The 144,179-nt window shown below is 39.5% G+C and overlaps 3 protein-coding genes across 8 annotated transcripts in view; 1 reads left to right on the top strand and 2 right to left on the bottom strand.

Moving 5' to 3' along the window:
* The window catches only part of USF3 (upstream transcription factor family member 3), a 44,388-nt gene extending 23,947 nt beyond the window's left edge, over positions 1–20,441 (bottom strand). The window contains exons 1-2 of one of the 2 annotated variants that reach the window (XM_032150149.2): positions 20,169–20,441; positions 927–1,042 (exon numbers count right to left, since the gene is read on the bottom strand). The gene's annotated coding sequence lies outside the window, so the exon portion shown is untranslated. The remainder of the gene's footprint in view (positions 1–926; positions 1,043–20,168) is intronic. The other variant, XM_058437492.1, reaches the window with a different exon arrangement.
* A 21,845-nt stretch (positions 20,442–42,286) lies between these two features.
* Positions 42,287–69,620, bottom strand: NAA50 (N-alpha-acetyltransferase 50, NatE catalytic subunit). 2 transcript variants are annotated; one of them, XM_032150147.3, is made up of 5 exons: positions 69,278–69,620; positions 47,276–47,409; positions 46,736–46,855; positions 46,225–46,291; positions 42,287–45,234 (listed from the first exon to the last, which is right to left on the bottom strand). In XM_032150147.3, the coding sequence occupies exons 1-5, from the start codon at positions 69,283–69,285 to the stop codon at positions 45,057–45,059; spliced, it is 507 nt and encodes a 168-aa protein (XP_032006038.1). In that variant the 5' UTR covers positions 69,286–69,620; the 3' UTR covers positions 42,287–45,056. The 2 variants fall into 2 exon arrangements, with proteins under 2 accessions (XP_032006038.1, XP_032006037.1); XM_032150146.3 differs by having other exon boundaries at positions 47,276–47,412; positions 69,278–69,615.
* Positions 69,621–70,003: 383 nt separating this feature from the next.
* On the top strand, positions 70,004–134,653 carry ATP6V1A (ATPase H+ transporting V1 subunit A). Of its 4 annotated transcripts, none has more exons than XM_032150144.2 (15): positions 70,004–70,428; positions 102,565–102,656; positions 105,186–105,314; positions 108,272–108,486; positions 108,745–108,882; positions 110,264–110,415; positions 112,735–112,897; positions 113,756–113,864; positions 118,107–118,229; positions 118,325–118,439; positions 119,101–119,164; positions 121,485–121,688; positions 125,908–126,002; positions 127,682–127,853; positions 131,935–134,653. In XM_032150144.2, exons 2-15 carry the CDS (start codon positions 102,575–102,577, stop codon positions 132,025–132,027), a joined length of 1,854 nt encoding a protein of 617 aa, XP_032006035.1. In that variant the 5' UTR covers positions 70,004–70,428; positions 102,565–102,574; the 3' UTR covers positions 132,028–134,653. The 4 variants fall into 4 exon arrangements, with proteins under 4 accessions (XP_032006035.1, XP_058293476.1, XP_058293477.1 ...); XM_058437493.1 differs by lacking the exon at positions 70,004–70,428 and adding an exon at positions 70,506–70,653; XM_058437494.1 differs by lacking the exon at positions 70,004–70,428 and adding an exon at positions 70,987–71,008.
* The last annotated feature ends 9,526 nt before the right edge of the window (positions 134,654–144,179 follow it).

The raw sequence follows: 144,179 nt of genomic DNA, 5'->3' as shown, positions 1-144,179 counted from the left end.
CTCAGGGCTGGGGAGGCCTCAGGAAACTTAGAATCATGGTGGAAGGGGAAGCAAACACATCCTTCTTTACATGGCGGTGGGAAGGAGAAGTGGCGAGCAAAGTGAGGAAAGCCCCTTATAAAACCATCATCTCATGAGAACTCACTATCACAAGGACAGCATAAGGGTAATGGCCCCCATGATTCAATTACCTCCCACTTGGGCCCCCTCCCATGATACATGGGATTATGGGAACTACAATTCAAGATGAGATTTGGATGGGGACACAGCCAAACCATATCAACAACCTTTCAAAATGAGTCTACCAAGTTGGGATACCTGCTGTGGTACACTGGAGGAGGTGCAAGTGTGGTTTCCCATTTTTTTCTCCAAGAGAGAGAGAAAAAGTAGCAAGTATGAAGTCTGAAGTTAGAAAGCATGAGTTTAAAATCTGTTTCTTCCGCTTCCTAGCTGTCAGGTCTTGGGCAATTTATATAACCCTCAGAACCTCAGATGCTTCATCTACACCGTGAATCATAATAACAGTATTACATTATTTGATTGTTCCGAGCAGGGAATGAAATTTTGCGGGGACAGCACAAGACCATGTTACCTAGTAGTAATAAGGATTTAATAAATGTTAGCTTTAAATGTTAGTGAGATATTTCAGGTTAACTTTAGCCCTAGGGAGGAGGGAGAAGGGTCCTGGGAAATAAGTAGACACGAATGCAGGAAGGGGATGACAGAAAGTACTGACTGAAGCAGCCTGTAGAGAAATGTGTCATCAAGACCCATGTCTAGCAGCTTATTCCTATTCCACCTTTTCCCTACCATTTGTGAAGTACCTATCAGCCTAAAAGCAATGAGCTCACATTAGGTAACCATATGGTGATGGTGGGGAACATGTAATTAAATAAGTACATGAATAATCCCTGTGACCTTCTCACCTAAGGGCTTGCAGAGTTTCTTCACTTTTGATTCCTGGCTTCCAATGCCTCCCGTTTCTGATCCAAATGTATCATCTTCTGCCAGAAGATGGTCTATGGGTTATGCTTTCTTCTTACTACACAAGAGAAAAATCAATGAATGTTTATAGTTGCTAGGTGTCCATTAGCACCGCGTTAAGGCAAGGGCTGACAACCTACGGCATGCAAGCAGATTTTTAATGCCACGAAGGATGATCCTGACTTCTCCCCACACTTGAAAGCAAATCAATGCAGTTGCTCTCAAAAGTCACTTTCCTATTGGTTACCAATGCTCCGCCCCCACAAAGATGGTAGTCTTACAGCCAATGGATGGTCCCCAAGAGGGGATTCTCTTGTTTTCTCTTATGCATGCTCATTGTCCCTTAGGTCCTCACTAGCTGCTGGTTACTCAAGGTCCTCCACTTGGGTCTTACCCTAACTTCTGTCCTCAATTCTAAAATTACCTTTCCTTCAATCTCCTACCTCCTACTTCTCTCTTTTAAGAGTGTCTGAAAACTTACATAGGAACCTTCCCCTAAGGCAGTGACACTAGGAAGACAGCCCTCAGACCTTTGCATTGTACGTGTTCTTTAAAAATGTAAATTTGGGGGCTTCATTCCAAACATGACAAATGAGAGGTCTGGGTAGGGCCCAGGAATTTGCACTTTCAACAATCTCCTTGGGTGATCTTCTCCCTTCTCCTCTGCTCCCCTCCCTTACCCTCCCCTCTCCTTCCCTTGCCTTCTCCCTCCTTTCCTCCCTGGCTCCCTTCCTTTCTCTTTTTCTTTTTTGTTTTTGTTTTTTTTAGGTACAGAAAAAGTTTTAGAAACTTCAAGAGAGGGATCTGAATTTTAATAAGTGCCCCAGGTGACTCTGATAGGAAAAAGCTGGAAACACAGGCAGTTATCTTTAATTGGTGAAAGTTCAAGCATCTGACCAATACCCTAGTTCCAGCCTTTCCCCTGCAGCCCTTTTGAAAGTCTGCAGATAATTTCACATATAATTAAGGTACATAAAGTAAAAGTTCTAGTTGTCTAAACATCTAGAATATTTTTTTTTCTGGGCTCAGTCAATAATAACCAATATCTAAAATCTTAAAGTCAATGACACTAAGGGTCTATCACAAAAGTAAATATTCTCTGCACTCAGGTGAAAGCCAGGAATTTAACTGAAAGAGGAAGACAACTGTAAATACAAATCATCCCATTTACCAAATGCCATTATGAATATCCATCTCAATGTAAAATTATTTATAGGTACAATTTTCATGCTATTAAAATTGCATTCCTGATGCTAAAAAAAAGAGCATCTATTGGAAAGGAACTATACAATATTTTCATAAATCCCTGTCCACTTAATAATTAGCTTATTAATAAAGAAATTATATTTTAATATATTTACATAACTATAAATATATGCTTTAAAATATTTAAAGTGTCATTAAAAATTTTTTTTTAATTTTTAAAAATGTTTTTAGAGACAGGATTTTGCTTTGTCATCCAGGCTGGTGTGCAGTGGCATGATCACAGCTCACTGCAGCCTCAAACTCCTGGGCTCAGGTGATCCTCCCAACTCAGCCTCCTAAGCAGCTAGGAATACAGGCACACACCACCATTCCCAGCTAATTTTTTGTAGAGATGGGATCTCACTATGCTGTCCAGGCTGGTCTCTCTCTCTCTCTCTCTCTCTCTCTCTCTTTCTAACTCCTGGCCTCAAGCAATCCTCCCACCTCAGTCTTCCAAAGTGCTTGGAGCCACTGCACCTGGCTCCATTAATATCTTGGCTCCATTAGTTTTTGAATGCCAAAGGATTACATTAGTAATCTCTGAATTATTATGCTTTTATGGAAGAACTATTCCTGAAGTTAGTCAAACCCAGTAGTTCTCAAGTGTGGTACTCAGATCACCTGCATCAAAATCACATTTTTCAAAACTTTTTTCCTTGAGATAAACCTTACATATAATAAATTGCATAAATCTTATGTATAATAGTCAATGGGTTTTGACGAATGCACACAACTATATGACCCAACCCCATCAAGGTACAGAACATTATCACCAGAGAAAGTTCTTTTTTTTTTTTTTTCTGAGGCAGAGTCTTGCTCTGTCGCCCAGGCTGGAGTACAGTGGCATAATCTCAGTTCACTGCACCCTCTGCCTCCTGGGTTCAAGCAATTCTCTTGCCTCAGCCTCCCTAGTAACTAGGATTACAGGCACCCGCCACCATACCCAGCTAATTTTTGTATTTTTAGTAGAGACAGGGTTTCACCATGTTGGCCAGCCTAGTCTCAAACTCCTGACCTCAAGCGACCCACCCATCTTGGTCTCCCAAAGTGCTGGGATTACAGGCATTGAGCCACCACGCCTGGCCTGAGAAAGTTCTTTCATGACCCTTTCAAGTCAATCCCTTCCCCTACTCCAGAAGCAAACCCTATCCTAAATTTTTTCACCACAGAACTTCATAGAAATGTATTGATTGGGAATTCTTTTGTGTAAAGCTTTCACTAAGCATAATGTTTCTGAAATTCATCTAGTAGTTTGTTCATTTTTATTGCTGAGTATAAATATACAACTGCATGTGAATTTGTAACAGAGTTTATCTGTTTTTCTTTTTTTTTTTTTGTGACAGCGTTTCGCTCTTTTTGCCCAGGCTGGAGTGCAGTGGAGGATCAAACGTGCATCAATGTTCACCACAGATATTGGCTTGTAGTTTTCTTTTTTTTTTTGATGTGTCTTTGGTTTGGTATCAGGGTAACACTGGCTTCATAGAATGAGTTTGAAGTATTCCCTCCTCCTCTATTTTTCTTAACAGGACTGGTATTAGTTCTTCTTTAGATGTTTGGTAGAATTCAGCAGTGAAGTTATTGGGTCCTGGGCTTTTCTTTACTGGGAGACTTTTTAATCATGACTTTGATATCATTATTTGTTATTGGTCTACTTAGGTTTTGGACTTCTTCATGGTTCAATTTTGGTAGGTTGTATGTGTCTAGGAATTTATTTCTTCTAGGTTTTCCAACTTATTAGTATATAGTTGCCTATAGTAGTCTGTAATGATCCTTTGAATTTCTGTGGTATCCAATGTAATGTCTACTTTTTCATTTTTTATTTTATTTGGGTCTCCTCTCTTTTTGTCTTGGTTTGTCGATTTTGTTTATCTTTTCAAAAAACAAACTTTTTGGCCAGGCACGGTGGCTCACGCTTGTAATCCCAGCACTTTGGGATGCCGAGGAAGGCATATCACTTGAGGTGAGGAGTTTAAGACCAGCCTGGCCAACACGGCAAAACCCTGTCTATACTAAAAATATAAAAATTCACTGGGTGTGGTGGCACATGCCTGTAATTTAAGGCTGAGGCAGGAGAATCACTCGAACCCGGGAGGTGGAGGTTGCAGTGAGCCAAGATCACGTGCCACTCCAGCGTGAGTGAGAGTGAGACTCTGTCTCCAAAAAAAAAAAAAAAAAAGTTCTGTTTTGTCAATCTATTTTATTTTGTTTTCATTTTAATTTCATTTATTTCTGCTCTGATCTTTACTTAATTTCTTCCACTAATTTTGAGTTTGGTTTGATACTGCTTTTCTAGTTTCTTAAGATGTACTGTTAGGTTCTTTATTTGAAGTTTTTCTACTTTTTATTTTTATTTTTGAGACAGAGTCTCACTCTGTCACCCAGGCTGGAGTGCAGTGGTGTGATCTCGGCTCACTGCAACCTGCACCTTGCAGGTTCAAGCAATTCTCCCTACCTCAGCCTCCCAAGTAACTGCGATAACAGGCGCCCACCAGCACGCCTAGCTAATTTTTGTAGTTTTTAGTAGAGATGGGGTTTCATCATGTTGGCCAGGCTGGTCTTGAACTCCTGACCCCAGGTGATCTGCCTGCCTTGACCTCCCAAAATGCTGGGATTAAAGGTATGAGCCACCATGCCCAGCCTGAAGTTTTTCTACTTTTTTGATGTGGGTGCTTTCCTCTTATTACCACTTTTGCTATATCCCATAGGGTTTTGTATGCTGTGTTTCCATTTTCATTAGGAATTTTAAAATTTCCTTCTTAATTTGTTCATTGACCCACTAGTCACTCAGGAGCATACTGTTTAATTTCCCTGTATTCACATAGTTTCCAAAGTTTCTCTTATTATTGATTATAGTTTTATTCCACTGTGATCAGAGAAGATACTTGATATTATTTCACCACCATGCCTGGCTAATTTGTGTGTGTGTGTGTGTGTGTATTTTTAGAAGAGACGGGGTTTCGCCATGTTGGCCAGGCTGGTCTCAAGCTCCTGACCTCAGGTGATTTGCCCGCCTCGGCCTCCCAAAGTGCTGGGATTAGGCATGAGCCACCACACCCAGCGATATTATTTCAATTAAAAAAAAAATTATTTTTTTTTTTTGAGATGGTGTCTCGCTCTGTCACCCAGGCTGGAGTGCAGTGGTGTGATCTCGGCTCACTGCAACCTCCACCTCCCGGGTTCAAGCAATTCTCTCCCTCAGCCTCCCAAGTAGCTGGGATTACAGGTGCCCGCCACCACGACTGGCTAATTTTTTTGCATTTTTAGTAGAGATGGGGTTTCCCCATATTGGCCAGGCTGGTCTTGAACTCTTGACCTTGTGATCCACCCTCATCGGCCTCCCAAAGTCCTGGGATTACAGGCGTGAGCCACCGGGGAAGCCCGGCTAAAAATGTTTTAAGACTTTGTCTGGGCACAGTGGCTCACTGTAATTCCATCACTTTGGGAGGCAGAAGTGGGAGGACTGCTTGAGCCTAGGAGTTCAAGACCAGCCTAGGCAACATAGTGAGAGCCTATCTCTACAAAAAATAGAAAAAATTATCCAGATAAGGTGACGTGTGCCTGTAGTCCCAACTACTGCAGAGACTGAGGTGGGAGAATCACTTGAGCCTGGAAAGTTGAGGCTGCAGTGAGCCATGATCATGCAACTGCACTTCAGCTTGGGCGACAGAGTGAGACCCTATCTTGCAAACAAAACAAAACAAAACCAAAAACAAACAAACAAACAAACAAAAAAACACCACTTGCTTTGTGGCCTAACATAGGATCTACCCTTCAGAATGATCCATGTGCTGAGGAGAAAAATGTACATTCTGCAGCTGTTGGATGAAATGTTCTGTAAATATCTATTAAGTCCATTTGGTCATAGTGCAAATTCAGTCTAATGTTTGCTGATTTTCTGTCTGAATAATCTGTCCAATGCTGAAAGTGAAGTGTTGAAGTTTCCAACTATTATTGTATTGGGGTCTATCTCTCTCTTTGATATAATAATATTTGCTTTATATATCTGGGTGCTCCCCTATTGGGTGCATATATATTTATAGTTGTTATATCCTCTTGCTGAAATGTTCCCTTTAAAATTACATAATGATGTTCTTTGTCTTTTTTTATAGTTTTTGTCTTGAAATCTATTTTATTTGATATAAGTATAACTACTTTTGCTCTTATTTTGGTTTCCATTTGTATGGTATATCTTTTCCATCCCTTTATTTTCAGTCTATGTGTGTCTGTGTGTCTTTATAAGAGAAGTGTGTTTGTGGTAGGCAACAGATCATTGGGCTTTTTTTTTCCTTTTTAATCCATTCAGCCACTCTATGTCTTTGGATTGGAGCATTTAGCCCATTTACATTCAATATTATTATTGATAGGTAAAAACTTACTCCCGCCATTTTGTTATTTGTTTTCTGGTTATTTTATGGTCTTCTCTTCCTTCTCATGTCAGTGTTTTTCTCTGGTAGTATGTTTTAATTTCTTGCTTTATACATGTTGCATATTTATTGTATTTTTCTGACCTGAGGTTACCATGAGGCTTGCAAATAACACCTTATAACCCATTATTTTAAACTAATGACAATCTAACTCTGATTGTAAAACCAAACAAGCCAAGAGAAAACTGATAAAAACTATTATCTAGTTTTAAAAACTATAGTTTACTTCATGAACATAAAAGTAAACAGAAAATCTCATTTTTTTTTACATCAAATACAAAACTCTACACTTAAATTTTATCCCCTGCTTTTTTTTTTTTTTTTTTTTTGAGACGTAGTCTCGCTCTGTTGCCAGGGTGGAGTACAGTGGTGCAATCTCAGCTCACTGCAGTCTCCACCTCCCGGATTCAAGCAATTCTCCTGCTTCAGCCGCCCAAGTAGCCGGGACTACAGGCACGTGCCACCATGCCCAGCTGATTTTTGTATTTTTAGTAGAGACGAGGTTTCACCATGTTGGCCAGGATGGTCTTGATCTCTTGACCTCGTGATCTGCCCACCTTGGCCTCCCAAAGTGCTGGGATTAAAGGCGTGAGCCACCGTGCCCGGCCCATCCCCTGCTTTTTAACCTTCTGATGTTTCTACTTATATCTTATTACACTATGTCTTAAAATGTTGTAGTTATTATTTTTGATAGATCTGTCTTTTAGTCTTCCTACTCAAGACATGAGTAGCTTACACACTAGAATTATAGTGTTAAAATATTCTGTATTTGTCTATGTATTTACTGTTACCACGTACCTTCAGACAATTTCTTATTGCTTGTTAACATCTTTTTCTTTCAAGTTGAAGAACTCCCTTCAGCATTTCTTGTAGGACACGTCTGGTGTTGACAAAATCCCTCATCTTTTGTCTGGGAAAGTCTTTTTTTCCTCTTGATATTTGAAGTGTATTTTCACTGGATATAATATTCTAGGATAAAAGTCTTTTTCTTTCAGCACTTTATTTATATGTCCTCTGACTCTCTCCTGGTCTGTAAGGTTTCCACTGAGAAATCTGCAGCCAAACATATTGGAAATGCTTTATATTTTTTCATTTTTTTCTTTCCCTTGCTGCTTTTAGGATCATTTTTAAAATTTGACCTTTGGGAGTGTGATTATTACATGTCTTGAGATAGTCTTCTTTGAGTTAATTTTTCTTCGTGGTCTATAACCTCCTTGGACTTGAATACTGATATCTTTCTCTAGGTTTGGAAAGTTCTCCAATATTATCTCTTCGAATAAACTTTCTACCTCAATCTCTCTCTCCACTTCCTCTTTAAGACTAATAACTCTTAGATTTCCCCTTTTGAAGCTATTTTCTAAATCCTGTAGGCATGCTTCCTATTTTTTTTCTTTTGCCTTCTCTGAGTATTTTCATATAGCCTGTCTTCAAGATCGCTCATTCTTTCTTCTCCTTGATCCATTCTACTGTTGAGAGACTGATGCATTCTTTTGTTTGTCTATTGAATTTTTCAGCTCCAGAATTTCTGCTTGATTCTTTTTAATTATTTTAATCTCTTCGTTAAATTTATCGATAGGATTCTGAATTTCTTCTCTGTGTTACCCTGGATTTTGTTAAGCTTCTTCAAAACAGCTATTTTGAATTCTCTGTCTCAAAAGTCACATATCTCTGCCATTCTGGAATTGGTCACTGGTGCCTTATTCAGTTCATTCAGTGAGGTCATGTTTTCCCGGATGGCCTTGATGCTTGTGGATGTTTGTCAATGTCTGTGCACTGAAAAGTTAGATATTTATTCCAGTTTGTTTTGTCGGGCTTGTTTGTACCCATCTTTCTTGAGAAGGCTTTCTAAGTATTCAACAAGAATTAAGTATTATAGTCTAAGTCTTTGGTCACTGCAACCATATGTGCATTAGGGGGCACTCCCAAGTCCAGTAATGCTGTGTCTTTTGCAGAGGTACCACTTTAGTGGTCTTGAGTAAGATCCAGAATTCCCTAACGTATCAAGCAGAGTCTCTTGTTCTCTTCCCTTATTTTCCCCCAAGCAAATGGAGTCTCTTTCTTCATGCTGAGCTGCCTGGAGCTGGGGGTGGAGTTATGCAATGCTCCTGTGGATAAACCCACTGAGACTGCTGGGACACACCTGAAGCCAACACAGTATTGGGTTTCGCCCAAGGCCTGTGGCAACTATCTCCTGACTATCACTGATGTTTATTCAAGCCCAAGGGCTCTTTAGTCAGCACATGATGAATCCTGCCAGGACTGGGTCTCTCCTTTCAGGGTCATGGGTCCCATTCTGGCCCAGTGGGGGGTCTAGAAATGCACTCCAGGAGCCAAAGCCTGGAATCTTTAGGAGTCTACTTGGTGCTTTATTTTATTGTGGCTGAGCTGGTACCTGAGTTATAAAACAAAGTCCTCTTCATTCTTCCCTCTCCTTTTCTCAAGCAGGAGAGACTTGATGAGAGACTCCTGCTTGAGAAAAGATGAGAATTGTTCTGGGTCACACCTGAAATGAGCACAGTTTTGGTTCTTGCCCAGGGCGCATGGCAACTACTGCCTGGCTACTGCTGATGTTTATTCAAAACCCAATTGCTCTTTAGTCAGCAGGTGGTGAATTCTGCCAGGAGTGTATCCTTCTCTTTAGGGCAGTGGGTTCCCTTCTGGCCCAGGGTTGGTCTAGAAATGTCATCCAGAAGCTATGGTCTAGAATGGGGGCTTTATTTTACTGTGGCTGAGCTGGGATCCAAGTTGCAAGAAAAAAATCCTCTTTACTTTTCCCTCTTCTCCTGGAGCTGCAAGCTGTGATGTCTGGAGTTGGAGGAGTGGTAATGCAAGCACTCCTTTGGCCACCCCAGCTAGTATTTCACTAGGTCGTGTGCACCCCAAGTCCACTGGCTCCAAGCCCAGTGCAGCACTAGGACTTGCACAGGAATTGCAGGCCTTGTGGCCTTTCAAGTTCATTTAGAACTCCAGAGCTCTTTAGCCCTCAGTGGTGGGGCTAGCTGGAACTCATGTTCCAACTGATAGGATGGAAGATTCCCCTCTAGCAAGAGCTGGTCTAAATGCTCCCTCTGTGGGCATCAGCTGAATTCTGCCCTGTGTTGCTTTCCACTGTGACAGAGCAGCACTGAATTCCAATGCAAAGTTGCACAATCACTTTGCTCTCCCTCCCCCAAGCACAGAGATTCTCTCTGCATGGCTGGGGGAGGGTGGAAGGGTGGTGTAGGCAATTCAAGGCTGTCTTTCCTACCATCTTCAGTGTCTCCTTCCTTGATATGATGCTAAAACTAGGTACTGTGATCACTCACCTGAGTTTGTTTTCTTTGTACAGACAGGGTCTCACTATGTTGAGCAAATTGGTCTCAAACTCCCGGCCTCAAGCAATCCTCCACCTCAACCTCCCAACATGCCAGTATTACAGGTATAAGGCACTGTGCCTGGCCACCTGATATTTGGTTTTTATGTGGATAGTTGTTCTGCAGCATGGGGGCAATTGCTGGAGGGTTCTGTTCAGCCATCTTGCCCCGCCTCATCCCCTCCTCAGTGCTTTTGATCTATACATGACATCTTTCCCAGCTTTTCAACAATAATCACAGTAATTCTTATTTTCCTACTTTCTTATTCTTTTTATTTGTTACTTAACTGGATTTTTTTCATTATACAAATGAAATATGCTTGTATTTATCTACTCAGATCGTACCGAAGAAGTTGTGAAAAGAAGTACTCTTTTCCTCCTCAAATTTCTTGTTAACACTATTCAAGTATCTATTTGTATATTACTATCTTCTCCTTTTTGTTCTTTATTTTTTGGAAGTGAATACTAAGTCTAGCCCACACTCAAAGCAAGGAGAATTAATCTCTACCTCTTGGAAAAAGGATTATGTATTTAGAATTATTCTGCAAGGAAGATTTGTCACTTCTCCCCTATTTATTTATTCAATAATTTATTTATATCAGTATGGACTCATGGAGATTTATTTTATTCTTCAGATCACAATTCAGTGCTAGAGTTAATATGTTGTTCAAATTGTCCACACATTGGCCATTGGGTGCTCTTTTGGATTAGCTGTTGTGCCTTTTACACACACAGTTACACACACATGTACACATGCGCACGCGCGCGCGCACACACACACACACACACACACACACCCTTCCTAGTACTTCCTTTTTGGTACTACAGGATACTCCAGGCTCATCTTGTGTTTCCCCTGCCCCACTTTTAGAATCAGCTTTCCATCCAAGGAATTTTTGTTCCTTTCATTGGAGAATGGAATTTAGAATCCAAGATCCAGGTGCTGCCTGTTTCATTGCTACTGGAGTGTCACTGCTTCCAGGCCTTCTCAGCAGACAGGGCTATTAAATAAATGTATGTCTATTAACCCATGTATAGACATAGATCTACATTTGCCTCTGTATCTATCTGTATTTATATTAAAATAAGCATGAGTTTATACTTATATCTCTGATTCTAATCTAGCACCACAGGGCTCAGTATAGTCTTCCCCCCCGCTTATTTGTAATATCTTTCTGACAGTGAGAAATCTGGCTCCCAATGTCTACAACTACTTTTACTAATTTCCTCAACCCTAATAGCCATATAAATTGGTTCCAGAATGCTAACTCCACTCCTCATAGTTCTTTTAAGGATCAACTGACATCATACACATCCAAGGTCCTTTAAGGCAGAAACAACTTTGTCCTTTTATCCCCAGGGCTTAGCACAATACATGCACAATGTGTCACTCAAATGCTTAATGAATGAACAATGGTCTTCTGAAACTAGTATAGCTAAATTTATACAAATGTAAAATATTATTATAATCATTAATAAGCTTGCTTTGTAGTATAACTGCAAAACTGACTCCAGGGTCAGCTAATTCAAAGTTTATCTCCTTGGTCTTATGCTAGCCCCTTGGTATAAGATCACCTACCAGTAATGTTTTCTCCTCTGTTACTGAATGGCCCTGAGTGACATCTGCAGGGAAGGCCCCCACTTTTTTTCTTTTTTTTTTTTTGAGACGGAGTCTCACCCTGTCACCCAAGCTGGAGTGCAATGGCGTGATCTCAGCTCTATGCAACCTCCAACTCCTGGGTTAAAGTGATTCTCCTACCTCAGCCTCCCGAGTAGCTGGGATTACAGGCACTCGCCACCACGCCCGGCTAATTTTTTGTATCTTTAGTAGAGATGGGGTTTCCCCATGTTGGCCAGGCTGGTCTCGAACTCCTGACCTTGTGATCCGCCCACCTTGGCCTCCCTAAGTGCTGGGATTATAGGCATGAGCCACTGCACCTGGCCAGAAGGCCCATTTTGAATTCACATGCAGCAAACCTAGTCTGTCTCTCATCAATTACTCCTAGAGCAGTGGTTCTGAAAACTGAATACTCATCAGAAGTACCAGAATTCGTTTCCAGAGATTGGTTCAGTATATAGGATGTGGTGTTCTTGAGGGCAGGTATTTGATTGTGTTTCATTCACCGACGTACTCTAAGTGCCTAGAATCATGCTAGGCACATAGTGGGTAATGAACAAGTATTTGTTGAATGAAGGAAGGAGTGAGTGAAGTGGTGTGCAAGAATTTTTCAAAACTCCTGAAATGATTCCAAAGCATAGCCACTGCAGTCATTAATACAGATGCTGGCCAGGTGCAGTGGCTCACACCTGTAATCCCAGCACTTTGGGAGGCTGAGGCGGGTGGATCACGAGGTCAGGAGATTGAGACCATCCTGGCTAACATGGTGAAACCCCGTCTCTACTGAAAATTAGCCAGGCGTGGTGGCGGGAGCCTGTAGTCCCAGCTACTCGGGAGGCTGAGGCAGGAGAATGGTGTGGACCTGGGAGGCGGAGCTTGCAGTGAGCCAAGATCGTGCCACTGCACTCCAGCCTGGGCAACAGAGGGAGACTCTGTCTCAAAAAAAAAAAAAAAAAAAAAAACAGATGCTGTCAAGCCCCCATGTACCCTTCACCTCACATCAATAAATGAAACTGTATAGTAAATAGGAATAGCCTTTGATGTCAGATTTAGGATCACATCTCAAAGCTAGCAGGTACTGGCTATCTGGTTTTGAAATAAGTACCCTTTAGAGTCTCAGCATCCTCACATTTAAAACTGGGAGAGTCTCACCAACTCCTCAGAGGACTGTTACGAGTTTACATGATGATATATTTTGTCGATCTAGCAAAGTGCCTGGTACATAGCAGGTGCTCAATACATGTTAGTTGACTTTCTTCCATTTCCCCCTTAATTTACTGAGAAGATGGAAGTCATCTGGTCCAAGTTCCTTAACTGGATTCTACATTTACTGTAAATCCTATAAATCTATAAATCTATCCTTTCAGGTCTCCAGGACTTCTTAAAGTTAATTATTTGATCTGAGAAAAGGGAAACTATATTTGATTCTTTCCTCTTTAGCACTATTTTCTCTCTTAACCATCTCTCCTTCCAAAATGCAAGGATTTTCCTCATGTTAAGAACTTACTGCCTTTTCTGCCTACAAGTCTATTTCTCTCCTCATGTTCCTGTGAAACTTCTCACCTCTCCAACTTGGCCAATCTCTCCTAAACCTTCTGGCTGCTCCAGCCAACCGAAGCTGCTTCCTTGGAGGTCAGGGGCTATTTTTCACCAATTATAGGTCATTTTCCTCTTGGCAGGATTTGAGGCTGCTGATCTCTCTCTTTCTTGAAATTCTCTCTCCTAGGTTGTCTTTCTCCTCTCCAATTATGCATCCTCTTTCTCTAACATGAATGCTTTTCTTTCTCCTTTGAGTTCCAAGGCTCAACGCTCTCTTCTCTTTTTCAGGTTTGCTTTTTCCCTACAAAGGTTTAAACTGCTTCTGTGCAAAAAGCCTTTATGTTTTTGTAAGAAAGCTACCTTTCAACTCTGACTTTGCTCCTAATCTTTGGTTAGGCAAAGCTCTCTTCAGAACATTGCATTTCAAACAAATTAACAGTCTGTTTGGAATGTGTTAAATTCCCTTTTCTCTTAAGAGATCTATTTCCAAGTTCTCCATTTTATCAATGACACCAAAAGTTTAACCTGGCTCTAGACCCAAAAATAATCTTCATATCTTCTCACCAAATCCTATCAATTATTTTCATAATGTTCATCTCTTCCCCTTTGTTATGACCACCTTAGATTAGGCCCCATTTTACACATGTCTGGCCTTAAGCAGTCTTTGTTATTGCCCTCAGCCTTTCTCCCATTTGATGGATTTCATACCCCAGTGTCTCATCAGTCTTTTCAATTCACCGTATTTACCGTGTCCTCTCCTGCTTCAGACTCTACAGTACTATTTCCCACAATCTACTGTGTCATATCCAAACTTCAGGTCTTGGCATTCATGACTGTACCTTCTTCACTGGCAGGTCTCACAACACACATAAAAGCTGGTTTTCTAGCTAATCATGCCATCTACCCTTCCCTCCTCTTCTATTCAGACAGGTTTATCCCTGTGCGCCTTATCAGCTACTTCACTTTGTGCTAAATTTATGCTATTTTCCCACTGAAATGACCTTTCCACTTTGCTCTTTTTATCCAAATCCTACTAACCCTTTAAAGTCCAGCGCAAGTCTATCCTCCTGTATAAAATCTTCCCTAATATTTCTAGCAAAACTAAACCCTCTACCTATACTCTGGACTCTATCACTCTCGCTACTTAGAAAACTTCTTACATAATATCCCTTTTCTCTCATATATTATTAATCCCTCCTTCTCTCTTAGTGCCTTTCCATTAAAAATATCCTTATTCAAGGCCAGGCACGGTGGCTCACACCTGTAATCCCAGCAACTTGAGAGGCCAAGGGAGGTGGATCACTTGAGCTCAGGAGTTTGAGACCAGCCTGGGGAACAAGGCAAAACCCCATCTCTACCAAAAATAAAAAAAATTAGCCAGGCGTGGTGCTGCAAACCTGTAATCCCAGCTAATCAGGAGCCTGAGGCAGGAAGATGGCTTGAGCCCAGGAGGCGAAGGTTCCAGTGAGCCAAGATCACACCACTGCACTCCAGCCTGGGAGACAGAGTGAGATCCCATCTCAATAAAAATAAAAATAAATCCTTATTCAATTTTTTCCATGTAAAAACCTAAAATGATTTTTCTCCTGATCTTGCAACTCCCTATAGGTGTCCCCATTCTTCCTCCCAACCACCAGCCTTCTTGAACAAGTTGTTTATACTTACTACCCCCTCTTCCTCACTTCCTATTCACTCTTCAACCAGCTGTTACCTGACTTTTATTCCTAAAACCGCTTAAACCAAGCTCACCAAAAGACTTCCACACTGCCAAATCCAATGAACTTTGTAAGAAATCTGTTGTTTTGGCCTTCTGACAATAATATCCTGCCTTTCCTTTGGAAATCTTCTCTGTCCCATTCCTGAAATCCGATAGGACCATCAAACATGGGCTCACCTCTGGGGTGGGCATGGGGCTAACTAGTAAGACTCTCTGAACATGGAGGATATCTTGCTGAGGCTGAGTTAGCCCCATGGATCCTTGTGATTCTGGGAGCTTCTGTTTTCCTGGCCTTCCCAAGGCTTCATTATTCTATCTTCCTTTCTTTCTATAAGTTTATCCAGTATCCATTTGCTGCTTAAGTTAGCCAAATTCAATTTCTATTATTTATAACCAAAGAGAAATGGGTCCCTCAAATGACACAGAGGTAGATAGTGGTGACACCACAAATTTCTTCTCCCTATCTCCTTCTCTTGGGTTTCTCCTGTTTAAGGAATTCCTGAGAACTCTTCATTATCCTCTTTAAATTAGCTTTCTCTGACCCCTAGAGCAGTGGTCCCAACCTTTTTGGCACCAGGGACTGGTTTCGTGGAAGACAATTTTTCCATGGACAGGGAGTGGAGCAGATGGTTTCGGGATGAAACTGTTGCATCTATCTCAGGCATTAGGTCATCACAAGGAACGCGCAACCTAGATCCCTTGTACATGTGGTTCAGAATAGGGCACGCACTCCTATGAAAATCTAATGCTGCCGCTGATCTGACAGGAGGGTAGCTCATCTCCTGCTATGCGGCTTGGTTCCTAACAGGCCACTTGGGGACCCCTACCTTACAGGTTAGACTAAATACCCTTCTTCATATTCCCAAACATCCTAATACTCCTCAATGTCTTAACATGAAATACAATCTATATACTTACTAGTTTTCACCACCAGACTATAATAAATGGTAGAAGCTTATTACTCCATTACTGAGTGCTAATTATTGAGAATACAAATATGAAAAAAACTCATATTATTCATATTATTGAGAATACAAACATGAAGAAAAATTTCATGTTTGTATCCTCAACAATTAGCACTCAGTAACTGAGTAATAAATGTCTGCTGAAGGAATATCTGGTCTTTCCTTTTTTTTTTTTTGAGACGGAGTCTTGCTCTGTCGCCCAGGCTGGAGTGCAGTGGTGCGATCTCGGCTCACTGCAAGCTCTGCCTCCTGGGTTCATGCCATTCTCCTGCCTCAGCCTCTCCGAGTAGCTGGGACTACAGGTGCCCACCACCACGACCGGCTAATTTTTTGTATTTTTAGTAGAGACGGGGTTTCACCGTGGTCTCGATCTCCTGACCTCGTAATCCGCCCGCCTCGGCCTCCCAAAGTGCTGGGATTACAAGCGTGAGCCACCGCGCCCGGCCCCCTTTTTTTTGTATTAATCATTACATCATTGATGTTACATACTTATGTTTAATTTAGCATCTAATGAATACTCCATTGAGTTCCTTAAACAATCCTCCCAATAAGTCTAAAAAGTTCTTATGAGCTGAGTCCACCATTTACTATTTCTGTATTCTCTTCAGTACCTAACAGTGTTGGGCACATGGTAAATACTCAATAAATACTTGGTGAACTGAATTAAAAACACAGTATTAGCACACTAATAGAAACAACTTATCATGTCCTACTGATCTAATTAAAAGATCTGGCCTTCTGAAGTAGTGCAATTGTCCCCATATGGAAATTTTAATGAGAAAAAGAAAAATTATCCAACTGGACAGTTAACCACGTTTCTCTTAGCAAGAGTTCCACAAATATTTTATGAATAATAAGTGTACACCTTTACAGCACAGAGTAAAAGACTCAAGACACATATATGCCTGTGCATATTGGAAGGAAGATTACATATTTAAGGGGTCTGTCACAACTACAATCACTTAGATTCTACTAACCTTTAACAAATCTATAATAGGAGTATAGGACATAAAAATATTTAATAGCAAAATCAATTAATGCCAAATCAACTTATGTTCAAGATGTATATGGCTATCTTTTTATAATATATAACATGGCAGTCATTTACTCATTTAAGAACATTTATTAACTGCCTAATAATCACAAATGCAATGTTAGGTCCTAAAAATACAAAGATAAAAAGAACACAGTTCCTATGTTACTGGAGTTCTATTTCTGCCCTGTTGCAATGGTATTCAAGAATATATGAATGGTACCCCCTGCAGTTGCTCAACATGGAGGCGCTGGTTAGCAGTATGGTGGGGAAGGCATATAAACACATACTTATGGCAATGTGCTAAGTGCTAGCACAGAAACAAGTACAAACTGTTATGGGGCCATGGAAGATAAATAATCTACTAACAAAATTAAGAAAAGATATGAAAAAAACAGATGTCTATACATGAATTCAATGCTAGTTAAGGTATGAGGAAGCTACTAACATACCTAAGATGAAATCAAACCTAAAACTATGGTTTCAGGAAGAGTCAGAAGGGTTCCAAACCAAACCAATCCAACTTAAAGAAAACCACTGTGGAAGAGATGAAAAATAAAATATTCCTTATCATAACATTTGAGAACAATGAAACAGACACACATAGAACTTAAACTGCCACATACTGTAAGCCTAAAGAGAATCTTTTAAACATGTAGCATAAAAGTTCAAAGGGGGTCGATTGCTAAGAACTAGAGTAAGCTATCCAGAAAACTTTTATAAAAGTGTAATTAGAACTATTATTGGCGGGAGGGAGGAATAGAGGAAAGATGTCCATATCCTGAGAAAGGTCAACGTCTTTAGCAAAAGCAGTGGGGGGAAAGCTGGACACATGAGTGAGGCCTGATTTAGAAAAGCCCAGAACACAAGCTTAGCTTTTGGATGTAGTCTCATGGGAGTTCTCAGCCAGGGCTACTGAACAGAATCACCTGGAGAGCTTTAAAAAATATGCCCATGGCAGAGCTTTACTCCAGATCAAAAATAAGAGAATTTCTGGGGGAAGTGGCCTGGGCATTAAAACTTAAAGACACACAAGGTGATGCTCATGTACAGTCTGGATTGAGAACTACTGGGCTAGAGAACAGAGAGGTAAAGCATGACAGATATGATTAAGGCTCAAGCTTGATTTAAGACCCTGTTTATAAGCAACAAATTTGAGCTGATTGCCTGTTGAAGCTTATCTTCTAACCTGAGTTAAAAATTCTCAGTTTTCTTAGTGTTTCTTTTTCCTTGTTGACAAGGCTAAGCTCTGAACATAGGAAAAGTACCCATCAATTTCTCATACATGACTGGTTCATTGAGTGTAAGGTCTACAACCTTAGAATTTTACTTCCATGATGTTCCGTAGACGACTAACCTAGAAAATAAGTACTTCAATTCTAAGCTGCTCTTACATCCCTGCAATGCACTCCTTTTATATCAGGGAATGTTCTAGGCTGCATCCAGATTTTGCAAAACTCCTAAATACAGAGAGATCCCAATACCTATGTACACCTAAGTCTTTTAGCTTAGACCAGGATCTTTAAAAAAATTTAGTCCAATCTTTTGACTTCCCTGGGGCACACTGGAAGAAGAATTGTCTTGGGCCACCCATAAAATACACTAACACTAACGATAGCTGATGAGCGTAAATAAATAAGTAAATATCACACACAAAAATCTCATAATGTTTTAAAAAGTTTACAAATTTGAGGCTGGGCGCAGCGGCTCATGCCTGTAATCCCATCACTTTCGGAAACCGAGGCAGGCGGATCACCTGAGGTCAGGAATGCAAGACCTGCCTGGCCAACATGGAGAAACCCTGTCTCTACTGAAAGAAATAAAAATTAGCTGGGCTGGTGGCATGCACCTGTAATCCCAGCTACTCAGGAGGCTGATGCAGGAGAACTGCTTGAACCTAGGAGGTGGAGGTTGCAGTGAACTGAGATAACACCACTGCATTCCAGCCTGGGCGACAGAGTGAGACTGCGTCTCAAAAAAAATAAAAGAAAGTTGACCAATTTGTCTTCTCGTCTAGGGCCGCATTAAAAGCCGTCCTTGGACAGGGGTTGGACAAGCTTGGCTTAGGCTAAAGCAAAACTGCTTTAACTATTCATTCTTGCATGGATACATTACACTACTTCTGCTTTCAGAAGTGCAATTACAATGTATTTTACTTCTTTTGTAACAAATACTTTGAGTACTTAAAGAGAAACAACACATGTATCCCAAACAGCAACTCTGTGCTATGTTAAACAAGAGTCCCATGGGAGAGAAAAAAGTCATCAAGGTGAATGGAGAGTAGGACAGCCTGTTGATCCTTCAAAAAGTAGGTTTGTCTGTTTGGTTTTCTTTACAAAAGAGCAAATCTGGGAATATGTTTCAGGATCCATGTAACTCACCGTAAGATTTATTCAAGAAATCTGTACGTTGTTTATAGGTAAGGAAACGTCTTCTTTGCCTACACAGTTGGCCACGACTGTCTTGTTTTGTGTGGTGTTAGGTTACTGTATCTACTTGATGGTAAAAATGTTATGAGAACGGAAGCTGAAATTCTGCACTTTGGTTTATGCAGTCTCATTTCCAGATAAAGTTAATAAACGCAAAGGACCATATCCCAATGTAACGAGGAGGGTTGGGAGGACAAGCTGCAAGAATGAGTGGGGTGAATTCAACTATCAAAATTGTAAACATGAACAAAAGTCCAGGAATCTTATATTTCATCCGGATACATGAAAGTAGATTTCAAGAGTTGGTCATTCACTTGCACTGCTTCTATTCAGAAAGCGAAAGAATGGCTTCTAAAAAGAAAACACAAGCCTAACACTTCGACAGAGGGGTGAGAGGGAAAAAGCAAGCCACATGAGTCTGACGAACCGGCACGAAAGAAATTCAGAGGGCAAGGAAAGAAGGGGAATGAAGAAGACATGAAAAGGTGAAGGAGGCGGGCAAAGGCCATCTGGTGTGAACCTGGCTACCCAGCTCTTTATGCACCCAGGGCAGCGTGGGGCCCCTCTCGCCCCGCGCGCATCTAGGAGCTGGGGCGCAGTGCGAGCCCCACACGGGCCTGGCAGCCGGGGACGCAGGGCGGGCGGGAGAAGAGGGGTGCGCACGCCGCGGGCGCTGGCACCCCACCAGGTGCCGCACGCAAGGGTCCCCAGGAAGGAGGCGCACTTAGCGCAGCCCTGGCCTCCGGGAGCAGGAAGGGGGTGGGTGGAGCTGAGCCCGGGGCCGCCCCCCGGAGCCGCCCCCGCAGCCCTGGCCCCCGCCCCCCGCCCCGGCTGTCAGCGGACCCCTCCCGCAGTCACTTACCCGCCGGCTGCGCGGTCTCGGCCGCGGTGGCGGCGGCGACGGCGGCGACCCCCGCCTGGGTCATGATCCCAGGAGGGGAAGGCAGGAGTGTCTGACCGTCTGGGCGAATCTCTCTGTCCGCGGCCACCGCCTGCTCCTCCGGGGCTGGGGGAGCGCGGGCCCAGGCCCTCCTCTCCCCCCGCCCCCGCCGCCTCTTTTTGCGGCCACCGCAGCCGCTGCGAGCCCGAGCCCTCAAGGCCGGAGACCCGGCGGCAGCGCGGCCTCAACTTTCCCAGCCCCCCTCCCCCCGCCCCTCCCCGCCCCTCCCCGCCCCTCCCGCGGCCGCAGCTCGGCAAGCGAACAGCCTACCCTGGGCGCGCCGCGTTCCCGCCTCTGTCACTAAACCCGCCAATCAGGCTGCGGGAACGCTGCCGTGGTAGCCAATAAGAAGACAGGATGCCGTTGCGCTATGCTAGAGGGCGGGAGGAGGCGGAGAGGAAACCAAGGAGTGATCGGGCGGCCCAATGAGGAGGGCCGGGGGGCGGAGGTGTGCAAGTTGGGTTGAAGGAACAGGAAATATTCTTAAAGGTAGAGTGACGGACAGGAAGGAAAGCCAGTAGGTGAATGGGAAAGAGGTGGGCCTGGTTCCTTAAAGGGGACGCCTTGAGAAAGTAGAAAAGAAGGTGTTTTAAGAAACTTCTTTGTATCTTCTTCTGTGGTCTCTTTTCTTCGTCTTTCAGTAGGAGTTTGGAAGTGGAGAAATTGAAAAGGAAGAGGGCACGGAAGTCTTTCGGAATAGTTAGCCCCTCAACGTGGGGGGCAGGAAGGTGAGAAGTTACTTCTTAGTAAATGTGGAGAAGAAAGAGAGTCAGACGTTTCCGACTTCTCGATAACTGGAAGATTGTTGCTGACTTGACGCTGCTCACATTCGTAGACTGTAGTCTCTTGCCATCCTTTATTTGCAACAACACACAGATTTCTGCGAATTGGAGATGGCCATGTTCAGAAATGCCCTGGGGGCTTCCCAGCTGGGACAAGGAAGTTTGACATTGGGGAATGGGGTTTGAGATCTCAAGCCTGGGTTACTAAATACCTAGATCTAGGAGAGGTATGGCCACGAGTCACGAAATGGAGACCTGAGTGCCCCTTAACTCCAAGATCGGTGTGGAGCCCTTGGAAACGTGATCACAACTCCCTTTTCCTAGTTTCGCTTCATACTTTATAATCCCCTGCTGAAACAGGTGTCCTCCACCTAGTTGTGGTTATAGATTTCCAAGCCCTTCCACAACCAGATTTGGAAATATCCCAGATCTTAGATGTCCATGGGCTAACTTCCAGAAGGTGCACACAGGGCATGGCATAATGGGAATTACTTGAGCCTGTATACAGAAGCAGCAGACATCGCATTGAGCAAAAGGGTAAAGGTTAGCAGTAACGGAGTCTTATGTTTGTACAGCAGATTGAAAAGCTATGATGAAACAGAAGGCCTGTAATATTGCTTATAAACTGTGGCACTAATCAACAGGCTAGAAATTTTCTTTAACTCATCCATCTAGGCACACGAAGTTCTAATTAGCCTTTGAACAGACTTGGCACATCCAAATCAAAGCTGCAGATAAGAAAGATTCTACGAGTCAGAGCCATAATAGCAATGCTAATAACATCACCATAAAATTGTATAGTATTGGTATGCTCAGCCATAGGAAACAATTTCCAATGTGTTCAGAATACAAGGTATTTCTCGTTAACAAATATCATATCTAGGGTATGCATGATTTCCTAAACAACTGCAATGCATCAATTCTAAAGTAAAAACAAATAGTTTTGATGATTCGTGAAACAGAATTTACCGTTTCTTTAGATCACCTTTAAAAATACACATTAATATATTTCTGGCACGATATAGACATAGAAAAGAAGAGCAATTTCTGTTTGATAAAGATCAGAATATTAGCTTTTTAAATTAATCCTTATTTCCTAAGTGTAGCCTAAATCCCAAACAGGGATTTTTCTCTTTTCTTTTCTTTTTCTTTTCTTCCCTTTCCCTTTCCTTTCCTTTCCTTTCCTTTCTTTTCTTTCTTTTCTTTTTTCCTACAACAGGGTCTCCCTCTGTTGCCAAGGCTGAAGGTCAGTGGCACTACAACAGCTCACTGCAGCCTCCACCTCCCAAACTCAAGCGATCCTCCCACCTCAGCCTCCCAAGTAGCTGGAACCACATGCCCGGCAATTACTTTTTCTTTTGGGTAGAGATGGGGGTCACGTTATGTTGCCCAGGTTGGTCTTCAACTCCTAGGCTGAAGTCCAGGGATCTTTTTTTTTTGGCTTTACCCATTCAACATCAGTTTCAGATAATCACACCAGTCCTATTTTCAAACTAGCTGGCAGTGCTTACAGTTACCTATATTGGTGATAAAATATAGTGGCCAAGTGAAACTGGTCTGTAGGGCTGTTAGTTCATTTTTTTCAAGTGGACAGAGTGAATCTGATTTTCACCCACATTCTTGAGACTTTTCAATGGTGCTGAAAGACTATTTGCATGATATATAAGCGCTTCCTTGCATCCCCAGTTTCATATCAAGACCTCCGTTTTTTCCTACTACTGGAGATGAGTGACTGCGGGAGGAGGCCACTGAGAGCCTGGGGCGGCGGCCAGGGCTGCGGGGAGGCCCCGGACTCAGCTCCACCCACCCCCATCCTGCTCCAGGAGGCAAGAACGCGCAAAGTGCGCCTCCTTCCTAGGGACCACTGTGTGCGGTACCTGGGGGGTGTCAGCGCCCGCGGGGTGCGCAACCCTCTTTTCCCCGCCCGCCCCGCGTCCCCGGCTGCCAGGCCCGTAGATGCGCGCGGGGCGACAGGGCTCCCATGCTGCCCTGAGTGCATAAAGAGCTGGGCAGCCAAGTTTACACCAGGTGGCCTTTGCCCTCCTCCTTCACCTTTTCCTGTCTTTATCCGCTCTTCTTTTCTTGCCCTCTGATTCTCTTTCGGAACCACTCGACTCGTGTAGCTTGCTGGGTTTTTTGGGGGGTTTTTTTGTTTGTTTTTGAGACGGATTCTTGCTCTGTCGCCCAGGCGGCTCACTGCAACCTCTGCCTCCCAGATTCAAGAGATTCTCCCGCTTCAGCCTCCCGAGTAGCTGGGATTACAGGAGCACGCTGCCACGCCCCGCTAATTTTTTTGTGTTTTTAGTAGAGATGGGGTTTCACCATGTTGGCCAGACTGGTCTCGAACTCCTGACCTCAGGCAATCCGCCTGCCTTGGCCTCCCAAAGTGCTGATTTCAGACGTGAGCCACAGCGCCCGGCCTTTTTTTTTTTTTTTTTTTTTAATGGAGTCTCGCTGTCTCACCCAGGCTGGAGTGCAGTGGCACCATCTCGGCCCACTGCAACCTCCACCTCCCAGGTTCCAGCGATTCTCCTGCCTCAGCCTCCCGAGTAGCTGGGACTACAGGCGTGCGCCACCACCCAGCTAATTTTTTGTTGTATTTTTTACTAGAGACAGGGTTTCACCATAATGGTCAGGTTGGTCTCGAACTCCTGACCTCGTGATCTGCCCACCTCGGCCTCCTAAAGTGCTGAGATTACAGGCGTGAGCCACGGCGCCCGGTCACTTTTTAACTCTCACTTCTCTGTCAAAGTGTTAGGCTTGTATTTTCTCTTTAGAAGCCATTCTTTTGCTTTCTGAATAGAATAAGTGAATGGCCAGCTCTCTTTTTTTAATTATTTTTTTAGAGATAGGGTCTCACCCTGTTGCCCAGGCTGAAGTGCAATGGCGTGATCATAGCTCACTGCAACCTCAACTCTTGGGCTCAAAGGATCTGCCTCAGCATCCTAAGTAGCTAGGACTACAGGCATTTGCCACCACACCCGGCTAATTAAAACAAAAAAAAATTGTAGAGACCAGGTCTATGTTCCACAGGCTGGTCTTAAACTCCTGGCCTAAAGGGGTCCTCTCTTCTGCCCTCCCAAACGACTAGAATTATAGGCGTTAGCAACCACTCCTGGCCTAAATGGCCAGCTCTTGAAACCTACTTCCATATTTCCCAAAGAAACTGCCCAACTTTTACCCAATGCGGTCATAATATTTGTTTCCACATTCCCAGTGGCAATATATGTAGGCTCCAGATATTCCGCAGCATGGCCAACTTGATATTGTCACTCTTATTTCTAATTCTAGCCATTATAGTGAGTGTAAATGGTATCTCATTGTGATTTTAATTTCCATTTCTTGGCCGGGCGGGATGGCTCACACCTGTAATCCTAGCACTTTGGGAGGCCGAGGCAGGCGGATCACCGGAGGTCAGGAGTTCGAGACCAGCCTGGCCAACATGGTGAAACCCCGTCCCTACTTAAAATACAAAAATTTGCCAGGCATGGTGGCAGGCGCCTGTAATTCCAGCTACTTAAGAGACTGAGGCAGGAGAATTGCTTGAACCTGGGAGGCAGAGATTGCAGTGAGCTGAGACCGCACCATTGCACTCCAGCCCAGGCAACAACAGCAAAACTCCATCTCAAAAAATAATAACAATTCGCCCATTTAAAAATCAATATGTTTGTCTTACTGAATTGTAAAAAATATTTAGGTGCTTCAGATAAAAGTTCTCTCTCAGATATGTGTTGTGCAAATACTTTCACCCAGTCAGTAGCTTGCTTTTTATTTGCTTAAGAGTGTCAATAAAAAAATAAATAAAACAAAATACAGGCATACCTTAGGGATATTTTGGGTTGGATTCCAGACCACCACTATAAAGAGAATATTACAAAAAAGCAAGTCACACACATTTTTGGTTTCCAAGTGCATATAAAAGTTATGTTGGGCCAGGCGCTGTGGGTCATGCCTGTGGATTGCTTGAGCCGAGGACTTTGAGACCAGACTAGGCAACATAGTGAGACCTTATCGCTACAAAAAAATTAACAAATAAAAAAATGAGGCGAGAAGATCACTTGACACTGAGGTCGAGGTTACAATGAGCCATGATCTCACCACTGCACTTCTGCCTAGGCAACAGCAGTGAGACTCTGTCTCACTAAAAAAAAAAAAAAAAAAGTTATGCTTGCCAAGTGTATTGGCTCAGGCTTGTCATCCCAACACCTTGGGAGGCTGAGGTGGGAGGATCACTTAAGGCCAGGAAATCCAGACCAGCCTGGATGACAAAGAGAGACCCTGTCTCTACCAACAATAAAAAATTTTAAATTAGCTGGTAGCATGCACCTACAGCCCCTGCTACTTGGGAGGCTGAGGTGGGAGGATTGCTGGAGCCCAGGAGTTTCGGGCTGTGGTGAGTTATGATCATGCCACTGTACTCCAGCCTAGGCAATAGAGTGAGACCCCACCTGTTAAATAAATAGATAAAATTTTAAATTTAAAATGTTTTAAATTAAATGAAAATTGGAGTCAGTCTTCTCAAACCCTGTTGCTGCTTTATCAAATAAGTTTATGTACTATTCTAAATTATTTGATATGATTTCAACAATGTTCACAGCATCTTCACCAGGAGTACACTCTGTCTCATGAAACTACTTTCTTTGCTCATCCATAAAAAGCAACTCCTCAGCTGGGCGCAGTGGCTCATGCCTGTTATCCCAGCACTTTGGGAGGCCGAGGTGGGAGGATCACGAGGTCAAGAGTTCGAGACCAGCCTAGTCAACATGGTGAAACCCCATCTCTACTAAAAATACAAAAATTAGCCAAGCATGGTGGCATGCACCTGTAGTCCCAGCTACACGGGAGGCTGAGGCAGGAGAATCACTTGAACCCGGGAGGCAGAGGTAGTGAGCCAAGATCATGCCACTGCACTCTAGCCTGGGCGAGAAAGCGAGACTCCATCTCAAAAAAAAAAAAAGAGCAACTCCTCATGTATTCAAGTTTTATCATGAGATTGCACCAATTCATTCTCATGTTCTGGCTCTACTTTTAATTCTAGTTCCCTTGCTATTGCCACCACATCTGCAGTTATTTCCTCCACTGAAGTCTTGAATTCTTCCCTCAAAGTCATCCATGAGAGCTGGAATCAAGTTCTTCCAAACTCCTGTTACTGTTGATATTTTGGCCTCCTCCCATGACTTACGAATGTCCTTTATTTATATATATATTTTTCGAGACAAAGTCTCACTCTGTTGCCCAAGCTGGAGTGCAATCTTGGCTCACTGCAACCTCTGCCTCATGGGTTCAAGCGATTTTCCTGCCTCAGCCTCCCAAGTAGCTGGGATTACAGGCAGGCACCACCATGCCTGGCTAATTTTTGTATTTTTAGTGAAGACGGGGTTTCACCATGTTGGTCAGGCTGGTCTCGAACTCCTGACCTTGTGATCTGCCTGCCTCGGCCTCCCAAAGTGCTGGGATTATAGGCGTGAGCCACTGTGCCTGGCACGAATGTTCTTAATAGCATCTAGAGGACAGGCGCAGTGGCTCATGCCTGTAATCCCAGCACTTTGGGAGGCTGAGGCTGGCAGATCACTTGAGGTCAGGAGTTCAAGACCAGTCTGGCCAACATGGCGAAACCCTGTCTCTACTAATAATACAAAAATTAGCAGTATGTGGTGGTGCATGCCTGTAATCCCAGCTACTCGGGAGACTGAGGCAGGAGAATCACTTGAATCTGGGAGGTGGAGCTTGCAGTGAGCCGAGATTGCGCCACTGCACTCCAGCCTGGGCAACAGAACGAGACTCCATTTCAGAAAAAAAAAAAAAAAGCCTGTAGAATGGTGAAGCCTTCCCAAGGTTTTCAATTTACTTTGCCCAGATCCATCAGAGGCATCACTATATTAGGGGACTTCACAAAGTTAGTGGAAGGCCAGGCACACTGGCTCATGCCTGTAATCCTAGCAATTTGGGAGGCTGATGCAGGAGGACTGCTTGAGCCCAGGAGTTTGAGACCAGCTTGGGCAACATGGTGAAAACCTGTCTCTACTAAAAATCTAAAAATTGGCTGGGCATGGTGGTACGTGCCTGTGGTCCCAGCTACTTAGGAGGCTGAGGTGGGAGGATTGCTTGAGCCAGGAGGTCAAGGCTGCAGTGAGCCAGTACATACCACTGCACTCCAGCCTAGGCAACAGAGTAAGACCTTGTCTCAAAAAAAGAAATTGTGGAAAAATGGAATTAAAAGATAAAAATTGAAAATATAAACATGATTTCTTGATTTCTTTTTCTTTTTTTTTTTTTTGAGACACAGTTTTGCTCTTGTTGCCCAGGCTGGAGTGCAATGGCGTGATCTAGGCTCACTGCAACCTCCACCCCCCGGGTTCAAGCACTTCTCCTGCCTCAGCCTCCCGAGTAGCTGGGACTACAGGTGCGTGCCACCATGCCCAGCTAATTTTTTCTATTTTTAGTAGAGATGGGGTTTCACCGTGTTAGCCAAGGTGGTCTCGATCTCCTGACCTTGTGATCCACCTGCCCCAGCCTCCCAGAGTGTTGGGGTTACAGGCGTGAGCCACCACACCCAACCATAAACATGATTTCTTAACATAAAATCTCCATCAACTTCAAGATACTTTTGTAAGCAACGATACCAGCAATTTAGCCCATCCCTAAAGAACTGAGTCCTGGGAATTTAACCATGACAATTCAGTCTTTTTTACTAATTATTAACTGAAGAAATGTGAGTTGGGAAACAAAAAGAAGTCATAAGGAGCCAAACCAGGACTGTAAGGTGGATGCCTAGTGATTTCCCATCAAAACTCATGCAAAATTGCCCTTATTTGATTAGAGGAATGAGCAAGAGCATTGTTGTGGTGAAGAAGGACTCTCCAGTGAAATCTCACCTGGGGGATTTTTCTGCTCAAGCTTTGGTTAACTTTCTCAAAATATTCTCATAATTAGCAGATGTTACTATTTTGGCCCTCCAGATAGTCAACAAGCAAAGTGCCTTAAGCATCTCTTGACCAGTTCACTTGTGCTTTGACTGGACCACTTCCACGTCCTGGTAGCCATTGCTTAGACTGTGTTTTGTCTTCAGGACCACACTGGTAAAGCCATGTTTCATATCCTGTTAACAATACTTTGAGGAAATGCTTCAGGATCTTTACCTCACTTGTTTAAAATTTCCGTTGACAACTTTGCTCTTGTCTGCAACTGATCTGGGCACAACAGTTTTGGTACCCATCATGAAAGGGAAAGTTGCCTCAACTTTAATTTCCAGTCAAAATTATATAAGTAGAATCCATTGATATGTCTATGGTGTTGGCTATTGTTTCTCTTGTTAAATCATTGGTCCTCTTCAATTAGGGCATGAAAAAATTTTTTCTTCAAAAATTGATGTGGATGGTCTGCAGCTGTGGGCTTCATCTTCAACATCACATCATCCCTTCCTAAAATTATACATTTGTAAACTGTTGATTTATTTGGGGCATTGCCCCCATAAACGTCTTGTAAATCACCAATGACAGTGATTTTACCATTCTTCCACCCAAGTGTCACCAAAAATCGTGTTTTTGTTTGTTTTTTGAAACAGGATCTCACTCTGTTACCCAGGCTGGAGTACAGTGGTATAAACACGACTCACTGCAGCCTTGACCTTCCCAGCTTAAGGGATCCTCACACCTCAACCTCCCAAGTAGCTAGGACTACAGGTACATGCAACCATGCCTGGCTAAGTTTTGTAGTTTTTGTAAGAGGCAGAGTTTCATCATGTTGCCCAGGCTGGTTTATTTTGGTGTGAAAAATTTTTGAAATCCATGTGCATAGTTTTTCATAATATGAATTTTCCATGAACTTTGTGAAGACCCCTGTTTTTGTTGGCTACAGCCTTATAAAATGTATTTCCTGAATAATGAGACTTAAGAGTTGAAATTACTCCTCGATCCATGGGCTGCAGAATGGATACTGTGTTAGCAGGCATGAAACATTAACCTCCTGCACATCTCTGACAGAGCTCTTGGATGACTAGGTGCGTTGTCAGTGAGCAGTAATATTTTGAAAGGAATCTTTTTTTCTGAGCAGTAGGCTCAACAATGAGTTTAAAATATTCAGTAAACCATGCTGTAAACAGATGTGCTGTTTACATCCAGGCTTTATTGTTTCACTTACAAAGCATGGGGAGAGTAGACTTAGCCTAATTCTTAAGGGCTCTAGGATCATTAGAATGGTAAATGAGTATTGGATTCAACTGCAAGTCACCAGCTGCATTAGCCCCTAACAAGAGAGTCAGCATGTCCTTTGAAGCTTTGAAGCCAGTCATTTACTTCTCCTCTGTAGCTATTAAGTACTAAAAGCCATCATCTTTTAATAGAAGGCTGTTTTGTCTACATTGAAAATCTGGTGTTTAATGTAACCACCTTCATCAATGATCATAGCTAGATCTCCTGGATAACTTGGTGCAGATTTTACATCGGCTCTTGCTTCTTCCCCTTGCACTCTTATGTTATGGAGATGGCTTCTTTCCTTAACCTCATGAACCAACCTCTGCTAGCTTCCAACTTTTCTTCTGCAAGTTTCCTCACCTCTCTCAGGCTTCATAGAATTAAAGAAAGTTAGCACCTTGTTCTGGGTTAGGCTTTGTCTTAAGGGAATGTTGTGGCTGGTTGGATCTTCCATCCAGATCATTAAAACGTTCTCTGTATCAGCAATAAGGCTGTTTTGCTTTCTTACCATTTATGTGTTCACTGGAGTAACACTTTCAATTTCCCTCAATAACTTTTCCTTTGCATTCAAAACTTGGCTGCTTGGTACCAGAGGCCTAGCGTTTAGTCTGTCTTGGCTTTTAACAAAACTTCCTTGCTTAGTCACTTCTAGCTTTTAATTTAAAGTGAGAGATGTGTGACCCTTCCTTTCACTTGAACACTTAGAGGACATTTTAAGGTTATTAATTGGCCTAATTTCAATATTGCTGTGTTTCAGGGAGGTCTCAGGAGAGGGAGATGATGGAATTGCCTGTCAGTGGAGCAGTCAGAACACACACATTTACCAATTAATTTTACCATCTTATATAGGCACAATTTGTGGGGCCCCAAAACAAATACAATAGCAACATCAAAGATCACTGATCACATATCACCGTAACCAATATAATATTAACAAAAGTTTGACAAAAAATTGACAAGTGGGACTTAATTAAATTAAAGAGCATCTGCACAGCAAAAGAAACTGTCAACAGAGTAAACTGACAACCTACAGAATGGGAGAAAATGTTTGCAAACTATTCATCTGGCAAAGGTCTAATATCAAAAATCTTCAAGGAACTTAAACTAATTAACAGTAAAAAAAAAAACTACAGTAAAAAGCAGGCAAAGGACATGGACAGGCACTTTTCAAAAGAAGACATACATGCAGCCAATAAGCATATGAAGAATACTGAATATCTCTAAACATTAGAGAAATGCAAACCCAGACTACAAGGAGATACCATCTCACACCAGTTAGAATGACTTTTTTTTTTTTCTTTTGACAGGGTCTTACTCTGTCACCCAGGCTGGATTGCAGTGGTGTGACCTCGGCTCGACCTCCTGGGGTCAAGGGATCCTCCTACCTCAGACTCCCTACTAGCTAGGACTATAAGTGCACACCACCACGCCAGCCCAATTTTTGTAGTTTTTGTAGAGACGGAGTTTCACCATGTTGCCCAGGCTGTTCTTGAACTCCTGCACTGAAGTGATCTGCCTACCTGGGCCTCCCAAGATGCTTGGATTACAGGCATGTGCCACCTCACTTGGCCCTAGAATGGCTATTATTAAAAAGCCAAAACATAACAGATGCTGGCAAGGTTGTGGAGAAAAGGGAATGCTTACACACTACTGGTGGGAATGTACATTAGTTCAGACACTATGGAAAGCAGTTTGACGATTTCCAAAATAACTTAAACAGGGCTGGGTGCAGTGGCTCACGCCTGTAATCTTAGCACTTTGGGAGGCCGAGGCAGGTGGATCATGAGGTCAGGAGTTCAAGACCAGCTTGCCCAACAGGGTGAAACCCTGTCTATACTAAAAGTAAAAAAATTAGCCGGGTGTGGTGGCACGTGCCTGTAATCCCAGCTACTCAGGAGCCTGAGGCAGGAGAATCGTTGGAACCCGGAAGGGGGAGGTTGCAGTGAGCCAAGATCACGCCACTGCACTCCAGCCTGGGCGACAGAGCAAGACCCCATTTCAAATAATAATAAAAAAAGAACCTAAACAGAACTACCATTTGACCCAGCATCCCATTGTTTGGTATATACCCAAAGGAATATGAATTGTTCTACCGTAAAGACAGATGCACACCTTTGTTCACCACAGCACTATTTACAATAGCAAATACATGGACTCAACCTAAATGCCCATCAGTGATAGACTGGATAAAGAAAATATGACACATACATACCATGGGATACTATGCAGCCATAAAAAAGAAAAAGATCATGTCCTTTGCAGCAACATGAATGGAGCTAAAGGCCACTATCCTAAGTGAATAAATGCAGGAACACAAAAGCAAATACCGAATGTTCTCACTTATAAGTGGGAGCTAAACGTTGAGTACATACGAACCTAAAGAAGGGAACAGACACCAGAGCCTACTTGAGGGTAGAGGGTGGGAGGAGGGTGAGGATCCAAAAACTGCCTATGGGGTACTATGCTTATTATCTGGGTAATAAAACAATATGTACACCAACCCTCATGACACACAATTTACCAATATAACAAACTTGCACATGTACCCTTGAACCTAAAATAACAGTTTAAATAAATAATAAAATAAAGCACTCAAATTACTATGACATTTGGATAACCAGCAATGAGAACAGTTCAGCAATAACGGTTCATCCTTGTCAGGTTTCCTGCTAGAAACTAAATATGCATTCCTTGTCTTTGAAAAGAGCAATGTGACACCAATATAGATACATTATCCTTTTCTGTGAAATCCATTATTTTCTTCTTATACTACATTATCTATCACAGTTTATTATATTCCACGGGACATATATCATGCTTTGAAATATCCTCCAATGGGTTTACACCTTCAACTTCAAACACTGGAAAGACCTTTTTTTTTTTTTTTCTTAAGACAAGGTCTCACTCTGTTGCCCAGGCTGGCGTGTGGTGGTGCAATCTGGGCTCACTGCAACCTCTGCCTGCCATGCTCGAAGCATCCTGCCACCTCTCAGCCTCCCAAGTAGCTGGGACTACAGGCATGTGCCACCACACCTGGCTAATTTTTGTATTTTTAGTAGAGACAGGGCTGTTGCCCAGCCTGGTCTCAAACTCCCGAGCTCAAGTGATCTGCCCACCTCCGCCTCCCAAAGTGCTGTGACTATAGGTGTAAGCCACCATGCCTGGCCTGGAAAGACTATTCTTTGTGGTTAATAGTTCCAAACTCCCCCCAAAAATATTAGTAAAAGTTTAAAATATTGCAAGAGTTACCAAAATACGATACAGAGACATGAAGTGAGCACATGCCATTGGAAGAATGGCACTGACAGACTTGCTCCATGCAGGGTTGACACAAACCTTCAATTTGAAAGAAGTGCAATATCTGTGAAGTTCAATAAAGGAAACTGCAATACAACATGATATTCCTATAGCTGTACTGAGATATAATTGACCTACAGCAAACTGAACATATCTAAAATGTGCAATGTGATAAAGCTTTGACATATGTATACACCTGTGAAACCGCTTCCACAGTAAAAAATGAGCATATCTTTCTTGCTCCTCAAATTACCTCATGCTAATTAATTCCCTCCTCTGGCCTTATCCTGTTCTCTAGGCAACCACTAATGTACTTTCAGTCACTATACATTAGTTTCCATTTTCTAGAATTTTATATACATGAAATTATTCAGTATGTACCCTTCTTGTCTCTTCTTGTCTATCTTCTTTCATTCAGTGTATTTACTTTCCCCCCCCCACCTTAAAGACAGAGTCTTGTTCTATTGCCCAGACTGGAGGGCAGTGGCACAATCATAGCTCATTGCAGCCTTGAACTCCTGTGCTCTAGAGATCCTCCTACCTCAGCCTCCCAGGTAACTAGGACTACAGGTGCATGCCACCATGCCCGGATTTTTTTTTGTTTTTTTTTTGGGGGGGGGTAGAGACAGACTTGCTATGTTGCCCAGGCTGTTCTCCAACTCCTGGACTCAAGTAATTCCCCTCCTTCAGTCTCCCAGCGTTAAGATTACAGGCAGGAGCCAACATGCCTGGCCTGTATTTACTGTTTTAAAAAAAACTGCCAAACTGCTTCGCAAAGTTCGGGTACCATTTTATATTCCTGCTAGTAGTATGTAAGAGTTTGAATTTTTCCACATCCTTGGCGACACTTTATATGGTCAGTCTAATAATTTTTATCGTATTATTTTTTTTTTGAGACTGGGTCTTGCTCTCTCGCTCAGGCTTTTTTGCAGTGGTGTGATCATGGCTCACTGCAAACTCCTGGGCTCAGGTGATCCACCCACCTCAGCCTCCTGAGTAGCTGGGACTACAGGTGTACACCACTATGCCTGGCTAGTTCCTGTATTTTTAGTAGAGATGGGGTTTCACCATGTCCCAGGCTAGTCTTGAACTCCTGGGCTCAAGAGATCTGCATGTCTTGACCTCCCAAAGTGCTGGTATTACAAGTGTGAGCCACCGCGCTCGGCCACGATCAGTCTATTTAAATTCTCATCATTCTAATAGGCACATAATGATATTTCATTATGACCTTAATTTGCATTTTCCTATTTACTAATGATGCTGCACATCTTTACATGTGCTTATTAGCCATTTGTATGTCTTTGATGAAGTATTGTTCAAATGTCTTGCCCATTTTTACTGGGCTGTTTTTTGTTTACTGAGTTTCCAGGGTTCTTTATATATTCTGATTACAAAACCTTTTTCAGATATATGCTATGCAAATGGTTTTTCCCAGTTCCTAGTTTGTATTTTCATTTTCTTGTCTTTCACGTAGTAATTTTAAATCCAACTTATCAATTATTCCTTTTATGGATTATGCTTATGATGTCATAGCTAAGAAATCTTTGACTAACACAAGGTCACACAGATTTTCTCATGTTTTTTCTTCTAGATGCTTTTCAGTTTTATATCTAGATTCATTCTGCATTTTAAATTAATTTTTGCATATTGTGGAGGTGTGGATCAAAGTTTATACATTTTATTGGAAAATCCATTTCTTCCAACATTGGTTGGTGAAAAGACTATCTTTCCTCCACTGAATTGTTGTATCTGGGACAAAAATCAAGTGACCATATATTCACTGATGCATTTTTGGACTCTATTCCATTCCATTGATATATTTGTGGGCATTGACACCAACATCACACTGTCTTTATGCAGCTTTATGTGTCTTAAAGTCAAGTAGTGTAAGTCCTCCAATTGTGGTTTCCTTTTATAAATTGTATTAACTCTTTTCTTCGCGTTTCCATGTAGACTTAAGCTCATCAATTTAAACAGGAAAACACGAGCCTTCTATATTTTCGACTGAGATATATAATTTGATATGAGGACAAGTGACAACAATATTGGGTTTTGAGATCCATGAACATGTTATATTTCTGCATTTATTTGGGTCTTTAAAAATGTTTCCCAGCAGTGTTTTATAACTTTCTGTATACATGTCTTACATATATTTTGTTAAATGTATTTCTATTTTTACATTGTTATATTATTAAAAATTTTCCATTTCAAATATTTTTATTGGTGGAAATACAACTGATGTTTGTATTTTGTGACCTAACTACACTCCTTTATTAATTCTAGCTTTTTTTTTTTAAAAAAAGATCATCTTAATGTTTTCTACTCAATCATCTGTAAACAAAACCATTTTACTTCTTTACAATCTGCATACTTTTCTTGTTTTATTGGACTGGCTAGTCTAATATACAATTTTCACTTATTGAAATCCAGTGCAATATCGTATGGCAATGGTGAGAGCAGCCATCCTTGCCTTCTTCCCAAACTTAGTGGTAAGGCATTCAGTCTTTCACCATCAAGTATGGTGAAAGCTCTTATAGATAACTTTTTCAGATTAAATAAATTCCTTTTTATTCCTATATTGTTCCAACTCTTAAAAAATCATGAATGGGTGTTGAATTTTGTTGAATACCTTTTTCCTGCATCTATTGAGATAATCATTTATTTTTAAGATCGTTAATATGATAAATTACACAAACTAGTTTTCAATTGTTAAATCAACCTTTCATTCTTGAGACTAATCCTATTTGATCATAATATATCCTTTTAATATATTGCTGGATTTGATCTGCTAATACTTTCTTAAGGATTTTCCAGTCATAATTCATGAGATATCGGTCTATAGTTTTCTTATAATGTCTTTGTCTGGTTTTAGTGTTGGTATAATGCTGTTCTCATAAAATGAGTTGAGCAACATTCTTTTCTATTTTCTTGAAGAGTATATAGAATTGGTATCATATCTTCCTTAAATATTTGATAGAATTCACAAAAGAGGCCACCGGGCCTGGGATTTCTTTGTAGGGAGGATTTTAACTACAAATTCAGTTTCCTTTATATATGCGAGACTATTCAGGTTTCCTATTTCTTTTTCTTATGAAAACAGCTTTACTGATATTATTGCACACCATACAATTCACCTATTATGACCGAACAATAGCTCTTTCTGTGGATATAGTTGATGGACACTTGGGTTGTTCTCACCCTTTGGCTATTATGAATGCTATGAATACTCATGTACAAGTTATCATGTGGACATTTCTGATGTATATGTTGCTGAGTCATATGGTGACTGTTTAACCTTTTACAAACCTCAGACTTTCCTCTTAAATAACGTTAGTAATTTGTCTTTCAAAAAATATGTCCATTTCATCTAAGTTGTTGTATTGGATGAATTGATTATCCTTTTATTCTAAGTTCTGTAGTGTTGTCCCCTGCCATTACTGATATCAGTAATTTGTGTCTTCTCTGTTCTTTGGTCAGTCTAGCTAGAAGTTTATCAATCTTATTTTTTCAAAGGGGCGTTGCTTTGTTTGTTGTTTTGTCTTCAATCTTATTGGTTTCTGCTCTTTATTTTTTCCTTTTCAGCTTACTTTAGGTTTAACTAGTTCTTGTTTTTCTAGTTTTTATTTTTCCTCACATACATTTAATGCTGTAAATTACCCTTTAAGCATGTTTAGCTGCTTGCTGTAGCTTTTGATATAGTTTTCATTTTCCTTCTGTTCAAAATATTCTCATTTCTCTTGCAACAACTTCTTAGACATGATTTAGAAAGGTTTAATTTTCAGATTATTTATTTTCCAGATATCAAGCTTCTTAAATATATTTTGACTTTTTTTTTTTTGAGACTGAGTTTCGCTCTTGTCCAGGCTGGAGTGCAACGGCACTATCTCAGCTCACTGCAACCTCCCCCTCCCGGGTTCAAGCGATTCTTCTACCTCAGCATCCCAAGTAGCCATGCCTAGCTAATTTGTTGATCTCGGCTCACTGCAACCTCTGCCTCCCGGGTTCAAGTGATTCTCCTACCTCAGCTTCCCAAGCTGCCACGCCCAGCTAATTTTTTTTTTTTTTTTTTTCCTCGAGACGGAGTCTCGCTCTGTCACCCAGGCTGGAGTGCAGTGGCGCAATCTCGGCTCACTGCAAGCTCCGCCTCCCGGGTTCACGCCATTCTCCTGCCTCAGCCTCTCCGAGTAGCTGGGACTACAGGCGCCCGCCACCACACCCGGCTAATTTTTTGTATTTTTAGTAGAGACGGGGTTTCACCGTGGTCTCGATCTCCTGACCTCGTGATCCGCCCGCCTCGGCCTCCCGAAGTGCTGGGATTACAAGCGTGAGCCACCGCGCCTGGCCTAGCTAATTTTTTTTATTTTTAGTAGAGACAGGGTTTCACCATGTTGGTCAGCTGGTCTCAAACTCCAAACCTCAGGTGATCCACCCACCTCGGCTTCCCAAAGTGCTAGTATTTTGACTTATTACCCAAGATATGGTCTATTTTGGTTAATTTTTTTTTTAAAAAAGCACTTTATTGAGGTATGATTGACATACAAAAAAGCTGTACATATCTAAAGTATATATCTTGATGAGTTTGGAGATAAGTATCCACCCATGAACCCATCACAATCACATAAACATATCATGTCCAAAAGTTTCCTCAGCCTCTATTGTTTTGTAATTTAAAAACTTACATGTAAGATTTATCTTTCTCGCAAAATTTTAAGTATATATTACAGTATTGTTAATTATAAGCACTGTTATATGGTAGCATCAATCACAGTGCCTGATACATGGTAAGCTCTCAGTAAGTTTTGTATTTTTTTGAGACGGAGTTTCGCTCTCGTTGCCCAGGCTGGAGTGCAACCTCCGCTTCCTGGGTTCCAGCAGTTCTCCTGCCTCAGCCTCCGGAGTAGCTGGGATTACAGGCATGTACCACCATGCCCGGCTAATTTTATCTTTCTAGTAGAGGCGGGGCTTCTCCACGTTGGTCAGGCTGGTCTCGAACTCACGACCTCAGGTGATCCACCCGCCTCAGCCTCCCAAAGCGCTGGGATTACAGGCGTGAGCCACCGCGCCCGGCCAGTAAGTTTTATTGTAATGAATGAACCCAATGCAACATTAGGCAAAAGTAAAGCCATATTTTAAAAAATTGTCTATTATAATTTTTTTGATCTTTTAATTATCAAAATATCGCAATGCTTTTTCTTAGGAGCTCTTTGTAAACAGAGTTAAATTTGAGTTTTTTAACCCCTCTCCCAAGTTCTTAATGCAGAACTTTTGTCCTTCTAAATGCATACATTAAACCTGACCATATTTTTTTAAGCATTGTGATTCCTGTAAATTTGCAAAGCTCTGGAGTTGGGCTACATGTTCAATTATTTCTCCCCCGTTTTTGTTTTGATCAATTACTTTGGTCCTACATTATTTCCAGTAGCTAAGTTATCTCATATCTGCTACGGGACACACCTTTCCTGTGGCGCTACCATGCCTCAGTGGAGATATTTAATTCTCTAAGCACACTTACCATTTTTGTTCACTCTTAGATGTCTAAATAACCATATGACACAGTAATTACTCATTTTGTTTGTAGTAATAGAACCACAACTCAAAATTTGAATAAGTCGTCTTCAAAATCCTGTAAAAATATGCCTCTCATCCCAACGTAGTATCTCATGGGAATTGAAAAAAATGTTATGTTTATTTTCTACTAGACTGTTAAGCATCTCCAGGGAAGGGCCATACTCATCTTTTTAACTGTCAGCACGTTATCTCTTATGAGTACATTCCATGACCAAATTTCACGTAAGGCAGTGTACTATGCCCTGTAAGTTACAAGGAGCACCTTTTTTTTTTTTTTTTTTAAACGTCAACGATTGGTGATAATCCACATTCTAAACTTGTCCGAGGGTACATAACATAGGCTAAACTTCCATTTGCTGTGAAGGGACTCCAGACAATTCTATGTAAGGAAAGAGGAAGAAAGGTTTGGCAAGAAAAGACCAAGCTAGTAGGTACTGAGCAGTTGTGGAAGTTACACTTGAAGGAGTTAGCAGTGTTGTAACTATAACAAAGCAAGTAAGACAAAGAATCAGGAAACTTGCAGATAATTGTAACCAATTATACAGATTTGCTTATATGTAAAACCAGTCATACAGATTTGCTTATATGTAAAACTGAATCAAGTTCCCAGAGGGAGGTCATTGCTAGTACATCATCTGGGGAAGAACTATTAATCAGAAACTAAAATGATGAAGGAATTTACTCTTTGGATCCTGATGCAAACGGTCAAGTTGTGAAGTAGGTCACTCATTTGTCTGATATGATCTCTAGCTAAGATGTCACCAGAGCTGAGCTAGTCTGTTCTTAAACTGTAGCATGAAAAAGGCCATTTAGAATGAGATAAGCTACATGAGTCCAGGGACACAAGCTACGTATGATGGAATCAGAACCTCTACAATGTTAGGTTGGGCACAGTAGCTCACGCCTGTAATCCTAGCACTTTGGGAGGCTGAGGTGGGAGGATCACCTGAGGTCAGAAGTTCGAGAAGAGGCCGGTCAACATGGTGAAACCCCGTCTCTACTAAAACTACAAAAAATAGCTGGGCATGGTGGTGCATGTCTGTAATCCCAGCTACTCAGGAGGCCAAGACAGGAAAATTGCTTGAATCTAGGTGGCGGAGCTTGCAGTGAGCCGAGATTGCACCACTGCACTCCATCCTGGGTGATAGAATGAGACTCCTCTCAAAAACAAACAAAAACAACAACAACAAAAAAGAACCTCTACAATGTTAGATTGTTTCTGCTGTATAAATTCTGAACTTGTATCTGTTTTGCACTTCCTTTCCCACTTTTAAGTCTCAGTTCTCCTATGGGAATTAAGGCTTTTTGTTTGTACTGGAGCCGATGTTAGAGACAACAAGTCAATGTAGGGAATTCAAAATTAAGGTAAAATCAAGATCTTTGAAGGAGCTGATTCATTTTAGTAAAGAGGATGACCTGCACTTAGACATGAATTCTGCTTAAATTAGAATTTTACTTACCTTTATTTAATGAGGTCACAGACATTTTTTGCCTTGCTCACTGCTGTATCCCTAGAGCTCAGAATAGTAGGCACCCAGTAAGTTTGTAGAAACAACGTACAATTTTTATATCCACTAAAGGAAGATCGTTTCTAACTTAGGAAGGTGATAAGAATGAAGGATGTTATAAAATTGTTTTAAAGGTGCTATAACAAAGCCCTCATCTTACTAAGAGAACTGGGATTTACTGTTTGTGTATTCAAATTTCACCTGCATAAGCAATTACACATATAGTACCTGACAGTTTTATTATACTTTAGGGGAAGAGATTGCTAGTGACAAGGATAATTGAAGATTGTTCAAATCTTTACAGATTTTTGATACTAGCAAATGGTTTCTCAAAGATAAACTAGACAAGTTCAGTATGGACAAAGAAACAAAGAAAAGCATTATAATCAGATGTCCTATGAAAGCTACAGCGATTCAACATGTGCTTTAATTTATACTGCTTAGATCCTTTGAGTTCAGATGTCTTGAGTTTTTGAGGACAGTAAAACAAGTAAAACTGGGATGAAATTAAAGCTATGTGGCAAATTAGTTTCAGCTAAATCAGGAATATCTAATACAAAGTTTACAAACCCCATAATAGTTCAGCCAATACAGTAACTTCCCAAATGCTGGATTTAAGCTTTCATCACAAATTTAAAAAGGTAATAATTCTTCTAGATCTCAACTCTAAGCTGTTAACAAGTAGCAACTCCTTCATATTAACTTTCTGCTCCCAACTATTTCTGAATCAGATCTTGATGCTATTTTTTCTTATTCTGGAAGCTACTGAGCAAGGAGAAGACCTTGATTCATTCTAGAGAGAAAACATTTTACTGGCCAGGTGCCGTGGCTCGCCTGCAATCCTAGCACTTTGGGAGGCTGCCCCAGGAGGATAGCCTAAGCTCAGGAGTTCGAGACCAGCCTGGGCAACACGGTGAAACCCCCGTCTCTACTAAAATACAAAAAATTAGCCGGGCGCGGTGGCGTGCGCTTTGTAGTCGCAGCTACTTGGGAGGCTGAGGCAGAATTGCTTGAACCTGGGAGGAGGAGGTTGCAGTGAGCCAAGATCGCGCCATTGCACTCCAGCCTGGGCGACAGAGCGAGACTCTTGTCTCCAAAACAAGAACAAAAACATTTTACCTAAGAAATCAAGTATCTTAAATTTTGGAGAACTGAAAAGGTTGAGAATTTCTGCCCCAGTAACAGATTGTTCTCTGACTTAATAATTCTCAATGTTCTACCAAGTTAACTATACACACATTAAGAAATCTGACTCAAGCCCTTTTTCCCATATGACTATGTTACTTGGCTGTATCATAAACTAGGACTAAGTTCCTACAGTTCAGTCTTGCAAGGGAGAACCAATTCAGGACACTGCCATAGAAAATATTTACTCCCTGAAAAATTTCTATAGGCTTACTGTTCCTATTTGTGACTGTAGTATCCAATTTCCCAGAAATATTCAAATCACTCAGTGAGAACAGCATCAGTCTGAGACAGACTAGTCTCCCTTCCCCACTGAAAACCCAACCACAAGAGCACAGCCTTTAGACCCACTATTTCTTTTATATCATGAATAACTGTAAAGTGCAGTGCTTTATAACCCTCATTTAGAAAACTCCTTTTAGAGACTAATAAAACACAACCTAACCAAAACTACCCTGACCTTGGGAGTCAACAAAGCCCAGCATCTTCTCTGAGCAGTGATAGCCAGTCCCCTGGAGGGCCCAATGATATCCACCTCCCAGTACTCACATCCTTGTGTAGTCCCCTCCCACACTATACCAAGCTCATTTAATGGTTGGTCTGTGTGACTAATGGAATATGGCAGAAATGTCACCTGAGGCTACATCATAAAAAAGTATGGCTTCTGCTCACTTTCTTGTATCACCTGCTCTAGGGGAAGCCACATACCAGTTGTCCATCAGGCAGCCCCATGATGATACCCACACAGTGAGGAACTGAAGCCCAAGAGCCACGTGAGCAAGATATCTTGAAAATGGCTCCTCTAGCCTTGCCAAGCTTCAAGATGGTACAGTTCTGGCTAACAGCTTGACTGCAACCTTCTGAGATCTCAAGACAGAACCACCCAGTTAAGCAGCTCCTAGATTCCTGATCCAGAACTGTGGAAGATAATACTTGTTGTTTTAAACTACAGTAATAACTAAGACACACTAGACAAGGATCACTCATTGTTTCTTAAATGAAAAAAGCAAAAATCTAATTATAACAATTTTGACTAAAAATATTAAATACTGAATTCTGTTAAAAAAAAAATCTTAAATTCATGTTTGATAAAAAGCTTAAAAGCCAATTCCCAACTCATTGAACTACCATACTCCTTCCTTACAAGGAGTAAAAACAAAACACCTGAATATGTTATCTGTAGCCAATAAACATTACTAATTAGATTGCAGCCTAAAGTGTCAAGTATTTCTAACAATTACATTAAAAATATAGCAGCAAGACAGTTCCTTGGATCTTGCTTTTCCCCTCTCATTGGAACTGAATTGTAGATATTGGGCACTGTACCTAGCAAGTCACAGAAGATCTGAATTAGGCTGCCTTAATTACACCTGGCCTATTTTAATGATTTTAAAACTAGATCTTAAACGTGAAAGTAAATAAAGGCAGTAAGGGAAACACTACACAATGAGTATGTACGGTTGCTGGCTGCAGACTTCAACAATACAGTTGTGACATTTACAGATATCACAGATCACTACCAGAACATCACATAAGTTTATTTCAGATGTAACAGCAATGTTAAAATTGACAAGTTTAATTCTTAACTGCACCAAGTAAACTTAGCCATTTAAGTACTTTTTAAGTTATTCCCTCCAAAAAACTGAGGGAGCTTTTCTTTTCCACCACCGCACACCATGGTTTCCCAATAGTTCTCTTTTTGGAGGACTTTTCAATTGATGAGTAAACTGCTTTAGAGATATTTCAGAACTTCATTCCCCAAATGAAAGCTAATCTGGACAAACTATATATTGCATAGATTTCTCTACAGATTCTTTGCTTTAAAACCTAAATGCAACTACCATACAGTGTAATTTTAACCTATTTGCCCCACAGTAAAAACTATCTGTCCTGAAAAATATGATGGATATATCCTGTGATTTTCCAGTTAACAGAATTGTTCTACTTCAAAGATAATTATCATGTATCAAAATAACCAGCTCAACATAGGACATTACTTCAGTCTTTACTGACTCATAGGCATATGAACTTGTGCCCAGCTTTTTACCTCTTCCACATTCTCCTCCTCCTCCATAAGTGGATGGAATTATTTAACTAAGTTTGATGTAGGACAATTAACCCTTTACAAACATTTACAATTTAGGTTAAGTCACTGACTACCGTGGAAAAAGAAACTATATATAATGATAGGGAGCCTACACACTCAATTCAAAATTTAATATTTTTTCCTCCTTAAATAACATATACTTGTCATGAGGCAGCTATTCGGTTTTCAATAACCACATTTAGGGATACATTCATAGGACTGATTAGATAGTCCAGGTGAAATGGTTATAGAAAGAGGCAGTGTCATCTCAGAAAACCATTTATATATCAAAGTCTATTTTGATACCTGGGAAATTTACAAAAAGGCTGCTGCATTCTTCAAATTATGCCTTCTGTAACTCAAGCACTTCTCTTGCCAAGAGCAAGCTGAAACTTATCCATGAAGATAAAGGTGCTTAATGCTAAACTTTTCTTCTAAGCTTAGATTTGGATTAAGAAATGAATACCCCCAAAAAACCAGCAAGGTTTTTCTACATTTTACCATCTTAAGATTAGAACCCTATAAACTCATTCATCAACTGTCTTCTTTTTCTGTATTATTCTTGGCACTCAAGATTGTTGAAGTCTACTGCACTTTGTACTTTCACATTCTCAAATAAAAACTTAAGGTTATAAAGTGTGCATAAACATTTTATAAAATAATTTTGTCATTTAACATATTTGGAAATGAGACTTTATACCAGAATTTTACATAAGGGGATAAATATGAATTAAACTTCCTTTTAAAGTCAAATGACAGAAAGCTCAAGCCCTGTGCATTACTTTAAGGTCTGAGAACTTTTCTAAATAGTGGAGACGGGACTACAAGTGAAAAACATGAATATTTCAGATGTCTCCCATCTTACAAAGTTATCAACCTGTCAAAGCCACTCCCTATGTGCTGGAAAATGATCTGGCATAAACCAGTCCTCTCAGTGGAGGAGGTCACAGTGACGTTTGTATTATTAACATTTTACACTTCCATTTTTCCAAGAATAGAAGCAGTATGTTTAATAACTGCCCCTGCCTCAAATCCTTAAACTCAATATCATAGGCACTGAGTATAAGCAAATCTGGGATGTCCTCCAACAGATATGCAATAGCACAGCTATGTTATTCTCAAAAATACTGTCTATTTTCTCCTATAAAATCAAATGCTCAGTGGCCACACTTTTAACAGCTGGCATTAGATGACATTAATTCAATTTATTGTGTCACAGCCCATCTAAGCTTCCTTTTAGGTATTTTTTAATATGTCCAAGAGAAAACACCTGCTTCAGGTTTATTTAGGGGTTGTGACCAATAAGGACATCAACTCAATTTTTAAGGTTAGACTATTGTTGGGTTTACTGAAGAAAAAGGAACAGGGGAAAAAATTAAATCACAACACACCTCTTTAGGTCAGTTAAAGGCCATATCTCTAGCTGGGATATTAAAAAAAATTAATCTCACCAGCCCAAATCCTAAAAGTTAATGCCACTAGTAACAATCAACAGCAGGAAAAACAAACCTGCTAACAACCAGCCCACTCATTAGCAAAAAAAAGCAGTTTAACTCAAATACTTAGACCGAAGTATAACACTAAACCAAACTGCCCCACCCACCAGCAAGAAGAGAAGATATAATTGCTTAAAAATAAAAATAAGCTTGGTATTTCTTACAAGGATAACGATGTTCCAACTCCCGAGAATGCTCAGGAGGACTAAAGGTGGAGTGAAGGCAATGTCTAGGGATTACTATCCCACAAAGCGTTTAAAAACCCAAAGTACCACAAACACACTCAACTTGTCTATGAATTAGAGAACAAGATACTGCTGCTGCTTCTTTGTCTTCTGAAATATACAATGTTTTGTAGGCTCTGCCCTTCAATGTGAAAGCAGGACATTAAATTTGAAATTATTTGACAATTAAATTTTTAGGACCATCTAACTTTAACTGCAAAATTAAACAGATCTACCTTTTCCTTCCTTCAAACCTTAACTCACAAAAATAAGAGAAAACAATTCAAACATGATTATTTTTTTAAAGTCCTCAAAAGTATTAAAACTCTTAGAGAAAAGGAAAGGAAGAAGGAAAAACAAGAACAAGGAGGGAGAAAAGCTTTAAAAGAAAAGTGTTGGGGTGGGGAGGAATCAATGGGCCTCTCTTTTATTTGGCGACAAGCAAGTGCAAGAAAGTTCATTTGTAATTTGTTCAGTTGTCTGTCTTTTGCACATCTGCATTCTGACCAGAAGGAACTTTGAGGTTTTTCTGCAGCACATGAGCATCTGCGGGCTCTATCCTCTTATAGTAGTTCTTCTTTGTCTCAATAATCTCAAAGCCAAACTTCCTGTAGAAGTCAATTGCCGACTCGTTGCTGATCTGGACATGCCTGAGATATAAGAGAGTATCAGAAAAAAAATTAAAATTAAGGTTTCATCAAGTTTTCAGTATTCTCCACAGATAGCTCCAAATTGGTTGGAGCTAGAATGCTGCAGACATTTGTTACATTCTCTTTACAATAACCAGTAATCAACAAAGGTTAGGCATGCTTACCTAAAATCTTTTGATGACAATTTTACACTTTTAATCTAATTTTTACATTTGTAAGACAGCTGGCTGAGATTAGAAGGCTCACAGTGTTTATTCTTGTAGTCAACAAAGGGAAAGTACCACAGCTATCAAAATTTTTTCACTGTAAGAGGATAAATTATTAAAAGGCCCTATTAACACAAGAAAAAAATGATGAAAAATAAAAAACTAGGGTCTCAAAGCTGGAAGATATATCTTCCTTCTGATTGATAAAAAACATGGTATGTTTTAAAAATTAAAAATGCAAGCTTTCTCAATTACTCTCAAAATAACACTGTATAATTCAATCTCTCACATGGCCAAACTAAATTATGAACATCCATGACTGTGATCTTAGTCATAGCTCTTTATCTACAGCCTCTTGAGATTCAAGTATAATTTCAGCTAGGTAATCTCTGATTTTGATTATTAAACTCTACTACAAATGATCTACTACAATGTTCAAGGCTATCAACATAGCCTTGAACAAAACACACAAGGTTTTGCATGAGAATAGTAGTATTAATAGTCTTGAATTCTGAAGGCCTGAGTTTTAATCCTGATTTCATCCCTATGACTTTGGAGCTCTCATCCTAATATAATAAAGCAATGTGTTCTATCTCAGGTTCCTAATCTACTATTATTAATAAAACAAAACTAAACAAAACTAACAACTACTCGAATACTTTGTAACAACTACTTCCACATGTTTCCAAAGGCACAATAAGTGACCAGATTTTAAAGTTTCTAGATTTCTCCTGCCAATTTATTAAACCCCTTTGATAAGAACATTAAATATTATTTTACTTACAGATAAATGTTGTCAAAAGTACCATCTTTTTCACAGATGTTTAAGACATGATTTAACATTTTAGTTCCTGTTAATAAAACAAATAACAAACACGTGACTTCATAAATCAACCTTTAAATTATGTATCTATCCACTTGCCATCTGAACTACTTATTGAGTCCTAATAGAATTTATGAGGTATACATTAGATATCCTTATTTTCCAAAGTCGTGTTCTCTCTCTACAATAACTACATATGTTTAAAACTGTTAGCAGAAGACTAACCTTTTTAAACAAGCACTTCCGGGTAGAAGAAAAACAAAAAGAAGGGGACGTAAACAGCAAATCTATGTAGGGCTTCCAACAGAATTATGTTAATAAACATTAGTTATTTTTCACCATATTTTACATAATTCAGTAACCCTTTCTCAGTATTCCTTAAGAAGACCCAAATTAACTTACTAGGTCAGCCACATTAACAAATAATATGTTTATGCTTCTCTGAAGAAGTAAAAAAACCACAATTTTTTACCTATTCCTAGCCTTCGGTAAGGTGCCAGACATCCTAGTGTCATGATGTAAAGTCTCTTCTGATTCTGTGAATGATCCACCCTACAGCATACCGCACCTACAGCAATATCATTGAAATAGGCTGCCAAGGAAAATATAAAGAAATAACGTTGAACAGACAGAATAACACATTTAATCTTTTTCCCTTTTAAAGGACTACATTGTTCCTATCAACATTAAATTTCATCAACTATTTCATGAATATCAATGACCTCAAAGCTCATGTGCCATCTTAGGAAGTTTAAGCCTCCACTAGAGTATAGCTTAAAAAGTGAAAACACACAGGTATACACTAAGTAAGAACACTAAGCATTTCTTTTTAAAATTCAACTATTTTATTCAACTGATTTCTCTGAGATTTTTCTCACAACCTAGACCACTCCCATTTCCTCACTTATAAAATAAGCAAACTAAATTAGTTAACTCTTTCTGCTCTATAAAAAACTAGGGTTCAAGAACAAAAAGAAAGAAAAGAAGGGAGGACAAAAAAAAACTATTATACCAAGTTTTGCTAGCTCGCCAACCTCCAGCACGTCCTTGTAGAACTTGTCATTGTAGCTGACTGGAAAGATGACCTGATTCAATCTTTTCAACTGTTTAATATTGTGTGGTGTCACATCTCCCAGCTCGATCCGGCTACTGGAACAAATCAAAATGTACTCAATAAAACATAATTAGCCTCATTTGTTAATATGAACATATGAAAGGGGTACCAAGTCTTTTTTACATGACTGATAAGTCCAACTCTTTCAGAGTTGATTTATAAGCAAATTATCATTTATAAGCAAATTTTGACAGTCATTCAATACAAATTCTACTCAGAGCTTTCATACAATTACATACATTTAGGGACAAATATGGTACACAACAACTATTACGAAGGCCAGAATAACATTCTACAAGTGTCAAAATTTTCCTTGTAGTTTATAGTTCAGAAAAATTTAGATACACCTATTTCTGGTAAAATTACAGTTCCTTTGTCCAAGTATCTTACTTCTAGGAATTTATTCTAAGAAAACAATAGAAGTATGCAATACCATGCACATTCTATTCATTGAAAACCGTGGTATATGAACTACCTACATCAGAGTCACAGAGGTGATATGCAAAATTCACATTCCTGGACACACATACCCCATTTTCAGAACCAGAGTTGCTGGAAACGAAACAAAGGAATCCACATTTTGAAAACCACCCCAGTATGAAAACTATTTATTAAGAAAGCAACAGGAGTGATATGGTTTGGCTGTGTCCCCATCCAAATTTCATCTTGTAGTTCCCATAATTCCCATGTCGTGAGAGGGACCTGGTGAATCACGGGGGTGGTTGCCCTCATGCTGTTCTCGCGATAGTGAGTTCTCACAAGATCTGATGGTTTTATAAGGAGCCTTTCCTTTGCTTCGCTCTCATTTCTCCTTCCTGCTACCATGTGAAGAATGATGTGTTTGCTTCCCCTTCCACGTTTATAGGTTTCCTGAGACCTCCCCATCCCTGCGGAACTGTGAGTCAATTAAACCTCTTTCCTTTATAAATTACCCAGTCTCGGGTATGTCTTTATTAGCAGCGTGAGAAAGGACTAATAAAAGGAGCATTCCTAAGAAACCACTTGTAATCAAAACAAGTGGTTCCATGGAAAAGATTAAAGCTAAAAAGTTTCAGTTCCAATTTCTAACAAAGTATCAAAGTTGTTTTGCCTGCAGAGCTATAAACAAACAATTTTTAATAGCTGAAGCGAACTTCACTGCTGTTAAAGGCGGATCAAATGTGATAAGGCAAACCTGACAGCATTCTACAATTTTTTTGCTCCATCCGTATTATTTGCCCAAAAAGATGTTGTAGTATATTGTGTTTTGTAGAGAAAAAGTACATTTCAACTATATTTAACAATGGGCTTTTGTTAACAACAGAAACATGCTTGAAAGGATTTTAATGTGCAGTAGAAACTGTAATTTTAAAAACTGTATTTTGAAATGTTAAAATTTAGATTAAAAAGCAAACAACAACAACAACAAAAAAACAGCTGGGCATGAAGGCCAGCACTTTGGGAGACCGAGGTGAGAGGATCCTTTGAGCCCTGGAGTTGAAGACCAGCCTGGGCATATAGCAAAACTTTGTAAGAAATTTAAAAAACAAAACTTAACCAGGTGTGGTGGTGTGCACCTATGGTCCCAGCCACTTAGGAGGCTGAAATGAGAGGATTGCTTGAGCCTGGGAGGTCGAGGCTGCAGTAAGCTATGATTGTGTACCACTGCATTCCAGCCTGGGTGACAGACTGTCTCAAAAACAAAACAAAAAACAGCAACAATTACAGATAAAAAAAGAAATTTCTGAAGTTGATTTATCTGGATAGAGAGGAATATGATGTAATATTTTATCTTATAGTACAAAGTTCTCTAAGATGTATTACTCTATAATGCCCAGTTTGGAGAACATTCTACTTGCTAAGGAGTTAGCAGCAAAAACAGGAGACTCTTACCCCTATTTAAGTAGTCTGTATGAAGAACACCAAAGACAGAATAAAGCATCCTTTCTGTCATACTTAGCAGTTTTGAAAGGCTTAGCTCATTTGGAACTTTAGCCTTCCTGCCTCGATTATTTTATACACCACTAATCTGTATTACTTGTTGCAACCAATGATCTTTTCATGTCTTGTATGTCTTCCTAAAATCTGAACATAGTTTCTTAGCAACCACACAGATTAAATAAACAAACATGTTAGTAAAAGGGTAAGAGATTTATATATTTAAAAATCCCCTCAGCACCACAGGGAAGGTTAAAAAAATAAAAATAAAAAAATAACAGATTTTCTTGTTATAGTCTCTTTTTATAGCCTTTTCTCATCCCAAATCTTTGACAACTATAATGAATTCCCTGTATGAAACTCATGTTTTCTTTAAGTAGATTACATCTCATTCACAGAACTCCCCCTCTTCATAACACTTTCCTGACTAAAATCTGCTGGGCTCACTTTCCCCACTATTTACCATTCATATAAAAAAAAAAAAAATTGGGAGGCCAAGGTGGGCAGATCATAAGGTCAAGAGTTTGAGACCAGCCTGGCCAATATGGTGAAACCCTGTCTCTACTAAAAATACAAAAATTAGCCCAGTGTGGTGGCACGTGCCTGTAGTCACAGCTACCCAGGAGGCTGAGGCAGAAGAATCGCTTGAACCCAGGAGGCAGAGGTTGCAGTGAGCTAAGATCGCACCACCATACTCCAGCCTGGGCAAGAGAGCAAGACTCCGTCTCAAAAGAAAAAAAAATCTGTGGATACCGTTATCCTGTAAACTATAGAATCCTTTTTCTTTTTTTGAGACAGGGTTGCTCTGTTGCCCAGGCTGCAGTGCAGTGGCATAATCACAGGTCACGGCAGCCTCCGCTTCTCAGGCTCAAGTGATCTTCCTTCCCACCTCAGCCTGATGAGTAGCTGAGAAAGGCACATGCCACCATGCCCAGCTAATTTTTGAATTTTTTGTAGACAGGGTTTCGCCATGTTGCCCAGGCTGGTCTACAGTTCCTCAGCTCAAGTGATCCGCCCACCTTGGCCTCCCAAAGTGCTGGGCCTACAGGCGTGAGCCACTGTGCCTGGCCAAAATATACGATCCTTTAAAAATGCAGTAGCTGACAGGGATCACATCTTACCTACGTTGTCTCCTGTTTAACTTACCATAGTGCCACAAGTTGGGTGTAGCAATTTTTTTACATACAGTTTATATTAATTTAGAGCATCTCATTTTAAAAAAAGTCTTAGTATTTAAAAAGAGATTTAAAATTACATTATAAAGTTGAAGTATGAACAATAATAGTAACTTAAGAACCTAAAAAGTCAAGCTTCTAAAGTATAAATGAAAGAACTTGAGGTTTTTAAAACTTTAGGAATCATTTGTAGGTAGTAACTAGGCTTCAAGCATATTTACAATTTTCAAAGAATAATACCAGGTATTTCTTGACTTCACACAAGAAGAAAAAGTGGTTATAGTGCACTGTGCTAGACTGAGTCTAATAAAAGTTAACTACTAAGAAAAGTTTCCATTAGGGTGGCCAGATAAAGCCTAAATAGAGAAAACAATATTGAACCATTAGGGAATAGGCGGCTTAATCTTTCTCTAATTAAAAAAATACATGTCTTTTTTTTTTTTAAAAGCACACCATAGAAATGACGTAGAAAGGGAAAATATCCTACAATAATATGGCCAGAAATGAGTTTGTTGATAGGAAAAATTAAGCTGTCTTTGAGAAATTAATTTGATTTTTTCAAGAAACAAATATGCTAGAACAATTTCAAAATGTTCACTTAATGTAACCTTGTCAGCAAAACTGAGCTTCAAATATAGTTTAACTCTCATTAACATGATATGTCTGACTGAAATGGAATACTTCTGTAATCCTGATCACTTAGCTCCAAATTATTTTAAGACGTGGATTTTCTAAATATATCAAAGTAATATAATCAACTTGTAAATCTAAGTTAGCAAGGAACACACAGTTAAAAAAAAAAAAGGCATAAACATAAGGGATATGTAGACATGTCAACTTGTAAATCTAAGTTAGCATGGAACACGTAGTTAAAAAAAAAAAAGGCATAAGCCTAAGGGATATGTAGACATGTCAAGAAAATATTACTTGAATGTAAACAACCAAAAAGCTTTTAGTTAGAATAACCTATAAAAAGTTAAAAGAAAGTCCAAAGTCTCTATTAAAAAACTAATCTAATGGAGATTTAAAAAAATTCTGTCAATCTGAATTTTTCTAAAGTTCTTATGAACATAACAGAGTTGCCTATTTAAAGCATAAATCAATTCTATTTCAATAAATATTTGAATATCTATGTGTTATGCATCTGGAATGCAAAGGTGTTTACATCTGGTAGGAAAGACAGGTATATACAATGTGCTACTAACAGTGCATGTACATACAGTACAAAAATAATACTAGAATGAAGGTGACAATGGGAAACATTTTGAAGAATGACTAGCTTATTCTGTGGAAGGGCAAGAGATGCAGTCTAATAAAACATGAACAAAACAGCAATGATATGGTCCGAAAACTAGTCAGTTTGATATGGCTAAAACATCAAGTGTGCTTGTGTATAAATGCGGAAGCTGAAAAAGAACCAATTTTATGAGGGCCTCGTATATGGACACATTTGGTTATCTTCTCTGTACTTATTCTCTTGGTGATCTCATTCAATCTTGTAGTTGTGTGGCTTTAATGCTGCCAATTTCCAAATTTCTGTCTCTAGCCTATAGTTCACTCCTGAACTCTACATTCCTAGATCCAAGCCATCTCCAGTAGACACTTCAAAGTGAACATACTGCAAACAATTTCAAATCTTTGTTCCAAAATCTGCTTTGCTTGCAGTTTTTCCTGTCGATTGATGGCCTCTCCATCCTTGGCTGCAGAATATGTTAACTCCTTCAAGTCTCTGTTCAAATGGTATCTCAAAAAGGCTTACTCTGACACACTTTTTTCCTTTTTCTTTTTTTTGAGACGGAGTCTCCCTCTGTTGCTCAGGCTGGAGTGTAGCGGTGCAATCTCAGCTTATTGCAACCTCCGCCTCCTGGGTTCAAGCAATCCTCCTGCCTCAGCCTCCTATGTAGCTGTCATTACATGCATGTGCCACCACTCCTAATTTTTGTATTTTTAGTAGAGATGGGGTTTCACCATGTTGGCCAGGCTGGTCTTGAAATTATAGGCTCGCCCACCTTGGCCTCCCAAAGTGTTGGGATTACAGGTGTGAGCCACTGCACCCAGCACTTGTAATATTCTTGATATGTTTTCTTATCAGGGTTATGTTGGCCTCAAAGAAAGTCTGGAAGTGTTTCTTCCTTTTTGCTGTTTCATTCAATAAATAGAAAGCTTCAGGTATTTTCAAATTATGTTAGGAAGGGCATAAATATTTAGGACTACTGTTGATAATTTGACGCTTTTATCATTTTGAAATATCCCTTCTTTTTGCTGGCAATACTCCTTGTTTTAAAGTCTACTTTGTTCATTAATACACACAGTTTTCTTTCTTTCTTTTTTTTTTGAGATGAGGGTCTCAACTCTGTTGCCCAGGCTAGAGTGCAGTAGCACAATCTTGGCTTGCTGCAACCTCCGCCTTCCGGGCTCAGGGGATCCTCCTGCCTCAGCCTTCCAATTAGCTGAGACCGCAAATGCATGCCACCACTTCCAGCTTTTTTTTTTTTTTTTTTTTTGTATTTTTGGTAGAGACAGGATTTCACCGTGTTGCTCAGGCTGGTCTCGAACTCCTGAACTCAAGCAATCCACCTGCCTCAGCCTCCCAAAGTGCTGGGATTACAGGGATGCGCCACCAGGCCTGGCTTTACAGCTTCCTTCAAATCAAAGTTTTATGTTCTATCTTTTACCTTTTTTTTCTTTTTCTTTTTCCTTGTGTCCTTATATTTAAAGTGTGTGTAAACAGCATATAGTTGGATCTTATTCCTTTAATCTGACAATTGGAGTATCTAGTCCGTGAAGATTTAATGGGCCAGGCACAGTGGCTCACACCTGTAATCCCAGCACTATGGAAGGCTGACTCGAGTGGATCACTTGAAGCCAGGAGTTCAACACCGGCCTGGCCAACATGGTGAAACCGTGTCTCTACTAAAAATACACAAAATTAGCCAGGTGTGGTGGCGAGTGCCTTTAGTCCCAGCTACTTGAGAGGCTGAGGCAGGAGAATTGCTTGAACCCAAGGGCAGAGGTTGCAGTGAGCCGAGATCGCACTACACTCCAGCCTGAGTGACAGAGCGAGACTGTTCAAAAAAAGATTTAAATAATTATTGAATTACTGATTTAGTTGATTCAAGTCCATCAGCTTGCAATTTTCTATTTGTAGCAAGTATTAACTGTTCTTCATTTTCCTGCCTTTTACGGGGATCAATTTTGATTGATCCCTTGGCTTTCGGAAAAAAAAAAAAAAAAAACTTTTTAAAGCTTACATAAAATTAAATTCATCTTTTTGGTGTATAGTTCTGAGTTTTTACAAATACATATAATCAATGTAACCATTACCAAAATATACAATTTAATTACTCCCCAAACCTCCCACATGATCCTTTGAAGTTCAACTCCCAGGCAGCCACTAATCTCTTTTCTGTTCCCCATAGTTTTGCCTTTGCAAGAATGTCACATAAATGGAATCACAAAATACATAGCTGCTTGTTTGGTTTCTTTCATTTAGCATAATGTCTGAGATTCACCACGGTGTTGTGCATATCAATAGCTCATTCCTTGTTAATGTTGAATGGTATTCCATTATGTGGATGTACTGTAAATTTATCCTCTTGTTGAAGGACAGTTGTTTACAATTTTAGGCGATTACGAGTAAAATTCCTATAAACATTTACATATAAGTTTTGGTATGAACATAAGTTCTTATTTCTCTTAGTAAATATCTAGGAGTGGGAATGCTGGGTCTTAAGTGTCTAAGAGTTCTAGCTGTTCTGAATCTTCATCAGCATTTGGCACTGCTGACTTTTAAAATTTATGCTATTCTAACAGGTATGTAGTTACAACTTATTGTGGTTTTTAATTTGCATCCCCCTAAATAATAAATGAAGTGAGCATCTTTTCATGTATTTCTTTGCCATTCATGTATCATCTTTGATAAATTATCAGTTCAGATTTCTTGTCAATTTTTTAAAAACTGGTTTTTCTTGAGTTTTGGGTGTATTATAGATACTTGTCATTTGTAAGTTATGTATGTTGCAAAGAATTTTTACCAGTCTATGGCTTTTTTCATTTTCTTACTGTTTTTGGGAAAGTTTTACATTTTGACAAATTTATTTCATGGATTTATTCCTGAGTTGTATTCAAGAAATATGCCTAACTCAAGATCACAAAGATTTTTAGTTTTCTTCTAGACATTTTACATTTAGGTGCATGAACTCCCTCTTTCTTAAATATCCCTCATTTCTTTTTTCTTAAGAAGCCTTCTTGAGGTATAATTTATATACCATAAAAGCCATGTTTTAAGTGCACACTTCAGTGATTTTTTTACTATAAAGTTGTGCAACTATCATTGCAATTCAGTTTTGGAACATTCTCATTACAGTCTCAAAATTCCTTAGGTGCATCTGCAATCAATCCCCTTTCCTATCCCTAGACAGCCACTAAATCTACTTTCTCTTTCTACAAATGTGCCTTTACTAGACATTTAATATAAATGGAAGCACACAAGAAAAGTGATCTTTTGCACTAGGCTTCTTTCATGTGGCATGCTTTTGATGTTCACCTGTGTTTTAACACATGTCAGCAGTTTGATCTTTTTATTGCTGAATAGTATTCTATTTTGGTATAGTTTATACCACATTTTGTTTATTCATTCACCAGCTGATGGATATTTGGGCTGTATGTGCATCTTGGCTACTATAATGCTGCTATGAATATTGCATAAAAGTCTGTGTGTGGACATATGCCTTAGTTTTTTTTTCTGGTAGATAACTAGAGAAGTGGGATTGCTAGGTTGTATGACAAATATTTTTAGCTTTTAAAAAAACTGCCTGTGGTAGGTACAATAATGCCCCCCACCCCCAACCAAAGGATGTACATGTCATAATCCCAGGAATCTTGAATATGTTACTTTACATGGAAGAACAGACTTTGCAGATGTGATTAAGATCTTGAGATGTGAAGATCAACTATGATTATCCAGACAGGCCTAATATAATCACATAAGTCCTTAATAAACAGAGGAGATATGACAACAGAATACTATTCAGACAAAAAAGATTTTAAGATGCTCTATTGCTGGCTTTGAAGATGAAGGAAGAGCCAGGAGCTAAGGAATGCAGGTTGCTTATAGAAGTTGGAAAAGCCAAGGAAACAGATTCTCCTCAAGGGTCTCTAGGAGAAACACAATCCTACTGTATTAGTATCCTAGGGCTATCTTTAAAAATTACCACAAACTCAGTGGCTTGAAGCAACAAACTTATTCTCTTATAGTACAGGAAGCTAGAAGTCCAAAATCAAGCTGTCAGCAGGGCCATGTTCTCAAAACTCTAGGAAAGAATCTTTCCTTGCCCCTTCCAGCTTTGGTCTCCCCAGGTTTGGGACAGCCTACCTTCATCTTCACATGGTCTTTGTGGTGTGTCTGTTTCCTTTCCTCTTCTTATAAGGATGCTAGTCATTACATTAAGGATTTGCTCTAATTCATATGAACTCAATTATACCTGCAAAGACCCTATTTCTAACTTAGCTCACATGCTGAGGTTCCAGATAGATAAGAATTTTTGAAGGACACTATTTAAAATCACTCTGTCTGCCAACACCTTGATTTTAGCCCAGTGAAACCCATTTCAGACATTTAACCTCTAAACTGTGGCTGTGACGTTTATATTTCCATCAATAATGTATTAGGGTTCCAGTTTCTCTACACCTTTTATTGCCTTTCTGTTAATAGCCATTCTACTAGTGTGATGTGATATCTCATTGGACATATTTCTCTAATGACTAATGATGTTATGTTTTTGTATGGCTATTAGCCATTTGTTTATTTTTTTTTGGTAAAACGTCTATTTAAATCTCTTGCCCATGGTTTAGCGCTGAGAATAAACCTAGAATTTTTACACTAATTTTGTACTATTTTTACATTGGATTGCTTATCTTATTCAGTTTTAAGAGTTCTTTATATATTCTGGATACAAGTCCTTTATCAGATAGATGGTTTTGCAACTAATCTCAATTGCAGCTTGTCTTTTCATTTTCTTGCCACGGTATCATACTAACGTAAGGTGTTAGTAATATGAGAAAACTGGGAATTCTTTATAGCATCTTTGCAATTTTTCTATAAATCTAAAACTACTCAATTGTTTTTTAATTAGTGGAGGAACTATTAGCGTAAGAGATAAGGCATTTCAGCCAATTGCAATTTGCGAAACTTTCTGGATTCTAATGTGAAAAAAAATCTATTTTTAAAAGACATTTACAAGACAGAAAATAAGTACAAACTGGGTATCAGATCATAAGGTAATATAAGGTATTGCAATTGTTTAAAAAATCCTTCTCTGTTAAAGATTCATATTAAAGGCCAGGCATGGTGGCTCATGCCTGTAATCCCAGCACTTTGGGTGGCTGAGGCAGGTGATCACCTGAGTTCGGGAGTTTGAGACCAGCCGGGCCAACATGGCGAAACCCCATCTCTACTAAAAGTACCAAAAATTAGCCGGGTGTGGTGGTGCACACCTGTAATCCCAGCTACTCAGGAGGCTGAGGCAGGAAAATTGCTTCAACCTGGGAGGTGGAGGTTTCAGTGAGCTGAGATCACGACGGTGCACTCCAGCCTGGGTGACAGAGCAAGACTCTGTCTCCAAAAAAAAAAAAAAAAGAAAAAAGAAAAACGAAAAAATATTCAAGTATTTAGATATGGAAAAGGATACGACATCTAGAGTTTCTTTTGGAAGTGCCCCAGCAAAAAAGGAAAGGGAAAAGTATAGGTCAAACAAAGATGAAATAAAATGGGAATCGATCCTACTTACTGTAGTTGATTGATGGGGCTCATTCTACTGTTTCATTTCATAAATGTTTAAAGATTTCCACACATACACCATGGAATACTACATAACCATAAAAAAAGAACAAAATCACATCCTCTGCAGCAATATGGATGCAGCTGGAGGCCATTATCCTAAGTAAATTAAAGTAACAGAACACTGAATACTGCATGTTCTCACTTACTAGTGGGAGCTAAACACTGGGTACATACAAACACAAAGATGGGAACAACAGATACTGGGGACTAGTAGAAGAGGGAGAAGGGAGGGAGGGGCAGGAGGTGAAAAACTACCTGCTGGGTATCATGCTCACTACCCAGGTGACAAGATCAATTGTACACTAAACCTCAGCATCATGCAACATACCCACGTAACAAACCTGTACGTGTACCCCCTGGATCTAAGATAAAAGCTGAAAAAGAATCCATAACAAAAAGTAAAATAAAATACAAACATTACTCGTTATATACGGTACAACAAACTGCAGTACTTTCCAGGCATGTTATTTTTGATACTAAAACTCAAAGTAGACAGTAAATTATTCCTTGTTTATTTCTTACTATATGAACAAGTAAAAGGAGGCAAGACCTTCAAACATTTAAAACACTACAATTTCTCAATCCCCAGCTGTACAAGGCTTCAGTTTATATAGAACAGAAATTGAATGAGAGCTGAATGAGTGAGCCTTCCATTTAAGTACCAGATCACTCTTCCAAATTTCAGCAACGTCCAGTCTGTTACCATCTTTGCTTCTGGAATAAACACCTACTAATACATGTTCTGATAGTTCTTTTTTCCATCAAAACTAGTGTCAAACGCTTTTAAGGTATGAATGGGCAATTTTAAAAATGATTTATATAATGCAGTCTAAATGTTACCCAATGATACTGAAGCAATGCTAATGTTAAACAAAAACTACGTGGTAAAGGGAAATGCACTTGGACTTTTTAAATGAAAGAATTCTCTTTTATAACACATTGCTTTGCCAGCTATTTCCTGAAACATAACTAATTCATAGCATATAACCTTTGACTATGGGACTATATCAGACTACCAAGGATGTCTGTAGTAAGAAGAAGGTCAAAGAAAAGAATATAAGAAACACTTGAATTTTAGAGGTAAAAGAACAGGAACCTACAAAGATGTCCAAGAAACAATTTTCAAGAGAAGGGAGGAAAAAACCTGGAGAGTGAGTAGTGCTACAAAATCAACGAATGGATCCCAAACCTGGTTATATACCAGAATTATCTTGCCAGTTAAAAATTCAGATTCTCAAATTCCACCTTGGCAGCTTTACTTTTGTAATTAAGCTTGTTATGTAAATCATCATCCAAATTTAACACCCATTTAAATTAAATTTCCCACGGCATGTGCGTAAATTCCTAAATCTGAGAAATCTGGTGAGGGAAACAAGGGCTAAGGATGGGCAAAGAGAATGGGTCATTGGAAAAACTATGCTATATGATCTTTTTTTTTTTGTATTTTTAGTAGAGACGGGGTTTCACCGTGTTAGCCAGGATGGTCTCGATCTCCTGACCTCGTGATCCACCTGCCTCGGCCTCCCAAAGTGCTGGGATTACAGGCGTGAGATCACAACGAATCATGAATTGTTTGCTTACTTCTGATAAGAACGTAATATAATGTAACAATGTAGACTATCTTAATTTATCAGTAGTTTAAGACCTTTACTCTGTATATAAGACACAAATTGCCGGCCTAAGAGTTAAATCAGCCATGTGGTCACATCTATTTGACCCACAGGTTTTTTGTTTGTTTGGTTTTTGAGACAGTCTCCCTCAGAAGCTCAGGCTACAGTGCAGTGGCGTGATCTCAGCTTACTGCAACCTCTGCCCCCCAGGTTCAAGCGATTCTCATGCCTCGACCTACCGAGTAGCTGGGACTACAGGTGCCCGCCACCATGACTGGCTAATTTTTGCATTTTTAGCAGAGATAGGGTTTTGCCATGTTGGCCAGACTGGTCTCAAACTGCTGGTCTCGAATTCCTGGCCTCCCACCTCGGCCTCCGAAAGTGCTGGATTACAGGCGCAAGCCACCGTGCCTGGCCTGATTCACAATGTTTCCTTTTTGTTTCTGGTTTTTACATTAAGTTTGATGCTAATATTTAAATGAAATGATTTTACATATAGTCTCAAATTGCAGCTTCTCTTACTTTACTGATTTACTTTACGTGGTTCCTGTTGGCACTAGAGTTTACAGCCCTACCTGTAGAAAATTGAAGACAGTTGTTATTAAATACACTAAATTACTCTCTCAGCTCAAACTGGTGTGACGTGCTACTTTTTCTTGTTTTTCAGATTCATAACAATCAAACCCCAAGGCATTTTCATACCAGAATTTTTAGACTAAGGAACTGAAAGTGGGACAGACTGTGATGTAAATAAGAAACAGCTACTGCCAAAGTGCCTACAGACACTTTATATTAAGTCCTTAAATGTGAAAAATGCAGTTACTTGTCTGCCTCTTTATACACCCCCATTGGCTATTAATTTGTGCCACAAGATTATAATTTCATGTACATAACTTCTGGGCTTAGACTATGCTAGTAGGAAAACTTTACCCTTGGCCTATAAATCAAGCAGTGTGATGAGTTAATGCACACTAAATTTTGGCACAGTGATGTCAGGTATTATGGACGCAAATGTTTTTAGCCATTCAACCTATTGCCAATTATGCTCCTAATTGTAAAAACATTTAGTAGCAATATTCTCAAAGGCCACAAGATGGGGATATGACTCCACAAAAGTGGGTCTCGGTAAAAAGTGTTTTTTTTAAGGATGGTTTCACTATATTGCCCAGGAGCCTTGAACTCCTGGGCTTAAGTGATCTTCCAGCCTCAGCCTCCTGAGCTATTGGGACAACAGGCACCACATCACCACACCAGGCTCAAAGTGTGACTTTTTAAGTTATATAACAAAAAGTGAAAATGAAGTATAGAGAAAGCTTCAAGCCTGTTTATACTTTTAGTGAGTATTAAGAGTACCTTGGCACATCATTTTAACTGCCTGTTCATTTGTTGTGCAGAGTATTTGATCTGGACTGGATCTATTCCCCCACTTTACAGATGATGAAACTAAACCCCCAAGAGACAAATGTACCTGTAGTTATACAGACAGTTATGGATAAAGCCAGAATCAAGCCTATGTCTATTAATTTCCATTGTAGCACAAGATCAGTCACACCATGTTCTGTCAAAGGAGTGATCTTTACCCCTCAAGGTCACTTTTTTAAAAAAGTGAGAGAGATCTATTGGTAAACATTTTTCTGACGTATACTGATAAAGGTGCATTTGCATAAAACTCAAAGCATCTTTTAGTAAGGATCAAATGGTCCTTTGATTTAAAAATGTCAAGAGGTTAGAAGGGAGGTAATTTTTTCTTTGCTAGCGGTAATGTTTCTAAACTCTTACCCTGTAGTAATCACATGAAAGAGTGATTCCTCTGGAAAATAAATTCCTTCAACCTGAAAGCAGGCCCATTCAGAATTTATCACACAGTTTCAACACTAACTGCTCAGGAGGTCTTAACCTGTCACCCACTGAGATTTCTACCTCATATGAACTATATTACCGTTTCTGTCCTTACAAGGCACCTCCGCCCTGCTACATTTATTCTTATATCTTACCTCTTCTATAAAACTATAAGACTTAGGGCAGGATCTCAAATTATTTCAGGGAATTACTAAATTACTTGGACAACCAAAAGTGTCTTCAGACATTACCAATAATTGGGAAGAGGGGGTGGGGGTTGCCCTAGTTGGCAATTACTGTTCTAGAGGTTTGGCAGTAATTTTATAAGTGAAAGTGGGGCTGGGCATGGTAGCTCAGGCCTGTAATCCCAGTATTTTGGGAAGCCAAAGTGGGCAGATCCTTTGAGTCCAGGAGTTCAAGACCAGCCTGGGCAACATGGCAAAACCCTGACTCTATTTCTTTGAAAAAAGTGGGCCGGGCGCGGTGGCTCACGCTTGTAATCCCAGCACTTTGGGAGGCCGAGGCGGGCGGATCACGAGGTCAGGAGATCGAGACCACGGTGAAACCCCGTCTCTACTAAAAAATACAAAAAATTAGCCGGGCGCGGTGGCGGGCGCCTGTAGTCCCAGCTACTCGGAGAGGCTGAGGCAAGAGAATGGCGTGAACCCGGGAGGCGGAGCTTGCAGTGAGCCGATCTGTCTCAAAAAAAAAAAAAAAAAAAAAAAAAAAAAAAAAAAATTGGGGTGGATCAGCTCTCCAAACTGTATGCCTGCAAGTAGCAGAGGTATAAAAGTCTCAGCAATTATATGGTCGGTTACTAATGCTAAATACACACATGGGTACAATCTGCTTAAGACTATAACCTAAAAAGAATCAAATTATTCTGTGGAAAATTGTTTCCACTGTCATCCACATATTCAGTTAAGAAAGCTCCTTGCCAGCTTATGGCTTTTCTTTCACTGCCATCTAAATGTTAATGTTTTTATTTCCAAATCTCTGAATCCAAGCCAATATTTCTGACTGGTTACTGGTGATCTCTACAAGAATCTCAAATTCAACACATCCAAAAGCGACAGCATCACTTTCCATAAGAAATTAGAACTACCTCTACAATCTATGAAGAGCCCACCGTTCATCCAATAGAGAAATTTAGTTTTCTATGTGTTCTTTATGTCCTATTTTAATCTCTGTTAATTCTGCTTCCCCAGATACCTACAAAATAGAACTAGCACACAAGCTAGAATCTTTGGCCATTCCTATTCAGATTCAAGCCATTCTCTTAAAAGACAACCAAGGCCCGGAGGTTGAAACACCTTTATTAGTGACCCTACTGCTAGCTATCATTTGTGGTACATAAAACTAAAACTTGGTTGCTTTTAGTTCAATGCTTTTTGCATTATAGTGTTTCCTTTAAAATAAATAACAAATTATATATACTAGAAGCAGGGGAACCCAAACATACCTTTAAATATACCCTAATTTTCTGGAAAGAGAAGTCTTTGAAATGCTCCTAAGTACAAAACATTTTCCTTGCTTATCCTTGTTTAAACAACTTCCAGCTCTAAAAATTTTTATTTCAAATGACCTGGGCCCTAATGTCTCACCCCTACTCTCTAAAGAACATCATCTTTGTTTTATAATTTGAAGTTAAGGCAATCATCATCCCAATTAATAACTGGGTAAGTTATAGACAACTTAAGTCACAAAATGACCAGTAAAAATGGTGTATGTCCAAACTTCACTAAATAATCATGAAATCTTTAAAAAAGGAAATGTCATTTATCACCTAATCAGCAAAGTAAAACTAGAGTTAAAGCAAAATGTGAATATTTACTCAAAGACAACTTGTAAGGAAGCCATTAGTTATTTCTATCATTTTAACGTATTCAAATGTATTGAACTCATCGCAAAGAAAATTTATACCATTCATGGCTGAAATGTCAGCCACAATATGTTTTCTTGAGGTTTTTCCCCGTGCCCTTCCCTTTCATTAGCCCTTGGAAAGAGAAGGACATTTTCATACATTACTGACAGAATAAATTGCTACTATCTTTTTGGAGGTCAACTGGCAACAAACACCAGAGCTTTAAAAATGTCAGTACCTTTTGATCCAAAAAATTCATTCTTAGGAAATTATCCAAAAGAAGATATTAAGGATGTGTGTCAGGTAGTTTTATGAACAAGCATTCACTACAGCACTATAGGGGACTGAGGTAAGAAGCCTCTGGAATTGGAGAACAAGGTTTTCCCTTAACAGTTTCTGATAGAGACAGAATATAGCTTGCACTAGCTCAAGAAAGATGAATACTTCCAATTATCTCTTCCCTACCCTTTCACAGCAGACCAAGTGACTGAATGGCAACACTTTAACCAAAAACCAGAATCGCCTCAAAATCCTTCACCACAGAGGTATAAACAGCCATAAACTATGTTGGCCCACAAGTTGAAACATTCAGAAATATCTACCATCTGGGAAGTAGATTCTAAGGGAAAAGATCTTGTTTTATACAACTTTGGCTTTTTATGGGTTTAGCACAGAACTGTCCAACAGATATACAAGTGACATACAAAATTTAAAAATGTTTAATATCTTGGGAAGACTTCCCTGATATAACAAAAAAAAAAAGTTTAGTATTCACATTTACAAGGGGAAGGAATCATTTCAACATGTAGTCAAAATAAAAGTTATTTTACCTTAAAAACTTTTTCATTCAAGTTAAGTATCCACATTTACAAGGGGGAGAAATCATTTCAACATGTAGTCAAAATAAAACTTATTTTACCTTAAAAAATTTTTTTCATTCCAAGTCTTTAAAATCCAGTTTACTACACTTACAGCATGGCCCAATACAGCTACTCATTTTCCTTAGAAATATTTGATCTGTATTTACATTTCACAAAATCTGCAGTAGATCCACATATCTAAGTTGTTTCAAACATACTTAAAAACGGACCAATAACTTGTGAGTTTTCTTTTCTTTTTGAGACAGGGTCTCCTTCTGTCACCCCGGCTAGAGTGCAGTGGCGTTATCATGCCTTGCTGCAGTGCAGCTTCAATCTCCTAAACTCAAGTGATTTTCCCACCTTGACTTCCCAAGTAGCTGGGACTACAGGCACACACCACCATACCCAGCTAATTATGATTACTATTTTTTTTGTAGAGACGAGGTCTCACTATGTTATAGCCCAGGCTGGTCTTGAACTCCTGGGCTCAAGTGATCCTCCTGCTTTGGCCTCCCAAAGTGTCAGGATTACGAGTGTGAGCCACAGTACCCAGCTGAGAATCAGCTTTCACACTTTAAAATTTAAAATTTAGTTCTGTCATACGAGGCACATTTTTTTTAAAGGTCACTTTTAATTGAGACCCAATGACAAAAGGTGGACAATAATCAATTTGGTAAAACAGATTAACAGTACCCTTTAAAGCTTCTGTTTCTATGTTTACTAATGGCTTCCCCACATAGGCAATATCATCTAGACTATGCGAGAGTTTTCAATGACTCCATAAGGACTAGTGATGGTAACAGAAGCTTTATCACTTTGAACTTCACAGATATTATCAAACTGAGACACTGTATCTCCTCCTTTTACATAACTTAACAGTTACTTTTCTAATCCCTTCTTCAGTGTCTGAGAATCTGAACTGAACAAGCTGTCCACATACAGCCTTGTTTTCAGAAAGTGATGTGGATGACTATACTTGAATGAAGGATAATCAAAGAAATACACATAATTTGGCTTCAAAACATGAACATTACTACATATTGGAAAACAGTGAAACAAATCAGCTGCCCAGCATTCCCGCTCCAGGTCCTCAGCACACAGACTGCAGCCATCTTACCCGGGAAATGGCAACTGTGCCACAGACCACAAGGTACATTTCAACTGCTCAATCGCCAACTGCAGCTAGTCACGACTGTACTAGACAGAACTATAACATTTTGCCATTAAGTTAGGCATTGAATAGACTTAAATATAGCTCTCATGTTCACGATGGGAAGAATGTTTCTACTGGTTACTACTGGTATTCTATTGGTTACTGCAGGCTGCATTTAAAAAAAAGATGAAGGCCAATCATTTGAATAATTGAGAAAGAGTATCGTTTCAGCTATCACACAGCTGAAAGCCACAGGTAGTACCTGGAAGAAAAAATTAGGAGTCCCAATAACAGTTCCCACTCTACTGATCATTATGTGCAGTAATATTCACACAACAGAAGGATCTTTCAAATTATGACAAACAGGGAATATATCTTGATTCAATAAGATGAGCGCTTGGACTACTAAGTGACTTTAAAAAATCTTTCCCAACCCAGAAAGTATTGATTATTCTTTGTTTAGAGCTTTACTAAGAGTTGTCTGCAATTTCAGGAAGAAATCACACCACTAGTGGCAACACAACATGAGTCAACAATGCACACAACTGTATAGGCAACAGATATACTTTCTAAATTACACGATGATTCTATTTACAGATAGATGCAAACACTTGATCTTATGCTTTATGGCGTAGTTGTGCCACATCATTAAATACTGAAATAAATTTTATTATAAATTACTTCCCTTTTATTTTTCTATTAGAGAGGACAGTACATTGAATTTTTAGAAAAACTTATGGTGTAAGTAGGTTATATTTTATATGAATTCATCTCAACACAGCAAGGGCACATTACAAAGTATTTGTTAAAATTCACTATCTCAATCAACAAACCACAAATTGTTTCACAGAAGGAAGAAGCATAAACTGTAGGTTTATAAAAGGTGTCAAATGCTACGTCAGCCTGACTAGCTTTTGGTTTTGCTGAAAAACAAAATAGCAATAAACCTTTAAAAACAGTTTTTTGTTTTTTTTTTTTTTAAGACCAGGTTTCATTCTGTTGCCCAGGCGAATATATAGTGACAAGATCATCGCTCTCTGCAGCCTTGAACTTCTGGGCTCAAGTGATCCTCCTGCCTCAGCCTCCCAAGTAGCTGGAACTACAGACTTGCACCACCATGCCTAGCTGACTTCTTTTTTCTTTTTTGAGACAGAGTCTCGCTCTGTCGCCCAGGCAGGAATGCAGTGGCGCGATCTCAGCTCACTACAACCTCCACCTCCCAGGTTCAGGTGATTATCCTGGCTGCTTTATTGTTTGTAGAGACGAGGTCTCACTATGCTGAGATGCTAAAAATATTCCTTTTGCCCCTTACCAGTCCATATGCTGTCAGAGGTAACCACTGTTCGGAGTTTTTAAAGTTTTGTTTCTGACTGCAGAATCTTACATTTTATTTTATTTGGTAAAACGGCTCCCTTTACTATTCCAATTAGTAATCTACATTGTTCCATATTTATATTACTGCTACCTACTGTCCCATCTTAGTCACGTATTCATATTTTGTTAAAGACATTTTTTATTAGTACTAATTTGCACCTCTTTACTGCAATTAAAGGCTAAATGATTTGGTTTTATTAGACTTTCTATTACACTGCCTAATTACATTGCCACCTCAGTCATGGTTATCTGTGGCATACCTTCTTGCTCGAAATCGCCTTCCCTAGAGAAGAACAGATAAAAATACCACTCACAAATTCAAACTACAATGTCCCTGGTTCATAAAAACAGCCAACTTCAAAAGGAAGCAACATTTCCTAGTATATCTCAAACTTCTACATGGGCATATAAATTACATTCAGTAGTTAATAACCGGAAATTTATCTTCTGTGGAGGACAGACATGCCAATACAATGGAAAGTCCTACTGCTACTACTAATAAAAATACTCATGGTAAAAATATGAAGAAAAACCAGGTAAGTTTTAAGTTTCAATATGATAGGCAACATAGGCAACAGTATGCAATTTTAAATATTTGACTGGTTTGTGTTGGGACTTCTGCAGTTTCCAATTTTAGATATTTCAATTTACTGTTTACTTAGCTCAATATACAACAGAACACTTAGCAAATAAAATTTCATACAAAAGCCATATAATCAAGACCACTGTTTCGTTTTTACAGGCCATTCCAAATTAAGAGTCAGGACTATAAAATCGACCACACTGTGCACTGTGGTACAAGTTTTGGAACTCAAAGCGCTTATTTTAAACCTATACTGTTGTGGGTTCGGTGTCTGAACAAACACAAGTTAAGATTCACACAACTCATTTGTTGAGTGTCTTAAATACAGACTTAGAAACAAAAAAATTAGAAAGTTTCATCTCATCTGGGAGTTAGCTCATTTGTTAAGTTTAAAGGATTATTCCTGTGAAATCATCTTGAAGGTTTACAGTAAAGAACACAATTCTAAGCTCCCAATCATAAGAAGTAATAGGAACTTCACAGGCATAGTTACTAGCATAAAGGTACAGATTCAATAGTTTTAAGTTTCCTCTAAATTCGGCCAGTTACTCATTTCTAGGGATCTGCCTTCATCAGGTTACATGTAAATATCCATTTTAAACAGAGATAATTGCTCCATGAATATATTAATTCAAGGTAGACGGTGAATAATATTACTGTTCAGCTCCATTTCTATCGCCAAGTTATGTAGCAGAAAGAACATCACACCCTATGGAGACTGAACTAGATTGAAGATTTTGGATCTAAACATACAGAATAATTTCCTGGCAACCCCCTTTGTAAATCCATGGCAATTTCAACACTGGGAACTCTTCAGCCTCATTTTGCTTACTTAACAGAACATGACAAACAAGTACTGAGTGCCTGACAATGAGTACAAAAATGAGTAAGAGTCAGCAACCATGCTCAAGAAGTGCAGTATATGCCGCGCTTAGTGGCTCACACCTGTAATCCCAGCACTTTGGGAGGCAGAAGTGGGTGGATGGCTTGAGCTCAGGAGTTTGAGACCAGCCTGGCCAACACAGACCCCCATCTCTACAAAATATACAAAAAATTAGCAAGGCGTGGTGGCGCGCGCCTGTGGTCCCAACGACTTGGAAGGCTGAGGCGGGAGGATTGCTTGAGCTGGGGAGGCAAAGATTGCAGTGGGCCAAGAGATAGCGCCACTGCACTCTGGCCTGGGCAACAGAGCCAGACCCTGTCTCGCTAAAAACAACAACAACAACAACAACAACAACAACAAAAGGAGTGCAGTATAGCAGAAAAACAACATTCTCCAAATATGTTGGATTGTATCTGAAATAGCCAAACTTCCCAGATCATGATTCAAGTGGAGCAAATACTTCCTATACCCGTCAATTATATTTACCTAACTGGGATTCTTTAGAACTTGATGTGAAACAATGCAGGTACTGTGAATAGTTCATGGTTCTTAAATTTTAAAGATTATTAAAGAAAACATACAATTCAACATTAGAATAAATATCCAGTATTTAAAGGAAAATTAAAGTAAGGAAACATGTCACAGACCTAAGACCAAATTAAACTTTCTTGGAATCTCTTCAGGAACCTCAAATACCGATACACAGAGATAATATTTAGGTCCTTGTTTGGGGCAGTATGAGATTACGTTGAAAGTGACTTTTATTTCACCCTCAAAAGCGCTGAATAGTCGGAATGACTTCGTTAACTTAAAACATAGTTATGATTTCTTAATCGACTTACAACAACAAACTAAGGCATCGCAGAGAGCTTTTTAACGTTTACGAGCTTCATTTCTTTGACGGTAAAGACAAGCTCCAAAACGGCTTGAGGCAATGCTTATGAAAAATGTTATGTAATTAATACATTAAAACTATACAACTTAATGGTAAGGCGACATTTCATAAAAATTTAAACAGTCGATCCAAAATAATTCCTAATTTTACGTAAGAGGGAAACGGTGGAAGACCGAACATTAACTTTGCCAATCACCTGAAAGGAGCAGCGTGGTAAAACTACCCAGGACCGCCTCAGCACTCAGGGGCAATAGTGAACTACTGAAGCAATAGCTCCACCTACTGATCCACTCTATACTTCCTTAAACATGTTGGCACCCCAAATCTACAGTGATCGTGCTCTCTTCCCCCTCCTCCACTCGCTGTGACCCAACCCAAATCTAGTTGAGTCACTAGCTCTTAATACTCATCCCCGTGCTCTTTATTCCAATTTCTTCTTCCTCCAGAAGGTTCTGCACAGCTCCCAAGCGTGAATTAAACTGAAAGGTGTCAAACACCGCAGTTCCAGAGTTGAGTCTGGAGATGGAAGACAACCAAACCACTCCACCTGGAGCTGCGGGCCGGCGTGGCTCAGCGGTCCGCTCCCGGGAAGGAGGCCCCGGGCGCCTCACAATAGCCTTTCATGTTGCCCCACTCAGCCGCTTCTCTCCACTCAACAACCCACACTCGTTCTCCGAACCGAAACCCTGAAGCCCCCGGGGCTTGCCTCCGCTGGCCCTTCAGCCCGCCAACAGCCCGAGCCTCGCCTCCGCCCCCTCCAGGAGCCGAGGGAACTGAGCAGCCGAGAAATCTCCCTCCGCCGGTCTTCGCCCTGAATCTCTCCTCGCCTTCGCGGCTCTCCCCCTCTACATGGGCCCTGGCCCTTCTACCCCGCCGGCCGGGCCCTGCCCGGCTGCCCTTCCTCACCCTTTCATCTTCCCCGCCTGCTGAGGCCGTCGTTACCACCGATATCAACGCCGTCGTAGTCGCCGCCCTTAGGTCTCCGCGCCCTCAGCTCGGGCCACTCAACCCCGCAAGCCGGCCTCCTAGCCTGGGCAGGGAGCTGGGCAAGCGAGGAAGGCCGCGAGGGTCTACGGAGGGCTTGAGTCTGGTGGGGGCGGGAGTGTCTCCCGCCGCCGCGCTTGTGCCGCCGCTTCTCCACACGTGCACTCGGGTCTCTTAGCTCCCTCCCGCCGCTGCCGCCAGCCAGACCCGCTGCCGCGCTGTGACCTTTCACCCCGCCCCTCGCGCGCCGGCGCGTCCGCCGCCTCACGCGCAGTCGCACTGCTCGCCTCCGCGCACCCTGCCCCTCCACTCCGGAACCTCCATCTTTCTCCTGGACTGGGGTTTCTGGAGTCATGCTCCTCCCTCCCACCCGCTTACGACACTACTTGTGGGGCTGGCTCGGTAGGCCCTGGCGGTGAAATCCAGATTTTTCCACCCCTCCCTGTCCTGTCCCATATCCGCAATATAGTTTTTCTCGGCCCCGTTCTTCCCAGTTTGTGGTCTCCAGAGTGACCTTCAAACGCTGTTGCCTCCTCGTAGGGTTTTATAAAGCTAGTTCTAAATGTAAAGAAACCTGTGGAAAGCTCAAGTAAGTTAGGTGTTTTAAAACAAACGTAGTTAACAATCGGACGGATAGATTGGCTACCCTCCAGCACGCCTCAAGTTTTAAGATCACGTGATTGGCCCAAACCTCAGAGCCTGGAATTTTACCGGCGGACTCCAGAGGGACGGAATCTCACCGCCATTTCCTGTCCCTCGATTGTGGCGTGAACGTCACTTCCTTAGCAATGCGCTTTAACTCTTGCTGTCCACATTTTCCACATTGTACTTTATAACATAGTCTTTGTGAAAACTTATCTTTTATTTCTTTAATCCAAGAAAATTAATATTCAAGGGATCCGTAAAAATACAGGCCCGCCGAGATGTAGTGCGCTGGGATGGAGGAGGCAGGGCGGAGCTCGACATCACGTGACTGGTTCCCCCCACCCCGTGCAGCTGAGGACTTCCCCTCCGTGGTGACAGAGCCTCTGGGTCCTCGGTCGGTACAGTCTCTGCACCTCGCGCCCCAGCAGGTGAGCGGCGACCGGTAACTGGCGAGTGGTGGGGATAGAGGGGGTGGAAGGAGGCAGAGGAGAGAGAGAAGGGAGAGTGTGAACGGCGACTTTTCTGCCTGAGGCTTCCTCCCCGCTGTCACCCTGCACCGGCAAGGAGCTCATTTCTCCTTAACCCCCGCTCCCCCAAGTGTGGTCGTTCCCGCTACTTGGGGATTCAGATGTCCACCTTTCCCAGGGTTGGAAGTGAGTGCGGCCATTATGGTTCACTACTCAGAGCCTTTGGGGCTTCGGGTAGCAGATTGTTTCAGCCGTTTCACAGGGTCTGCAGTAGACATTAGGTCCGATTCCTTAAAGCCCATTCTTTGGCAAAGGTCCTCACTGTCCTTACCCTCAGCTCGGGGCTGAGGAGCGGGGAGGTAGCAAAAACCCTGAAGGCAGAGGCGTCTCCGGTGAGACAGGCTTGGGAGGGACTGTCACTGCAGAGTCACTGTGAAGCTTCGCTCCGAATGTGCTTTCTCAGTGATTCTAAGGATTTTATCTGACATACCTGCAGGGAAGGTTCCGTAGATGTTCACGTGCTTCGGATGGGACTAGAAGGGTAAAAGAAGGGCTTTTACTTTTTCTTCTCTGAGAGGGAGGACAGTTGAAGGAATACTGTCTTCAAAACAGGAGGTGTTAGTAATGCGACAGTCTCGATTGAATGAGGAGGCGTTGAAAGATGGTATTGTGGTGGTGTGTGCAGGAGGCCCAGGCTAGTTTAGGGAAGAGTGAGTAGGGTTCCTGAAACCGAAATAAGAAACTGATTGGGTTGGAAATATTGTTAAACCAAATTTATTTGGCCATATGCTTAAAGGTAGAATCAAATCGAGATGTTGCTGTCTGCACGTTTTCTGCCTTCAATCCTTCCCTTTTTGTCATTTTTCCCTAAAATACTACTGAATTGGCACTCCCAATCTATTCTTTGACCGGCTTTGTGGTAAATTTAGGTTAAGTAGCATTTGTATCCCTCTTTAGCTTTCCCCATTTGTAAAACTCCCGGTGCCCTCTTCCGATTTTGATGAATAGTATTTTGTGAAAATACAGAAATTGTTGTCCAATTGAAAATACAGGTGTTGTCCAACCCAAGTACTCCCATTCCGTCTGTAATGTATTACCAATGTTTTGACCCCAAACAATGTGCTTTAGGGAAGAATGTTTTTCAGTTTGTGGTTAAACTCTTTTATTTATACTGCAAACTCAGAAAATTCCATGCTGCTTTTCAATTGAAGGTCTACAGATATTACAACTTTGATTTTTAAAATTTAAATTACACCTTTCTTAATATGAAAAATTATATGCTCAGTTAAATCTTGTAGTTTTCTAACCAAGATAATTAGAGAAGACTACTGGAAAATGAGGAAGATAGAATCATCTTTGAGTGGTGGATGTGACTGATTTATTTTTGTTTTTCTGTGTCTTCCAAATTCTATACAATAAACGGTCTTTTTTGTTAAGGAGAACAAAATGTTAAAATTCTACAATAGCAGCAATTTAACAAAGTATTTTTATAGTAAGTGCAAAATACATAACCTGGCTTATTGATGCTCCTTACTAGAAAACATAACCTCGGAGATGTTGCTTTCCCCAAGTAATGAAGATTACTACTATCTCTTGTGGATTTACCATTTTAGCATTTCGTACTTATGACCCATACTGGACAATAGACTAATATATTGATATATTTATGTCATCATGCTTGTTGTAGATATATATATATATGTAGTTTTATCTATTAATTTTATCCATAATAAGGTTCCTTGATCTCTAGAGGAGAGGGGGAAAAAAAAGAAAGTGTTACTTCATTGACCAGGTGACATGGCACCACGTAAGGAGAATTCCTTATGTGGTCTGGAAGTCCTAACTAGTCCTGTCTGGCTGAGACCAAAATGGGAAAGAGAAAACCAGCTAGAAGCATTGACTACTAGAGGGGAAAATGTCAGTATGAAAGTGGTTGGATGAGTCTGCAGTTTTACTTCACAATTCCCCCAATTTTAGGGAACTCGTGAAAGCAATAACTTAGACCACTGATGAAATGTAGATTAGTAGCAGGAATTGGTGACTACGTTGCTAGTAAGGTTAAATGTGAAAAAAAGCTTTGACATTATACACAGATCACACACACACACACACACACACACACACACACACACAGGATTGGAAGCCTGGAAAACATTTGAGACTAGCCTTATCAGTTTATGAGTGTTACATGTAGAAATCTTAACATTTATTAGGGAATTGTGCTATAGTCCACCATTAAATAAAACATAAGGGTTTGGTTTTATTTTAGGGCCCTTGGCACTTCTGGTTTTCTTTTCCTGAGGTCTTCCTTGTTTTCAGTGCCCTTACAGATTTTTGCCACCACTAAGAATGCTTTCTTCCCCCATGGGCAGAGGTAGCCACTCAGTCCTATAGACTACTAATCATCATCATCATCATCTTTTCTATTCTTCTACTTGCACTTTTAGCATTGTATTTAATTGCTGTTTCCTGGGCTGTTCCTCAGCAAATCATAAAGCTGTCAGGACTGTGAACTATAATACTATTGTGTCTTCAGCACCAGAATACTGAAGTACCTGATAGGTACTCAGTAAATTGTTTATTGAATGAATGTTGAGCAATTAGACAAGGAAATTAAACCACTTTAATTTTTGCAGATCATAGCTCTTCCTAAAGTTGTGTGCTAAATGTTAGCTTTTAAATATAGACTGGTAATAACCTTCCAAATTCATGGTCAATACAATAGATAAAAACCTCAGATGGACTTTGTTAATGCTGAGACCAACTTATTTTCACAGCATGTTTGTTTAGTAGTAAGTATGGTTATCATCAAAATATGGGAGAGAAGGGAAGAGGAATGAATTGTACTAAATGAAAAAGTGGCTCTGCATGATCTGTAAATAGACTAGCACTAGACTAAAAGTCAGAGGATCTTCATTCAGCTCTGCCACTTTAGTTATATGTCCTTTTAAGTAATGCTGGGGAGGGGTTCAGGTTTGATACTTAGGAACCTTCCTATGACATAAACCCTAGGTAATCGATGTGAAAATATCTTAAAAACTAAGTGGTGTCTGTAATCCCAGCGCTTCGGGAGGCCAAGGCGGGCAGATCACAACGTCAGGAGATCGAGACCATCCTGGCTAACACGGTGAAACCCTGTCTCTACTTAAAAAAATAAAAAAAATTAGCCAGGCATGGTGGCAAGTGCCTGTAGTGCCAGCTACTGAGGAGGGTGAGGCAGGAGAATCACTTGAACCCAAGAGGTGGAGATTGTAGTGAGCCAAGATCACGCCACTGCGCTCCAGCCTGGGCAACAGAGTGAGACTCCATCTCAAAAAAAAAAAAAAAATACTAAGTGGTGTGTAAAATGGTAAAGCAGTGTAGCTCAGACTTTACATGAATTGCTGATTTCCCAGTCATAGAGACCTAGTTGAAGTTCTGGCCCTACCACTTAATAACTGTGTGACTTTGGACAGTGTACTTAAGTAAGGTTAAGTTTTCTCACGTTTAAATCTATACCATAGGTGCTATTAAGTTAGATCATGAATGTAAAATGCCTAGAACATATTTTGTAAAAAAATTTTTAAATTAATTTTACTGATAACTACTTTGATTTTATATACTGAATTTCTAAAGAAGACATAAGACAACCCACAGAATTGACTGATGTCCCCTGTGAGCAGCAGGTTTGGGGCATGAAGAAAAGAGTAAAATTTGAAAAGAAGCTATTACCCAAAAAATGGGGGAACAAGAAAAATGTAGCAAAGATTCTAAAACAGATTTATTAATTGTATCTGAAAAATATCAAGATAAAGTCCCTTATTTGGGCAACTGCAGTGTCTTAATATTTTCTGTATAAAGATTTTCCAAAGCTTGTAATCATTAATATATGGAATCAATTTAAGGAGGCAGTTTTTCAATTTTGAAGTTTTTATTCCTGCAATGGATTATAGAAGTATGTTAAAATTGTACAGATTGTAGAGCAGGGACTTTTGAGTTAATGCTTATAAGCTTAAAAATTTTGTCTTTTTAAAAAAATTAAGTGTTTTTATATCTTATTTTTATCCTTATATGAAATAGACAACTGTAGAGAACATAATGGAGACATAAACTAGAGTAAAATTCTTCCCTTCCTAAATTCATGATTCACAAGGGTTAGTAGTTTTGCAATGGAAAATATCAGCAAATTAAACAATAATTTAAGTATAGCTATCATGAGTTTATGAATCACTTTATTCCTGGAAAAAAAAAAGTACTCATTTGTCATAAGGAAAGATTTTATTAAGTTTATTGACTTTTCCTTAATGTTGATTGTCTATTATAACAAATGGATTTATTGATTTATGAATGAATTTATTCTTTATACTAAGTAAGTTTATTGTAAATAAATAAATTGTGAGCAATAAAAATGTTTTCCATATAATTTCTGAAGAGAATATTAAAGTTTTGCTATTCTCTTTTTTCCCTATGGTGAAATGAAAGTGACTTTGGTTTTTATAAGTGTATTCATTTATATTTAGTATATACATATTATGTATATACTATATATAAATATTTGTATATTTGTATATAAAGTACGTAATGTGTGTGTATGTATATATAAAGACAGCTGAAGTGGATGTGTATCTTCGTAGTAACATTTATTTTTACGTGAAACTACTGAAGTGATCTTTAGAATTATATAATGATTTATTTACGTTTGAAACTCCTTTTTCTGTATATTTCTTTGTAGTTAGCTCTAGTTAATAAATTTACAATTGTGATTAGCTGTTTTTAAAAATTAATGTTATATCATAAGTATTTTCAGATTTAAATTTTAGAAGGAAACACATCTTAAGGTTTTAAAAATCACTACTATTTCTGGTATTATTATGACTAACAACAAAAATTTCAGTTTTGGATCTTAATGCTATCTGTTGAAACTGTTCTCTTGGTGGTAAGCCTTTAAAAAAATTTTATCTGCAATATGCCACATTTTCTTTTCTGAAAAATAATTAAGCTTATTTCACTGAAAATAAAATGGGTGGTATATGATATGATATAGAAGAGTTTCAGATGTGCTTGAGCAATGAAAAGCAACCAGACTTTATAAGTTTTTAGTTCTTAGTTTAATTTTTTTAATGTTTAAAGGTAAAATAGAGAAGACTAATTGAATTGGAAAATACCTATAAAATTGAAAAAAGGTCATATGTATAATAATAATAGTATATACATATGGAAAAAGTTGTAAAGAAATGCATCAAAATAAGTAATTATCTCTAGATTGATGCATTAAAGAAAAAAATTAAAATTTATTACTATACCTTCTGTATATTTGAATTCATAATGTCAACAGACATTGCAAAATATTTCTCAATTTGATATGGAAAATTAAGGCACCTAAATAATTCTTTCATCTTAACTACTTGGATATCTTAAGTGAAAATGTTTTGTCTTATCCAGGTAGCTGAGTAAGTTATTTAATTTTATAGATGTGTAAATATATTTTTAATTTTAAATATATAAGTGCAGCAGAATTTTTAAAAGCAGAGTAAATCTCAGTATATAAGATAATTTACCACATTTCAAAGGGATAATTCAATCCAATGGTGAAAAAAGGCACATATATATCATAAATGTTAACTGATACAACTTGCTCATCTAGAAGAAAATATAATTGATCCAATACGTTGCAACAGATGCAAAAACTGATTGCAGATGGATTAGAGGCTTAAATGTAAACAATAAAATATTTAAGATATTAATCTCCTAAATTTCCTTTATACATACAATCTAGATGTAGTTTTTTTAAACCAAGATAGGAAACCTAAAAGTCATAAAAGTACGGATAGACACGTGAGACTGCATAGAAACGAAGGATTCTTTAGTGGCAAAAATAAAGGACCAAAGACAAAATCAGGTGGAGAAAAAGGCTTGAGATATATGTAACAGATGAGTTAACCGTTGTAAGAACTCTAACCAATTAAGAAAAAGTTCACCCAGTAAAAATACAGATAAAACATATCACCAGAAGTTCACAGAAGAGAAATCCAAACATTCAACAAACACAAAAGGATGTGTAACCTTACTAGTAATCAATATACTAACACTGAAATATTATTTTTCTGACAAGCAAAAATTAAGTGGTAAACCTACTGCTAGCCAGGGATATGTGGAGAAGGATTATCTCATAAAATGCTAGTAGAGATGTGAAGTGTTAGAGTTTTTCCTAGTAAACAATCAGGCAACATCTGTTAATACTGAGAATACATGTATTTTCCACCCGTGAGTCTAACTCTATGTAATCTTTTCCTTAGAAATAAAAGCACCAGTAAGAGTTTACATGAGTGTTAGCTGCAACAGTGTTTCAATGTTTCAATGTTAGTAGTGGCAAAAAACGTGGAAACAAAAGGAGTGCCTGTTGATAGGGGTATTGTTATGTAAATTATGGCCTAGGCATTTTATGGAATGTTGTGAAGTGATTAAATAGTAGGAGTTAAATCTACTGGTGATTAGAAAGGATTTCCAAGTACATTCTGAAAGGATTTCTATCATGTATCTTTTTTTTTTTTTTCTGAGACAGGATCTTGCTCTGTTACCCAGATTGGAGTGTACTGGTGCTATCTTGGCTCATTGCAACTTCCTCCTCCTAGGTTTAAGCGATCCTCCCGCCTCAGCCTCCAGAGTAGCTGGGGCTACAGGTGTGCACCACCACACCTGGCTAATTTTTTGTATTTTTGGTAGAGACGGGGTTTCACCTTATTGCCCAGGCCATCATGTATCTTAAGAAAAAAAAATACGACGTACAGAGAAACATTTGTAATGATATCTCATTTTTTATAAAGCCAGTTGAAAAACACCATGAGTTTTGTATATTTTTACCTGGTTGTCACCATTGGAAAGAGGAAATAAGCAGAAAAGGAAAGAGAGAGAATATCCATGGTAACATATTTATATAAAACTATATGTTTGTACATGTCTGTGTATAAGATGGATTATAGGAAACAATGGGCACTAAGATGATTTACTTTCTTCCTTACACTTTATATGTTTTTTATTTTTACAGTGGACATGAAGCATTTTTGTAATTAGGAAAAACAGGCTGGGTATGGTGGCTCACGCCTGTAATCCCAGCACTTTGGGAGGCTGAGGCAGGTAGATCGCTTGAGCCTGGGAGTTGGAGACCATCCTGGGCAACATGGCAAGACCCCCCTCTACCAATAAAAAATAAAAATAAAAAAATTATTTGGGCACGATGGCATGCACCTGTAGTCCCAGCTACTCAAGAGGCTGAGGTGGGAGGATCACTTGAGCCCCGGGCATTCAGTGAACTGTGAATGTGCCACTGCACTCCAGCCTGGGCATCAGAGCGACACCCTGTCTCAAAAGTAAGAAAAAAAAATGTATCAAAAAATGATAGCGACTACTAGATAGGATTACAAATTTGGCGTGTTATTTTTGGTATGGATAGTCAGTGCTATAGACACGCTTTCTGCCTTAGAGATGTACAGCACATTGCACAAGTGTGGGATCTGTCACCTGACTTAATCATATGACAGAATCATAAGAAAAGTCCCTATTTGGGTTTTGGCATATAAACTGGATTACAAGATTAACTTGCCTAAAGAAAACTTTAAACAAGAACTTCTTTAAAGAAGCAAAATAAAAAGTACTTATAATTGTTTAATACTTGATTCTGTCCTTTTAAAAGTATCTCAGTAGAATACATCATTCAAAGCCTCGGTAGAAAATAGCAGATGCTTTAGAGTTGGATTTTTTGCATACTTAAAGTAGCTGTATTTTTTTCTCACATTGGTATTTCTTCCCCTTTTCATTACCAGTTTTATTAATTGCATAAATGTGCTTTAATGTAAGCTGTCCAAAGTCTTTTTTACAAGAGTTGGGATGTATGTAAATAAAAATAATTTTAGAGTAGTATTAATGTAGCAAAGAGATGAAGGACACCAGACTGTGTGAGTCAAATCCTGGCTCTGCTTCCTAGTGGTGTGACTTTGGAGGAGTTACTTGTGTCTTTTTGCATTGCATTTTTCTCAACTTTAAAATAAGGATAATAAAAGTATTTAACTTCATTGGATGTTGTGAATAATAGAAGTGATTGGAATAATAACTAGCACGTAAGAGCCATATATATATTTGCCAGCTGGGTGCAGTGGCTCACACCTGTAATCCCAGCACTTTGGGAGGCCGATGCAGGCGGATTGCTTGAGCCCAGAATTGAAGGGCAACATGGCGAAACCATGTCTGTATTAAAAAAAAAAAAAAAAAATTAGCCAGGCATGGTGGCGCACACCTCTAGTTCCAGCTATTCGGGAGGCTGAGGTGGGAGGATTGCTTGAGCCTGGGAGGCAGAGGTTGCAGTGAGCTGAGATCATGCCACTGCAGACCCTGGGTGACAGAGCCAGACCCTGTCTCAGAAAAAAATATATATATAATAATAATATGTGCTATTATTTGCTCAGTCAATTAGGTGCAATATATAATAGTTTTACTTGGCTCAGTTGTTTTAACATTCATTTACTCATCCAACAATATTTTTAATTCAGTTGAATGGGTAATACATGTACAAATATGGTAAAATTTATATATTCATACAAGTGTGTTTTCTCTCCCCTCATCCTTATTCTTTTCTTCCCACATGTATTTATCCACAAATGGTAGCACCTCTTCATATTATTCTGGACCTTACATTTTTCACTTGAGTATTACCTTGGAGATCTTTTCACATTGATACAGTTAAAGCTGCCTCATTCTTTTTAATGATAGTTTAGTATTCAGTTGTATTAATATACCCTCATCATCATATGTAACATTTATTGAGAGCTTACCCCGATCCAGATGCTTTCTTAATACTTTAGTTTTATTAACTCATGGAAGCCTCTTAGCAACCTATGCGATAGGCACTATTTTTCCATATTTAACAAATGAGAAAAACTAGGCACGGGATGATTAAATGTCCAACAGTCACACAGCTCATAAGTGGTAGGGCTCAGGATTAGAGCCCAGGGAGTCACTTTCCAGAGATGGCTGCCATAATACCACTAAACATGTAGCCTGTCATAGTATTACGAGGTGTTTAACCAGCCTCCATATTAATGGACATTCCAATCTTTTGCTTAAGAAACAGTGCTATAGTTAATATTTTGTTAATAGAACATTTTGTACATCTACAATAAATTCCTAGAAATGGACTAGCCATGTCAAAGGTAAGTACAATTCGAATTCTGGTGGGCACTGCCAAATTGCTCTCCAGTTTAGGGATGTTCAGAAATTCACCTTTGTCCTTAGTAATTTGCCAAAATCTGCCATTTAGCTTGGGTCTTTGGAAGGTGTGCTTTTAACATTTCTAGCATCCCTGAATTGTGTGTGATCTACCATCATGTAATAGCTTAAGTTACTGTCATATGGAATTAATGTAACAATGTCAGTATGAGAGGTGTGACCTTTGGACTTACTACTTTCAAGTAACAGTAAGTATTTTAGATATAACTTGAAATCCTCCTTAATGTGATTTATACATTGAAATTCTATCAATCGAAGTTTGAATAGATACTGTTGAAAGAGTAAAATGCTATAATTGTTAATAATTGTGAAAGTTGCTGATTTTATGTACCAAAGCAATTATGTAAGAGTGTTCAAATAGTTAAATAGTGAATCAGATTGCATTTGAACATTAAGAGTGTGGTAGCTAGCTAAATATAGGAATAGCTGTGTCCTTTCTTGTGAAAAGTGAGTTTTTGATAATCCGTGAGTCCTAGTCTTAGGTAATGCAAAATTAGGTAGTGAGGAGCTTTATTTAGATGAGTTATAAAATCCACAAATGATTTTGAGTATAACACACTTGGTTTCAGTGCCCAATATTTCACTTGTTCAAGAAAGGAAAAAGTATCTCTATGAATCTAAGAAGCAGATTGACTGACACCAAACTCTTCAATGTGATCCAAAATAGACACTTAAAATACAGAATCTTCTCAGGTCCCAACGTAGTATACCTGCAGTACCTGAATATGTAGTATACCTGTAGTACCTGCTTATTGTACAGTGGGGTGTGTGTGTGTGTTTTAAATACAACCTCATTCTCCCTAAGATACTCTACTGGGGATAGGGACAGCTTGGAAAGTAGCTGTAAATAGAGATAAACAGGCTGTCAGAAACAGTTATTTATTGTGAGCTAATTCTACCTCAGAGTAGTATAAAGCAGAAAATAAGTTTCCCTATTCCTCTGCCCTCCAGATGAGCCATTGAGCCATATCAACTTTGATGTCCAAATTATTAGAGCTTAATCTGAGTCTTGGACAACAAACCCTTCTATGCCTCATGGCATGAAAGTGTATTCAAAATGGAGTTAATATTTTCCTAAATTCTCATTCAACATATTGAAAGCTGATATGCCATTAGCCCCGTTCTGAAAATATAGATGAATAAAGTACTTAAGAGGCATATCTGACTTCTATACTCCTGAGCTATTAAATGACTGTGGAAATTCCCAGAATCAGCTAAACTTGGCAGGACCAGAGGGTGCCCACACAGCCTCGTCCAAAGCCACATATATTCATTCTAAATAGACAGACAAAAAACTGGTTTGGTTAAGTTTTCAACTGTTCCCCCTATGCTGTTTCTAGGGTTAAAATTCTCTTAACAAATTTGCATAGGTCAAATAGTCCTTTAGAAATACTCTATTAGTCATCTGGGCCCGGTGGCTCACGCCTGTAATCTCAGCACTTTGGGAGGCCAAGGCGGGTGGATCACAAAGTCAAGAGATTGAGACCATCCCGGCCAACATGGTGAAACCCCATCTCTACTGAAAATACAAAAATTAGCTGGGCGTGGTGGTGTGTGCCTGTAGTCCCAGCTACTCAGGAGGCTGAGGGAGCAGAGTCACTTGAACCTGGGAGGCAGAGGTTGCAGTGAGCTGAGATCACACCCACTGCACTCCAGCCTGGCAATAGAGTAAGACTCTGTCTCAAAAAAAAAAAAAAAGAAAAGAAAAGAAAGAAATACTCTATTAGTCAACAAATAAAAGCAAAAGTGAATATGTGTCCTGTGGAAGCATGCCTTCATAGAAGTCATGCTGGCAATGACTTGTGCTTTTTAAAAAATAATTTTATTGAGATATAGTTGACATATCTGCACATAAAGTATACAGTTGGATAAGTTTTAATATATGTATACATGCATGAAGCCAGCGCTATAATCAATATAGTGAACATATCTATCACACCCAAAAGAAGTTTCTTTGTGCCTCTTTTTAATCCTGTCCTTCCATACCTCCCCACCTCCGGTCCTTAACCATCCACTGATCTATTTTCTATCATTATAGGTTAGTTTGCATTACATGTACTGATGATTCATATTTTCCTTGCCGACTATTATTCCATTTTATGGATATATCATAGTCTGTTTATCCATTCACCCATTGCTGGATATTTGTGTTGTCTTTCCACTTTTTGGCCATTATGAATAAAGGTCCTATGAACATTCATATAAGTCTTTGGACATAAGCTTTCTCATGGGGAAATACCAAGGAGTAGAATGGCTGAATCATATGGTAAGTGTAATTTTAATTTTTTAAGAAACTGCCAAACTGTTTTCCAAAGTGGTTGTACCATTTTACAGTTCTACTAGCAATATGTGAGTGTGTTAGTTGTTCTACATCCTTACCAACACTTCTTTTGTCAGTCTTTTAAACTTTTAGCCATTCTGATAGCTGTGGAATGGCATTTCATTGTGGTTTTAACTTGCATTTTCCTAGTGACTAATGAGCTTAAGCATCTTTTCATGTACTTTGCCATCTATCTTCCTTGGTTAAGTGAATGTTCAAATCTTTTGCCTGTTTTAATTGAGTTTTCCTATTATTGAGTTTTGATCTTTGTAGACTCTGGATATAAGTTCTTTGTCAGGTTTATGTCTGTAAATATTTTCTCCCAGTCTTTGCCTTGTGTTTTTGTTCTAACGATGTTTTTTTGATGAGCAGAGATTTGAAGTCCAGTTTACCATTTTATTCTTTTGTGGGTTGTGCTTTTAGTGTTATGTCAAATCCAAGGTCACAAAGGAAGTTTTATAGTTTTAGGTTTTACATTTAGGTCTACCATCCATTTTTAGATTTTTGTATATAGTTATGGGTCTTTTTTTTTTTTTTTGCATTTATGTATACATTGGTTTTACCACTACTTGTTGAAAAGACAATATGCTTTCTCTACTGAATTGCCTTTGCACTTTTGTGAAAAGCCAGTTGTCCATATATGTGTTGGAGTAGAGCCTTTTTGAGCTAATAAATTTTGTAAAATTTTAAATAATAATACTAGGCAGATTAATAGAGATTAAATTTTATCTGTTCATTATAGAATTATATGTGTTCTACTATTCACAAGATTGGACAAAATGACCATTAAAATTACTAATAAAATTATAACAATAAATTGAATCAAATTTAATATTTTCTTAATATTTAAGAATATTTAATCATAATTTTTTATCTTAGAAGGTCATTCTATGATGGTAATATTTGGATTCAGCTTTGGCGTCAGGTGAATATTTTAAAAATCTTCGCCATCAAGCATTAGGCCAAAATGTGTACTCAGTGTACTTTGAAAGGGTTTTATCAGTTTTCACTCAATGATTAGAGTTTCTGTTTCCCCCCAAACCCTTGCCAGTACTGTCACTGAGCAGTATTTAGTAATTGCCTACTATGTGCCAAGGTACCTTACTGGATAATTGGGGTGCTCAATAAACAAAGCAGAGGTGGTCCCTGTTTTTCTAGCATTTACAGTCTGGAAGTGAAGAGAGATATTGAACAGCTTCTTTCACATTTTTTAATCACAAGAGTAGTAAGTGCTACTAAGGAGCAATATTAAAGACCTTGAACACATACCAGAGGAGCAGGCAGTTAATTTCTTAGTAAATCATACTATTTAAAACTTCTCTTCTTCCCACAACTAATTTAGTTAAATAAACCCTGGTAATCATAGTATACTAGGTAAACTGTTAGAAACACATATTTCTTGTCCTCTGAATTGAAAATGTCTGGACTTTTGACTATAGTCATTATTTAAATCCAGATTGTGAGGTGTTTTTTCACCTTAGGCAGCATTCTTTTCTTCTTTTATCCTTTGTGCTTTAGGATATATTTGTATTGCGGAGATTTTATGAATTCCTGAATTAAATGTGAACCTATTTACGTGACACTGTCTTCTAAACATTTGGTTAATATACCTGACCACAGTTTATGAACCTTTGTCCTCTTCTATTCCATCCATTAAATAAATGACAGAATGGCCGGGCACGGTGGCTTACGCCTGTAATCCCAGCACTTTGGGAGGCTGAGGTGGGCGGATCACGAGGTCAGGAGATCGAGACCATCCTGACTAGCACAGTGAAACCCTGTCTCTACTAAAAATACAAAAAATTAGCTGGGCGTGGTGGTAGGCGCTTGTAGTCCCAGCTACTCAGGAGGCTGAGGCAGGAGAATGGCATGAACCCGGGAGTTTGGAGCTTGCAGTAAACCGAGATCGTGCCACTGCACTCCAGTCTGGGCGACAGAGTAAGACTCCATCTCAAAAAAATAAAAAAACTAAATAAATGACAGGATGGATTCGTTTAAATGTAGACATCAGCCAGGAGCAGTGACTCACCCCTGTAATCCCAGCACTTTGGGAGGCCTAGGCGGGCGGATCACAAGATCAAGAGATCGAGACCATCCTGGCCAACATGGTGAAACCCCGTCTCTACTAAAAATACAAAAATTAGCTGGGCGTGGTGGCATGCACCTGTAGTCCCAGCTATTCAGGAGGCGGAGGCAGTAGAATTGCTTGAATCTGGGAGCGGAAGGTTGCAGTGAGCCAAGATCGCACCACTGCACTCCAGCCTGCCCATAAAGCGAGACTCTGTCTCAAAAAAAAAAAAAAGTAGACATCATATTTTCTTTTCTTTTTCTTTCTTTCTTTCTTTTTTTTTTTTTTGAGACAGGGTCTCACTATGTTGTCCAAGCTGGTCTTGAACTCCTGGACTCAAGCGTGATCCTCCCACCTCAGCCTCCCAAGTAGCTGAGAATACAGGTGTGAGCCACCGTACCTGGACAGCATCATTTTATAATATAAGTGTAATAACATTTTTAGTACAACACTGTTGATGCTGTCACTTTTTTGTTCCTTGTATGTGTGTCAGTCTCAAATGCCTACATTGCTTACATTTGGCTAGTTTAGCTGCTCATGATTCTTTTTTTTTTTTTTTTTTGGCAAAGCCATCAAAATTTGCTCAGTAACAAGAGTAATATGGTAATTGTAAAGTTTTAAAAATAAGTTTTGGCTGGGCGTGGTGGCTCACATGTGTTATCCCAGCACTTTGGGAGGCCGAGGCGGGTAGATCATCTGAGGTCGGGAGTTCGAGACCAGCCTGACCAACATGGAGAAACCCCGACTCTACTAAAAATACAAAATTAGCCAGGCGTGGAGGCACATGCCTGTAATTGCAGCTACTCTGGAGGCTGAAGCAGGAGAATTGCTTGAACCCAGGAGGCGGAGGTTATGGTGAGCTGAGATGGCGCCATTGCACTCCAGCCTGGGCAACAAGAGCAAAACTCTGTCTCAAAAAAAAAAAAAAAAAGTTTCTAAGTATTTTAAGCAATTGCCTTTTTAAAGTAGTCATACAGTTTCTAGTTTGACTTCTTTTGAAGGTGATAATTTTCCTGCATGATTGCCTGAATTTTAAAATAATTGGTAAAGTCGGCTGGGCGCAGTGGCTCATGCCTGTAATCCCAGCACTTTGGGAGGCCAAAGCGGGCGGATCACCTGAGATCAGGAGTTTGAGACAAGCCTGGCCAACATGGAGAAACCGTGTCTCCACTAAAACTACAAAATTAGCCGGGCGTGGTGGCGCATACCTGTAATCCAAGCTACTCGGGAGGCTGAGGCAAGAGGATGGCATGAACCCGGAATGTGGAGGTTGCAGTGAGCCGAGATTGCGCCCTTGCACTCGATCCTGGGCAACAAGAGCAAAACTCCATCTCAAAAAAAAAAAAAAATGGTAAAGTCATTTCATAGGCAGTTTATCTGACAAAAGCCTATCCAAAAGCCAGTCATTGCAGTGCTAATACGCCATGGGGGTTGAGGATTCCAGAAGAGAACTTTCTGATGACAGTCCTTGGCACTATGAACTTGGAATTGTAGACTATTTAACATAAGAAATTTCATTATTATTATTAAGTACATTTTGTGTGGGGGGGAATACTGTAGGATTTCAGATAAATTAATACTACATTTTGTTGTCGTTACTGGATTTTAAAGGTTTTTCTAATATTGCAGTATAACAGTAAACACGTATATAAATAAGTCCTTATCCACATGCCAAATACATTCCCAGAAATACAGTTTTTGAGTCAAAGGCTTGAACATCTTTAAGGGTCTGGTTGCATATTACCAATTTTTTCCCCATGTTTCCTAGAAAATAAATCCAAATTGACCTTTTCTTGATGGTTATGGGCCATTCTTATTACCATTAGCCAATTCACATCTCTTTCCTTTTTACCTTCCATTCTTTTTTTTTTTTTGAGACGGAGTCTTGCTCTGTCGCCTAGGCTGGAGTGCAGTGGTGCAATCTCGGCTTACTGCAGCCTCCTCTTCCCAGGTTCACCATGCCTCCTGAGTAGCTGGGACTACAGGCACCCGCCGTCACGCCCACCTAATTTTTGGTATTTTTGATAGAGACGGGGTTTCACCTTGTTAGCCAGGATGTTCTCAATCTCCTGACTTCGTGATCCGCCCACCTCGGCCTCCCAAAGTGCTGGGATTACAGGTGTGAGCCGCCGCACCCAGCCCTTCCATTTATTCTTATAGAGTAGCTCTCGAATGATTTGCTGCTTTGAATCTGCAGTGATCCAAAGTATTAGATAATAATTTTTAATTGTGCATAGAGTCCTAAGACTGTATGCAGGTCTTTTGCCACGTGCAGAAGCTTTAAGACTGTCATTCTACAAGTTCAGAGATCTTTTGTTTTCCTGTTTCTTAGGTCTTCACTTTATTTCTATTGAGGCTGGCAAGTCTGACTTCTCGTGTATATAAATATTGTACTGTATTTAGTTCTAATACCATATTTTGTTGTTTCTAGGACATTTTTCTCCTTTTTTTTTTTTTTTTTTTGAGACGGAGTCTCGCTCTGTCGCCCAGGCTGGAGTGCAGTGGCGCAATCTCGGCTCACTGCAAGCTCCGTCTCCCGGGTTCATGCCATTCTCCTGCCTCAGCCTCTCCGAGTAGCTGGGACCACAGGCGCCCGCCACCACGCCCGGCTAGTTTTTTTGTATTTTTAGTAGAGACGGGGTTTCACCGTGGTCTCGATCTCCTGACCTCGTGATCCGCCCGCCTCAGCCTCCCAAAGTGCTGGGATTACAAGTGTGAGCCACCGCGCCCAGCCATTTTCTCCTATATTTTTAACAGCTCTGAAATTAGTGCCTGTCCTGCAATTTCTGGAATGCCATAATTTGTCAGGTTTTCTTTCTTAGTAGTACATCAAATAAAGGAGTTTATTAAAATTGATATTATCTTAATTAGGTGAAATATGGTGTTAACTTCTAGATAGGGATCTGTGTGTTTGTAAGAATTGCTGTTGTGAGACATCAGCATGGATTCTTAGGTGGTTGCCTTACCTTGGCTTTACCTAGTCAGTACGTTAAAATGAGAATTAAAGTGGCAGGGTGCAGTGGCTTACACCTGTAATCCCAGCACTTTGGGAGGCCGAAGTGGGAGGATCGCTTGAGCCCAGGAGTTCAAGAGCAGCCTGCGTGACAGAGTGAGACTTCGTCTTTACATAAAAATCAAAAAGTTAGCTGGGCGTGGTGGTACATGCCTGTGGTCCCAGTAAGGGAGGCTAAGGCAGGAGGATTTCTTCAGCCCAAGAGATTGAGGCTGCAGTGAGCCTTGATCACACCACTGTACTCCAGCCTGGGTGACAGAGCAAGACCTTGTCTCAAAAAAAAAAAAGAAAAAAAAGTATATTAGCAAAATGTTAAAAACAGCCCCAAATAGGAAGCAGTCTTGGTACGCAATAGAGAGAATTATTGCTGTTAGGTAAAGTATGGTATCTATTTAATGGAATAGTATACAGTTTAAGATGACACAACGACTGTGTAGTGCATAGAAAAATTGAAGTAAAATAATTTTATGCTAGTATTGATTACAATTATGTAAAAAAAATTAATTGTGAGGAAATAAAGTCAATCATATTCAAGTGGTGAGATCTTTCATTAGGTATTTTTAAAATTATAAGCATATTGCTTCTGAAAACAGATTTTAAAGAAAGATGTGTAACAAATGCTTTCTTTTCTATTTATATTGTTGGCTGTCTTCTTGGCTGTTTACATCATAGGTAAGTTAAGCTTTAAATCAATAGGATCTTCTTTGGTGTCTTGTTTTTTCTTTGTAACCTGAAATCAGGAAAATTTCCTAAAAATTCAAATGTGGGATATTAATGTGAGCTTTACAATTACTTTTCCCCCTTTATCAAGTTTAAGAAATCAAAAAATATTTTTGTATAAGGTGTAAGGAACAGATCCAGTTTCAGCCTTCTACATATGGCTAGCCAGTTTTCCCAGCACTATTTATTAAATAGGGAATCCTTTCCCTATTGCTTGTTTTTGTCAGGTTTGTCAAAGATCAGATGGTTGTAGATATGCAGCATTATTTCTGAGGGCTCTGTTCTGTTCCATTGATCTATATCTCTGTTTTGGTACCGGTACCATGCTGTTTTGGTTACTGTTGCCTTGTAGTATAGTTTGAAGTCAGGTAGCATGATGCCTCCAGCTATGTTCTTTTGGCTTAGGATTGACATGGTGATGCGGGCTCTTTTTTGGTTCCATATGAACTTTAAAGTAGTTTTGTCCAATTCTGTGAAGAAAGTCATTGGTAGCTTGATGGGGACGGCATTGAATCTATAAATTACCTTGGGCAGTATGGCCATTTTCATAATATTGATTCTTCCTACCCATGAGCATGGAATGTTCGTCCATTTGTTTGTTGTATCCTCTTTTATTTCACTGAGCAGTGGTTTGTAGTTCTCCTTGAAGAGGTCCTTCACATCCCTTGTAAGTTGGATTCCTAGATATTTTATTCTCTTTGAAGCAATTGTGAATGGGATTTCACTCATGATTTGGCTCTCTGTTTGTCTGTTATTGGTGTATAAGAATGCTTGTGATTTTTGTACATTGATTTTGTATCCTGAGACTTTGCTGAAGTTGCCTATCAGCTTAAGGAGATTTTGGGCTGAGACAGTGGGGTTTTCTAGATATACAATCATGTCATCTGCAAACAGGGACAATTTGACTTTCCCTTTTCCTAATTGAATACCCTTTATTTCCTTCTCCTGCCTAAACCTAAAACCATAAAAACCCTAGAAGAAAACCTAGGCAATACCATTCAGGACATAGGCATGGGCAAGGACTTCATGTCTAAAACACCAAAAGCAATGGCAACAAGAGCCAAAATTGACAAATGGGATCTAATTAAACTAAAGAGCTTCTGCACAGCAAAAGAAACTACCATCAGAGTGAACAGGCAACCTACAAAATGGGAGAAAATTTTCGCAACCTGCTCATCTGACAAAGGGCTAATATCCAGAATCTACAATGAACTCAAACAAATTTACAAGAAAAAAACAAACAACCCCATCAAAAAGTGAACGAAGGATATGAACAAACACTTCTCAAAAGAAGACATTTATGCAGCCAAAAAACACATGAAAAAATGCTCATCATCAATGGCCATCAGAGAAATGCAAATCAAAACCACAATGAGATACCATCTCACACCAGTTAGAATGGTGATCATTAAAAAGTCAGGAAACAACAGATGCTGGAGAGGATGTGGAGAAATAGGAACACTTTTACACTGTTGGTGGGACTGTAAACTAGTTCAACCATTGTGGAAGTCAGTGTGGCGATTCCTCAGGGATCTAGAACTAGAAATACCATTTGGCCCAGCCGTCCCATTACTGGGTATATACCCAAAGGACTATAAATCATGCTGCTATAAAGACACATGCACACGTATGTTTATTGCGGCACTATTCACAATAGCAAAGACTTGGAACCAAGCCAAATGTCCAACAATGATAGACTGGATTAAGAAAATGTGGCACATATACACCATGGAATACTATGCAGCCATAAAAAATGATGAGTTCATGTCCTTTGTGGGGATATGGATGAAACTGGAAATCATCATTCTCAGTAAACTACCGCAAGGACAAAAAACCAAACACCTCATGTTCTCACTCATAGGTGGGAATTGAACAATGAGAACACATGGACACAGGAAGGGGAACGTCACACTCCGGGGACTGTTGTGGGGTGGTGGGAGGGGGGAGGGATAGCATCAGGAGATTAATGGGTGCAGCACACCAACATGGCACATGTATACATATGTAACAAACCTGCACATTGTGCATATGTACCCTAAAACTTAAAGTATAATAATAATAAAATTAAAAATAATAATAATAAATAAAAAAGGCCTGGCACAGTGGCTCATGCCTGTAATCCCAGCACTGTAATCATGCCTGTAATCCTAGCTCATGCCTATAATCCCAGCACTGAGGTGGGGGGATCACTTGAGCCCTGGAGGTGGAGTGCAGTGAGCTGAGGTTGCAGTGAGCCGAGATGGCATCACTGTACTCCAGCATAGGTGATAGAGCCAGACCCAGACCCTGTCTTAATTTTAAAAAAAAAGGAATTTCTTACCCAAATTCTGTTTCAGGTAGCTTTGTTGTTCTGAGCTTAAAATAATTGACCAGAAATTTTCCACTTCTGTTCTCTATTTTTAATAGTAGCAAAGTTGTATTGAGTCTGTGGGCATTAATATTCTGATTATCCTCAAATATGCCCATTTTCCTCTTAGATATGTCCATTTACTTTGTAGTCACATTGATGTTTTATCTTTTTTTTGGCTAATATAGTTAGTTGGTTATGTTTGTGTTATAAAGCTAGGTATTAGTAAAATACAATGTTATGTTTTTAAAAAATCTTAGTTTTGTAAGAGATGGGGCCAGGCGTAGTGGCTCATCCAGCACTTTGGGAGGCCGACGCCGGCAGATCACCTGAGGTCAGGAGTTCAAGACCAACCTGGCCAACGTGGTGAAACCCCATCTCTACTAAAAATACAAAATTAGCCTGGCGTGGTGGCGCATGTCTGTAATCCCTGCTACTTGGGAGGCTGAGGCAGGAAGAATAGCTTAAATCCGGGAGGTGGAGGTTGCAGTGAACTGAGATGGCGCCATTGCACTCCAGCCTGGGCAACAAGAGCGAAACTCCATCTCAAAAAAAAAAAAAAAGAGAGATGAGTGGCTGGGTGCGGTGGCTCAGCCTGTTATCCCAGCACTTTGGGAGGCCAAGGTGGGCAGATCACTTGAGATCAGTTCAAGACCAGCTTGGCCAGCATTGTGAAATCCCATCTGTACTAAAAATACAAAAAAAAAAAAAAAAAAAAAAGGTAGACAGGTGTGGTGGCACGTGCCTGTAATCCCAGCTACTCGGGAGGCTGAGACAGGAGAATCGCATGAACCCAGGAGGCGGAGGTTGCAGTGAGCCAAGATCACACCACTGCACTCCAGCCTGGGTGATAGAGCAAGACCCCATCTCAAAAACAAGGAGATGAGTAATTTAGGAACAGTCAATTCTTGTTCTACTAATTACTCCTTAGTTTGTGAGTGTCCCATTATGTCACCTTTTTTTCATCCCCTCCCTTGTGCTTGCATTTTTACATAGGGTCAGTAAATAATACAAAAAGTCTTAGTTTGGTTGCTATAACAAATTGCCATAAACTATGTGACTTAAACAGCAACATTTCTCATAGTCTGGAGTGTGGGAAGTCCGAGGTCAAGGTGCCTATAGATCCTTGTCTGGTCAGGGCCTGCTTCCTTCTGGTTGTAGGTGGACATCTTTTTCTATCCTCACATGGTAGAGAGCAGAGATCATCTCTCTCTTTCTCTCTCACTCTCTTTTTTTTTTGCTTCCCTTGAGACAGAGTCTTGCTCTGTCACCCAGGCTGGAGTGCAGCAGTGCGACCACAGCTCAGTGCAGCCTCAACCTCCCAGGCTCAAGCAGTCCTCCACTTCAACCTTCTAAGTAGCTGGGACTATGGGCGCACACCACCACGCCCAGCTAATTTTTTAATTTTTTGTAGGGACAGGGTCTCACTATGTTACCTATTCTGTTCTTGAACACCTGGACTCATGCAATCCTCCTGCCTTTGCCTCCCAAAGTGCTGAGATTACAGGCATGAGCCACTGCATCCAGCTCAGAGATCATCTCTAGAGGGGCACTAATCCCATTCATGAGGGCTCCACCTTCAGACCTAATTATGTACCAAAGGCCCCACTTCCTAATACCATCACATTGAGGGTTGGAATTAAAATGTGAATTTTGGGGGGACACATTTAGTCCGTGACACATGGCTTTCTTTTCTAAAAATGGTATAGTTGGTGCAAAAGTAATTGCAGTTTTTGCCATTGCTTTTGATGGCAAAATGGCAATTACTTTTGCACCAACCTACTAGCTAAAGGTGAAAACTACTGTCGAAATAAGGTCTTTTGAATTATTTATTACATGCCTAGGTGTTGTGATCAGACCAAATCTGGGCATCATCACTCTTTAGTTCTGTCCCCTATTTCTTAATCAAATAATACCTATTTCATAGGACTATTGTTAAGAATTAAAGAGATGTTTGCTTTTTTAACATAATGCCTGGAGTGTGATATGTACTTAACAAATAGTAGTTGATGTTATTATTTTTTTTTTTTTGAGACAGAGTCTTGCCCAGGCTAGAGTGCAGTGGCGTGATCTTGGCTCATTGCAACCTCAGCTTCCCGGGTTCAAGCAATTCTCCTGCCTCAGCGCCCCGAGTAGCTGGGATTACAGGCACACGCCGCCATGCCCGGCTAATTTTTGTATTTTTAGTAGAGACCGGATTTTGTCATGTTGGCCAAGCTGGTCTCCAACTCCTGACCTCATCCACCCGCCTCAGCCTCTCAAAGTGCTCAGATTACAGGTGTAAGCCACTGCGCCCAGCCTGATGTTATCTCTTTTTAATTTCAAAACATTTTACTGAGTTACTGCTGTATAAGACACTGTGCCATATGGAAGGGAGGAAGTAGGAAAATGATATAATATGCGTTTTGAGGGCAGGGATACTTGAATCCGTACATTAGTTTTACCATTGACCATAGGCTTCTAGCCTGTACATTGATACTGTGGAACTTGTACACTCAATACAGTATTTTGTTACGGTTTCACCCAATATCACACAATTTTATTTGAAAAATTTGAAGGGAAAGGAATCTACTTCCTTTTTGAGTTGGAGTCTTGCTCTGTTGCCCAGGCTGGAGTGCAGTGGCGCAATCTCAGCTCGCTGCAACCTCCGCCTTCTGGGTTCAAGCAATTCTCTGCCTCAGCTTCCCTAGTAGGTGGGATTATAGGCGCCTGCCACCATGCCCAGCTAATTTTTTTGTATTTTTAGTAGAGACAGGGTTTCACCATCTTGGCCAGGCAGGTCTTGAACTCCTGATCTCGTGACCTACCGGCCTTGGCCTCCCAAAGTGCTGGGATTACAGGTGTGAGCCACCGTGCCTGGCTGGAAAGGAATCCATTTCTAAAAGTGACATAAAAATCATTTCTGGACAAGCTTGTTGACGAATCGTAAGTATGTTTAGCTGACACAATTTAAATTCCATTCCCAGTTTAAGTGCCCACCCTAGCATTTATCTTCACTATTTCTTTTTCAGGAATGCCTTAGTTTTGATATACAGTTGAAATAGAAGAGTGTGTGTGTGTCCTCAATTTTATTCCAATAAGAATAAGTTTTTCCTGATTATTAGTCCAGTTTGCCATCTGTGACTTTGCTGTTCTCTACTCTTTGATTCCTGCTTTTGTCTACACATTTCATTGTAGTCCACCTTAGTAATTCTTAGGGACTACTTCACTGATGACCTTATGTATATTCTTAACCTTTTGGTTTATTTTTTAAAAAAGCACTATGAAATATGTACAATATAAAAATATTTATTTTTAAAAGTCCTTTCTTGTTGTGTTGGTTGAGTGTGCCAATAAAGACAACAAGGACTCAGATGTCTTTTGTCTTTCTATTTTGTAATCCTTAGCAAGGTGGGCTGCCTGCTTAGCTCCCTCAAGGTCCTAATATGGCTGCCGCAGTTCCAGACGTCGCAGGCAGATGACCAAATCCCAAAGGAGAGTATTGTTTCTCATAGCCTGTATCTTTTTTTTTTTTTTTTTTTTTAAGATGGAGTCTCACTCTGTCGCCCAGGCTGGAGTGCAGTGGCACAATCTCGGCTCACTGCAACCTCCGCCTTCCAGGTTCAAGTGATTCTCCTGCCTCAGCCTCCCAAGTAGGTGGGACTACAGGCGCACGTCACCATGCCCAGCTAATTTTTGTATTTTTAGTAGAGATGGGATTTTGCCATGTTGGCCAGGCTGGTCTCAAGCTCGTGACCTCAGGTGATCCACCCACCTTGGCCTCCCAAAGTGCTGGGATTATAGCCATCGCGCCCAGCTGCCTGTATCTTTTAAAAGAACAAAGAAATTATTTCCAGAAGGTCTTCAACAGATTTTGCCTTAATTCTTATGGTCAGAACATCATTTATTATGTGCTTATTTCCAAAGCAGTCGAGGGAACTGGAATTACAGTAATAGGCTTACCAAATTTTGAACAAAGTTGGCTTTTGGTTGGCAAGGAAAAAATCAGGAAACTAAATATACATAGTGAAATAAATCTGCCACATAAGCCATTCTAATAGGATTGCTAGGTAGGTGGATTGAAGGAGATGAATAGAGAGTGTCACAAAATGACTAGTACTGTACTCTAAAAATATGATCAGGTAATGTTATTTGTTGGAATTCCACCTGTTCTATAACTTTCTGACCAAACATAAAAATATTAAACAGATTTAAGATACCTTTCTCTAAAAAGATTAACGGTATGTGAAAATAAGTAATTGGTTATAATCCATTAGATTCTTCTGAATCTTTTTTTAAAAATCTGTGATTTCCAGAGATAGTCTTTAATCAATTAGATAGAATGTATTTTTTCATTGCACTCTAATGTAACAAGTGTTACATCAAAATAATGCTTCATTATCAATGAAGTGCCCCAGGATTTTGTATGTGAGTAAATATTACCTTGGAATCTTAGTGTTTAACTTTTATATATCACCTCCTCTTTGCCCCCAACAGCCATATCATCTAAGACTTTGGTAGTAAAAAGAATAATTTCTGAAATAATGAAATTACCAGTTGCATTAACCAGCAGCAATTTAAAGTGGACTTCATAGGAAAAAAATTTTTTCCTCTGGTGTTATTTGCCACTGCAGTGTTCTGCAGTGCCCGTTGCGGAGAGACTGATGACTCATTAACTCAGATCGGTTGCCTGTGCTGCCTTTCTGGATTTTTCCTCTTCTACCACAAGGTTTTTGTTTTTGTTTAAATCTTTCACAAATTGGGTGGGGAGGGGCACTCCTTTAATTTGTAACCAAAGAATCTTAGTTGTAAGTCGCATTTACTTTTTATCCTTAAACAAGGTTGAAGTCAAAACAGCTAAAGGCAACATTTTTATATAATCATTGATTTGATTTTTCTATGAGTGCATCTGTGTATACCACACTGCTTTCATGAAAGTATGTAATAAGTATTCCTGCTTTTATTTATTTATTTATTTTTGAGAGTCTCACTCTGTCACCCAGGCTGGAGTGCAGTGGCGCAATCTCTGGTCACTGAAACCTCCACCTCCCGAGTTCAAGCAGTTCTCCTCCACCAGCCTCCCAAGTAGCTGGGACTACAGTTTTGCGTCACCACACCTGGCTAATTTTTGTATTTTTTGGTAGAGACAGGGTTTCACCATTGTTGGCCAGGCTGGTCTTGAACTCCTCACCACAAGTAACCTACTTGCCTTGGCCTCCCAAAGTGCTGAGATTACAGGCATGAACTATCATGCCTGGCCTCATGCTTTTGTTTTTTGAATGTTGGAGAACAACAATAGCTGTATAGCCCGGGCACAGTGGCTTATGCCTGTAATCCCAGCACATTGGGAAGCCAAGGCGGGTGGATCACCTGAGGTCAGCAGTTCCAGGCTAGCCTGGTCAACTTGAGGAAATCCTGTCTCTACTAAAAATGCAAAAAATTAGCCAGGCATGGTGGCTTGTGCCTATAGTCGCAGCTACTTGGGAGGCTGAGACACAAGAATCGCTTGAACCTGGAAGGTGGACATTGCAGTGAGCCGACATCGTGCCACCGCACTCCAGCCTGGGTAGCAGACTGAGACTCTGTCTCAAAAAAAAAGAAAAAGAAAATCAATAGCTGTATATTGTCTTAAGAAGGAGTTATTAAATAGCCTGTAAAGCTATTTTATGTAGCATTAAATCATATCATAGTTTGGACCTTATAGAGATTTGGGATAAAATTTAACTTTCAGGCCAGGCATGGTAGCTCACGCCTGTTATCCCAGCACTTTGGGAGGCCGAGGCGGGCAGATCACAGGGTCAGGAGTTCAAGACCAGCCTGGCCAATAAGGCGAAACCCCGTCTCTACTAAAAATACAAAAAAATTAGCTGGGTGTGGGGGCGCATGCCTGTAATTCCAGCTACTCGGGAGGCTGAGGCAGTAGCTGGGAGGCAGAGGTTGCAGTGAACCGAGATCACGCCACTACATTCCAGCCTGGGCAACAGAGGGAGACTCCATCTAAAAAAAAAAAAAAAATTAACTTTCAATATAATCTAACTTGCAGTATAATTTGCTTATTGAAAGTTGGTGTTCTAGGAGATTGTTTTAACATTTTTAAAAGCCTATTTTTCACTGAGAGGCATAAGCATTCAATGATGAAGCAGAAGATTTTAGTGGAGTATTTTTAACTATTCACAGATAATAAGGAAGAGTTATAAACAAATTAGTATATTGTATGACCATGCTTACCAAAATGCTATATGTTTAGCCCTATTCAGTCATCAGGTCACTATAGTATGTCTACCTGATGAGTAATTTTTATTTCACTGTGGGGGAAAAACACTTGCATCTTTTTCTCTCTCTTTTTGAGACAGAGTCTCGCTCTGTCGCCCAGGCTGGAGTGCAGTGGCATGATCTCCGTCTCAAAAAAAAAAAAAAAAAACAAATGGACAAAAATGCTTGGAAGTTTACACTTTAAAACTCGTGTTTTCATAATTATTATGAAAGATGTGGTAAGAGCAGATTTCAGGATGTATTTACAACCACCTCTCTGTATAAACACAATGGAGTAGAGAAAATTAAATTACTCAGAATCATCATCATTTTTTTCTCCACTTAATATTGGCTTTTTTTTTTTTTTTTTTTTTTTTTTTTTCGAGATGGAGTCTCACTCTGTCACCCAGGCTGGAGTGCAGTGGCGCGATCTCGGCTCACTGCAGTCTCTGCCTCCTGGGTTCAAGCAATTCTCTTGCCTCAGCCTCATGAGTAGTTGGGATTACAGGCGCGCGCCACCACTCCTGGCTAATTTTTTTGTATTTTTAGTAGAGACGGGGTTTCACCATGTTGGTCAGGCTGGTCTCAAACTCCTGACTTCCTGATCCACCCACCTTGGCCCCCCAAAGTGCTGGGATTGCAGGTGTGAGCCACCATGCCTGGCCAATATTGGCTTTTTAAAAAGGACAGTCATCTTGGTTTGCTAATACAAGAATATTCACCAAATTAATGCAAATTTATGGATCTGGTGACAATTATCTTTAGGTAAATTTGTAGAATTATCACTAGGACTCTAGGTTCTCTTATTAGTATGATGTCACTTCCTAAAGTCTGCTGTCTTTGGCATAAATTAAATAATATGTGCCTAAAAATTAAAGAGTTAAAAACTATAGAATCATTAAAATTCTCATGTTGGCTAGGATTTTCCAGCTGACTGCTAAACCCACAAGACAGCTGAATCATGAACAAACCCGTTTGGTTTCCGCTAATCATTGCTCATACATTTGGAGGCATGCACTGTTTAGTCTTAAAGGGAAAGTATGTAAATACTTGTTTTAAAAAATCAGAACAGACATTGTTATTCCCTCATAAACTTTAGAATACCTTCCTGAACCACAGATTTCAACCATCTGTAGGGAAGCTTTACTAGATACTCTGATGCCTCATTGTTCATCCCTCCAAGTCTCAGCTTAACCTCCCGTTAAGTCACTTTCATCCTGCCCAACTCTAGGTTAGATGCCGTTGCTTTATGCTCTTCTAAATCTCCAGCCTATAGTACTCCTAAGAGAGCACATATGTCACCTTATGAGAACTACCTGTTTGTCTTTTCATCCCACTATGCCAGAAGATCCTTGAGGGAAAGACTGTGTCTTACTTCATTATATTTTCCATCTATAATACAGCAGCTGGCACATCATCAATGCTTAAAAAAAATACAGTTGATCTTAGAAAATAAAGTTATGATAAAATGCATCTGATAATTAGGAAAAAAAAAAAACTAGCCAAGCGACTAGATTTGGTTCAAGATAAGAACTATCTACCACATCCCAGAATGTGAAAAAGAAACAGGTTGCTATAGCAGTCTACCGTAAACAGGGAAATTTCTTGGTATGCTCTCGTATATTCTCTGAAATCCAAAAAAAACTAGCTAAGTGACTAGATTTGGTTCAACATAAGAACTACTAGATTTGGTAGCAAGATAAGAATCACTGGACACTTTAGAAAAAAGGCGATCTTAGCTTATATTAATAGAATGAAATTAGTAGTCATCAGTATTACTTTTCTGTTAGGCGTCTCACAAAAACCCCATTAGAATTTACAGATGAAACTGAGGCTCAAAAGGATGAAACAATTTGATTTGCCTAAGGACACAACTTATAAATTCAAAGTCTTCAAACCATGGCATTTGTCTCTCAATACAAAGAAGCATTTGCTGGGCGCGGTGGCTCACGCCTGTAATCCCAGCACTTTGGGATTATAGGTGGGCAGATCACTTGAGGTCAGGAGTTCGAGACCAGTCTGGCCAACATGGTGAAACCCTATCTCTACTAAAAATACAAAAATTAGCTGGGCATAGTGGCGCACACTGTAGTCCCAGCTACTCAGGAGGCTGAGGCACAAGAATCACTTGAACCTCAGAGGTGGAGGTTGCAGTGAGCTGAGATTGCACCACTGCACTCCAGCCTGGGTGACAGAGTGAGACCCTGTCTCAAAAAAAGAAAAAAAAAAAGCAGCATTCAGAATAGATGAAGTAGTACTCTTCAGTACTCACTCATACAGCATCTAGAACGTTGTTTTATTTGTACTATTTAAAAGAAATATTGACCTTGTGAAATACTTCTAGAAAAGGGTAGTCTCAGGAGTGAAGGATCTGAAAAGATTATACTTTGAGGGACAGTGGAAGGCACAAAAGAGAATGTGCTTGGAGAGGAAACATACTTTGTATGGCTATAGTAATTGGAAAAAATAGGGCCAAAGGATAGAAGTTAAGGGAAGTAGCTTTAGGTTGGATGTGAGATAGTATTTCTAAAAACAGAATGGCTTTTTCCAAATTCAGGACCTATATTCAAATAATGTTACTGATGACATTTTTGTAAGCATATTACATTTCACAAGGAACTTTTTTTCTTTTTTTTTTTTGAGATGGAGTTTTGTTTTTGTTGCCCAGGCTGGAATGCAGTGGTGCAGTCTTGGCTCACTGCAACCTCCACCTCCCGGGTTCAAGCAATTCTCCTGCCTCAGCCTCCTGAGTAGCTGGAATTACAGGCGCCCACCACCACACCCAGCTAATTTTTGTATTTTTAGTAGAGACAGGGTTTTGCCGTGTTGGCTAGGCCGGTCTCGAACTTCTGACCTCAAGTGATTTGCCTACCTTGGCCCCCCAAAGTGCTGGAATTACAGGCATGAGCCACTGCACCCAGACACAAGGAACATTTAAGCAAATTTGTAATGCAATCACAAGTCTGGGGTATGTGGTAGCATTATTACTGTTTTTCAAATGCAGATATTAAGAGATTTTGATTTGTCGAAGATGTTCTGCAGCATGTTATTGGTAGGACCAGGATGTGATCCCAAGTCTGCTGACCTAAGATCTCATGCTGTTTCCACTTTAATAGGCAGATGACCATGTATCATGAGTGCTATAGAGGAAATACCCATATTTGGGGAGGAACTTAGACTGTGTATGATTGTCAGTTTCTTTTCTGATTTTGAAAATCTTTGATTTTCTGAAGATTGAAATTTCACCTCATTCACTTGTTCACTACTTCTTTGAAGACTTTTCCCAACCTATTGTCCGATTAAATATGTTTGTCGTTAAATCTTCTGTTTTCCCCCGTATTATCTCACAGTTTCTAGAAAGTCTCGTTCTGTCTCTTTAGATTCCAGTGTTTTACAGTCCCATGCCTGCTCTTAATGACTTCTTCTACTGTATCTTCAGGAAGCCAAAAATCCTAATAAATTTCCGCCAGGCGCGGTGGCTCATGTCAGTAATCCCAGAACTTTGGGAGGCCGAGGCAGGCAGATCACTTGAGCCCAGGAGTTTGAGGCCAATCTGGGCAACATGGTGAAACCCTGTCTCTACAATAAATGTAAAAATTAGCTGGGTGTGGTGGCATGTGCTTGTCACGCCAACTACTGGGTGGGGTGGGGACGGGGGCGGCTGAGGTGATCACTTGAGCCCAGGAGGTCAAGGCTGCAGTGCGCTATGATCGCGCCACTGCACTCCAGCCTGCGTGACAGCAAGAACTTGTCTCAAAAAAAACAAAAACAAAAATTTACTTTACAGCTACCTGTTCACTATACTTCATCCACATTGGTGTACACTTCTGCAAGTTGGAATCAGTTTCTCCTCTGCTCCCAAGGTGGTGTTTGTACCTCAATTGAGCATTTAAGTCATTTTGTTTTACTATACAGCTATTTAAAGCTTCAAAAGCTCTGTAAACATACAATAAATGGAGTTCCATTGACATTCAAGCCTTACCTATTTCCAGAGCTGCTTCAACTTATCCTGCCTCCCCTACTTTAATTCTGTTAAAGTAGTTGAACACTATTCTTCTCATAATAGTTCTCCCTCAATCTTCAGTAATTTCCTTGTGTTTATAGGATAAAGTCCACTTGTTATTTTGGCAGTCAGTTCAAGATCCACAAGTTAGTCTTTACCCTTACATCCTTATTTCTCACTGCTGCTTTAATATAGTCTTTATACCAGTCAGGCTGGTCTGTTCACTATTCCTGAATGTTTTTCTCCATTCTTTTGTTACTGGCACCCCCTCTACCCTCTGCAGTGTCTTTGCTACCTTTCTTTTTCTACTGTGTGCAAATTCTACCTGACCTTCAAGATATCTTCTCTAAACATTCTAATCTTTGAACTTTTAGTAAATAAGGGTATACTATTTGGTACTTTATCACTTATTGATCTATGAGTCTTTCTTCATGGTTAATTTTGGACATTATTTAGCTTTTCATGTGTACATGTATTTCATCTCCCTCATTAAATTGGTAATAGTTATTAAGGTAGATCAGCAGTCACAAATAAACTTTCTCCTTTGGAATCTGTTACCAGTTTTCAATGTGAACTTGGATGGTTCCTGTTTTTTAAATTATATATCTATAAAGTAAGAGGTTGAAATGAATTTCTTAAACTATTCTGTGTGTTCCACTAAAAGAGAAAAGGAAAAACACTCCTAGTTAAAATTTAAAGATAGGTAATAAATAAATACCTTTAAGGAGTAAAATATATCGTTTGATACATTGTGAAAAGTGCTATGGTATAAAATAAAGTAGGGAAGGAGGAAGGATGTTCCAGTTTTAAATAAATGGACAGAGAAGCCTCATGGAGAAGGTGATGTTTGAGTAAAGATCTGAAGGAGTGCTGAACATGGTGGCTCACACCTATAGTCCCAACACTTCGGGAGGCTAAGGCCAGAGAATCACTTGAGCCCAGGAGTTTAAGACTGGCCTAGGCAACATACTGAGATCCTATCTTCACAGAAAATAAAATAAAATTAGCCAGGTGTGGTAGCACACACCTGTGGTCCCAGGTACTAGGGAGGATGAGGTGAGAGGATCTCTTGAGCCCAGGAAGTTGAGTTGGCCGTGAGCCATGATCACACCATTACACTCCCGCCTAATCGACGGAACCAGACCGTGTTAGAAAAAAAGACCTGAAGGAGGTGTAGGAGCAGATACCTTGGAGAATAACATTCTAAGCAGAGGAAACAACCTGTACAAAGGCCCTGAGGTAGAATGTGCTTGTGTTTTTGAGAACTGACCAAGAATTCAATATGTATCTGCAACATGATTAAGTGAAAGAGTAGCTGGATAAGTCAGAGAGGTCATTGAGGATGGGCTTGTTGTAGGGGTGGATAAGTCATTGAAAAGACTTCACATTTTTTGTTATAGTTACCGATATTTCCTATGAAATACCTCACATAGAGATATAATTCAGTTGTGATAAAACCATCGAGCATCCAGGAATAGGGTAGTTTTAACTACATTTTAGGAATTTTGGCTGGGTTCAGTGGCTGGCTCACGTCTGTAGTCCCAGCATTTTGGGAGGCTGAGGTGGGTGGATCACTTGAGGTCGCGAGTTTGAGACCAGCCTGGCCAACGTGGCAAAACCCTGTCTCTACTAAAAATACAAAGACTAGCCAGGTGTGGTCACATGCACCTGTAATTCCAGCTACCCTGGAGGGTGAGGCACAGGAATTGCTTGAACTGGGGAGGCAGAGGTTGCAGTGAGCAGAGATCCCTCTACTGCACTCCAGCCTGGGTGGTGGAGTTAGACTGTCTCAAAAAAAAGAAAAAAAAAAAAGACTAGCTGGGCATGGTGGTACACACCTGTAGTCATAGCTACTTGGGAGGCTGAGGCAGGAGGATCGCTAGAGTCCAGGAGTCTGAGGCTGCAGTGAGCTATGACTGTACCACCACACTCCAGCCTGGGTGACAGAGAGCCTCTTAAAAAATTTTTTTAAATTAAGGAAAAGAGAATTTTTATATTCTACTTTGAAGAAGTATAATAACTCAAGAATACACCAAAGATGAGAGTGGTCTCATCTTAGTGGACTACCTATATTTTGGTTCTTTTGCTTTAGGGTTTATAATTATAATTTATTTATTTATTTATTTATTTACCATAGGTAAACGAACATGGATTTTTCCAAGCTACCCAAAATACTTGACGAAGATAAAGAAAGCACATTTGGTTATGTGCATGGGGTCTCAGGACCTGGTAAGTAATACATCATAATCTCAAAATAAGGATATCTAACTTTGATTAATGTCTTTTCAAAATATTTTACATAGAAATATACAACTTTCTGTTTACCCACATAAATTCTGTTTGTCCTTAGGCGATCTCATAGTGACTATAAGACCGAAGTAGAATCTCTATCATAAGGGCTCATCTAGCATTGATTATCTAAATTTGATAATTATTGAGGTGCTACTTTGTGATATCCTGTTTATAATTATGTAAATGTTCAATCAGTGTTCAGTTTTATATGTCTTAATTTTTTGTTAAATTTGAGGTAAAAAAACTATGAAGTTTATAGCTTTTAATATGTAATGTCTTGCATATGGCAGGCATTCAGTAAATGTTAATTTGCTTTGAACTTTAATAATTCAAATGCTCAGAGCATTTCTCAGCAATATTAGCTTTTGCCCTTTGCATTTATGAAACTTTCTGAATGGTTATTTTTTTTTTTTTTATTTTTTTTTGAGACGGAGTCTTGCTCTGTCCCCCAGGCCGGTGTGCAGTGGCACAATCTCGGCTCACTGCAAACTCCATCTCCCGGGTTCCTGCCCTTCTCCTGCCTCAGCCTCCTGAATAACTGGGACTACAGGCACCCGCCACCATGCCCGGCTAATTTTTTGTATTTTTAGTAGAGACGGGGTTTCACTGTGTTAGCCAGGATGGTCTCAATCTCCTGACCTCGTGATCCGCCCGCCTTGGCCTCCCAAAGTGCTGGGATTACAGGCATAAGCCACCAGGCCCGGCCTTGAATGGTTATTTTAAGTATCACATTATTAACTACCTGTGGGAAAGAAGTCTTAGGACCCAAACTTTATGTGCATTCTGCCAAAACATGGAGTGCTGCTTTTTAAATAATAAATCTTATGCCAGTATTTGTTTTGTTATTGAATACTCCCACTACAAAATGTGATTCACGGTCACGGTTGCTCTAAGTAAAACCTACTCAGTGATATATTATCCTTAAAACCTCATGCTATATAGTCTTTTTCTTGTTCTAGTTACAGTAGTGGTGGTGACAGTTTTTTGATGTTTACGCAAGTGAAGACTGTCAGTCACTGTGCCTCTTTTTTTTCCCCCAAGAACTTGGTGTTTGAGCTTGATTTCATTGGCAAGTCATTAAAAGGTTATCAGTATCTTTTGCCATGCAGAGAAATAATTGTCCTCTCAATGATCATTAGGGTCTTCAGGACGGACAGGCTAAACCCAAGAACTTTTAGAGAAAAGGCAAAAGAACATCAAAGAGTTTAGGAAAAAATATTCTGTGAAACTGTGTAGTAAACTCCTCCTGGAAACAATTTTTATTTTTTTTATTTAATTTTTTAAAATTTTACTTTAAGTTCTGGGATACATGTGCAGAAAGTGTAGGTTTGTTACATAGGTATACATGTGCCATGGTGGCTTGCTGCACCTATCAACCTGTTATCTAGGTTTTAAGCCCCACATGTGTTAGGTATTTGTCCTAATGCTCTCCCTCCCCTTGCCTCCTGCAATTTTTAATTCTTAAGTACTTAATAAGGTAACGGAACAATGGCATCCTTTTTTGGCTTATGAAATACGATTTTTAAATTTCATTATCTCTGGTATTTCAGTGCATCTTAATTCTTAAGTAGTCAGCATAGAGGTAAATATTTGTAGAGTGAATAAGTCTTCATTGTTTTTAACACAGGTTAATTAACTCATAAAACTTTAATAGTTTCCACTGAAGTATTACCTATTACATAGTTCTAATCAGTTGTATCAGAAGGCTAAATATTAAAAATTGGTTTATTCTTACACGTGTCTAAAAATATGACAACCTTCCCTCCCTGCTAGAAAAGTAATTTTTGCTTACTAGACCACGTGGTCCAAAATAGTAAGTTCAGTAAATGGAATTCCATTGACAATTTCTTACCCAATGGTGGTGACTGATTATAAATATCCTTATGGCCTATGAAAAAAATTTTGTAGATGTGTGTGTGAGTTTTTCTAGTAGAGCTATTATTAGTTTTTGAAAAGGGTCCATGTCCCAGAAGAGTTTTAAGAACCACTGCTGTAAGTTATTAGAAAGTAAAGATGTTGCTTTAGGTCTGTCTCTCAAAGGAAATGGTAACAGCACAACAAAGTGATAATTGTGTGGCATTCCGCCATACTACTAGCCAAACCATTTATTCCAATTTCTACTTTTAATAGTTTTTTTATTGTTCCAAAGCCTTCACTCTATGTATCATAGCAACCCTCAGAACATACCTGAATCCTACCAGGTAAGTTTGCCATGCAGAACTTGAAATGTTTGAAAAGTTTTCATGTATATTACGTAAATAAATAATCTTTGGCTTACCTCTTTATATTATACACTAAAAATATATCTGTGTGAAACTACCAGTATGTTCCATAGTAGGTTTTTATCCTTCTTATGAATATATGAGAGAGGCACAATACTGGGTTTATTGGGTGTTTTAATTATTTGTGACTATTCACAGAGCACCAGAGTCTTAAGTCATCAAAATAGTCTTTTGTTCTCTTCAGTGGTTACAGCCTGTGACATGGCAGGTGCAGCCATGTATGAGCTGGTGAGAGTGGGCCACAGCGAGTTGGTTGGAGAGATTATTCGATTGGAGGGTGACATGGCTACTATTCAGGTGTATGAAGAAACTTGTATCCTTTTCGGGTCAATTTCCTGCCACTTTCTGTATTTCAAAATTTAAGGATTTAGGCCAGACATAATAGTGCCTCACACCTGTAATCCTGGCACTTTGGGAGGTAGGCAGGTGGATCACCTGAGGTCAGGAATTTGAGACCAGCCTGGCCAACATGGTTAAACTCCGTCGCTAATAAAAATACAAAAATCAGCTGGGCGTAGTGGCAGGTGCCTGTAATCCCAGCCACTTGGGAGGCTGAGGCAGGGGAATCACTTGAACCCTGGAGGTGGGAGGTTGCAGTGAGCCGAGATCGCACCACTGCACTCCAGCCTGGGCGACAGAGTGAGACTCCATCTCAGAAAAGAAAAAAAAAAATTAAGGATTTAAGCCAAAGGTGGAAGCAGCAAAGCAGCAACAACTAATGATATTAGAAGCATGAAATGCTGGTGTTATGAAGAGACCTGAATTATGCAGGAGTATGTTAAAGAAAGAGAGAAAACTACTATGAATTAGTACTCTTATTTTAAGAAATTAGTATCTTCTGAACTTTCATTGCTCTTACTGCTTCAGTAATTCATGAACTTCAGGGGGACCAAGTGAATTTTTTCTTCAGTGGGACGCATATTGTAGAAGAAAGCGTAAACAGAGTAGCAATATTGACTTGTGAGGTTAAAATTCTCCAATTATGATTTCAGTTTAAAATAGTCCACAAATAAATCGATCACCACTCTTCTGATAGCACTGAGTGACATATTACATTTCAGTTTTATTACTAGGAAAGCTTTACTATTTGGTTATCATAATTTTGGCTTTTAAACATAGTATTTATTTTCAATTTTCTATGAAAAATAAAGGGTTAAGCCTAGTGAAGAAAAATCACTTTTTTTAGTGCTTCTATCTTTGTTTTACTTTGATTCTCAAAATCAGCATTAATTCTTTGAGTATTTAATCAAGATTTATTTGGTACGATGTTTTTGCCATTCTAAAACGCATGCAGATAACTAGTCTCTATAGTATTAGGTGCCAATTTAAAATAAAATCATCTAGAAATTTTAAATAAAAATAGAAGTTTTTGTAGCTATGAAATCGTGACTAATCAAATATTTTTTCTATTGTTACTTTTTAAATTTGTTTAATCTTTTTCATGGCTTGAAGATTTAAAATAAATGAAAATGTAAACAGTGACAACCCTCCTTGCCTTTGTTGTCTTGTATCTAGCCATTTATCAAAACACATACACACCTCCATGCACACATGCAACCACATTTATAGCTCCCTTTATTGTATATCCTTCTAGTTTAGTAATTACATACATGAGCAAATACAAATATTTGTATTTTTCTTTCCTTTTTCTCTACATATATATGAGTTTTTTGTTTGTTTGTTTGTTTTTTGAGACGGAGTCTTGCTCTGTCGCCCAGGCTGGAGTGCAGTAGCATGGTCTCGGCTTACTGCAACCTCCGCCTCCCGGTTTGAGCAATTCTCTGCCTCAGCCTTCCAAGTAGCTGGGATTACAGGCACGTGCCACCATGCCTGGCTAATTTTTTGTATTTTTAGTAGAGATGGGGTTTCACCATCTTGGCCAGGCTGGTCTTGAACGCCTGACCTCACGATCCACCTGCCCCGGCCTCCCAAGATATTATATTATGTGTACTGTTATACACCTTGCTTTTTTTCACTTAAAAGTATGTGTATTCTAGAAGATAAATAGATATGTGATGAATATAGTAAAATGTTAGAGGTAGGATCTAGCTGGTAGAGATTGGGAGTCCACTGTAAAATTCTTTCAACTTTGTGGTTCTGAAAATTTTCATAATCAAAATTGGAAATGAAAATACATAGTTTAGAGAGATTTCTAGAGGAATTCATGATAACTCTGGTTCTTTTTTTTACAGCCATATAACAATTCCATCATATAAATGTACCATTATTTACTTATCAATGTCTTAATTATAGAAGTTTTGGTTTCTAGATTTTGGTTGTTATAAACAGTGCTACATTGTAAGTATATTAAGAATTCACAGAAGTTGGATCCCTAGGTCACGGCTTACCCATTTTGAATTTTGATAAATGTTGCTAAATTGCTCTCAGGAAAAGTTATACTGATTTTACTCCTGTCAACTAATGTGTGAGAATAAAGTGGACTCATTATGCTTATTTCTATGTTTATTCTTATTTGTATGTTTTCAAAATAACTTTATTCTTAAGATTTTAGGTTTTGTCCAAGTACTAATACCCTTATTAGGGGACTGATGTTCCTCAGCAGTATATGTGAAGCAATGTATTAACGAGAGAGTTTTGCTTCTGTTTTTAGCCCTGTGGTTCCCAAACTTTGCAGAGGCATTCTGAGAAGCTGCAGCAAACTCATGTGGTGCCAGGATATTTAAAACTTTTGAGGCAAACACAGGAATGTTAGACATATTGTCAGATACCACATGAACTAGTAGCTTGAGATAATAAACAGTTTCATTATGTTGCTGTACTATATTTTTGTCAATGATGTCATATCTTTGCAAAGCTGAGTTTTTGGCAGTTGCTAAGCTACAAAAGCAAGTATCATGTGAAAATCAAAATGGAACAGGTTTCCAATCTGATTGCAAGATTGGAAAATTATATAGTTCCCCAAGGGCATACACATTCATAAGAATTATGGATATTTAGGACTGAAATTAATATTATTTTTTCTTTCAACTTCTGCATATATTTTTTTCAAATTGCTACTCAGTTGTTAGGATGTATATACATATTAGGTTGTTTAGATATAACTGTTTAATAAATGCAAGTGTTAGATATATCTTTTTTCCTGGGACACTGAAAAAAATTACTGAAAACACTACAAATCCTGTGGACTGAGAAAGTTTGGGAACTTCTGTTTTCACTTCTTGAGTGGCATTTCCTTGTTAAACTGTGGTATTTCCTGTTAATAGTGTCTTTAAACCTTCATAGTAGGTTTTCCTTAGCTGCTGTTTTTAGCTGGTGTGTCTGTTGGAGATCCCGTACTTCGCACTGGTAAACCCCTCTCTGTAGAGCTTGGTCCTGGCATTATGGGCGCCATTTTTGATGGTATTCAAAGACCTTTGTCGGATATCAGCAGTCAGACCCAAAGCATCTACATCCCCAGAGGAGTAAACGTGTCTGCTCTTAGCAGAGATATCAAATGGGACTTTACACCTTGCAAAAACCTACGGGTATGTCTATGTAACCAAGAATTTCTGAAGTTATTGAAAGAATATAAAATGAATGTTTAATAAACTACGTTGTACTCTTAGTCCAAATAAAAGTAGACTACAGAAGGATAGTTTAAAGTTTTTCTTAACTCTACTTCATGGGATTTTAGAACTAATGTTTTATTGATAAATCAGGTAATTGATTTAAATTATAGCAGCAGGGGCAAGTCTACTTGACATTTATTTGAAAATTAAACAGCAAATACATTTATTCTCTAGGTTGGTAGTCATATCACTGGCGGAGACATTTATGGAATTGTCAGTGAGAACTCACTTATCAAACACAAAATCATGTTACCCCCACGAAACAGAGGAACTGTAACTTACATTGCTCCACCTGGGAATTATGATACCTCTGTAAGTATCATTTAAACTTTATCCTGCAGAGTGCCTCTATTTTTGTATGATAGCTGCCCAGTTTTAGTGCCCTAAGTAATTAAAGAATTGATATTTAATATATAAGTTTTGAGTAACTCATAATTTTTGAAGGTTTTTGTTTGTTTATTTTTAACTTGGATTTAGGGATGAAAAAGCAGAACATAGTATTTCTTTTTAAAGAAATGTAACAGTTTTCTACCGTATTAGCCGATGCTACATTTATTTAAAGCCCTAATTGTTTAGGCATAGAATAGACTTTGATTTTAATGGTGTATTAATATTCACATAATAATTATATAATGGGACCGGGCATGTAGGCTCACGCCTGTAATCCCAACACTTTGGGAGGGTGAGATGGGCGGAGCATGAGGTCAGGAGATCGAGACCAGCCTGACCAACATGGTGAAACCCTGCCTCTACTAAAAATACAAAAATTAGCCAGACGTGGTGGCGCACGTCTGTAATCCCAGCCACTCAGGAGGCTGAGGCAGGAAAATCGCTTGAACCTGGGAGGCGGAGGTTGCAGTGAGCTGAGATCACGCCATTGTACTCCAGCCTGGGTGACAGAGTGACACTCCATCACAAAAAATAAAAATAATTAGTATTATTATTATATAATGGATTATTTGAATTCTATTTTTTTCTTTTTTTCTTTTTTTGAGACAGGGTCTTGCTGTGTTGCCCAGACTGGAGTGCAGTGGTGCAATCATAGCTCACTGTAGCCTCAACCTGCTGGGCTCAAGCAATTCTATCACCTCAGCCTCCCGAGTACCTGGGACCACGGGCACGTGCCACCATGCCCAATTAATTTTTTTTTTTTTTTTTTTTTGTGATGGACTCTTGCTCTGTCACCAGGCTAGAGTGCAGTGGTGCAATCTTGGCTCACTGCACCCTCTGCCTCCTGGGTTCAAGCGATTCTCCCACCTCAGCCTTTCAAGTAGCTGGGATTACAGGCCTTTACTTATATTTAACTATTTCTTTGTTGCTTAATATACTTCTTTCTTTTTTTTTTGGTTTAGGAGATGGGGTGTCACTATGTTGCCCAGGGTGCTGGAACTACTGGGCTTAAGCAATCCTCCTGCCTCAGTTTTCTGAGAAGCTGGGATTACAGTCATAAGCCTGATATACTCCTTTCTAACCCAGAAATTTTGTTTTTAATTATTAAAAAAGTAATAAATGCACCAGATTAAAAAAAAAAAGCTAGGACTATATATAATTAATTAATAATGAAAAGTATAAATCTCCCTTTGCACTTACATGTATCACCTTCCTAACCCCAAGGAGAATCGGGTTACTTTGATTTTGAAGGAAGAAATGTTCACAAATTTGACCATACTAAAATCCTACTGTATTTCTATAGGATGTTGTCTTGGAGCTTGAATTTGAAGGTGTAAAAGAGAAGTTCACCATGGTGCAAGTATGGCCTGTACGTCAAGTTCGACCTGTCACTGAGAAGCTGCCAGCCAATCATCCTCTGTTGACTGGCCAGAGAGTCCTTGATGCCCTTTTTCCGTAAGTTTGAGATGTGTCCCACGATTTTCCCTCAGAGTTATTATATGTGCTTATGTCTTTTTTATCTTTATAGGAAAGGGCTTATGTGTTTAACACTATAATACATTTTATCTAGAGTAATAATGGTGAATTGAATATTTTTATCTATTGCTAGCACTTATAAATTTAAACCATTGAAGATTTACTTTTTTCATGGTTGCCCACAGAAAGCATTATTTCTGAAACTTTTCTGGAAAAATTAAATTTTCTGAAGAAAATCTGTACCAAAACATTTACTTTTTTCATGGTTGCCCACAGAAAGCATTATTTCTGAAACTTTTCTGGAAAAATTAAATTTTCTGAAGAAAATCTGTACCAAAACATTTACTTTTTTCGTGGTTGCCCACAGAAAGCATTATTTTTTTTTTTTTTTTTAGAGACAGGATCTCACTCTGTCACCCAGGCTAGAGTGCAGTGGCATGATCTCAGCTCACTGCAACCTCTGCCTCCCAGCTCAAGCAATCCTCCTTCTGCCTCACTCTCTCGAGTAGCTGGGACCACAGGCATGCACCACCACACCTGGCTAATTTTTTGTGTTTTTGGTAGAGACCAGGTTTGACTATGTTGCCTAGGCTGATCTCAAACTTTTGAGCTCAAGCAATCCACCTGCCTTGGCCTCCCAAAGTACTAGGATTATAGGCGTGAGCCACTGCACCCGGCCACCATGTTTCTTAAGTTATCCTAGACTGGGAACCAAGACAGAAGCCCCACCCAAATAACTGGGATAACATTTGGAAGAGGGAAAGAAAATAGTACAGAATGTGCTTCTAAGTGCTGTAGTGTACTCATAGCTCTGCAGAAACAAGGCTTTCATCTGATTTTTGGTGAAGGAAATCTCTGTAGTCGTCACGGAATCCAGGGGATCAGTTTAGTCCCAAACTCCATACCTGGGATAAATCAAACTGAGAAGCAAGCAACATGAATACCTAACTTTAAGTTTGATGCTGGATCTACTTCTAGATTTAAAATTATTAAATAATTCAGATGACAGAGCAAGGGGGAAAATGCCCTGTTTCATGGCAAAGAAGTAAATACTCCAATATCTGTAGCTTTCAACTGATGTCTGTTTTTGGCTTAAGCCTCTCTGTAACCAATTATATAATTTTATGGTAAACTGATTTTGTGATGTACAAAGTTCAAATGATTCAAGTATAAATTATTACCAAGCAATTTATTGTGTCACTCAATAAACCAAAAGCATGCACAGGAATAGATCTCCCAGCATAAAAGATGTATTTAATTTATTTGCATGTGTAACTTTTTAAAAATAAAGAATTGTAGTATAATTTTTAAAAAATAGTAGGTTTATGTCACCATAAATTGATGATTTCTATGAAAAGTAATGGCAAAAACCGTCATTATTTTTGCACAGACCTAAATAAAATCAACTGGGCTTTCTCTGCTGCCCAGCAATCTTTCTTAATTTGTTGTCTGCTCTTTCCATTTTCTACGACTGCTTGAAAACCATAAACCATCTCCTATCTCTGTCTCTTTCTCCCTCTGTCTCTCTAAGAGACAGTTTATCACTCTGTGACCCAGGCTGGAATGCAATGGCTAGATCATAGTTCACGGTAACCTCAAACTCCAGGGCTCCAGTTATCCTCCTACCCCAGCCTTCTGAATATCTAGGCCATGGGCATGCACCACCATGCCCTTCTAATTTCTAAATTTTTTTATAGAGACAGGGTCTCGCTCTTTTGCCCAGGCTGGACTTGGGCTCAGGCAGTCCTCCCACCTCAGTCTCCCAAAGCATTGGGATTACAGGCATAAGCCTCTGTGCCTAGCCTTATTTTATCTTATTATTTTCATATATCCCTCTTCTCCAGTTTATGGAATATATTTCGTAGTGCTTTTTCTTTCTTTAACTTGTGTTTTTGTGTTCCTTACCTACTTTATTTTTATTTATTTTTATTTTTTTTGAGATGGAGTTTTTTGCTTTGTCACCTAGGCTATAGTGCAAAGGTGCGATCTCGACTCACTGCAACCTCTGCCTCCCAGGTTCAAGCGATTCTCCTGCCCCAGCCTCCAGAGTAGCTGGGATTACAGGTGCCCACCACCACGCCCGGCTAATTTTTCTTTTTTTTTGTAATTTTAGTAGAGATGGGGTTTCACCATGTTGGCCAGGCTGGTCTCAAACTCCTGACCTCAGATGATCCACCCTCTTCGGCCCCCAGAAGTGCTGCTGGCATTACAGGTGTGAGTCACCGCACCCGGCCCCTACTTTATTTATTAATATCTGTTAGCAAGTCAAGTAATCCATACTTTGTTTTCTTTGTTTAGGTGTGTCCAGGGAGGAACTACTGCTATCCCTGGAGCCTTTGGCTGTGGAAAGACAGTGATATCACAGTCTCTATCCAAGTATTCTAACAGTGATGTAATCATTTATGTAGGATGTGGTGAAAGAGGAAATGAGATGTCTGAAGTCCTCCGGGACTTCCCAGAGGTCTGTATAAAGCTTCAAATAATATCCTAGAGAAAATACCACTAAACAATGTTCATTGACAATTAATAAAGCTTTGTGTTGGGTCTGGAGCAATGCTGTCATTCGTCAAGGATCTTTAAGGAATTTTAAAATTGTATTTATAATTAATCTGTATATTCAAGAAAAGGAATTTTAATTCTTTTTGTGTGTGTGATGGAGTTTCACTCTTTTTGCCCAGGCTGGAGTGCAGTGGCACTATCTCAGCTCACTGCAACCTCCACCTCCCAGATTCAAGCGATTCTCCTGCCTCAGCCTCCTGAGTAGCTGGGATTACAGGCGCATGCCACCACACCCAGCTAATTTTGTATTTTTAGTAGAGATGGGGTTTCCACCATGTTGGCCAGGCTGGTCTTGAACTCCTGACCTCCAATAATCGACCTACCTCAGCCTCCCAAATTGCTGGGATTATAGGCATGAGCCACCGTGCCCGGCCAGGAATTTTAATTCTTAAGCCAAACACTTGAAAGTTTCTTTTTATGGTCTGGTGGTTTTTACTTATTGAGAGAAAGATGAAATAAAGAAATAAAACATTTATAGATGTGAACTTTACATGTGATTTATGATCTAGATTATTATAGAAATATTTCTTTTTTCATAAAATATTTATTTTATTTATGAAATTGAAATAATGTCTATCTTCTTCATAGCACCGTGGAGCAGGGAAGAGAGATTGCAGTGGTGGGGAATATTACTTTAGGAACACTGATTGTAAGAGGCATTAAATATGGGGCAAAAGTTTAAAAAAAAAATAGAAAAAGAGGGAGGGCTAAAATATTACCTTAGAAATTGGAGATTCACTAATATATATTTTACTTCTAGCTCACAATGGAGGTTGATGGTAAGGTAGAGTCAATTATGAAGAGGACAGCTTTGGTAGCCAATACCTCCAATATGCCTGTTGCTGCTAGAGAAGCCTCTATTTATACTGGTGAGTATATAATTGGAATAAAAGCAGTTAACATCTGTTCTTAAGTGTAAAGCTAGCACCAGACTTTTCTGAAGAGCTTTTTGCTTTCATTCTAAAATATCTCTGTACATATAAGCACATTCCTAGCTTTTAAAAAATATTTTACTTGGCCAGGCACGGTGACTCACGCTTGTGGTCCCAGTACTTTGGGAGACCCAGGCGGGCAGATCACTTGAGGTCAGGAGTTTGAGACCAGCCTGGCCAACATGGTGAAACCCTGTCTTTACTAAAAATACAAAAAATTGGCCGGGCGTGGTGGCGGGCACCTTTAATCCTAGCTACTCGGGAGGCTGAGACAGGAGAATTGCTTGAATCTGGGAGGCAGAGGTTGCAGTGAGCCGAGATAGCGCCACTGCACTCTAGCCTGAGCGACAGAGCAAGACTCTGTCTCAAAAAAAAAAAAAAAAAAAAAAATTGGTTATTATATCTTCAGAATAAGTGAATATAAGACATTTATAGCGCTGTCTCAATCTTTTTAATGACCGTAAAATGATCTTATATTACCTTTTTTCACTACATGTTTTATCGTTGATCTAGTTTTAAATATACTTGTACCTTTGTAACTTGAATTATCAGCTTTGAATTAATATGTTTTGTCTGGGGATATAAAAGATAAGACAATTCAGGTGTTAATGACCTTTCATCTTTGGTTCCATTTCCATCCCAGCTTTTTTTTCTACATTTTCAGGATTTATAAAACTTACATTCTATTCTGTAGCCATAAAGCCAATATTTGAATTAGCTGTAGACCTACATTAAAATGGAGTTAATGCTCACCAGCAGTCCCTTGGCTATAATTTCTCCATTTCTTGATTGGCTAAGATTTGACTTTTGGAAGTTTCTTCAAGAAGACTTATGGCAACTATGTTCTCTGAATTCTTGTTTCTTCATAAATTTATTTTTTTTTCTATTGCCTTTAAACTTTAATAGTTAGGCTGAGTATAAAATTCTTGATCAATATTTCTTTTCTTTGAGAACTAGTATTAAATGCTGGGGACATTAAAGCTGAGGCTGGCCTGCTTTTTTTCCTTTTGTAGGTGATTTTTCTCTTTTCCCAAAGGACTTTCTCTTTAAATTTGAAGTCTCTTAACTTTATTGAGATATATTCCAATATTGATAGTTTCATTGAATTTTTCTGGAGACATAATGTACCCATTTAATCTATGAAATATGTCTTTTATTTTGGAAAAATTTAGAAAATTGCATCTGAAACTTTTTGTCTTTCATTATGGCTGTCTTCTTCAAATATACCAACTAGAGATATTAGATTTTTGTTATCTATTTTCCATGTGCATCATTTCCTCTCTAATCCTTTTTATTTAGCCTTTTGTCTGTTCACAGGATAAATGGTATTTATTCTTTGTGTTGCTTCTAATGAAACCTTCACTTCTATTTCTTTTTGTTCTTCCAGCTCATGAAGTATCTCTTCTTATCTTGCTCCATATGCCTTGAGATTTTATTTTGTAGTAGGCTGCATTATTAGAGTTTTTTTTTTTTAACTGTGGTCACAGTTTTCATTTATTCTTTGACAGGTTATTTGGCCATCATTGTATTCTTCTCTTCTGTCTTTTTCCTTATTTTATTTTTGTTTAGATATCCTGTACTGATACTTACTATTACCCATCTTTGTAGGAGATGGGAGGGCTGGCTGTGACTGTGTTCCAGGGTAGCAGAAATTCTTCATGGTAACTTGTGAAGTTTATTATGGCATGCAGCTGTATAAAAAAGCTATTTTACTCTTCTTGCCTGATACCAGAAATTAGCAGCTGTAAGACCATTCACAGTGAATTCTTCTCCTCTGTCTCACCCACTTTTCATTTAGTGAAAATAGGGAGTACCTACTTGTGTTTTATTCATCCCCATCTCCCTGATTCTCTTTGATGCCAAACTGGGTACAAGGAACTCCTTCCTGTGACTGGCCATGTAGCTTTTTGCAGTGTTCCAAACAAAGCACTCTTGCTTTGTTTGGAAACAAACAAGGCACTTGAAGATGTGCCTTCAAGTTTGCAGAAGCTTTATCTGAGATGCATGGCCTCAGATGAATTCTTGGCATTTTTCTATACCCTTATTTGGTTTTCACCTTATTTAGGTGACTTTTTTTATTATATTGTTGTGGAACTATGTCTCCTAGTTTTTAATGACTAAATTTGTATTTCTATATTTCTTGTTCTCCTTGTTTGGAGGTAAGTTTTATGAGGAAGAGACAGTGACATATTCATCTACCATTTTAAGAAAGCTACCTTATTTTAAATGGCTGCACAGTAGCCCCTTGTATGGATATATCATAATCAATTTAACTGGCATCTTTTTGGTGAACTATTGGATTCTTTATCATCGTTTATGATAGGCAGCACTAAAACATCCTTATACATATATTTTTACACTATTCTTTGTATGTTTTGCATGCATTTTTTTTTCCTTAGAGACAGGGTCTTGCTCTATCACCCAGGCTGAAGTGCAGTGGCATGTTCATGGCTCACTGCAGCTTTGACCTCCTGGTCTCAAGGGATCCTCTCATCTCAGCCTCCCAAGTAGCTGAGGCTACAAACATGAGCCACCATGCCTGGCTAATTTTTTTATTTTCTGTAGAGACGGGGGTCTCACTATGTTGCCCAGGATGGGCAACTCCTAGCCTCAAGAGATCCTCCTGCCTTGGCCTCCCAAAGTGCTGGGATTACAGGCTTGAGCCACCGTGCCTGGCCAGAAACTCTTCGATTAATGAATAAATTCATCCTTTATCTGTCATGAGTTGCAAATATGTCCCAGCTTGTTTGTCTCTTGATTTTGTCTGAGGCATATTTTTCTTGTAGGCACTGATATCTGTAGGTCTCTCAGAGAATTCTCACTTACTCATGTGTATCTGTCTTTTCTGCATTTCTTTCTGATATCACAAGTATCTGTGACATTTCATCACAGATTTAAAACACAGCGTGCTTGTATAAGAAAGGATCTGTTCTTATTAGATTGGAATATGTGGTAATTATTGTGTTGAAGCCTTAATATTGATAAGTAATGTTTCCTAAAGACTTCCTTCATGAGACCATTTTATGGATGCCTCAACAGTCAGTATTTTTTATTCTGAAAGATGCAATATGATAAATAGTAAAGTACTGAATTTTCCACTAATTATGTTAATTTTACTTATATAAACCTCTGTTTCTTTACCAGTAAAATAAAGAAACCAAGGCATTATAGAAGTTCCAAAATCTTTTGGAACTTTTATAATATAACTGTACATTTTTCCTAATATCGTAGAGTTTCATAGCGCTTTGTACTTTTTAGATGACATTTATTTAATTCACTTCATCTGCTATATAGAAGTATATAGGGCAGGCGTTATTCCATTTTTAATAGATTAGGAAGCCACACTGGGAAATCAAGTTATTTTGCTAAGGTTAATGACAGAATAGGAACTAGAACCCAACACTTGTTTCTGTATATTAGCTGCTTATAAGTGGTTTACTGTCTAAATTTACAGGATAGGGCCTGATCTGCATAGCAGAATAATCTGGACAATTAAGATATTACTCATTTTAATAACATTTGCTACTTTTGAAAAGTAACCACCCAGGCTGATTGGTTAAGGGTTACTTTTGCATGCATACATGTTTGTGTGTGTGTATGTGATATATAGAGAGAAGCTACATTTGAAAATTAATTTCAGACTTAATTATTTCAACAAAGAATAGAGAAAGTCATTTCCTGCTTTCTAAAATGTGCATTATATTAGGGTAAGCTAGGCTATGGCATCAAATAATTCCAAATATATATTTGCTCAATATAGTAGATGTTTATTTCAAGTGTTCAGGGGACTCTACTCTGTCATTCTGAGCCACAATCCAGCCTGAAATGAGCTCTACCATTTTCAACACATGGCTTCCAAGACTACTGGGAGTTCTTCCCATTTCAGTAGGCCAGAAGGAAGAAAGAGTATGGAAGAGCGTGTGACTTGCCTGGCCATAGAACACATTATTTTGACTTGAGTTTTGTTAGCCAGAGATCAGTTACATGGCCCTATCTAAGTGCACAGGATGCTAGGAAACAGTTCAGTATGTGCCCAGAAAAAGAGGAAGAGCAGCTTTGAGGGAGCCACTAGCAGTCTACGTTGTGTACTTATTGCTTTAAAGTTTTCTTAAGGGTGGAAAAAAAACAGGATTTTATATGCTAGCATTGTAACTTACAATAATATTCTTCCCAATTTAGGAATCACACTGTCAGAGTACTTCCGTGACATGGGCTATCATGTCAGTATGATGGCTGACTCTACCTCTAGATGGGCTGAGGCCCTTAGAGAAATCTCTGGTCGTTTAGCTGAAATGCCTGCAGGTAAGTCTGTGTATTGCTTATCATGTAAACAGGGCTGATGGGATTTTCGGGGCTGGCTTAGAAACTCTGTTTTAAAATTTCTTTTCCTTTTTCAGATAGTGGATATCCAGCCTATCTTGGTGCCCGTCTGGCCTCTTTTTATGAACGAGCAGGCAGGGTGAAATGTCTTGGAAATCCTGAAAGAGAAGGGAGTGTCAGCATTGTAGGAGCGTAAGCACCCACACTATTTACTTTGCAAAAGGAAAAAAGTCACAGATGTATTAAAGAGAGAAAAAAAGTCACTTATTTTAAAGAGAGAATATTTAGCTCCCACTAGGAGCAGCGGTTCTTAAGGAGGGTTGCACTCCAGAGTCACCTAAAGAGCTCTTTGAAGATGCACATGTTTAGGCAATTTCTGCATGTTCTGGTTCCATAGGTTTGACTTTAATTTATGTATTTATATGTTTAATTTAGATATTTAATTTTTGTAATTTAGAAAATTATAGACATAATAAGGTGAGATTGCATCACGATAAAAAGAAAGTGAAGATTCATGATCACTACATAAAGCCATACTTTTTTCTTGGAGCTTTTCCTTCTTGCTTCATCTATTTGATTAGAATAATAAAATTGATTACAATATCTTTCTCATGTCTCGTACTAGAAGGTGTTCTGTAGTTTCTATTCTTGTTTACAACTTAAATACTGGCTTTTGTTTAAGATTTTTAGGTAAGATTTTCTTTCCAAAGGTCATTTCTAAAGTTATTTACATTAAAAAATTATTTACCTTAAAATCAACTTTAAAAAAAAGTTAACATTTATATATATGTTATTTTTCGTAAGCATTTCTAATGACCATTTTTTTTGTAATGACCATTTTTTTTAAATTTAGAGTTTCTCCACCTGGTGGTGATTTTTCTGATCCAGTTACATCTGCCACTCTTGGTATCGTTCAGGTATGTCTTTCCCTAGTATAGTCAACTTCTGAGCCTTTCCTCCTCTCTGCAGCCCCTGCTGTTCTAATGCGATCTAATGTAATCGTTGTAAAGTATTTAATTTAGTCTCTAAAGGATAGGCAATGGTAAAGTCTGATTTAGAAATACTCTTAACACAGAGCCTTTAATACTGTGTTTTTTTCTTAGCTGTTTACATAGGATTTATAATAAACTTAATAATATATAAGTGGAAAATATATCTAGGTAGCAAAAATTTTATTAGTATTAGAGTAATACTATCCTTTAAGTCATAGTAACCCTAGTTATAGAAACAAAGAGGCCCAAAAATGTGTAATACCTAGAAGTTACTTCTCTTCACAGTATGGTCCAAGGCTCTCTTCTGTTTAGTGATAATTCTGAGTCCGGGATACTTTCCATCTTGTGACTCCACTGTCACCTAGCCTGGTGATCATCTGCATCTAGCTGACACAAGGGAGCTAGGCCTTGTGGAGAAGGCATACCCACCTTTTTTGAACCTTGGATTCAAAAGTGACCCAGTCACTCCACTCATTCTATTAGCCACATCCAGGTAAAAGCAAGGCTGGAAAATGCAGTTTCTGTCTAAGCATTTACTTCCCAGTGACAAGACATGAATTTTAGTGGATAGGTAGCCAGCTTGGCTGTTAAAAGAAGCCCAAATAAAAGATGTGTACAAATCAGAGCTATAGTTAAAAAAAAAAGTGATATATATATATATATATTATTCATGTGGGAAAAACAGAATATTTACTTGTGTTTCTGACAGTATCAGATAAAAGGAAATGGCAGAGGCTAAATTTACAACTCTCAAACTTTTTAACATTTGCTAACATTTTGAGTTTTAAATTATGGGGAAAGAGGGAACAGAGTTAGAAATGCATGGAATATCTGTGAATGTTTGCCCTTACAAAAATCACTGTCAGTTGTTATTGGATTGGCCCCGTGAATGATAGGGAACTAAATTTAATCAAAACACTTAGATGTTGTTGTTCTGTTTTGTTTTGATATGGAGTTTCGCTCTTGTTGCCTAGGCTGGAGTGCAATGGCGTGAACTTAGCTCACTGCAACCTCCACCTCCCGGGTTCAAGCGATTCTCCTGCCTCAGCCTCCCAAATAGGTGGGATTACAGGCACCCCGCCACCACACCCGGCTAATTTTTTGTGTTTTTAATAGAGACAGGGTTTCACTATGTTGGCCAGGCTGGTCTTGAACTCCTGACCTCAGGTGATCCACCTGCCTCAGCCTCCCAAAGTGCGGGGATTACAGGCGTGAGCCACCGTGCCTGGCCCAGAACAGTTAAAAAAATTTTTTTTATTTTTTTATTTTTTTTGAGATGGAATCTCACTCCCGTCGTGCAGGCTGGAGTGCAGTGGAGCGATCTCAGCTCACTGCAACCTTCATCTCCCAGGTTCAAGCAATTCTTCTTCCTCAGCCTCCCAAGTAGCTGGGATTACAGGCATGCGCCACCACCACGCCCGGATAATTTTTGTATTTTAGTACAGACAGGGTTTTGCCATGTTGGCCAGGCTGGTCTTGAACTCCTGACCTCAGGTGATCCACCTGCCTCGGCCTCCCAGAGTGCTAGGATTACAGGCGTGAGCCACCATTCCTGGCCAGTTAGAGGTTTTTAATCAAAGTGAAGTGTGTATTCCATCTACATAAACCTTTTCTGGTTCTATTGTACCATAATTTCAAAAGAGTAAATTAATTTTTCTTTTTGCTATTGGATTTGACACACTATTAAGAAAATACAGGTAAATTTTAAATTTGATTTGTAGGTATTACACACTTTGAAAATGAAAGGAAATAGATTATTGTCATTTTCTGCAAGTTTTATTGTTTTAATTTTACTTAGTATATACTAAAACGATGTATAATTTGATCAGTGAATTGTAGAATTGCATATTTAGGGGCCAGGCATGGTGGCTCATGCCTGTAATTCCAGCACTTTGGGAGGCTGAGGATCACATGAGGTCAGGAGTTCGAGACAAGCCTGGCCAACATGGTGAAACCCCATCTCTACTAAAAATACAAAAATTAGCCGGGCATGATGGCACATGCCTGTAATCCCAGCTACTTGTGAGGCTGAGTCAGGAGAATTGTTTGAACCCATGAGATAGAGGTTGTAGTGAGCCAAGATCATGCCACTGCACTCCAGCCTGGGTGACAGAGCAAGCCTCTGCCTCAAAAAAAAAAAAAAAAAAAAAGAATTGCATAGTTAGGGCAAACATGCTTCAGTATTTTTTTAACTTTGTTTTTTGAGAAAAATTACTGTTTTTTTGTGTGTGTTTTTGTTAATCAGGTGTTCTGGGGCTTAGATAAGAAACTAGCTCAGCGTAAGCATTTCCCCTCTGTCAATTGGCTCATCAGCTATAGCAAGTATATGCGTGCCTTGGATGAATACTATGACAAACACTTCACAGAGTTCGTTCCTCTGAGGACCAAAGCTAAGGAAATTCTGCAGGAAGAAGAAGACTTGGCAGAAATTGTACAGCTTGTGGGAAAGGTGAGTTGTTAAATTCCATGGAAGATAGATCTGTGGGTTACACTGGGGTGTTTCAAGGACAGATAGAGCCTTGGATATTACAGATTATTGCCTAGCAAAATAAATATTTATTAAATATTTTTAATTGAAATTTTCTGTTTGTTATGGTACTTAGCATGGTTCTTGGGTATATTGTAGGTGAGAAAGAAACATTTGATTTACTTGTATCTTGAAATGGAATATACCCATCACCAACCAAATTAGAGGTGGTAGAGTTAGAATTTGCTAACATACATTTTTGTAGGAATGCTAGGGCTAGGTTTCAGAAGGATTGGCTTCTAGTTCCTCCAATAATTAGCTATTGGCCTTAAACAGGTGAGTTACATTCTTGTGCCTGTATCTTGATTCTTCAAGGAAAGATGGTGGAATTAAATTTAGGCAAATTAAATGCCAGAATGAAAAGACTTCTCAGATAGTATGCAGTGCTAGTTAGTACTCAGAGTTCTTTGTCTCGTTTTGTTCTTTTTATTGTATGTTATAAAGTCACCTCCTAATTCATTCCAAAAAAGGTTAATATTTGGAGATAGCTAACATTCTAACATGTATTACTAGTTACTATTTATAGAATAAAAATATTCTCTTATCTGCCCAATAAGAGAAGCAAGAAACAGGAAGAACTGCAAAACCAGATAAAGACAATACAAGAAAGGAAAACTATAGACTAATATTGTTGATGAATGTAGGTATGAATGTAGATACTTAATAAAATATTAAATATTAGTGTATGAGGTCCAGTAAGATATTAAAGACAATAAAACGATACATCATAAGCAAGTTTATCTCAGGAATGTCCATATTAGACACAGAAAATCTATTGTAATTCACTAATGTACTAATGTAATGGAAAAAGGATATCTCAGTTAATGTGGAAAAATATTTGAAGTTTATTACAATTTTTAGAAACATCTTAGCAAACAAGGAATAGAAGGGAACTTCCTTAATGTGTTAAAAGTAATATACTAAGACCTAGGGAAGCCACTTTACTTACTGGAGAAATTTCAGATGCATTTCATTTAAAAACTAGGATTAAGACCAGCATGCCTAATCTCATCATTGTGTTCTGTCAAATACCAGAGATCATAACCAATGATGTAAGAAGAGAAAAAAGAAAAGTTGTGAAGAAAGAGATAACAGTGTCATTGTTTGTAGATAATGTGCTCATATACTAGAAATATAACAGAATTAACAGAGAAACAAATAATAAGAGTTCACTGGGGGGGGTTATGATTCAAGATAAACACAAATCAAGAGAATTTCTCTACAGTAGCAATACCAACTAGAAAATAAAAGTAAAAATAAGATGTTCTCAATAGCAACAAAAACTAGAGTGTAGGAACTAACCAGAAATATATATTTCTTCTATGAAAACCACTTTTAAACTAATAAATGAAAGAGAAAATGATATGAAAATAGAAACAGTCCATGCTCTTGGATGGAATGACTTATTAAAAAGATGCCACTTCTCAGCCAGGCGTGGTGGCTCACACCTGTAATCCCAGCACTTTGGGAGGCGGAGGCGGGCAGATCACGAGGTGAGGAGTTCAAGACCAGCCTGGGCAACATGACGAGACCTTGTCTCTACAAAAAATATAAAAATTAGCTGGGTGTGGTGGTGCGAGCCTGTAGTCCCACCTACTTGGGAAGCTGAGGTGGGAAGATCACTTGAGCTCAGGAGGTTGAGACTATAGTGAAACGAGATCTCACCACTGTACTCCATCCTGGGTGACAGAGTGAGACCCTATCTCTATTAAAAAATAAGTAAATACATAAATAATAAGATAAAAATGTTTAGAAAAAATTTTTAATTTTAAAAACACTTTTAAAAAATTAAAAAAAAAACTGATGGGCTAATGTCTAAAATGTACAAAGATCTCCTGTAAGTTAATAAGAAGACTAGAACTTCAACAGAAATGTGGCCAAGGGAAAGAACAGACTGATTATAGAAAACGAATCTCAAAAGACTAATAGACCTATGGAGAATTGCTCAAACAACACTGAGAACATCATATTATACTAGTTAAAATGTCAAATATTGCCCAGTGTTGTGGGGACAGAGGAGCTGGTGGGCGGATTGTCTGGTGCTGCCATTGTGAGCAGTCTGATAGGACTTGTTTACCTACCCTGGGACCTAGCAGTTCTGTTTCTGGATATTTATCCCCAAAGAAATTCTCAAGCAGGTCCTTAAGTGGATGTTTGTGGTGGTGGGGAATTAGAAGAAATCTGAATGTCCTCTACTGTGAGCAAAAGATGGAAGGTTAAATAGGGAGGGTGCACACCACAGAGGATGAAATACGTGAGAGCTGGAAGCAGCAAAACATGTACAGCAGCATAGGTGGATCGAAACAAAGTACCAAACCAAAGACACAAGAAGTTTTACATAATTAAAGACACTTGCACAAAATAAAATACACATTTTACATGAATTTATACAAATAAAAGAATACACATAAAACATTGTTTAATATTTACCTGTGGTTGAAGAGAGGACTAGAGATAAAAGGGATTTACAAAAAAAAACTGGAGAACTGATCCATAATGCAAGAATGTAGTTAACTCATTGGGCTTGTCCATTTTCCACTCCCAAGAAATCTTTACCTGTTAGTGATCCCGGCAACACTAATACTATCTCTCAAGGCTGCTATGGCAATTGTAAAAGTTAGGGCTTTTGAGGTAGTGATATTTAAAGGGTGAAGCTCTGTAACTTAGCTATACTAGTAAAATAGCACTGAGACATAGAGTAGTACATACTTACTGTACTTCATAGTTCTAAATACTTTGTAATGTTTTTAAAATTCAACTATTGATGAGCTATATAGATTTTTATGAAACAAACTTAAGACGGAGAATTCAAATAATTAAGATAGCAAGCCAAGATGTGAAGAGGTATTTCAAGAAAAGAACATCAAGCTTATTTATTTATTTATTTATTTATTTAAGGGAGTCTCGCACTGTCGCCAGGCTGGAGTGCAGTGGCGCGATCTCGGCTCACTGCAACCTCCGCCTCCCAAGTTCAAGCGATTCTCCTGCCTCAGCCCCCCGAGTAGCTGGGAGTACAGGCGCGCACTACCACACCTGGCTAATTTTTGTATTTTTAGTAGAGACGGGGTTTCCGCATGTTGTCCAGGATGGTCTCGATCTCTTGACCTCATGATCCGCCCACCTTAGCCTCCCTAAGTGCTGGGATTATAGGTGCGAGCCACAGTGCCTGGCCCAGAACATCAAGCTTTTTGCCACCCATGTTTGTTTGGGATTTTTTTGTGTGTGTGAGACAAGGTCTCTGTCACCCAGCCTGGAGTGCAGTGGCACGATCTTAGCTCACTGCAACCTCCATCTGCCTCCCAGGCTCAAGCAATCTTCCCACCCCAGCCTCCCAAGTAGCTGGGTCTAGAGGCGCATGCCACCACGCTTGGCTAATTTTTGTATTTTTTGTAGAGACAGGTTTTCACCATGATGCCCAAGCTGGTCTCGCACTCCTGAGCTCAAGCAATCCTCCTGCCTCAGCCACCCAAAGTGCTGGGATTACAGGTGTAAGCCACTGTACCCGGACCCATGTTCTTAGCAGCACTGTTCACAATAGCCAGGAAGTGGAAGCAACCCATATGTCCATCTATGGATGAATCTATAAACAAAATGTGGTATATATATATATATATAGTATTCAGCCTTAAGAGATATTATTCAGCCTTAAGAAAGACAGAGATCCTGTCACATGCCTCAATACAGATAAACTTTGAGGGCATTATGCTAAGTGAAATAAACTGGTCACAAAAGGACAAACACTGTATGATTTCATTTTTATGAGGTATTTAAAATAGTCAAATTTGTAGAAACAGAAAGTAGAATAGTCGTTACCAGGGGCTGGGGGAGGAGAGAAAGGAGAGTTACTGTTTAATGGATGTTTCAGACTTGCAAGATGGAAAAGCTCTAGAGATTTGTTTCACAGTAATGTGAGTATATATAATACTATTACACTGTATAATTAAAAGTGGCAAAGATGGTAAATTTTATGTTATATGCTTTTTAACCACAGTTTAAAAAGAACATCAATCAAAAAGCCGTTATAAGTAAATTTATTAACAATAGGTGATGGTGGATTATATAGTTTCTGCTTGTTAATTAATTGCCACCATCGATCTTACATTTTAGAGTAAATGTCTAAAAATATCTTTTTCTCTTCTAGGCTTCTTTGGCAGAAACAGATAAAATCACTCTGGAGGTAGCAAAACTTATCAAAGATGATTTCCTACAACAAAATGGATATACTCCTTATGACAGGTAAGCTATATTGATTTCCTTTTTTTATGTGAGGATTTTCTATTGTGTTTTGGTGAAGGAGTACACATTAAAAACCTTTTTTTGTTCTCATATAGGCTCATACACTCTGACTTAGTAGATTGGTTTATTTTGTATATTTGTAGTAGACATCTAATGATCTAATATGTCCCCTATCTTGATTTGCTCATTTGTCCAATTATGACAGTATTTTCACTCATACATTCATCTGTAATTAGATTTAATTGTGGCTTAGTGCAGAGCCTGGGGATTATTCCCTTCTTCAGAAGCCTTCTTCATTTCTTTCCACTGCCCATGTCTCCTTTACTCTCTTACGTTGTTGTTTTGAGACAGGGTCTCACTCTGTCACCCGAGCTAGAGTGCAGTGGCGCAATCTCAGCTCATTGCAGCCTCAACCTCCTGACAGTTCTCCCACCTCAGCCTCCTGAGTAGCTAGAACTGCAGGTGCCTACCACCATGCCCAGCTAATTTTTTTTTTTTTTGGTAGAGACTGAGTGTTGCCATGTTGCCCAGGCTGGTCCCAACTCCTGGGCTCAAGCAATCCACCCACCTCAGCCTCCCAAAGTGTTGGGACTCACAGGCAGGAGCCAACACGCCTGGCTTCTTTTACTTTTTTCCTAAATAATTATTACTCTTTTCCTAAATAATTAATAGTTCTGCTTTCATGCCTCATTTCCCAAGAGTCCTATTGCTTGCTTTCTACCAAGGTCTCTGTTAGAGCACTCCAACTCCTACTCAGTGCTTTCTTTTTTTCATTATTATCAATGCTACTACTGAGGCTTGTTTAAAGTTCTCATTTTTTTTAAACTTTGAGAATTTAGCCCTTTCATGCCAGGTTATCTTTTCTCCCTCAAATCATATTTGGCCCCATATAAGACTGAAGAAGGAACTGAGCCAATGGAAGGGTTACCAGAATGTAGGGCAAGCAGTAAATATGCCAGTATATCAGTAAGCCCCAGAAATCTGCTCTACTGGGAACTTATGAAGCTTCTAGGAACCACCTACACAAAGATAACAAGGGAAAAATTCTTTGGAAAAGGTGTAATAGGAGTATGCATGAAATTATGTATGCAAATGTGTTTAAACATGTCCAAAAGTTGTACGAATGTATGTGACTGAAGTTGAATATTTGTTCATGTGTCTGTTATTTAAAAGTATGGGCAAATGAAAACGAACACATTAAGAAAAAAGGGGCTACTACTAACTTTAGGAACTTGCAGTTTCCTGCTTTCCTATTACTCATTAAACCTAATCCACTATCACAAGGGAGTCCTTACAACTCAGTTATTTTACCATTTGGGTTACTTATTTAACTGCATTGTACAAAAACAAACCCTCAGAGAGTCAGTTGATTATAGCAATACTGTTTCATTGTTTCTCCCGCTTGATGATTTTAACAGAGAAAGGTAAAATTTACCCTTGAAATAAATAAAAGAATATATATCTTCTTCTATCCCATATCCTGAGACATCTCTATTCAAAAACTCTGGTTAAGTAGTTGTTGGTCTTTTCACTATTTTTTTTATTCCTTATGTATCATCTAATAAATAAGCAATCTGCATACTTAGATAAAGAAACTAATGCTCTAGTAGTTTTACATAAAGTATGAACCTGTTTTGGGGTTTATTTTTGTTAATTTTTTTGACCTTCATTTATTCTAGGTTCTGCCCATTCTACAAGACAGTAGGGATGCTGTCCAACATGATTGCATTTTATGATATGGCTCGTAGAGCTGTTGAAACCACTGCCCAGAGTGACAATAAAATCACATGGTCCATTATTCGTGAGCACATGGGAGATATCCTCTATAAACTTTCCTCCATGAAATTCAAGGTATATTTTGTTTCTGCTGTAACTTTTTTTATTTGGAAATTTGGAAATGCTTCTTTTTTTTTTTTTTTTTTACAGAGTCTCACTCTGTTGCAAGGCTGGAGTGCAGTGGCATGATCTTATCTCACTGCAACCTCTGCCTCCCGGGTTCAAACGATTCTCCTGCCTCAGCCTCCTGAATAGCTGGGACTACAGGTGCATGCCACCATGCCCAGCTAATTTTTGGATTTTTTTTGTAGAGATGGGGTTTCACCATGTTGGCCAGGATGGTCTCGATCTCTTGACCTTGTGATCTGCCCGCCTCAGCCTCCCAAAGTGCAATGCTTCTTTTTAATTTTTCTAGCTATTTTGAGTCCCAAACCTGGGCTATAAAACTTGCAGTTATTGGCCGGGCGCGGTGGCTCACGCTTGTAATCCCAGCACTTTGGGAGGCCGAGGCGGGCGGATCACGAGGTCAGGAGATCGAGACCACGGTGAAACCCCGTCTCTATTAAAAAAAAATACAAAAAATTAGCCGGGCGTGGTGGCGGGCGCCTGTAGTCCCAGCTACTCGGAGAGGCTGAGGCAGGAGAATGCTTGCATGACCGCGATCCAGACTGGGCACAGCACAAGATCCGTCTAAAAAAAAAAAAAAAAAAAAAAAATTGCAGTTATTTTCACACATGTTCAGGTTTTGTAAAACCAGTAGAGACCTCAAAGTTATGTTCAAATAGGAATTCTAATGATAAAAATTAGTATATCAGCCAGGCACAGTGGTTCTCATGCCTGTAATCCAGAACTTTCAAAGGCTGAGGCAGGAGGATGACTTGAACCCAGGAGTTCAAGACAAGCCTGGGCAACATGTCGAAATCCTGTCTCTACAAAAAATACAAAAGATTAGCCAGGTGTGGGGCACACACCTGTAGTCTCAGCCACCTGGGAGGCTGAGGTCAAGGCTGCAGTGTGCCATGATCGCACCACTGCTCTCCAGCCTGGGCAACACAGTGAGACACAGTCTCAAAAAAAAAAAAAAATTAGTGTGTCACGTCTAAAATAAATGCTGATGTGTATTTCCTTTTGTCTTAGCTGCCAGGCAAATTAGAGCTTACTTCATAGCTGAGCAACAATTACCTTACTCCAAGTGCCTATTAACCTCTAGCACACGTGTTCTTCTGAAATGACATCTTTTCTGTTTACTTCTTTTAAATATCATGTACTGCACGTCATTTTTTAACTTTTTTTTTTTTTTTTTTTTTTGAGACAGTCTTGCTCTGTCATCCAGGGTGGACTACAGTGGCACAATCTCGGCTCACTGCAACCTCCACCTCCTGGGTTCAAGCGATTCTCCTGCCTCAGCCTCCCAAGTAGCTGGGATTACAGGTGCCTGCCACCAAGCCTGGCTAATTTTTTGTATTTTTAGTAGAGACGGGGTTTCACCATGTTGTCCAGGCTAGTCTTGAACTCCTGACCTCATGTGATCCACCCACCTTGGCCTCCCGAAGTGCTGGGATTACAGGCGTGAGCCACCGCACCTGGCCATTTTTTAACTTTTAAGTGACGTCTTGTTCTTTTGGAAGTACACAAGATAAAAATAGATAATTAAATGAAATTATTAGTAGGAACTCAAATGTATAAGATTGTTTTTAAAATATTTGATCAGTTGAATTGTATTTATTTCTGTCATGACATCCAGGCATATTTGCTAACCACCTACTGAGAATGATTCTCTGAGTGTATATGTAATATAAAAATTTTAAAGTTATATATATATATTTTGTGTGTGTGTTCACGCTATAGATTGAAAGTAAACCTGTACAAATAGGTAATCACTACATTGAGAATTTAAAAACATTTACATCTTTTTAGTCTTGTCATTTCACCTTGAGATACATAAATGAAGGAAGTAATCAGAATTTTGATATGGATATACAAGGTTGTTTATTAAATTTCTTTTTTTTTTTTTTTTTTTTTGAGATGGAGTCTTGCTCTGTTGTCCAGACTGGAGTACAGTGGCATGATCCTGGCTCACTGCAACCTCCCCCTCCCAGGTTCAAGCAATTCTTCCTGCCTCAGCCTCCCAAGTAGCTGGGATTACAGGTGCATTCACCACACCCGGCTAATTTTTGTATTTTTAGTAGAGACGGGGGTTTCTCTATGTTGGCCAGGCTGGTCTTGAACTCCTGACCTCAGGTGATCTGCCCGCCTCAACCTCTCAAAGCGCTGGGATTACAGGCATGAGCCACTACGCCAAGCCAGATTTCTTAAATGTCACCCAAGAATGAACAGAGCCAACAGTACATTATGGTGTGTCCATAAGATAGATATTACGAAGGCATTACCATTTTTGTTAAAAATATTCAAAGACATGGAGAAATGCTTATGGCACAGAGTGAAAAAGTTTCCATATGTAACTTGATCCAAATATTGTCTTAAAAAACTATATATTCATAGAAAGAGGATGAAAAAGAAATATACCTGTAGTAATGATGATTTCTATTTACATGCTTATTGTGTCAGATTAACATCACAGGTTTTTTTAATGTCATTACTCTTCTGTAGCATTGTTTTGTGGCTGGAGAGTAATATTTTTCTATTCTTAGACACTTAGAAAATTTCCAGTTATTGGCCGGGTGCAATGGCTCACGTCTGTAATCCCAGCACTTTGGGAGGCCGAGGCGGGCGGATCACCTGAGGTCAGGAGTTCTAGACCAGCCTGACCAACATGGAGAAACCCCGTCTCTACTAAAAATACAAAATTAGCTGGGCGTGGTGGTGCATGCCTATAATCCCAGCTACTCAGGAGGCAGAGGCAGGAGAATCACTTAAGCCTGGGAGGTGGAGGTTGCGGTGAGCCGAGATCACACCATTGCACTCCAGCCTGGGCAACAAGAGCAAAACTCTGTCTCAAAAAAAAAAAAAGAAAGAAAAGAAAATTTCCAGTTATTGGCGTGGACGACCATGTAGTTGTATGTAGTTGGTTTTGTGCATATTCTTAGTATGGAGTCCCAGAAGTGGAATGATTGGGTTAGAGACCTGGAACATGTTAAAGTCTGTCTCTTTTTTGAGACAGATCTCACTCTACTAGGCTGGATCATGGCTGACTCACTCACTGCAACTCTGCCTCTGCCTCAGCCTCCCAAGTAGCTGGGACTACAGGCGCACGCCACCATGCCCAGCCAATTTTTTTGTATTTTTAATAGAGACAGGGTTTCACCATGTTGGCCAGGATGGCCTCAATCTCCCGACCTTGTGACTCGCCCACCTCAGCCCCCCCAAAGTGCTGGGATTATAGGCGTGAGCCACCAAGCCTAGCTAAATTCTCTTTTATACATATTACTCAGTAAGTTGCTTTCCATAAGGATTTTAAATAATGGTGCATTTTAACGTTATTTCCTAAATTTTACTTTTCCATCCTAGTGTGATAATATCAGATGTTGAGCAAATTCTGTTTTGATTAAATTAATTCCTAATTATTATGCATTAAATCATATTCATCTACTATATGAAGCGGCATAATTTCCCACTATTTTGCACATTGTTGAGGATAAAGGCTTTGGTCACTGAATGTGGTTATCAGGCAAAATGTAAAATTTAAATTTTGTTTTCTTTCTGTTTGGTTGGATTTGTATCCTTAAGAAAAAGGGAAAATGAGTATAGTTTTACCTCCTGCCTGTGGTTTACCAGTGTCCCTCACTAAACCTAGTACTCAAAATATATAAAATACGAGTAACCTGGGCCAGGTGCAGTGGCTCACGTCTGTAATCCCAGCACTTTGGGAGGCCGAGGCAAGTGGATCACTTGAGGTCAGGAGTTCAAGACCAGCCTGGCCAACATGGTGAAACTCTGTCTCTACTAAAAGTACAAAAAAAAAATTAGCTGGGCATGATGGTGGGCACCTGTAGTCCCAACTACTTGGGAGGCTGAGGCAGGAGAATCAGTTGAAGCCGGGAGGTGGAGGTTGCAGTGAGCCAAGATCGTGCCACTGCACTCCAGCCTGGGCGACAGAGCAAGACTCTGTCTCCAAAAAAAAAAAAAAAAGTAACTTAACATACATAATGAAAATTATTTTCCAAATGCGAGTTGAATTTGTAATGTCTTCTTTCAGGATCCACTGAAAGATGGTGAGGCAAAGATCAAAAGCGACTATGCACAACTTCTTGAAGATATGCAGAATGCATTCCGTAGCCTTGAAGATTAGAAGCCTTGAAGATTAGAACTGTGATTTCCTTTTCCTCAGCAAGCTCCTATGTATATTTTCCTGAATAATTTCTCATCTCAAACTCTTTGCTTCTTTCTTGTGCAGCTTTGAGACTAGTGCCTATGTGTGTTATTTGTTTCCCTGTTTTTTTGGTAGGTCTTATATAAAACAAACATTCCTTTGTTCTAGTGTTGTGAAGGGCCTCCCTCTTCCTTTATCTGAAGTGGTGAATATAGTAAATATATATTGTGGTTACACTACTGTAAACTTGTATGTAGGGTGATGACCCTCTTTGTCCTACGTGTGCCCTTTCCTCATCTCTATTAAATTGTAAACAGGACTACTGCATGTACTCTCTTTGCAGCGAATTTGGAATGGAAGGCCAGGTTTCTATAACTTTTGAACAAGTACTTTGTGAAATGACTCAATGTCTATTGTGGTAAGCTCATTGACAGCTTAGCATTTTGCAAAGGAATTGCTTTGCAGGAAATATTTAATTTTCAAAAACATAATGATTAATGTTCTAATTATGCATCACTTCCCCCAGTATAAATCAGGAATATTTGTGAGAAACTATTGGGAACTATACTCTTTTTATTTTTATTTTTTATTTATTTTATTATTTCTTTTTTGGGACGGAGTGTCACTCTTGTTGCCCAGGCTGGAGTGCAATGGCGCGATCTTGGCTCACTGCAACCTCTGCCTCCCAGGTTCAGGTGATTCTCCTGCCTCAGCCTCCCGAGTAGCTGGGATTACAGGCATGCTCCACCACGCCCGGCTAATTTTGTATTTTTAGTAGAAACGGGGTTTCACCATATTGGTCAGGCTGGTCTCGAACTCCCAACCTCAGGTGATCCACCTGCCCCAGCCTCCCAAAGTGCTGGGATTACAGGCGTGAGCCACCGCGCCCGGCCAGGGACTATACTCTTTTTAAAATAGACATTTGTGGGGCTCACACAATATATGAAACGTACCCTCTAAAAAAGAGAAAGAATCAGGTGGTCAAACTTAGAGCAACATTGTCTTATTAAAGCATAGTTTATTTCACTAGAAAAAATTTAGTATCAAGGACTATTATATACTCCATTACTAGGAAGTTCTTTTTAAAATGACACTTAAAACAATCACTGAAAACTTGATCCACATCACACCCTCTTTATTTTCCTTAAACATCTTGGAAGCCTAAGCTTCTGAGAATCATGTGGCAAGTGTGATGGGCAGTAAAATACCAGAGAAGATGTTTAGTAGCAATTAAAGGCTGTTTGCACCTTTAAGGACCAGCTGGGCTGTAGTGATGATTCCTGGGGCCAGAGTGGCATTATGTTTTTACAAAATAATGCCATATGTCACATGTTTGCATGTTTGTTTGATTGTTGAATTCTTGAACAGCCAGTTGACCAATCATAGAAAGTATTACTTTCTTTCATATGGTTTTTGGTTCACTGGCTTAAGAGGTTTCTCAGAATATCTATGGCCACAGCAGCATACCAGTTTCCATCCTAATAGGAATGAAATTAATTTTGTATCTACTGATAACAGAATGTGGGTCACATGAAAAAAAAAGTTCATTTTATCCGTCTTTTAAGTATATGTTTAAAATAATAATTTATGTGTCTGCATATTGCAGAACAGTTGTGAGAGCAACAGTTTCCCATTAACTCTTTCTGACCAATAGTGCTGGCACCGTTGCTTCCTCTTTGGGAAGAGGAAAGGGTGTGTGAACATGGCTAACAATCTCAAATACCCAAATTGTGATAGCATAAATAAAGTATTTATTTTATACCTCAGTATATTATTATTTAATTTTTTAGGTAATGCCTAGCTCTTGGTCTGTTAAGGAAAGAAGCAATCCATACAGAATTCAGGATAGTTTTGTTTAAATTTTTGCAGATTACATGTTTTTACAGTGGCCTGCTATTGAGGAAAGGTATTCTTCCATACAACTTGTTTTAACCTTTGAGAACATTGACAGAAATTACGCAGTGGTTTGTTGAGATACGGACTTAATGGTGCTGTGTAATCAGTTTGCTTCCAAAGTGGCCTACCCAAGAGGCCCTAAGACTGGTAGAAATTAAAAGGATTTCAAAAACTTTCTATTCCTTTCTTAAACCTACCAGCAAACTAGGATTGTGATAGCAATGAATGGTATGATGAAGAAAGTTTGACCAAATTTGTTTTTTTGTTGTTGTTGTTTTGAATTTGAAATCATTCTTACTCCCTTTAAGAATGTTTATGTATGAGTGTGAAGATGCTAGCGAACCTATGCTCAGATATTCATCGTAAGTCTCCCTTCACCTGTTACAGAGTTTCAGATTGGTCACTGATAGTATGTATTTCTTTAATAAGAATGTGTTAAAATTACAATGATCTTTTAAAAAGATGATGCAGTTCTATATTTGTTGTGCTGTGTCTGGTCCTAAGTGGAGCCAGTTAAACAAGTTTCATATGTATTTTTCCAGTGTTAAATCTCACACATTGTACTTTGAAAATTTCCTTCCATCCTGAATAACGAATAGAAGAGGCCACATACATTGCCTCCTTATCCTTGAGATTTCACTACCTTTATGTTAAAAGTTGTGTATAATTGTTAAAATCTGTGAAAGAATAAAAAGTGGATTTAAATTAACATTTTTTTCTTTTTCTCTTTTTTATGGCACAATCTGCTAGAAAATATGTACCTTGTATCTTGACTTACTGTTTTGGTATGACCTTTAAAAATTTTTTCCTTCCTTTTTATAGATTGTTACTGAAGATTATGAAATTGAATTGGAGCCCTCACTATAGCCTGCAAAAAGTCCCATAATTGTATCACACTATGTTTTGGAAATATAATACACAGAATCCCATCCCATTCTGAATTTTACTTTAAATTGAGAAAGTGAATGGTTTCTATAAATTCACTTCTAAGTGCAAGGAAATCAGTGGTACTCTTCAAGAAGTTTTTAACAAGTAAACTAAAGCCTTGTAACTTATGATTTTGCAAGCCAATTTAAAGTCCAGTATAACAATGTGCCACATCCTTTGTAGCAATTCATTATGGTACATAGGATATATTTTATTTCCTTAAATGTTGTATTTTTAACAATTTCCAAAGGAGTGAAGAAGCAGTGTCAAACTGTATATTACCATTGAGTCTGAAGTTTATGTAGAGAAATAGTTTAAAAATCATGAGAAGACTTCTTTCTTCATTATAGAGTCAGTAATTTTTTGTCCATTAGGTAATATCCCAATATCTTCAGCATATTAGCTTTACTGTATTGCTACAATATAGGAACACAAAGAAGGGAATCAACTTTCTCAAATGGGGTGATAAAACGCTACTGAAGTTGTTCTAAGAGCTTAATTTGAATTCTCACAGAAGTTGACTCTGAGACAAGCAGTTGAGTTTAGGTAGTTTATTTGGGAGATGGTATCAGGAAACACCATTAGGAAAGTAGAGAATTGAGACAGAATGGAAAGAAGCCAGTTAAAGCGCTCATTATCAACCAAGTTAATACTCTGGAGCACAATCCTGCTGGGGAGTTTGCAGAACAAGTGAAGAATGCACATCTCAGTTATCCCACCAGAGTGCGAGGAAACTAGGGTAACTTGTTTGACAAGCAGCTCCTGTCGATTTTCCATTTGAAAGGTATCCCCATAAAGATGGGGAGAGTCAATACACAGCACATGCATACAGGTAGATCAGGTCCTGGTGGCCACAGAAAATCCTCTGCAAAAAAATTTAAGTACTGGCAGTTGGGAGGTCGGGCTGGTGGGCACTGAAATGGTGGTCATGGTTGAGGAGATAGAGGTAGGACACTACTAGCAACCACTGGAGGCTTCTTACAAATCCAGGAAAAAAATTAGTCAATTAGTAACGGAAAAGTTACTCTGGGCCGGGTGGCTCACTGCCTGTAATCCCAGCACTTTGGGGGGCCAAGGCCTGTGGATCACTTGAGGCCAAGAGTTCCAAGACCAGCCTAGCCAATGTGATGAAACCTCGTCTCTACTAAAAATACAAAAATTAGCTGGGTGTGATGGTGTGCGCCTGTAGTCCCAGCTACTCAGGAGCCTGAGGCAGAATTGCTTGAACCCAAGAGGCTGAGGTTGCAGTGAGCTGAGATTGCGCCACTGGCACTCCAGCCTGGGCAAGAGCAAGATTCTGTCTCAAAAAAAAAAAAAAAAAAGGTTATTCTGCAAAATAAGGAAACACCATGTGAAAAGATCAGGAGACTTGGAGACAAGATGTTTGAGAAAGCAGAGAGTACACATACTACCAATTTTGGGTATAAGTAGACAGATGAGATTAATGCTCCTGAAAGTAAAGGCAGCTTGTTGGATCAATGGGGATTTTGATGATTTATTTCCACCCCCTCATTATGTAGAAGAAATTGAAGTTCAGGGAGGTTAACTGACTTGCCCTTGTCACAGAGCTACTTAATAGCGAAATCCTGGCTTCTTGATTCCTAGTGTTTCTTTGTTTCCACTAAATCATACTGTGTATCTTTTCCTTACGTGTGTACTTTTCTTTTTTTTGAGACGGAGTCTCGCTCTGTCGCCCAGGCTGGAGTGCAGTGGCGCAATCTCGGCTCACTGCAAGCTCCACCTCCCGGGTTCACGCCATTCTCCTGCCTCAGCCTCTCCGAGTAGCTGGGACTACAGGCGCCTGCCACCACGCCCGGCTAATTTTTTTTTTTTTGTATTTTTTAGTAGAGACGGGGTTTCACCGTGGTCTCGATCTCCTGACCTCGTGATCCGCTCGCCTCGGTCTCCCAAAGTGCTGGGATTACAAGCGTGAGCCACCGCGCCCGGCCTACATGTGTACTTTTCATTCAGACCCAAGACGTTGGGTTGGTTAATATGAGATAAAGTAACCTGAGAAAAACCAGGGATAAATTACTGGCTAGACAAAGTGGACATGGACACAGGTAGTATGATTCACTCATCTTTTTTTTTTTTTGAGACGGAGTTTCTCTTTTTGCCCGTGCTGGAGTGCAATGGTGTGATCCCAATTCACTGCAACCTCTGCCTCCCAGGTTCAAGCAGTTCTCCTGCCTCAGCCTCCCAAGAAGCTGGGATTATAGGCATGCACCACCACACCCGGCTAATTTTTTGTATTTTTAGTAGAGATGGGGTTTCACCATGTTGGTCAGGTTGGTCTCAAATTCCTGACCTCAGGTGATCTGCCCCTCTCAGCCTCCCAAACTGCTGGGATTATAGGCGTGAGACACCATGCCTGGTCCACTCATCTTTTTTTTTTTTTTTTTCTAGAGACAAGGTCTGATTCTGTTGCCCAGGCTGGAGTGCAGTGGCATGATTATAGCTCACTGCAGCCTCAAACTCCTGGGTTTAAGAGGTGCTTCTGCCTCAACCTCCCAAAGTGCTGGGACTAGAGGCATGAGACGCCATGCCTGGCCAATTTTTTTGTTTTTTTGTGTTTTTTTGAGATGGAGTCTCGCTCTGTTGCCCAGGCTGGAGTGCAATGACATGATCTTGGCTCACTGCATTCTCTGCCTCCTGGGTTCAAGCGATTCTCGTGCCTCAGCCTCCCTAAGTAGCTGGGACTACAGGCATGTGCCACCATGCCCAACTAATTTTTGTATTTTTAGTAGAGACAGTTTCGCCATGTTGGCCAGGCTGGTCTCAAACTCCTGACCTCAAGTGATCCACCTGCCTTGGTCGGCCTCTCAAAGTGCTGGTATTACAGGCGTGAGCCACCACACCTGGCCCAATTTGTTTTTCTTAAGAAGGAAAATGTGACTGGGAAATTGTTCGAGTTCGAACCAGAGTTGAAGAAGATGAATCTGGAAATAGATAACCATTTTTAACAAAATTGTATAGAAGTCTTTAAAGAGGGGAGGAGCAAGAATATAAAAATAATAAATATCTGATAAAGGACTTATATCCAGAATATATAAAGAAATCAAACAAAAAATTCAGAGATCTTATAGATAAAAGAATTAACAGATGCCTCAAAAAATGGCCAATTATATGAAAAAATTACTCAGCTTCAACTCATCAGGGAAATGCAAATTAATACAATATGATACCTCTTTATACCCACTAGAATGGCTAAAATGGGAAGGACAGAATGCCAAATACTTGTGAAGATGTAGAGCAACAGGAACTGTCATACATTTTTGGTGAGAGTGTAAATTTGTACAACCACTTTGGAGAACTATTCTGACAGAATCTACAAAATTGAATTAGGAATAACTAATGACTCACGAATCCCATTCTGAGGTCTATATCCAACAGAAATGCATACATGTATGTTCACCAAAAGACATGTACCAAAATGTTCATAGCAGCGGGCAGCACTATTTGTAAAAGCCCCAAACTGGGAACTACCTGGATAACAGTTTGGAAGAACTGAAGTAAGTTGTGGTATATTTGCACAATGAAATACTATACAGAAATGAAAGTTAACGCAACAACATGCATGTATCTCACAGGCATAATGTTTAAAGAAGCCAGACAACAGCAAATGATTCAATTTATATAAAATGTAAAAAAAAAAAAAAAAACTTATCTATGGTGTTTGAAGTCAGGATAGCAGTTACACATGGTGGGGAGGGGAATGTTAATAACAGAAAGGTAGGCCGGGTGCAGTGGCTCATGCCCATAGTCCCAGCACTTTGGGAGGCCAAGGTGGGTGGATCACCTAAGGTCAGGAGTTCGAGACCAGCCTGGCCAACGTGGCGAAACCCTGTCTCTACTAAAAATACAAAAATTAGCCAGGAATGGTGGCACATGCCTGTAATCCCAGCTATTAGGAGGGCTGAGGCAGGAGGATTGCTCGAACCGGGGAGGTGGAAGTTGCAGTGAGCCGAGATCGTGCCACTGCACTCCAGCCTGGGAACAGAGCAAGGCTCCATCTCAAAAAAATAAATAAACTAACAGGAGGGTAGCAGAAGGGGGGCTTCTGGAGTGCTTATAATGTTCTGGTTCTTGATGTGGGTCCTGATAACAAAGAAGGGTTCACTTTGTAAAAATTCATGCACACGATTCAAGCACTTTTCTGTATATACATCATACTTTACTAATAAGTTTACAAAAACAAGTACTGATTATACTTAAGAGGTTTCTATTTAAAGTAGTTTTGCACTAAGAAATATATAGTGGTGGTTTAAAAAATACTTTTAGGTTTTACCTAATAAGAAAACGATGTTTTGTTTGTTTGTTTGTTTGTTTGATTTTTAAACTTACACTTTCCTAGCAGTGGTAATAGATTTAAATTTTTCGGTTCAGGCACTTTCAATTCTCTTTGCAATCAATAGCTTGCTTTGTTGGATAGCTGACCTGGATTTGGGGAATAGTCTCTCCTTGGAACACAGTCATAGAATGCATAAACTGTTGTCTCTTCACAGTGCTGTAGCCAGTTGCATACAAATATGTACTCAGGTGTCCGTGAATACATATTACAGCCCCTAAAGCAGCAATGGATGACTGTTAGAAACAGGTTTAATGTTTTAAATAATTATACATTTTAATTAGATGTTTCCCAAACTTGCTTGAATGTAAGAAACACGGAATTGTATTAATACGGATTCCCAGGCCCTGCCCCAGACCAACCTGAATTGGAATCTCTAGTCTAGGGAAAGGGTAGAGGAATAGATTTAACAAGCATTCCAAGTAATTCTTACCATGGGGCAAGTTTTGGGAAACAACTGTCTTTATTCCATGCTTAGCTATGAAAAATAACATGAGGCCGGGCGCAGTGGCTCACGCCTGTAATCCCAGCACTTTAGGAGGCCGAGGTGGGCGGATCACAAGGTCAGGAGATTGAGACCATCCTGGCTAACATTGTGAAACCCCGTCTCTACTAAAACTACAAAAATTAGCTGGGCATGGTGGCACGTGCCTGTAATCCCAGCTACTCGGGAGGCTGAGGCAGGAGAATTGCTTGAATCCGGGAGGCAAAGGTTGCAGTGAACTGAGATCGCGCCACTGCACTCCAGCCTGGGTGACGGAGCGAGACTCTATCTCAAAAAAACAAAGTAACATGAGAGACTTAGATTTAAATAAGCATTGTCCCAAATGTGGGCTAGTTTTATCATAATCTCAGCATTATAAGATGTTGCAAAACCATTTATGCTTTAAGATGTTCCTGCTGGGCGCGGTGGCTCACACTTGTAATCCCAGCACTTTGGCAGGCCGAGGTGGGCGGATCATGAGGTCAAGAGATCGAGACCACGGTGAAACCCCGTCTCTACCAAAAATACAAAAAAAAAATTAGCCGGGCGTGGTGGCGGGCACCTGTAGTCCCAGCTACTCGGAGAGGCTGAGGCAGGACAATGGCGTGAACCCGGGAGGCAGAGCTTGCAGTGAGCCGAGATTGCGCCACTGCACTCCAGCCTGGGCGACAGAGCAAGATTTCGTCTCAAAAAAAAAAAAAAAAAAAAGATGTTCCTTGGTACTTGCCTTGAACTGTGTTCTGCTGATTCACATGTATTCTGACTCATTTAGACTCAGAATAGCCTGGCACTCAATGTTTTCCTAAATCATGAAATTTTAGCAATAATAACTGTAATGCCTATGGATTTTAAACAGGGTTCTATTACAGTAGTTTCAGGTGTTTTACTGAATGAACCAACAGGGTTTTTTTCTGTCCATTTCTCTATACATAGGAGATTTTTAAAAGGAATCAAAATTCTGCAACATATTTTGATGTTGTTATACATAGGCTTAGCTTGTGAACATACTTATAAAGGAGTATAATTTAGTTCCACTTAAAAAAATAGCATTTGTTGGCCATGCACAGTGGCTCACATCTGTAATCCCAGCACTATGGGAGGCCAAGGCAGGTGGATTGCTTGATCCCAGAAGTTCAAGATCAGCCTGAGCAACATACATAGTAAGACCTCCTCTCTACAAAAAAATTAAAAATTAGCTGGGCATGGTGGCACATGCCTGTAGTCCCAGTTACTTGGGAGGCTGAGGTAGGAGGATCACTTAAACTCAGGAGGTCAAGGCCGCAGTGAGACATGATCATGCCCCTACACTTCAGCCTGGGTGACAGAGAGACCCCCCCTCTAAAAAAAAAAAAAAAAAAACAAAAAAACACTGACATTTTTCCTGGGTTTCAAAAAAAAATATTTTAACCCATCAAGATAAATATTTTAGTCTGAATTTTCTGTTTTTTTTTTTTTTTTTTTTGAGACATCATCGTCTTGCTCTGTCACCCAGGCTGGAGTACAGTGGCATGATCTCAGCTCACTGCAGGTTTGACCTCTTGGGCTCCAGCAACCCTCCCACCCCAGCCTCTTGAGTAGTTGGGACAACAGGTGCATGCCACCATGCCCGGCCAATTTTTTTTTTTTTTTTTAGAGACAGGGGTCTCACTATGTTGCACAGACTCAAGTAATCCTCCCACCCTGGGTCTTACTATGTTGCTCCTGGGCTCAAGTGATCCTCCCACCCTAGCCTCCCAAAGTGCTGGGATTACAGGCATGATCCACCACACTTGACCTAGTTTGACTCTCAACAATCATCAGAATAGCTCTCGCATTGTTACAATTCCCAAAAAGCTAATACATTTTGTTTTTACTTGATGGCTTAAAATTGTACTAAGACTTGGGACACCTTGTATAAAAGTCCCAAATTGCTTTAAATCACAGAAAATCATATTTTTATTATTTAAAAAAATTTTTTTGAGATGGAGTTTCACTCTTGTTGCCCAGGCTGGAGTGCAATGGCGCCATCTCAGCTCACCGCAACCTCTGCCTCCTGGGTTGAAGCAATTCTCCTGCCTCAGCCTCCCAAGTAGCTGTGATTATAGGCATGTACTACCACGCCCGGCTAATTTTGTATTTTTTAGTAGAAATGGGGTTTCTCCATGTTGGTCAGGCTGGTCTCGAACTCCTGACCTCAGGTGACCCTCCTGCCTCCGCCTCCCAAAGTGCTGGGATTACAGGCGTGAGCCCCGGCACCCGGCACATAAAATCATGTTCATGGCCTTAATTTTTAAATTGCATGTTTTATTTTAAAGTCTTTATAAAACCCTTTTGACATATACCCTTATATGATTTATGACAGTATTTCCCCAAGCATGGAATTACAGGTTGTTTTCTGGAAGCAGATGAACTTCCAGAGCTCATCTAGGTGGAGCTTGGGATGCAAGTTGTTAACTAGCAATAAACAACTTGGAAAGGAAGGGAGCAAAAGCAGGGTTGGGCAGAAAATAAGTAAAGTACAAAGCAGGCCTGACAGACTTGTCCACTCCTAGGCAGAACCTCTGGAGTTTGCCAGAGTTGACATGCATCAGCCTAAAATGGCCTGGCCTTTACACCCCTGCCTCTCTTGGTTCCCAGATTCAAGATACCTGTGGGAATGTCATCTCAGATTGGGTGGTTTTCAGCAACTGTAGAGTAAGAAGGAGCTGATAGCTGGAGGCTGTATGCTGATCACACTCCGGGCAGCTGGGCAGCAAGTCTTTCCGCAAAGGGAAACCTGCGCAGTGCACCTCAGTGCTGTGAGATGGTTTTAGGAAAGAGGCAGATGAATAGCATGCATTTTAATGTATAGAGGCAAATTTTAGTACTTTAAATCCATGATTTCAAGGATTTGCTTAAGGAGGCAGCCAAACTATTCAGTATTTTAAAAAGTGAGTTATCTTTAAAGAAAACTATTAAGTACATAAAATCACAGAAGTAAAAAGCTATGGCAAAAATGAGGGTGGTTTTCAAATGACATAAACTTCAGCAAAACTGCTTATAAGTCAAAAATCAGACTGACTGTTTTAGTATCAGTTAAAATGTAAGTGCTTACTGGCCAGGCACAGTGGCTCATGCCTGTAAGCCTAACACTTTGGGAGGCAGAGGTGGAAGGATTGCTTGAGTCCAGGAGTTCAAGACCAGCCTAGGCAATATAGTGAGACCCTGTCTCTATTAAAAAAAAAATTCTAGGCCAAGCATGATGGCTCATGCCTATAATCCCAGCACTTTGGGAGGCTGAGACGGGGAGATCACTTGAGGTCAGGAGTTCAACACCAGCCTGGCCAACATGGTGAAACCCCATCTCTACTAAAAATACAAAAATTAGCCATGCATGGTGGCTTACGCTTGTAATCCCAGCTACTTGGGAGGTTCAGGCAGGAGGATGACTTGAATCTAGGAGGCAGAGGTTGCAGTGAGCCATGATTGTGCCACTGCACTCCAGCCTGGGTGTGAGACTCTGGCTCAAAAAAAAAAAAAAAAGTAATAAAAAAAAAATACAGGTGCCTACTGAATACATTTAAAAGGATTCAAGGTAAATGTTAGCCTTGTATTATATAGAAATTCATCATCAAATGCAACACTCTTCAGGAAGTAACTACTTCAAAATTAATAGAACATATTTCTTGATATTTGAATCATAACCTGTTGGCATTAACTTTGATTAAACTACTGCCAAATAAGTTTTTGGTTTTGTTTGTTTGTTTTTTCTTTTTGAGACAGGGTCTCACTTTGTCACCCAGGCTGGAGTGCAGTGGTGCCATCTTGGTTCACTGCAGCCTCGACCTCCTGGGTCAAGGCTCAAGCGATCCTCCCACCTCAGCCCCCCAAGTAGCTGGGACTAAAGGCACCTGTCACCATGCCTGGTCAGCGAGGCTCTGTCTCAAAAAAAAGAACAGAAATATTACTTGTAATAGCCCCTGCTGGTGAAATGCACATACTCTCTTTGCCAGGCCAGTTCACATATTCTGACGGAGTGTTGGCTGCTAAGAATTCACAGCAGCATATTGGTACTGAAACTTGCCCTCAACCAATGGCAGCTGCTACATCTGGCGATGCCTGGAAGCTGAAGCCCTCTGTTTCCCCTACCCACACACCCAACTGCACCCAAATCAAGATGAGGGTATCAAAGACCAATCCTCTTCCCTCAAGGTGACACCGGCCTGTGATGCTCCAGAGCTCCCTGTGGGACCAAGCTGAGGAGAAACTTCAGTTGCACCCACATCAGCATCTTCTATTTCTCCTTCTGTCTTCTGCTTTCCTCACTCCCTTATGAGTTTCACCTGAGCAGCACTCCCTCAATAAGTCACTTTCACAGGAATCTCACTCTTAGGCTCTGTTTCTAGGGAACTGAAACAAAGACATTTCCTCTCCCACAAAATTATCACTGAGCAGAAATAACTACTGTGATTTTTACAGTTATATTGAACAGAATCATAGGGTTGTCTTCTTCCAGGA

This window comes from Hylobates moloch, unplaced genomic scaffold (genome assembly GCF_009828535.3).
Source record: "Hylobates moloch isolate HMO894 unplaced genomic scaffold, HMol_V3 SCAFFOLD_4, whole genome shotgun sequence".
Taxonomy (NCBI): Eukaryota; Metazoa; Chordata; class Mammalia; order Primates; family Hylobatidae; genus Hylobates; species Hylobates moloch.
Note: the sequence above shows the minus strand (reverse complement) of the source record. Positions and strands in the feature narration are given on the sequence as shown.

Coding starts and splice junctions, on each gene's coding strand:
- NAA50 (XM_032150146.3), bottom strand. Junction 46,292..46,735: donor TTACCGAAGGCTAGGAATAG/GTAAAAAATTGT, acceptor TTTTATTAACAG/GAACTAAAATGTTAAATCAT. Junction 45,235..46,224: donor ACTTTTGACAACATTTATCT/GTAAGTAAAATA, acceptor CTTATATCTCAG/GCATGTCCAGATCAGCAACG.
- ATP6V1A (XM_032150144.2), top strand. CDS start 102,575: ATGGATTTTTCCAAGCTACCCAAAATACTTGACGAAGATAAAGAAAGC. Junction 108,487..108,744: donor CACCTTGCAAAAACCTACGG/GTATGTCTATGT, acceptor TTTATTCTCTAG/GTTGGTAGTCATATCACTGG. Junction 112,898..113,755: donor TCCTCCGGGACTTCCCAGAG/GTCTGTATAAAG, acceptor TTTTACTTCTAG/CTCACAATGGAGGTTGATGG.